The sequence below is a fragment of the Nicotiana tabacum genome, chromosome 3 (genome assembly GCF_000715075.1).
Source record: "Nicotiana tabacum cultivar K326 chromosome 3, ASM71507v2, whole genome shotgun sequence".
NCBI classification, from domain to species: Eukaryota; Viridiplantae; Streptophyta; class Magnoliopsida; order Solanales; family Solanaceae; genus Nicotiana; species Nicotiana tabacum.
Genome location: NC_134082.1, coordinates 149450511 through 149594689, shown reverse-complemented (window position 1 = coordinate 149594689; position 144179 = coordinate 149450511). Strand labels below are relative to the sequence as shown.

The following is a 144179-nucleotide window of genomic DNA, read 5'->3' as shown; positions in this document are numbered from 1 at the left end:
CCCATATCGTATGTCTTCTCCTGAGTTGAAAAAGTTGAAGGATCAGTTACAGGAATTGCTTGATAAGGGTTTTATTCGGCCTAGTGTTTTACCTTGGGGTGCTCTTGTCTTGTTTGTAAAGAAAAAGGATTGTTCTATGCTTATGTGTATTGATTATTGCCAGTTGAACAAGGTTGCAATGAAGAACCGTTATCCTTTGCCTCGTATTGATGATCTGTTTGACCAACTTCAGGGTGCACGAGTATTTTCTAAGATTGATTTGCTCTCAGGTTACCATCATTTGAAGATTCGGGAGCCAGATATCCCGAAGACTGCTTTCAGGACTCGGTATGGTCATTACGAGTTCCTCGTCATGTCATTTGGGCTGGCCAATGCCCCAACAGCCTTTATGCATTTGATGCACAGTGTGTTTCGGTCGTATCTTGACTCATTCGTCATTGTCTTTATTGATGATATTCTGGTGTATTCCCGGAGTCGGAAGGATCATGAGCGGCACCTAAGGACTGTGCTTCAGACACTGAGAGAGAAGAAGCTATATTCTAAGTTCTTGAAATACGAGTTTTGGTTAGATTCAGTGGAATTCTTAGGACACATGGTATCGAGTGAGGGTATTCAGGTAGATCTGAAGAAGATAGAGGCCGTGTAGAGTTGGCCCAGACCATTCTCAGCTACAGCGATCCGTAGTTTTCTTGGCTTGGCGGGCTACTACCGTCGTTTTGTGGATGGATTTTCATCAATTGCAGCCCCTATGACCAGGTTGACCCAGAAGGGTGCTCCATTTTAGTGGATGGAGGAGTATGAGGTAAGCTTTCAAAAGCTCAAGACAGCTTTGACTAAAGCCCCAGTTTTGATATTGGCTACAGGTTTGAGGTCTTATAAGGTCTATTATGATGCCTCAAGGATTGGCCTCAGGGCGGTGTTGATGCAGGACGGTGGGGTGATTGCCTACGCATCCAAATAGTTGAAGATACATGAGAAGAATTACCCTGTTCACGACCTTGAGTTAGCCGCCATTGTTCACGCCTTGAAGATTTGGCGCCATTATGTATACGGGGTTCCTTATGAGATTTATACTGACCGTCGGAGCTTGCAGCATTTATTCAAGAAAAAGGATCTAAATTTGTGCCAGAGGAGGTGGTTGGAGTTGCTGAAGGATTATGACATCACTATTTTGTATCACCCGGGCAAGGCCAATTTAGTGGCTGATGCCTTGAGTCGTCGGGCGGAGAGTTTGGGGAGTTTGGCATATTTACCAGCATCAGAGAGGCCTATGGAGATGGATGTTCAGGCCTTAGCGAGCCAATTTGTGAGATTGGATCTTTAGGAGCCCAATCGGGTTCTAGCTTGTGTGGTTTCTCGGTCTTCCTTATTTGATCATATCGGGGAGCGATAGTATGATGACCCTCATTTGCCTGCCCTCAAGGACAGGGTTCAGTACCGTGATGCCAGAGATGTGACTATTGGTGACGATTGGGTACTGAGGATGTAGGGTCGGATTTGTGTACCCAATGTTGATGGGCTTCGAGAGTTGATTCTAGATGAGGCCCATAGTTTGCGGTATTCCATCCATCCGGATGCCACGAAGATGTATCAGGATTTGAGGCAACACTATTGGTGGAGGCGGATTAAGAAAGATATAGTTGGATTTGTAGCTCGGTGCCTCAACTATCAGCAGGTGAAGTATGAGCACTAGAGACCGGGTGGGTTGCTTCAGTAGATAGAGATTCCGGAGTGGAAGTGGGAGCGGATCACCATGGACTTTGTAGTTGGACTCCCATGGACTTTGAAGAAGTTTGATGCTATTTGGGTGATTGTGGATCGGCTTGCCAAGTCCGCTCATTTCATTCCTATGTGTACTACTTATTCTTCGGAGCGGTTGGTAGAGATTTATATCCAGGAAATTGTTCCTCTACATGGTATTCCAGTTTTCATTATTTAAGATAGAGGTACTCAGTTCACATCACGATTTTGGAGGGCCATTCAGCGTGAGTTGGGTACTCGAGTAGAGTTGAGTACAGCATTTCACCCTTAGATGGATGGACAGTTCGAGCACACTATTCAGATTCTTGAGAATATGCTCCATGTGTGTGTGATTGCGTTTGGAGGGTCTTGGGATCAGTTCTTGCCATTGGCGGAGTTTGCTTACAACAACAGCTATCAGTCCAGCATTCAGATGGCACCGTATAAGGCTTTATATGGTAGGTGGTGCAGATCTCCGGTGGGTTGGTTTGAGCCGGGTAAGGCCAGACTATTGGGAACGGACTTGGTTCAGGATGCTTTCGAGAAGGTTAAGGTAATTCAAGACACACTCCGTACAGCCTAGTCCAGACAGAAGGGTTACGCGAACTGGAAGGTTCATGATGTTTCCTATATGGTTAGGGAGCGGGTTCTGCTTCGGGTTTCGCCTATGAAGGGCTTCATGAGATTTGGGTAAAAATGGAAGTTGAGTCCGAGGTTTATTAGCCCTTTTGAGATATTGAGGCGTGTTGGGGAGGTTTCTTATGAGCTGGCCTTACCTCCCAGCTTGGCAGGAGTTCATCCGGTATTTCATGTTTCGATGCTCTGGAGGTACCACGGTGATCCGTTGTACGTGTTGGATTTCAGTTCAGTCCAGTTAGATAAAGATCTATCCTATGTTGAGGATCCAGTGGCGATGTTCATCGGGAAATCTTGGTTCAAACTCTTCGCTATTGGGTAAAAGATGCCTCTTCTTTACATTTATTACGATTCTTTCTCCATGAATTTTGGAATTTGAATAACAGGTCAGAAAGTTGAGGTCAAAGAACATTGCATCAGTGAAGGTTCAGTGGCGGGGTCAGCCGATCGAGGAGGCGACCTGGGAGACCGAGCAGGATATGCGCAGACGTTACCCTCATCTTTTCACTACTTCAGGTATGTCTCTATGCTCGTTCGAGGACGAACAAATCTTTAAGTGTAGGAGGATGTAACGACCCAGTCAGTCGTCTTAAGAATTAATGCCCCGATCCCCTATTAACTGCTTTCCCCAAGTTTATTTCTGCTATTTTGATTTGTCGGGATGTTCGGTTTTGAGTTTCGGAGAGTTTTGGGACACTTACTCCCTAAATGAGAGCTTAAGAGTTAGAAAGTTGACCGTAGTCAGAACAGTGTGAATACGGCCTGGGAATGGAACCTGATGGTTCTGTTAGCTCCATTGGGTGATTTCAGGTTAGGAGCGTGTTCGGATTGTGTTTTGGAGGTCCATAGCTAATTTAGGCTTGAAATGTCGAAGGTTGATTTTTGAAGTTTTCGGTTCGACAGCGAGATTTTGATCCGAGAGTCGAAATGGAATTCCGAGAGTTGCAGTTATTCCATTGTGTCATTTGGGATGTGTGTGCAAAGTTTTAGGTCATTCAGATGAAGTTTGATAGACTTTTTGATCGAAAGCATATTTTGAGAAATTTGGAGTTCTTATGCTTAAATCCATGGTTAATTCAAGGTTTCAAGGTTGTTTTAGGCGTTTAAGGATAGGTACAAGTTTGGATAATGGTTTGTGACTTGTTGATGCCTTTGGTTGAGGTCCCGGGGGAATCGGGGTGAATCCAGGTGGTTGACGGAAGGATTTGGAGTTTGAAGTTTGCTGTAGCAGCTGGTCTTCTATCATAACCGCACCTGCGGTTTGGGTTCCGCATGTGCGGAGCCGCAGAAGCGACAGAGCCATCGCAGAAGCGAATCTGGGGAGGGTCTTCAGGTTTCCCAAATGCGGGAGGAATACGGCAGAAGCAGTGGCGCATCTGCAAAAGGGGTAATCGTAGATGCGGTTCCTGGACTTTAAGTGAAAGTCACAGGTGCGACCTTTGGTCCACAAAAGCTGGACCGCAGATGCGGTCCCAAGGCCACATACGTGGAAATCACTGGGCAGAGCATATAAATCGTTGCATTTGCGAATTTGAGCGATTCTCTCACAAATTTCATCCGGGTTTGAAGCTTTTAAGAGAGATTTTTGAGAAATACAAAGGGGAATCACTAGTTTTTATATGATTAAGGACCTAATTAGTGGTGAAAATATTTGGGAAATATGGGTAATTAGGGCTTGAATTTAAGAGACCTTTAAATGAGAATTTGAGGGGTCATTTGGACTCCGATTTCAGTGTTCTTATTATGTATAGACTCATGAGAGTGCGAGGTTTCTGAAAATATAAATTTCACCCGATTCCGAGATGTGGGCCCAAGGGGCATTTTGGTCATTTTACAATTTCGCGTATTAGCTTAGAGTTTAATTGTAGAATAAGTTACTTGAAGTGTTATTTATATTATGCAATTGAATTGGATAGATTTGGGTCATTTTGAGTCGAGTACTCGTGGCAAGAACGTGGTCTCGGGTTGATTTTGAGATGGTTCGAGGTAAGTGGCTTCTCTAACCTTGTGTGGGGGACCTTCCCCTTAGTATTGGTATATTTGTTAATTGAAATGCCTTGTACGTGAGGTGACGAGTGCGTACTTGTGCAAATTTTTGGAAAACCTGGTTTCCATTAAGTAATTATCAACATTTTCCTTTCCTACTTTTATTACTTATACTATTAAGCATGTTGTTAGCTTAGGAAAGCATGTCTAAGTGATTTAATTGTTTGATTGTTCAATCTGTTTGCTTGAACTCCGTACAGCATGCTAGGCTAGAATTATTTGTTGCCTTAGTATGAAATTTCCCTTCTATGAATATTTTTCTTGCTGCTGCTATGTATTTATTTTGGGACTACGGATGTGGGATTCCGGTAGCTCCCCCTTGTCTGTTTACTTTGGGACTATGGGTTAGATTCCCGGTAGATCCCCCTGCACATTTACTTTGGAACTACGGGAATGCACCCGGTAGATTCTCCCAGTATTGGGTATTTACATTTGGGACTACGGATCGAATTCCGGTAGATCCCCGCGCATTGATAATTGGACTACGGGAAGGTATCCCGGGAGATCCTTCGGACATATATATAATGGACTATGGGACGATATCCTGGGAGATCCACTGGATAGTTGTAATTGCGACTACAGGACGGTATCCTAGAAGGTGCCCCGGTTGTTATCTATGCGTTGAGCTATATTTCTTCTGTGGTTTGTTTGTCTCTGTTCTAGTTGTTGTTGCTCTTTCAATTCTTGTCATTTCTTACTGTTGCACTTAATTATATTGTTTTATTTCACACTGTTAACCCTTATATTTTATTTAACCTCTATAGGACCCTGACCTTCCTCATCACTACCCGACCGAGGTTAGGCTTGGCACTTACTGAGTACCGTTGTGGTTTACTCATGCCCTTTCTGCGCATGTTTTTCATGTGCAGATCAAGGTACTTCTACTAAGGCCTACCATCCTTAAGGGAGGCATGTGCTCTAGAGACTTCGAGGTCATCTGCCACGTCCGCAGACCGAGGAGTCCCTTTTTATTCTAGCTGTTGAACATTGCCCTTTTGTATTTTTCTTTCTTGTTAGATATTCCAGAGTTAGACTGTTAGATATTCCAAAGGCTTGTGTTCCTGTGAGTTTTCGGATTTTGGGATAGTGTATTTGGTTTGAAAATGTTGTGTTGTTTATGCCGAGCGACATCATAACTATTATTTCCCATTCACTTATTTTTGTTTGATATATTCTTTCTGCAAGTTTAGTTTATTTTTCTGCACTTGTTAGGCTTACCTAGTCATAGAGAATAAGTTCCATGACGACAGTTCACGGAGGGCGAACTGGGGTCGTGAAAAAGATCCTTTAATTTCAGGTTAAAATGTCCGGCTCGGTAAACAAAGTCGAGAACGACTACCCCGAAAATCACGACGGAAACAGTGTGGCTGGCATAATGTCGCAGTACCCTGATAATACATCTGGATCGATTCAAGCGGATGCGGGCTTGCAAGGCACGCAACAGGTCGACGAAGTGTCGCGCACCGATGGTAGCATACAACATATGGACCAACAAGAAGCTCAAAAAACCCCAGCCCGGGAAGAACAGGAAGTTAGTCTTCATGTTATTTTTGAAATGTTGTAGGTACAACAGTTGGCTATCGCTCAGCTGCAGGGTCACCCGGAGACTCCCAGCGCTGTAGCGCCAGAAATATCTCCCTACGCCGAGTGAGTACCTTAGAGATCAAGCAACCATGGATAGGTAACCGACACCACCGCAGTGACGATGCTTGGGAATCTCTTCGAAAGGGTCAAGTCAAGTTCATGGAAGTTCTTACAGCAACCGTCTCCTGAGGAAGCGGCCCCAGAACTTGCTTCATGGAAATTTGGAACACCGAAACTCCCCAGGTACGACAGGACCTAGGATCCCTACGAGTGCACCACCTCTTACATATGCTCATTCAAAGGCAGCAACCTCCAAGATGATGAGTTCGAGGCAGTCTCGTTGAGGAAGTTCGGGGAAACTCTCTCGAAAGAAACCATAATGCAGCTCCACCACCCGGCACCTGACCTCGCAATCTCGCTTACCATATCAGCAAACCCCTCCGTGGGAGCACACAATGATGTCATCGAAGCAGTAACAAAAGGGCTCGACACACCTAGGGCCAGACAAAGAGAGAGTGAAGCACCACACAAAGTCGCGTCTCATTTCCTAATAGGAGGAGTCAGATCACCCCCGGTTTCGGATAATTGGGCAACACAGGCTTTCACCCAAAGCTTAAATGAAGCATGCCCGATGACTCCAGGACATTTCAGACGAAGCTCGATCAGATACCCAGCCGAGACCTGATCGGATAAGATTTCAAGCTTGTGGTTAAGGATTTCTTACCCATTTATGTTTATTTCTTCATTTCCTTGCTTTGTATTGAATATTTAAGTGTGTAGTATTTATTTCCAACACTTGAATCTTGTTTATGGAAGTATTCATATTTAAAGTATGGATTAAATACCTTGTTGTACTTATGTATTGAATGATTTTTATCCTTTTATGAAGTGAGTTGTTGTTTCTTTAGTTATTCTTGTTCTTTAATGTTTCCAAAGGGATTAGCTAACCCTAGGAGTCGCCCATTAACTCCGAATTAATTTTAAAAAAGATTATTTGTGATGGGAAAGATTAATTAACAAGAACTTGAGGTTTTAACCCTCATTTTATAGATTCTACCTAGGGATAGGATTGAACTACTTGTAGCTATTCCGGGTGTGCTTAATCTCTTAATTGTTTTAGGGATAATTCAATTAGGAAGTCTTGTTGGTCTTCGGAAGAAGCTAATTAAGAATTATTACCCGTGGCTAATTAACATAAACTCGCGCATATTTGTAAAATCATGAAATACATTGGATCGTTACATGAGTGTAATTACCGATGCATTCATACTTGTAGCCATTGATCATTTTACTTGCTTTCTAGGTTAGTTTACATTTTCCCATTTAGATATAAAACATTTTCAAAGAAATTCTTAAGTGTTTGGCATTGTGCGATAAGTGATAATTTTCTTACATTCCTAATCGGCTACACATTGTTCTTTGTGGGATTCAGCCCCGACTCATAGTCGGGTAAACTATATTGCATGGGACAGTGTCCATTTACTTTATAGTAGTGGATTTGGACGTCACCAAAATTGGCGCCGTTGTCGGGGAACAATTTGGCGTTATTTAGGTTGTTTGAGAAATAAGCATAAGTGTCTTGGTCCAAACTTGTGAATATTTGTGTAATTAATTTTTCTTACCTTGGTCTATTTTTCTTGTTTGTTTCTTGTTTATTTTCTTATTTTTGAAAAATGACATCATATAATGATAGTTGGTCGGATGGTAGTTGTTCATACTTTGATGACCCTTGTCCTTATTGTGGAGGACCACACTTGTGGCAAAATTGGTTAAATTCTCCCGGAGGTGGATTGTGCGCACAATCTCAAACCCATGAGTGGAGTATTTATGATAAGTGTGGTTTTCAAAATGGTCATTGGGATGATTGTGCTTATTTGTCCTTCCCTTCCCCAAGCCCCCGCTATGATGATTCTACTTTTTGTGATGAAAATTATAGGGATATGGAAATGAAAGAAGTTGAGCATGGCCAAAATGGAGAGTTCAAGCTCATGTTGGAGTGCCTACTTGGGAGGAAATTTTGTCGCTTTTAATTGCTTGAGGACAAGCAATAGTTTAAGTTTGGGGGTGTGATAAGTTGGTATTTTACCAACTTGTCTTGTCTTTAAACCTATACCTTTGCTATGTTTGAGGATAAAATGTGTATTTAATGTCATTTACTTCTATTATATAGGTTGTATGTGATTTAGAGGTAATGGTAAAGAAACCAAGAAAAACAAGTCAAAAGGAGCTAAAATGGACAATAAGAAACGGCCCAGTGGTTTACTCTTCGCGAACGCGAAGGTACTACGCGAACGCGAAGAAGCAGGCAGCTAGACTTTCGCGAACACGAAGTGCACAATGCGAACGCGATGAAGCAGAACATGAACCTTCGCGAACGCGAAGATGTGAACGTGAACGTGATGACTGAGGGAAGTAAGTCTTCACGAACGCGAAGGCTTGACCGCGAACGCGACGAAGAACTGTGCGTGAAAACTGGGCAGTTCTGGAATATTTTTGACCCCAAAACCTTTAATACCCAATCTATCTCATTTGTAAAGAGATCTTGGCTTATTTTCAGTCCGAAGAGACTAGAGATAATAAGGTGGAAGCTAGGGTTTTGCACATACACTTGGGATTTGAAGATTTCAAGCTTGTGGTTAAGGATTTCTTACCCATTTATGTTTATTTATTCATTTCCTTGCTTTGTGTTGAATATTTAAGTGTGTAGTATTTATTTCCAACACTTGAATCTTGTTTATGGAAGTATTCATATTTAAAGTGTGGATTAAATACCTTGTTGTGCTTATATATTGAATGATTTTTATCCTTTTATGAAGTGAGTTGTTGTTTCTTTAATTATTTTTGTTCTTTAATATTTCCAAAGGGATTAGCTAACCCTAGGACTCGCCCATTAACTCCGAATTAATTTTGAAAAAGATTATTTGGGGTTGGGAAAGATTAATTAACAAGAACTTGAGGTTTTAACCCTCATTTTATAGATTCTACCTAGGGATAGGATTGAACTACTTGTAGCCATTTCGTGTGTGCTTAATCTCTTATTTGTTTTAGGGATAATTTAATTAGGAAGTCTTGTTAGTCTTCGGAAGAAGCTAATTAAGAATTATTACCCGTGGCTAATTAACATAAACTCGCTCATATTTGTAAAATCATGAAATACATTGGATCGTTACTTGAGTGTAATTCCCGATGCATTCATAATTGTAGCCATTGATCATTTTATTTGCTTTCTAGGTTAGTTTACATTTCCACATTTAGATACAAAACATTTTCAAATAAATTCTTAAGTGTTTGGCATTGCGCGATAAGTGATAATTTTCTTACATTCCTAATTGCCTACACATTGTTTTTTGAGGGATTCGACCCCAACTCATAGTTGGATAAATTATATTGCATGCGACCGTGTCCATTTACTTTTTAGTAGTAGATTTGGACGTCAGCAAAGCTGTTGCCGGGGAACAATTTGGTGTAATTTATGTTGTTTGAGAAATAAGGTAAGTGTTTTGGTCCAAACTTGTGAATATTTGTTTAATTAATTTTTCTTACCTTGGTCTATTTTTCTTGTTTGTTTCTTGTTTATTTTCTTATTTTTGAAAAATGGCATCATATAATGATAATTGGTCGGTTGGTAGTTGTTCATACTTTGATGACCCTTGTCCTTATTGTGGAGGACCACACTCGTGGAAAAATTATTTAAATTCTCCCGGGGGTGGATTGTGTGCACAATATCAAACCCATGAGTGGAGTATTTGTGATAAGTGTGGTTTTCAAAATGATCATTAGGATGATTGTGCTTATTTGTCCTTCCCTTCCCCAAGCTCCCACTATGAAGATTCTACTTTTTGTGATGAAAATTATAGGGTTATGGAAATGGAAGAAGTTGAGCATGGCCAAAATGGAGAGTTCCTGCTCATGTTGGAGTGCCTACTTGGGAGGAGATTTTGTCGCTTTCACTGCTTGAGGACATGCAATAGTTTAAGTTTTGGGGTGTGATAAGTTGGTATTTTACCAACTTATCTTGTCTTTAAACCTATACTTTTTGCTATGTTTGAGGATAAAATCGTGTATTTAATGTCATTTACTTCTATTTTACAGGTTGTATGTGATTTAGAGGTAATGGTCAAGAAACCAAGTAAAAACAAGTCAAAAAGGAGTTAAAATGGACAATAAGAAATAGCCCAAAGGTTTACTCTTCGCGAACGTGAAGGTACTACGCCAACGCGAAGAAGCAAGCAGCTAGACTTTCGCGGACGCGATGAAGCAGAACATGAACCTTCGCGAACGCGAAGATGTGAACGTGAACGCGATGACTAAGGGAAGTAAGCCTTTGGCGGACGCGAAGGCTTGATCGCGAACGCGATGAAGAACTGTGCGTGAAAATTGGGCAGTTCTGGAATTTCATATTTTTTACCCCAAACCCTTTAATACCCAAACCATCTCATTTGTGAAGAGATTTTTGGCTTATTTTCAGTCCCCAAGAGACTAGAGAGAACAAGGTGGAAGCTAGGGTTTTGCACACACACTTGGGATTTGAAGATTTCAAGCTTGTGGTTAAGGATTTCTTACCCATTTATGTTTATTTCTTCATTTCCTTGCTTTGTATTGAATATTTAAGTGTGTAGTATTTATTTCCAACACTTGAATCTTGTTAATGGAAGTATTCATATTTAAAGTGTGTATTAAATACCTTGTTGTGCTTATGTATTGAATGATTTTTATCCTTTTATGAAGTGAGTTATTATTTCTTTAATTATTCTTGTTCTTTAATATTTCCAAAGGGATTGGCTAACCCTAGGACTCGCCTATTAACTCCGAATTAATTTTGAAAAAGATTATTTGGGGTTAGGAAAGATTAATTAACAAGAACTTGAGGCTTTAACCCTCATTTTATAGATTCTACCTAGGGATAGGATTGAACTACTTGTAGCCATTTTAGGTGTGCTTAATCTCTTATATGTTTTAGGGATAATTCAATTAGGAAGTCTTGTTAGTCTTCGGAAGAAGCTAATTAAGAATTATTACCCGTGGCTAATTAACATAAACTCGCTCATATTTGTAAAATCATGAAATACATTGGATCGTTACTTGAGTGTAATTCCCAATGCATTCATACTTGTAGCCATTAATCATTTTACTTGCTTTCCAGGTTAGTTTACATTTCCGCATTTAGATATAAACATTTTTAAAGAAATTCTTAAGTCTTTGGCATTGCGCGATAAGTGATAATTTTGTTACATTCCTAATCGCCTTCACATAGTTCTCTATGGGATTCGACCCCGACTCATAGTTGGGTAAATTATATTGCATGTGACCATGTTCATTTACTTTTTAGTAGTGGATTTGGACGTCACCAGTCGTGGTTTTTAATCCCGTTGAGTTGGAAATTTTCCACGTAAAATTTTTCTTGTCATTTATTTACTGCAGTGTGCGTGTGTTCTGTTAAACCTGATAGAGAACTTGGTTCTCTATAGAGTTTGGTGGACTCTTATATTCTATCAATTGGTGTTAGAGCGGGTTATTTCTATCAGGTTAACACCTAGAAAGGATCCTCATGGCTACTCCCCAAAACTTCAAGTAGGCCAATCTACTTATAGACCACCTAGGTTCAACGGACAATATTATGGTTGGTGGAAAACTAGGATGCACGACTTCAACATGGCTGAAGATTCTGAGCTATGGGATATCATATGTGATAGACCCTTTTATCCCTACTAAGAACCTTGGCAACCCAGTTGTAGCCATTCCCGAGATGAGGAAGGAATTCAATGATGCTGATCGAAAGGCCATAGAGAAGAATTTTCGTGCAAAGAAAATTCTTGTTTGTGGGATAGGTCCTGATGAATACAACATGATATAGGCATGTCAATCAGTAAAAGAAATTTGGGAAGCTTTGTAGACAGCTCACGAGGGAACAACACAGAGGCGAAGGACTTGCAGACACTGACCATGGATGAACTTGTTGGAAACTTGTATGAGATGAAAAAGAAGAAGGACAATGAAAGAAGAGAGCTCGAAAGAGAAAAGAACCTGGCCCTCAAGACAGACTGCAATGACTCAAGTGGTGAAGATGGTGATATGGCTTACTTGACAAGAAGATTCCAGAAGATGGTTCGCAGGAATGAAGGCATTCCAAAAAAGGGAAGTTCTAGCAAGCCAAGAAACTATGACCTCTATCATAAATGTGGCAAGCCAGGACATTTCATCAAGGTTTGTCCTCTGCTAAAGCAAGTCCACTACAATAACAACTTTGACAAAGCAGCCAAGAGGAACCTGGTTCCTGATAAATGTTTCAATAGGAAAAATACCATTGACAATGTAGTAAAACAAGCTCTTGCTGCATGGGAAGACTCCTCCAGCGAATCTGAAGAAGAAAATGATCATGGTGACAGTTCAATGATGGTTGTGGAAAGTGAAGCAACTGAGTATGATTCAATATTTTCCTTGATGATGATGATGAAGATGATGACGCTGATGAGGTAAATTTTCTGGATGTTCAAAGAAATCTGAAATCTTATTCTCTAAAAAACTCATATCATTGGCAAATGTGTTAATTGATGCTTATCACAGTCTTATAAATAATAAAGATACTTTGACTGTAGAGTTAGAAGAAGCAGAACAGACCAGAGATGACCTAGTAGTTGTTGTAAAAGAAACAATTGAGAACTTGAAGAAAGATAAGGATGCCTTAGATAAAAAAAATTGCAAATGTAGAGCAAGAGAGAGATGACCTAATAGTTGTTGTGGTAGACCTAAAAGAGACCATTGAGAGTGTAAGCAGGGAAAAAATATCTTAATTGAGAGAGTTGCTAGCATTGAGCATGAGAGAGATGACCTACTAGTGGTGGTAATGGATTTGAAGGAAACAATTGGAGAACTTAAAATAGAGAGTAGGCCCGAAAACTCTCAAAAAGGAAAGGAAGTTGCAATCGAGGCACACATTAAGCTTGAAAGTGAGTTAAATTTAGTGAAGTCTAGTCTGTGTGTTGAGCTTAAGAAAAACAAACAACTTCAGGAAGAACTAGGTAGAGTGAAGATAGATCATGAAAAATCACTCAAGTGGACATGGTCCTTTGATTCAATCACTTCCATGTACACCAGCAATGGGGGAAACAGGTAGGGGATTAGGTTTCAAAGGAAAAAAATTCCCTACAATCCTCATAGCAAGTATGCTACTGTACCTGACAATTGGCTTTGTACTCACTACAGTAACAATGGGCACCTTAAAGAAAACTGTAAGGACAGATTTCAGTCATAGCATAAAAATAAATCTTTTGCTGAAAAAGTAACTACTGATAGAGAACCTGGTCCCTCATGTAAAAAACACATGATACCTGCATGTACTATGTGAACGGGTTGAAGTACAGCTTGCTAAGCATTTCCCAAATACGTGACAAGGGAAACAAGGTGGTATTTGTGTAAAACAAATATGTACAATCCCAAACCTGGTGACTGGTGAGGTGGTGCTAGTGGCAAAAAGATACAAGAATATCTATGTAGCTGATTTTGAGTCTCTAAAGAATGGTGATCTAAGCTGTCTAAGTGTTGTTGATGATGATATTGAATTATGGCACAGGAGGCTGGGTCATGCAAGTTTCACGTTGCTGAACAAGTTAGCCAGGAAGGACCTAGTTTGTGGTCTGCCCAAGTCAAGCTTCAAGGATCACAAAGTATGTGATGCATGTGTAAAAGGAAATCAAGTCAGATCCTCATTCAAGCCCAAAAAGGAAGTCAACACCTCAGCCACTTGATCTTCTTCATATGGATCTATGTGGACCAATGAGAGAGACAAACAGAAAAGAAAGAATATATATCTTTTTGACAGTGAATGACTACTCCAGGTTTACTTGGACTCTATTCCTCAGAACCAAGGATGAGATCTTTCAATTAATTTTGGCTTTTGTCAAGAAGATCTAAGTGTAGATGGAAATAAATGCGGCTTGCATCAAATCAGATCATAGGATAGAGTTGATAATGCCAGATTCGAAGTATTGAAAGTGGGATTATTCAACTTCTCATTTCTAAGAACACGACATCAAATGGAATTGTGGAAAAGAAGAACAGGACACTTGAAGATTTGGCGTGGTCAATATTAATTGATAGAGGGATTGCAAATATCTTCACCAAAGTTGCTAACTCATTTGAGGATATTTGGGTGCAATTGTTATGTTCTAAACAATGGCAAGGATCAACTTTGAAAATTTGATGCTAAAAGATATGAAGGAATCCTCCTGATTTACTCGTCTCAAGAGGGAACATAAATACAAATCAAGATGGAGAACCCTTATTGATTCCAGCGAGGAACCTGGTCCCACGACTATAACAACAAAAGCTAAAAATCGAGTTATTAATGCCGTTCAAAGTATGGCACCTGGTTCCTCGACCTGCAGATCAAGCCATTATAGGAACCAAGTTGGTACTCTAGAATATTGATAAGTCAGTATAAGTACATCTAGGAGTTGTTGAAAAAGGTTTGACATAGAAGCAACACAAGTCATCAATACCCCCACTGCCACAACTACATGCATAGACATGGATGAACCTGGTTCTCCTGTAGATCAAACCATGCATAGAGACATCACTGGATTACTCATGTATCTCACTACAAGAAGGCCAGACATCGTGTTCAGAGTAGGGTTATGTGCAAGGTTCCATTCAAATCCAAAGGAGTCTCATCTGAAGGTTGTTGAAAGAATTTTGAGATATCTTAAAGGAACACATGACATGGTTCTCTACTATCCGTCAAGTAATGATTCAGCCTCATTTGGTATGTTGATGTTGATTATGCAGATGGATAGGAAAGCACATGTGAAATAGGACATTCTCTAGGTTCATGTCTTATCTCATGAGGTTCAAGGAAGCAAAATTCAATGGCACTCTCAACAGCTAAAGCAGAATATGTATAAGCCGCCTCATGTTGTGCTCAAATGTTGTGGATCAAGCATCAAATTGGAAGACCTTGGGGTATACGCTAATTGTGTACCACTCTTGTGCGACAATACAAGTGCTCACAATCATGACTAAAACAGTCCAACTCAAGAGGGCCAAATACATTGATTGTTGAAGATCAAGTTGCTGACATCTTTACCAAAGCCCTAAGAAGAAAATATTTTGAGAAAAATTGCTTAGCATTGGGGTTGATAAAACCCAACTTAGGACCTAGTTCCCCATGATTGGTTATGAAAGTCATATACAGGTAAAAGTTAGCTAAAGTATTTTCTGGCAAAGTCTAACTCATTTCTATTCCGTTACAAGTAGACACGCATGATAACTACAGAGCAGTTGTTGTAGTGCATACTGGTAAAAAGGGGTAAATTCACTTGCAAGACCTATCAGGGAACCTGGTTTTCTTAATATAGGTTAGTAGATTCTTTGTTCTCTCATGCACAATTTAAAATGGACAAAAATAATGCCACATCATCAGCGTGTCAGTTTTTTTACGTTGTGTCTTTTCATCCAAAGCATCTCACCTGCTCTAAATGATACAACTCCCCAAGAAAAATATGTCTCCATTTCAGAACCGGTCCCTCATCATAAATAAGTATATCAACATCACAACCCTTCACTTCCAAATTCAAAACCTTCACTTTGTCTTCTCTCTTCTCAATCCACAAACCCTTTGAGTAAAACTTCACCATGTCTGAAAATCAAGTAACCCCCAATGTACCCGACAGTTCTCTTAGTTAGTCCACACCAGTTAGAACTCCAACGGTAGACTCCTCCCTCATCACAACCACCAGTCCAAACCCTAAAACAGAGTCTCCTCCACACTCCATTCCCTCTTATATCCACTCCGATTCTATTCCTTATCACAGTCAAGAGAAGATGACTCCGAGCAAGTATGAGAATGCATGTCCTCCTCTAGTCTTACCGGTCAAACAGAGTGAACAGGGTGAATAGGAGGACTTGGTTCAAAGAAAAAAATCAAGAAACATCAACTCTCTCCATGTATGAGCCCTCTAGTGAAAATTCAATGTTCAGTCATGAAAAGGCTGAGACAACCATGACAGGTTGCGATTCGACATGCATCACTCCTCCTTCTGTTGAAATTTCCATAGAACCACAATAAGATGAGGGAATAGAAAATATGCTCTTCATTGCTTCATAAGGGGTTGTTGTAGAGGAAGGTGGAGGAGGTTATGAGTCTCAAGGGGAAGAGCCTCAATCTCTAAAGAAAGGGGAGCACTTGTACCATTTGAACAATTGACCCAAGATGATACTACTGGGGTCCCAAGTGATGAACCTAGTCCCTTCGCGGAGGATCTAGGTCAGGGGTCATCTCCTCATGTCAGTATTGATCCTTCTACTTCTCCCCACCGCTATGTTGAGTCTCTGAATATGGTGGTGCCTGAGATGAAGTCTGCTAGTGAAGAATACACAGATGATTTGGCGATTACTAGTTTTATTAGGTCTTTGAGCAAGCTAGTTGCAGCTCTAGAGCCAACCCCTAAGAGACCCACTACACAGTTGCACCAAAAGGAGGCTCTGGAGTCTGCTCTTAAGAAGAGTCAAAAGGGAAAGAGAAAGAAAAGGCTGGTAAAGGATGGAAAAACTGTGCATGAAAAGGTCGTCCCTATGGTAATTATGGATGAGGAAGCAGAAGATAAACCTAGTTCCTTGACCCACAAGTCCTCTAAGCAGAAGCACTCTCACTCTCAATCAAAAAGACACGCTTCTACAAGTGTTGAAAGTCCTTCCAAGAGTGTTGATGCTGCTTCCAGTGAAATGTTGGTGCAAAATTCTGGTGACAAGACAGTGAAAGAGAGTGGTGACAAGTCTGATGATGAAGAAGTGGTAGATTTTGATATTATCTTAGGCATGGATTGGTTATTTCCACATTATGCTATTCTTTATTGTCATGCCAAGACCATGACACTGGCTATGCCAGGCTTACCATGATTAGAGTGGAGGGGTACCTTATATTACTCTCCTAATAGAGTTATTTTATTTATTAAAGCTCAACGAATGGTTGAGAAAGGGTGTGATGCATTTCTAGATTATGTGAGAGATGTCAGTATTGATAAACCTACAGTTGAGTCAGTACCAGTAGTGAGGGATTTCCCTGATGTGTTTCCAGTTGATCTTCTAGGCATGCAGCCCGACAGAGATATTGACTTTGGTATTGATTTGTTGCCGGGCACTCAGTCCATCTCTATTACTCCTTATTGTATGACCCCTCCTGAGTTAAAGGAGTTGAAGGAACAATTATATGAATTGCTGGATAAGGGCTTCATTTGACCCAGTGTGTCACCTTAGGGTGCTCATGTCTTGTTTGTGAAGAAAAAGGATGGTTCTATGCGAATGTGCATTTATTATTGCTAGTTGAACAAAGTCACAGTGAAGAAAAAATATCATTTGCCTTATATTGATGACCTATTTGATTAGTTGCATGGTGCCAGAGTTTTTTCCAAGATTGACTTGCATTCAGGTTATCATTAGTTGAAGATTCGGGAGCCAGATATCCCAAAGGCTGCTTTCAAGACTCGGTATGGTCATTACGAGTTCCTGGTGATGTCATTTAAGCTGACCAACGCCCCAACAACATTTATGCAATTGATGCATAGTGTATATCGGCACTATCTTGACTCATTCATCATTGTCTTTATTGACGACATTCTGGTGTACTCCCGGAGTCGGGAGGATCATGAGCAACACGTGAGGACTGTGATTTAGACCTTGAGAGAGAAGAAATCATATGCAAAGTTCTCAAAATGTGAGTTCTGGTTATATTCTATGGCATTTTTGGTCACGTGGTGTCGAGTGAAGGGATCAAGGTGGATCTGAAGAAGGTGGAAGCATTGCAAGGTTTGCCCAGACCATCCTCAGCTATCCAGAGTTTTCTTAGTTTGGCAGGGTATTACCATCGATTTGTTGAGGGATTCTCATCTATTATAGTACCTATGACCAGGCTGACCCAGAAAAGTGCTCCGTTCAAGTGGACAGAGGAGTGTGAGGAGAGCTTTCAAAAGCTCAAGATAGCTTTAACTATAGCCCCAGTATTGGTATTATCTACAGGTTCGGGGTCTTATACTATTTATTGTGATATGTCGCGAGTTGGTCCCAGTGCGGTGTTGATGCAGGACTGTAAGGTGATTGCCTACTCGTCCAGACAGCTGAAGGTGCATGAATAGAACTATCCTGTCCACGACCTTGAGTTAGCAGCTATTGTTCATGCCTTGAAGATTTGGAGCCACTATTTGTACAATGTCCCTTGTGAGATATACATTGATCACTGGAGTTTGCAGCATCTGTTCAAGCAGAATGATCTTAACTTGCATCAGCAGAGGTGGTTAGAGTTGCTTAAGGCTTATGATATCACTATTCTATACCATTCCGGGAAGGCCAATGTGGTGGCCGATGCATTGAGTCGCAGGGCGGGGAATTTAGGGATCTTAGCATATTTTCCAGCATCAGAGAGGCTATTGGCACTGTATTTTTAAGCCTTAGCCAACCAGTTTCTTAAATTAGATATTTCCGAGCCGAGTCGAGTTTTGGCTTGTGTGGTCTCTAGTCTTCTCTTTATGATCGTATTAGGGAGTGTCAGTATGATGACCCCCATTTACTCATCCTTAAGGACACGGTTCAGCACGGTGATGCTAAGGAGGTCACTATTGGGGACAATGGTGCATTGAGGATGCAGGATAAGCTATGTATGCCCAATGTAGACATATTGCATGAGTTGATTCTTTAGGAGGCTCACAGCTCGCGGTACTCCATTCATCTAGGTTCCATGAAGATGTATCAGGACTTGAGGTAGCATTATTTATGGCGTAGAATGAAGAAGGACATAGTGGAATATATAGCGCAGTGTTTAAATTGCTAGCAGGTGAAGTATGAGCATCAACGGCCAGGTGGATTGCTTTGAGAAGTTAGCGATTCCGGAGTGGAAATGGGAGCGGATCACTATGGATTTCATTGTTGGACTCCCACGGACTTAGTGGAAGTTTGATGCAGTTTGGGTGATTGTAGATAGGCTGACCAAGTCAGCTCATTTCATTCCTGTGATGACTGCCTATTCTTTCGAGCAGCTGCTCGAGTTTATATCCGCAATATTGTCACACTTCATGGTGTTCTGGTATCTATCATCTCTGATCAGGGTACGCAGTTTACATCACGATTTTGAAGGGTCATACAGTAGGATTTAGGTACTCGGATGGAGTTGAGCACAGCATTTCACCCTCAGACAGATGAATAGTCCGAGCGCACATTTCATATTCTATAGGATATGATGTGTGTGTGATGGAGTTTGGAGGTTCTTGGGGTTAGTTCTTGCCACTAGTGGAGTTTGCCTACAATAATAGTTATCAGTCTAGCATTCAGATGGCACCGTATAAGGCTCTATATGGTAGACAGTGTCGGTCCCTAGTTGGTTAAATTGAGTCGGGCGAGGCTAGATAATTTGGCAGAAACTTGGTTTAGGACGCTTTGGAGAAGGTTAAGGTGATTCAGGATAGACTTTGCACATCCTAGTCCAGACAGAAGAGTTATGCGGACCATAAGGTTTGTGATGTTGCATTTATGGTTGGAGAGCGGGTCTTGCTCCGAGTTTCGCCTATGAAGGGCGTTATGAGGTTCGAAAAGAAGGGAAAGTTGAGACCAAGGTCCATTGGTCCACTTGAGGTGTTGCAACAACTTGGGGAGATTACTTATAAGCTTGACTTACCTCCCAGTCTAGCAGGAGTTCATCCAGCATTCCATGTTTTTATGCTCTGGAAGTATCACGATGATCCATCTCATGTGTTAGATTTCAACTTAGTCCAGTTAGACAAGGATCTATCTTATGTTGAGGAGCCAGTGGCTATTTTGGACAGGCAGGTTCGAAAGATAAAATCAAAGAACATTGCTTCGGTGAAAGTTCAGTGGAGGGGTCAGCCGGTCGAGGAAGCGACATGGGAGACCAAGCAGGATATGCACAGTCATTATCCTCATCTTTTCACTACTTCAGGTATCTCTCTATGCTCGTTTGAGGACGAACGATTATTTTAAGAGGGGGAGGATGTAACGACGCGGCCAGTCGTTTGAGAGTAATATCCCCTATTCAATATTAACTACTTCTCGCGTATCTTTTTATGCTAATGTGACTTCCCAGGAGGTTTTGTTTTAGTTTTTGGAGTGTTTTGGGACACTTAGTCCCTAAACGGAGGCCTAAGTCTTAGTATTTGGACCATAGTCGAAATTATATGGAGACGACTCCAGAATGGAGTTCCTTCAATTCCGTTAGCTCCGTTGGGTGATTTTAGGGTTATAAGCGTGTCTGAATTGTGTTTTGGAGATCCGTAGCTGATTTAGGCTTGAAATGGCGAAAGTCGAATTTTTGGAGATTTTGATCGGTAGTGAAATTTTTTATATAAGGGTTGGAATCTGATTCCGGAAGTTGGAGGAGGTCCGTAATGTTGAATATGACTTGTGTGCAAAATTTGAGGTCATTCGGATGTGGTTTGATAGGTTTTGGCATCGGTTGTAGAAATTTGAAGTTTCAAGTTCTTTAAGTGTGAATTGGAAGGTGATTCGTGATTTTAGCATTGTTTGATATGATTTGAGGGCTCGACTAAGTTCGTATGGTATTTTAGGACTTGTTGGTATATTTGATTGAGGTCCGGGGGGCCTCGGGAGTGTTTCGGATGCTTAACGGATTGAAATTGTACTTATGCAAATGACTGAAGTTTCTGGTTTCTGGTGTTTTTGCACCGCAGGTGCGGGATCGCACGTGCGGAGAGTCAAGTGTAGAAACGAAAAATAGAGGAGTTGCCAGGGGTCGCATGTGCAAGGTTAATTTCACATCTGCGATGCCCACAGATGCGTTAGAGTATTCATAGGAGCGGTGAAGGACCACAGAAGCGGACATGGGTCCGCAGGTGCGCACACGCAAGTGCGACCCTTTGATCACAGAAGCGGATGCTGAATTTTAAGTGGAATGTGCACCTCCGATGGCAATTTCCGTAGGTGCGGCGAAGCAAGTGTGATGCCAGATCTGCAAATGCGGAAATAACTAGGCAGAAAAGAGAAATTTGAAGGTTTGATTCCCATTTCGATTTTGGGACTTTAAGAGCGCGGTGTTAGGCAATTTTTCGAGGTTTCTTCAATAAGATTGTTGGGGTAAGTGATTCTAACTCGGATTTCATGAATCAATTGCTATTTTCATCTTCTAATTAGGGATTTGAGTTGGAATTTTGGGGGAAAATGGTAGAAACTTCATAGACTAAAATTTCGAGTGATTCTTGTATGGTTAGACTCATGAGTGAATGTGTGTTCAAATTTTGTGACTTTTACCCGATTCCAAGGCATGATCCCAGGGAGGCTATTTGAGGCAATTTTTTAATTTCTTTCTTTAGCTTGATTTCATTAGCTAGATTAGTTTTTTGTAGTCATATTTATGATATGTAATTGATTTCTTCTCGATTTGGTCCACTCGGAGTCAGATATTCGTGGAAAAGGCATTGTTACCGATTGATTTGAGCTTGGTTTGAGGTAAATGATTTGTCTAACCTTGCGTGGGGAAACTAGCCTTAGGATTTGGTACTATTTTGATATGTGAGCACCGTGTACGTGAGGTGACGAGTATGTACACGGGCTAATTGTTGTGAAAACCCGATTTCTACTGAGTAATAACCTGTCTTCTTCCTATTTGAGTTATATCAGCAAATGTTGTATCCTGTTAGCTTAGAATAGCATGTCCACTTGCCTTAATTGTTTATCTGAACTCTGTGTAGCATGTTTAAAGAATTTCATGCTTCCTTGACTTGAACTTAGTCTAAACTGTAGGTTCTCTTGCTGTAACTGTTATTTCCATTGTTTGAGCTGCATATTTACTTTAGGACTACGGAATGGTATTTTGGGAGAATCCTATGTCTTGTATATTTACTTTGGGACTGCGGAACAATATTCCGGGAGATCCCCCTGTACATTTATGTTTGGGACTACGAGACGATATCTTGGGAGATCACCTATTGTTATCTTTATGTACTGAGTTGATACCTTTCTATGATTTCATTCTTAATAAATTTGGTCTTTATTTTACAGCGATATTTCATTCTGTCTTGTTTTTATTATATATATACGAGTAGGTCCTTGACCTAACCTCGTCACTACTTGACCGAGGTTACGCTTGGCACTTACTGGGTACCGTTATGGTGTACTTATGCCCTTTTCTGCACATGTTTTCATGTGCAAGCCTAGGTACCTCTTACCAGCCTCGAGTTTAGTTGCATGATTGTTGTTTTTCAAGAGACTTCAAGGTACATCTGCCCGTGTCCGCAGAACTTGGGAGTCCCCCTCTATCCCTTTATGTTCATTCTTCCCTTATTTCCTTAAACACTGATGTATAGAACAGTTATAAATTCTTAAAAGCTTGTGACTTACGGTGTTTCGGGTATTAGGAGAGTTGTATATATTTCGGGAGTTAATTATTGTATATGCTGAGCGGCATCTCAAATGTTTTATTTAAGTTATATGTTACTGTTAGTTGTAAATTTTTATGTTATTCATTTTATTTCTGCAAAGTGTTAGGCTTACCTAGTCGTAAAGACTAGGTGCCGTCACGACAACAAACGGAGAGAGAATTTGGGTCGTGACAAATTGAAATTGAGCAATTTTGAAGTTTGAAAAGAGATTTTCAACTACAGATGTCACACCAAGAAAGAGGAAATTTTAGAAGGTTGAAAAGAAATTTTCAACTACAGATGCCACACCAAGCAAGAGGAGGAAAAATTCAAAACTCACGACAAAGAGTATTAGACGCAACGATGGAAGCGAACAAACACTTGTATGATGTTGATCCTCAAGAAGACTTCGTAAAATAGTGAAGGCTTGATAGGAAGAGAAAGAGAAATTGCAGGCAAAACAGTAAAAGTTGAAAGCTGGATTTGTCTACGAAAGAGCAAATGAAGAAGAGAATCTGATTACTACCGAGTAGCTTCTGAAAATTCAATAATAACGAAAGAACGACCGTAAATACCATCAAGCTCCGAATTGGTAGAGCTTTAACTCACAGAGGAGAGGGTCAAATTGGCAAAGCGTAAGCAGGAATTTTGAAATCCCGATGTTACCCCTATTCGTACACCCCAACTTCACATATTTGTACACTTCAACTCTCATTTCTAAATAATAGTAATAAGGAAAAATACATAACTTACCCTCTTGAACAATTTCTATTACACATTTTTTATGAATGAAAATTAATTTACATGCCCAACCTTTTCAAAGTGTGCAAAATACACACCACTTTTACTACATAGAAAACGCGTGCATAACAAAAAGATAAAGAGTGTGAACACTTAAAAACAAAAATTTCAATCCATGTTTAAGTGCAATGTGTCACTTTTAATTATGTCTTTATTTCTTAAATTATTTGGCCCCAGAACCCTACCCCCCTCGCTTCTCTTCTTCTTCCTCATACACTATCCCCCTTTTTTAAATTCTTTTACACATAATTTTTACTGACACTTTCCACATTTACTCTATCAGTTTGCCACCAAATATGATCACACTAGCATGTCACACCCTTTTTTCACCTTAACAACCCTCTTTAAAATAATAAACATATTTTTGAAGCTCAAAAGGGTTTTAATTATGAAAAGTGACAAAAGATTGTGTTTTAAAAGATATTTTAGAGTCATCACCTGGCATTAGATTTCGATGTGCCTGGTCACCGTCTAAGAATAACTTTTCTTTCAAAATACGTTTGACTCTAAAACTGACTGCACCAGAGATTCTAGATAAGGGGGTTTCTTTGACTCGGGGAGAAGGTGTTAGGCATTCTCCGAATCACGTGAAGATCACGGTTGATTACATGATCAAATTGGCTTTTAAGAATACTCTAGTTGAGGTAAAACACACAAAAAAAGGTTCAAGGTTGTCCCCACCTAAATAAGAAGAAAATAAGAGGCAAATAAAATAAAAGTAAAAATACTACGGCTCTTCAGTGTCGTCACATCTTTGGCCTCCAATTGCATTCAAATCAGGGCATACCCCGGATAAAAATATATGCAAACTCTAAGGGGCAAACCCTGAATATACACTAAAAGAAACAACCTCTCACATCGAGTGAAATAAAAAACGAGATCTAAAATTTGCCTACCTGAGTATTTACAGCCTAAGCATGCTTCTAATGTTAATATTACAAAATTAAAATAAAAGCATGAAAAATTTTCTAAGCCTAATCTTTTTATATTTATGTTATTTTGGTATCCAATCCCAACCCAAATTTAAATGTTCCAGAGTCCAACTCTTGGTCGTGATTCCCAATGAACAAACATAGTCCAATTAACCTCTACTTAGATTCACGTTCCTTAATTGGTTAAGCACAAACAGGCATTGGAACTAGATCAACGATACATCAACATCAAAATCAGTAAAACTATTAAAGTCACAATCAAAATGTGCTAATAGCAGAAAGGAAGAGGGATAGAATTTGACCTTCAATAAGTAAGAACTTTTACAATATTAAGATGAACCTCCAATTTATTTACAGCAATGTCAAATTCTGGCAACTTGAACTCAACCAGAAACAATGGACAACACTTAGATCGGAATCAACGAACGGCTACCTCGACTAGGCAACAATCGGATCCAAAATTGAAACCGTGGATAGCAAAGCAACCTTGAATTTCAACTAACTCCATGATTGAAAACCACAAATACAAATTGAAATATTTTTTCTGTATTTTCGAGTTTGAAATCAAATTGAAATTAGATTGGACTAAATTTTTATCAAAGAACTAAAATGACAAATCAGAAAGAGAGGTTTCCAGAAACCAAAACCAAGATTTAGTTTTCTTTTTCAATTTTTCATTTTCCCGTCTTCTTTTGTTTGTTGTGTCCTTCTATATTTTTTGCCATTTTTTCTTTTTTTTCTGGAAACTACCACGAGAGGCAAGGTGAAAACTGGGAGTATCAATTGAGATTTGGGAACCACTAGCAGCGGCGATCGAATTTTTGAAGGGTTGGGGTTGTCGTCTCTCGATGGTGTATGGCTATGAGTATAAGGGCGGCAGTAGGTGAAGAAGGGTTAAAGGTGGTAGCTATCCTAGTGGGGTGGGGCGGCCGAGAGGTGTCTCTAGGGTTCGATTTATTTTGTGAAAGATGGAGTTTATATATTATGGGTTAGGAGGATATGGACCATTGGATAAAGATAGATGAATGTCTGGGATTAAAGGAGGGGTTTGATAGGTGAGAAAAGGGTTTGGGCTAAAAGAGATTGGGGAAGAACGGGCCTTCGTTTTGCTAGGCCATTAAAATCTTAAAATGATCTCCCAATTGGCCCAATTTCGGGTTATTCAACTCTTAGAAAACTAAAAATTCATTAACTAAAAATCCAAACCTTCTCCTAAAATAATTTAAAGTACTTATAAAAATATAAGATTACTTTTAGTTAATTAAAAAAGACTAATAAAACTAAATATTAAAGTAAAACTGTTTTTGGTATTTTTTAAGATTATATAAAAATAGAAGTAGAGAAAAAGTTAAAAATCCTAGTAAAATAGTATGACTACTAGAACATTAATGAAACTATTTTTATGTTTTTTTAAAAAAGATCATACTAAATAAAAATAGGTGAAAATAGTATTACTACAAAAAATACTAATTAACCTTAAATTAAATAGACTTGAGACTATTTTTGTGTTTTTGATTTTTTAAAATACTAAAATAGACCAAATAAAATAAAAATAATATATTAGAATCCTAAAAAAATTAAAATAACTCAAATAAATATTTAAAATATGCGAAACTACTAATATAGCTTGAAGACTTGGTGGGTCAGAAATTACTTGCTTATAGTTGTCTCTCTTTGCTTGGAAACACAAAGTGTTTTTGAGCAAAGAAACAAGTAAGCGATGTAATTAATTTACGACCCGACACTTATTCAAAAGAAAATAGAGATGAATAAAAAATTATGACCGAGCCCTGGTATCTGAGCTGCTTAGATATCCTTGTCTATAAAGGAATCAGACCACGTGTAGTTCATAAGAGAATTAAGTGATAGAGTATGTGGAGAGGATAAGAGAGTCGAGTGAGGTACCATTTGAAGCTCCGATTTGCGGTCCCTGCCATTACATCATAAATTAAAAGCAGAACTTACAGCAAAAATAAAAGAAATATGATCTTATCTACTTTTTTTCTTTAATCTTCCTTGAATCTCCACTTGATCCTTAAACATGAAACTAGAAATTCACCATATTCTTCAAGTGGGCATCCTGCTAACTTGAACTTGAAGAAAACTGGAAGTTGACCCCGTTCTTCAGGTGGGCATCATGCTTGCACTTGAAATAAAATTGAACTTGGAGTAGACTTGAGCTTGCAGATCTTGTTCTCCAGGCGGGCTCATGCTACTTCTGATTTGAACTAAAAAACTGGAAGTTTCCTCTATTCTTCGGACGGGATCCTGCTGCTTCTGACTTAAACTTGAAAATGAAAGTATACCTTGTTCTTCAGGCAAGCACCTAATGCTTCTGACTTGAACTGGAAAGCTGACCGTGTTCTTCAAGTGCGCTTCTGGTACTTCTGAATTGAATTGGAAATTGATAGTTGACCCTATTCTTCAGGCGGGCTCCTGGTGCTTCTGACTTTGTAACGACCCGGCCGGTCAATTTAAGAATTAATGCCCCGGTCCCCTATTAACTGCTTTCCCCGTGTTTGTTTCTACTATTTTGATTCGCCGAAATGTTTGGTTTTGAGTTTCGGAGTATGTTGGGACACTTAGTCCCTAAATGAGAGCTTAAACTTTAGAATTTGGACCGTAGTCGGAGTAGTGTGAAAACGGCCTCGGAATGGAATTTTGTCAATTTTGTTAGCTCCGTTAGGTTATTTCGGGCTTAGGAGCGTGTTCGGATTGTGTTTTGGAGGTCCGTAGCTTATCTAGGCCTGAAATACCGAAAGTCGAATTTTTGAAGTTTTCGGTTCGATAGTGAGATTTTGATATCGGTGTCAGAATGGGATTCCGAAAGTTGGAGTAGCCCCGTAGTGTTGAGTGTAATGTGACTTGCAAAATTTCAGTCATTCGGACGAGGTTTGATAGAATTTTTGATCGAAAGCAAAATTTGAGAGTTTTTGGAGTTCTTAGGCTTGAATCCATTGTTTAATTGGTGTTTTGACATTGTTTTGAGCATTCCGAAGATTGGAAAAAGTTTGAATGATATTTTAGGATTGGTTGGCATATTTGGTTGAGGTCTCGGGGGCCTCGGGTGTGTTTCAGATGCTCAACGGGTCATTTTTAAAACATAGAAATTGTAGAAAAATGTTGCAGCAGTCAATTCTAGTTTCCTTTTTTGCATTTGCGAGTGGGGTCTCGCATTCGCGAAGAGGAGCTGGGGCTGGTGAGGAATTAATGCTTCGTGTTCGTGAAGTTTCTCTCGCGTCCGCGAAGATGGGAAGTCTTATACCTACGTGTTCGTGGTGGTGTTCCCGCGTTCGCGTAGGAGGAGGAGATTGTGCACCGTGTTCGCGACCTGGGCATCGCGTTCGCGATGAAAGAAAGTTGGACCAAGCAAAGTTGTGCTTCGTAAATGCGAGGGTCCTTCCGCGTTCGCGAAGAAGGAAATACCTGGGTAGAATGTTTAAGTTCAAAATTGAGGGTTTAGCCATTTTTTAGCGAGGTTTTGAGGGATTCTCAGAGATATTGATTGGGTAACGATTCTTAACTCCTTTTTGCTTGTAACCCATTAATCTAAACATCAATTTCATCATTTAATTTCGGAATTTATATGAAAATTGGGAGAAAGTTCTTAGACAAAAAATTCATGCTTTTATTGGGGATTTGACACTGGATTTGGATAATTTTTGGTATGGTTAGACTTGTGAGAGTATGAGGATTCTGAAAATGTAAATTTTACCCGATTCCGAGACATGGGCCTGAGGGACATTTTGGTCATTTTACCTAATTTTGCGTATTAGCTTAAAATTTGTTTGTAGAATCAATTACTTGAAGTGTTATTTACATTATGCAATTGAATTGAATAGATTTGGGCCATTTGGAGTCGAGTACTGTGGCAAGAATGTAGTTTCAGGTTGATTTTGAGCCGGTTCGAGGTAAGTGGTTTTCCTAACCTTGTGTTGGGGAAACTCCCCTTAGGATTTGGTATTATTAATATTTGAAATATTTTGTACGTGAGGTGACGAGTGCGTACTTGTGTTAATTGTTGAAAAATCCGATTTTTCTTTAAGTAATTTTAATTGTGTTTCTTTTTCCTGTTTATACTACTTGCAATTTAAGCATGTTGTGAGCTTAGGGAAGCATGTCTAATTGACTTAATTGCTTTACTTTCTCAAACTGCCTTATTTGGATTATGTGCAGCATGATAGGCTAGAAATACCTATTTTACCTTGGTATGGAATTTGAATTGAACTGTGTATTCTTCTTGTTGTTGCTGTGTGTTTACTTTGGGACTACGGGACGGTATCCCGGGAGATCCCCCTGTATGTTTACTTTGGGACTACGAAACGGTATTCCGGGAGATCCCCCTGCACATTTAAATTGGAACTACGGGATTACACCCGGTAGATTCCCTCTTTACTAGGTATTTACATTTGGAACTACGGATCGGTATTCGGAGAGATCCCCTCGCATTATGAGTTGGACTACGGGACGGTATCCCGGGAGATCCACTGGATATTTATATTTGGGACTTCAGGACGATATCCTGGGAGATCCTCGGTTGTTATTTCTGTGTTGAGCTGTATTTCTCTCCATGTTTACTTTGCTTCTGTAGTAGTTGTTGCTGCTCTTTCTATTCTATGTTACTCCTTACTGTTGCACTTATTATACTGTCTTATTTTTACACTGTTACACCTTGTATTTCATTTAACCTCAGTAGGGCCCTAACTTTCCTCGTCACTGCCCGACCGAGGTTAGGTTTGGCCCTTACTGAGTACCACTATGGTGTACTCATAACCTTTCTGTGCATGTTTTTCATGTGCAGATCCAGGTACTTCCACTCAGTCTTATCATCCTTGAGGCGAGGCACTTCTGTAGAGACTTCGAGGTATATATGCCGCGTCCACAGATCGAGGAGTCCCTTTCTATCATTCTGTAATAGTATAGCCCTTCAGTATTTTCCTTTTTGTTAGACATTTCTGGAGTTAGAGCTTCTTATATATCTCTTAGCTTGTGATTCATGAGGTTTCGGATTTTGGGAAGTGTTAGGTTGGGATTCTTATACTGTTAGGTGCCAGGCGGCATCTTAAACACTATTTCATGTTGTTATTTTGACTTTACATTATTTTCTTTTCGTAAATTGTTTCTTTTCGGCATATGTTAGGCTTACCTATTCGTAGAGACTAGGTGCCGTCACGATAATTCACGGAGGGCGAACTGGGTCGTGACAGACTTGACCTTAAAAATTGAAAATTAACCCTATTCTTCAGGCGAGCTTCTATTGTTTGGACTTGAAATGAACTTGAACTTGAAGTAGGCTTGCGCTTGTAAACCTGCATCTTCAGGTGAGATCCTACTTCTTAAACTCGAAAATTGAAAGTTGTCCCTATTTTTCAGGAAGGATCCTGTTGTCTCTAACTCAAACTTGAAAACTACAAGTTGACCCTGTTTTTCAGGCGGGCTCCTGATGCTTATCTGATTCGAACTTAAAAACCAATTTCTAAAGTATTGACATTGTTCTCCAGGTGGGTGCCTGCAATCAAAACGAACAAAATTTTCTACTCCAGTTTGTACTAGGAAGATTTGTGAGTTGTTAGCAAAACTGTAATTCACCTATGCTATTGATGAAGGATGCAGTGATGAGAGTAAAACTAAAGACTCGACTAGGATGTGCTTGTCCTGTAAGTAAAACTAAAAACGTAGACTAGGAAGTGCATCTCCTAAGAGTAAAATTGTCCTAAGGAAAATTAAAGAATAACGACTGAAGGAAACTAAAAACTGACCCTATTTTCTAGGCGGGATCCCTGAACTCAAGGAAATCTAAAAATTAACAACTTAAAGAAACTAAAAATATGACCTTATTCTCTAGGAGGGACACCTGAACTTAAGGAAAACTATGACTAACAACTTAAGAAAATTAAAAGCTGACCCTATTTTCCAGGTGGGACCCTTAAACTTAAGGAAAACTAAAGATTAACAACTTAAAGAAACTAAAACTGGCCCTATTTTCCAGGCGGGACTCCTGAACTAAGGAATGCTAAAGATTAACAACTTAAGAAAACTAAAAGTTGACCCTATTCTCCAGGCAGTACCCCTGAACTTAAGGAAAACTAAAGATTAACAACTTACGAAAATTAAAAGTTGACCCCATTCTCCAGGCGGGACCCCTGAACTAAAGGAAAACTAAGATTAACAACATAAGAAAACTGATATTGACCCCATTTTACAGGCGGGACACCTGAACTCAAGTAAAACTGAAGGCTAATAACTTAAGAAAACTAAAAACCGACCCTATTCTCTAGGTGGGACCTCTGAACTAAAGGAAAACTAAGATTAGCAACTTAAGTAAACTGAAGTTGACCCTATTCTACAGGCGGGACCCCTGAACTCAAGGAAAACTGAAGGCTAACAACTTAAGGAAACTAAAAACTGACCCTATTCTCTAGCAGTGACCCTTGAACTTAAGGAGAACTAAAGACTAACAACTTAAGAAAACTAAAAAATGACCCTATTCTCTAGACGGGACCCCTGAACTAAAGGAAAACTAAGATTAACAACTTAAGAAAACTGAAGTGACCCTATTCTCCAAGCGAGACCCCTGAACTTAAAGAAATCTAAAGACTCTTCCGACTAGGGAGAATGCCTTGGAGGTACGATTATTCTCAATTAGGGAAAATGCCTAGGATGTAATGGTCTTCTAAAATAGGAAAAATTCTTGGGAGGTAATGATCTTCTAAACTAGGGGAATGTCTAGGAGGTAAAAACCTTCTCAAACAACTTTTGTGCTGACAAATTTGGGCACGACACCTGAAAAATTCAAGCTTCCAAGCTTTGATTTGGACATAGTATCCGTCCTTGTTTCAAACACAGAAAACTTGTGAGTTTAAAACATGGTGGTTGGTTTGTGGCCTTGACCTTGAGGGAGATTACTCCTACACTTGCCATGATCACTTTGATTTCAACTTGGAAGACCTTGCTTGTTATTGACTAACCACTTCTCTATCAACCCTTACCACGGAAAATACCTCTGATCCATTCAAGCCCAATAGCCTCTCTTTGTTGCATTGTGCTCATGAATTGACATTTACCGAACCTTTGCATTTCACATGAATCCTAAAGCACACCAATTATCACCAACACAGTTCTCATACTACTTTTTCCTGACTTATGCCACTTTAATGTGCTAGCCAGACTCTGCTTTATAAAATTGGAAAGCTTGTAATAAATTTTGAAGTCAGTTCTCACTTGTTCGAACAAAGCAGACTCAAAATAGGGCTTAAACAAAGCAAGATGAACATATTAAGGGGACAATAGAAAGAGATAATATCTAACCAGAGAGTTACAAAATGGATGTGGATACCAACTCTAATGACCATGACACACATTTTGGATTAATCGGCCTAATCTGTCCAGTAAGTCTAATTTTTAGTTCTTGTCATACCTTCAATATCTAGAATTGGGCTTCGATGATCCAAGTGTTGTGGAAGATTCACAATTCTCATTCGACTTGTGGTGCCCTAAAAGGTTTTCACCATTATGCCTCTCTCATTTTTTTCTTTCTCTCAACTCACTATCACCTTATGGTGCCCATGAGGGTTTTCATCAATAAGACTCTCTAATTTTCTTTTTCTTTTCATTTCCTCTAATTATGTAGATGACAAGGCATTAACCATGGTAAAAATATATGTTTCTGGCATGTCTAAATCGGCACTCTCAAAGATTATTTGGAAGGTCTTTTTGGACTTTAATGTGGCTTTTGGACAAGGTTAGAAAGAAAGGATATTATAAAGGCTCGAATTAAAACTAAGACAAAATAGGGTATACTTTACAACTTTTGGAACCGTCTTTTATAGAAAATAAAACTTCTGCACCCAATTTCTTGTGAAGTGAGAAATTTTAGAATCTTTAACTTGGTATGACTGAACACTAGAGTAAGGTTGCCTTTGTATCTTGTTTACACAAGAATCAAGTCGAACATAGTTCAAAAAAATACTTTCTTTATTTTTTCCATTTTTTCTTCTTTATCTCTTTTTTTTTCTTTTTTCTTTTTTTCTTTTTTCTTTTGGAGTGGACTTTTTAAAACAAACCTATGGGGACATGAACCTTTTTTAATGACTCAAACTTGACTCCAAAAGAGGGGAGGTCAAAGAAATCAACACAGTCTCAGAAGGGTACCGAAGGGTATAAAGTGTTTGGGTAGCTGAAAAGGGCCTCCCAATCTCTGAAAATGCAAAGTACAACACATGCAACTTGAGGATGAAAAATGAAGATCATGCACAATATTTTTTTTGCAGTATTGGCATTGATATCACAGATATGCCTTCAACCTTTCTTCAATGTCTTATCAAGTACAGAACTCGTATTGGGTGATTTCTTCTTCACAATGGGTGTCCTCTGTCAGTTTGGAGCAAAATCCCTTGGCTTTATCTTGTATCTTGAGATGCATTTTAACTCAAAGTTGCTTGCTTCAAATTGTCTGGTATGCACTCTATTATAACAAATTCTTGTCGTCCTCTTAACTTCCCAAACTATCTACCTCAGTTTTACACAATTCGGGGTTTAAATAATCTCAAAATGTTTAAACTTTTACTTATTTCATCAAATTCCTCTATATTGTCTTCAAAACATGTTTCTATCACGACCCTAAAATCGACCCGGTCGTGATGGCGCCTACCGTGAAACTAGGCCAGCATATACAACTCCCGAATTAACCATTTAATCAATAACAATCATTTTTAAGACTTTAATTAATCAGATATCTCATAATATAAGTCAAAATGAACAGTGCAGAATAAATACATAATCCTGACATCTGGGTGTCACAGGTCACGAGCATCTACTAAGGTCTGAATACAACAAAGAGTCTAAAAATGTACTAAATACAGTCTAAGGAAGACAAGAGGGAGAAAAGCAGTGTTGCGAACAACGAGCAGCTACCTCGCTAACTCCGATGACTCTGTCACTGAGTAATCAACACCCTCTACCGGGTTCAGAAATGCCTAAATCTGCACATAAGGTGCAGAGAGTAATGTGAGTACGCCAACTCAGTAAGTAATAAAAGTAAATGAAAGTTGAGCAGTAAGAAAACACGAAACCACGTTATAACACTAAAATAAATGTAGATCATTTCCAAAGCAGTACACAAATCATTTACCTCGTAAATCAAGCTTAGTTTCAGTAAAATCTTTTTAAAACAACTTTCAATGGTTTCAAACGAGTGATAAAACAGTGAGTATAAATGATAGGAAACGTAAAAAAACCCTCGGGCAAAACAAGTACCATAAACAACCCCTCGAGCTTAATATGAACAGAACTAGCCCCTCGAGCTACCTCAATATCACTAGTAATCAGCTCCTCAGGCATAATGTGAATCATGAACCGCCCTCTGGGAAAACATGGATAAAAAATAGCCCCTCGAGCAACAACATAAAAACAACAGCCCCTTGGGCTACATCATATCACTCACACTGGGTATCCGCATTCACAAGGGGTGTATAGACTCCGGGAGGGCCTTTTATGGCCCAAGCACAATAAAAAGCCATCTTGTGGCATAATCAAACAGGCTCTCGTCCTCATAACAAGCCACCTCTTGGTGTAACAAATCAGGCCCTCAACCTCATAATCATAAATCAGTACCATATTGCTGCGGTGCGCAGCCCGATCTCATAGTATCCTTACAACATAGGCCATCGGCCTCACTCAGTCAGAAATCTCTCATGCCACTTGGGCAACAGTAAAACATAATGCTCAACTCAAAATGTCAAAACGGAGTAAATATGGTTGAGTTATGAAAATAGTAGAATACACCATGATTGAGTATAAATATGAAATCAACACAGTGAGGAATAGTAGTAAAAATATCCTAAGGGTCCAAAACAGTTGGCACGAGGCCCAAATATGGCATTCAGCCCAAAACATGATAATACTTTACAAAATACAATGATATCAAACAATTTTTAATCAAATACGCGGTTTAACAGTCATACGCTACAAACTAAGTCACAATCCCCAACGGTGCACGACCCCACACTTGTCATCTAGCATGTGCGTCACCTCAAAGTAGCACAACGATGTGAAATTCGGGGTTTTATACCCTCAGGACAAACATTTACAATCATTACTTACCTCAATACGGTCCAATTTCTAGTCTGTGATGCCTTTGCCTCTCGACTCGGCCTCTAGATTCTCCAAATCTAACCAAAAACAGATTTATACCATCAAAATATGCTAAGGCAACAAAGCCCACTCGAAAATAACCAATTCACATCAAAATTCCCGAAATTGGCCAAACCCGACCCCCGAGACCATGTCTCGAAATTCGATAAAAATCATATCAATAGAATCCTTACACTCTCACGAGTTCGTACATACCAAGAATATCAAAATCGAACTTCAAATAGCCCCTCAAATACCCAAAAGAAATTCTCAAACTTTTCCTCCATTTTTCCCCAATTTCCACTCTAATTTCTCAAATTAAATGATACAATTCAAGACTAAATCATGGAATTAAACCAAATATGAGTGAAGAATACATACCCCAATTGCTCCACTAAAAATCTCCTCAAATTTCACCTTTTCCCGAGCTCTCTAATTGTTTTTGTGATATTAGACTTAAACCCTCGATTTTGAACTTGAACATTCTGCCCAGTTATTTCCTTCATCGCGATCACGAAGCACAAAAAGGACTGCCCCTCATAACAACCTTACGCGATTGCGGAACAACACATGCGATCGTGAAGCACTTCCTAGACAACTCACACGATCGCGACCATCCCCATGCGATCGCATAGAACATTACTTTCCACTTCTCACCAGCTCACTTGTTTCTACGCGAACGCGGCCTTGCCCACGCGTTCACGAAGCACAATTTTTCAACCAACCGCGATCGCGACCTGACCTCTGCGATTGCATAGAGAAATTCTTCACCCCTGCCCAACTGAGCCTACACGATCGCGAACACTCATATGCGATCGCGAAGAACAAAAATGCCTGCAACTGAAACCAAAAAATCTGCAACTTTGCAAACATGAACTTGATCCGTTTAACCATCCGAAACTCACCCAATGCCCTCGGGACCTCAACCAAACATGTCAACATATCCCATAACATCATTCAAACTTGTTCCAACCTTCAGAACTCTCAAAACAACATCAAAACACCAAATCATCATCGAATTCAAGCCTAAGAATTCCAAAAACTTCCAAATTTCGCTTTCGATCAAAAAGTCTATCAAACCTTATCCAAATGACCTGAAATTTTGCACACATGTCACAAATGACACAATGGACTTACTCTAACTTCCGGAATTCCATTCCGACCCCTATATCAAAATCTCACCTATCAACCGGAAAACACCAAAATTCCAATTTCGCCAATTCGCAACAAATTTTCGTAAGACAAAAAAAATAAACTGCAAAAAAATAATATGAAGAAAAAGTGATTTTATTGATAAATATTGGTGAGTACAATTCTATGTATCCCTTTATTCTTCTCTCTAAAATTCTCCATGATTCGAGGGCTTGAGAAGCGTCTTTCTCGAATGTATGATGATGCAGACCTCCTTGTGATGTATGTAATCGACAAGAACATCGAGCAACACTTTGTTGTTACGGGTTCATCTCCAGGAAGAACTCCATTTATCACTCCTTTGTCAAAGAACTAAGCACTTGATGATTGATCTCTCTGTTTGTGGATGCCTTCACCAATTACAGAGTGTTCTTCACCAACTCTGAATGTCCTATGACGACCCGGCCAGTCGTATCATGAGTTACCACTTTGTTTCCCCCATTTCTACTTCTTATTGCTTTGTCTACCAGTTTTATATGTGATCAAGCTGGTTGGCTCGGGTTTAGTAAGGATTTGGTAAGGCTTGAGATATTTAGTCTCTTTTGAGGGAGCTTAAGTTGGAAAAGTCAACCGGTTATTGAGTTATGTGTTAGAGGGCTTGGATGTGAATTCCGATGGTTTGGATAGCTTCGAAAGGTCATTTGGTACTTAGGAGCATGATCGGAATGTGTTTTGGAGGTCCGAAGTGGATTTAGGCTTGAATTAACGAAGTTGGTATTTTGGCAATTTCCGGTTGATAGGTGAATATTGATATAGGGGTCAAAATGGAATTCCAGGATTTGAAGTAGTTCTGTTGTGTCAGTTGGGATGTGTGTGCAAAATTTCAAGTCATTTGGACGTGGTTTGGTTGGGTTTTTTATCAAAAGCGTAATTTAGAAGATTTTGGAATTCTTAGGCTTGAATCCGATGCGAATTGGGTGTTTTGATGTTGTTTTGAGTGTTTCGAAGGTTTGAATAAGTTTGAATGAGGTTATGGGATATGTTTGCATGTTGGTTGAGGTCCTGGGGGTCTCGGGTTAGTTTTGGGTGGTCAATCGGACAATTTTATGTTGTTGGAAATTGCAAAAAAACTGCTTAAGTGTTGCAGAGAATTTGACCTTCACGTTTGCGAGTAGGTCCTCGCGTTCGCGAAGGGTTAGTTGAGGAGGCTAAGATTTTAGCTTTCGCATTCGCAAGGAAGGCTCCACATTCGCGAAGGGGCTGGGAGGTGATCCATCGCGTTCACGAGGTGGAGTCGCGTTCGCGTAGACGAAATTGGTCAGTTGGGTTTGAGGTCGAGTTGTTCATCGCGTTCGTGAGAGAGGGAGTGCATTCGCAAAGAGTTAGTCTAAGGAACCACCGCGTTCGCGATAGGCATGTCACGTTCGCATAAGAGGATTTTTGGTCAAAGTCATTTTGTGCTTCACGAACTTGAGTCGTTGATTGCGTTCGCGAAGAAGGAATTGAGGCCTGGGCAGAATGTTTAAATAGTCATCTTGTTCGCGATTTTGGGGTTTATTTCCAACTCTTTTGAGCGGTTTTAGAGGTTTTTGAAGAGGATTTAAGAGGGATTCAAGGGGAACACTTGGAGGTAAGATTCATGGACTTAATACTTGATTCTAATGTGAAATCTACCTAATTAATCATGGAAATTAAGCTTAAAATTGAAGAACTAGGGCTTCAAATTAGAGACTTAGAATTTGGGATTTGAGGGGTTGTTTGTGGTTGGATTTTGATGCTTTTGGCATGAATGAACTCGGGGAGTGATAAGTAGTCCATTGATATAAATTTTATCAGAATCCGAGATGTGGGCCCGGGGGTCGGGTTTGGCCAATTTTGGGATTTGTGTTGTAATTTAATTTCTTTCGAGTGGGCTTTGTTTCCTTAGCATATTTTAATGGTTTTGCACTGAATTTGGATAGATTTGGAGCATCCGGAGGCTGATTCGTGGGGCAAAGGCATCGCGAGCTAGAGATTTGGACCGGCTAGAGGTGAGTAATGATTGTAAATGATGTCCTAAGGGTATGAAACCCCGGATTTGCACATCGTTGTGCTATATTGAGGTGACACACACGCTAGATGACGAGAGTGGAGTCGTGCACTATTGAGGATTGTGAATTAGTCTGTCCTGAATGACTATTTTACCATGTATTTGACTAAAACTAATTTGTTACCATCATGTTTTGGGTTGAATGTCATATTTGGGCCTCGTGCCAACAATTTGAACCCTTAGGGGCTTTTTATTGATATTTCCTCAATGTTTTGACTTTGTACTTGAACTTAGTCATGCTATATTCTACTGTTTTCATAACTCGGTCATGTTTACTTTGCTTTAACACTTAAATGATATTTTAAATGATATTTTGAGCTGAGTACCATGTCTTATTGTTGCCCAAGTGGCTATGAGATTCTGACTGAGTAAGGCCGATGGCCTATATTGTGAGGAAACACTGATTATGATTATGAGGCCGAGGGCCTGAGATTGGTACGCCACGAGGTGGCTTATTGATATGAGGCCGAGAGCCTAGAGATGATGCCACAAGATGGCTCGATATTGTGCTCGGGTCATAAGGGGCCCCTCCAGGAGCCCGCACACCCCCAGTGAGCGCGGGTACCCATTGTGATGTGAGATATAGCCCGAGGGGCTGGTATTGTTCTGAGATTTTGCTCGAGGGGTAGATTTGTTAACATTATACCCGAGGGGCAATCCTTTATGTGTTTATATTTCTTATTTTCATGTCATTTACTTGCTTAAATTGTTAAAAGGCATTTTTATGAAGTTTAAACTGAACTCAATACTTTACACCTATTTAATGCTTCACTGTTCCTACTGGCTTTTACTGCTTCCTTATAGCCTGATATATGCCTTACGCGATTTCATATTTCTCAGTCATTATTTATGATTATTACTTACTGCGTTGGAGTACTCACTTTACTCCTTGCACTCCGTGTGCAAATTCAGGCGTTGTTGATCCTGCTCGTAAGGGTTGAGAGCTCCCGGCAGATTTCAAAGTTCACGAGGTAGCTGCTCGGCGTCTGTAGCCTCGCGTTTCTCCCCCTTTATCTCATTTATTTTGCCTTATTAGTGACTTTGTGATAGCTTTGTAGACTTTTCAGACTTGTATTAGAATTGATAGATGCTCATGACTGGTGACACCCCGGTATCGGGTTGTGTTGGGTTTGTTTTTCCACAATTTGTACTGTCACTGCTTACTTTTGGATTTTATCATGTTTAAGACTAAATGTTTATTTCTTAATTGCTTAAAAACGAATTGGAAATCTGTCGGCTGGCCTTATCTTCACGAGATGTTCCATTATGACCGGGTCTGGATTTTGGGTCGTAACAAGTTGGTATCAGAGCCTAGGTTACATAGGTCTCACGAGTCATGAGCAGGTTTAGTAGAGTCTCGCGAGTCGGTATGGAGACGTCTGTATTTATCCTCGAAAGGTTGCAGAAACTTTAGGAAAAACTTCATATTCTTGAAATTCTTATCGTGCGACTTTATCGATCAGAGTACTAAACTTCTGTTATTATATTCTCTCATAGATGGTGAGGACACGCGCTACCCGGTAAGGATGGACGACCACCAGTACCACCAGCTGTGGCCACTAGGGGCCGAGGACACGATCGTGGTTGCGGTAGGGGTAGAGGTGTGGCCCGCACATCAGCTAGGGCAGCATCTGCAGATCCACCAGTCGTCCCGGTTCAGGATCAGGTTCCAGTTGTGGACGCTCCAGCAGCACCAGCTATGCCCATTATGATTCTGAGTCTTCTGGAGGGCTTGGCTCAGATTCTATCAGTTTGCACTAGCCTAGCTCAGGCGGTCTAAGCTACTACAGCCGCAGCTACTTCTCAGGCCGGGGAAGGCACTCAGACTCCCGCCGCTCGCACACCTGAGCATGTCGTGCAGGGACTTCAGACACCGGGGGCACATTCAGCCCAGCCGGTTGCAGCTACTCAGGACTATGTAGCTCCTGCCATACTAGAGGACGAGTAGCGTAGGTTGGAGAGGTTTGGTAGTCTTCAGCCTCTGACCTGTAGTGGTGCAGAGGGTGAGGATGCCCAGGGTATAAGTGTCAGAGGATGCTTCGTACAGAATGTATTTTGGAGACCAGCGGGGTCGCTTTCATTACTTATCAGTTTTCTGGAGCTGTCTTCACTTGGAGGGAGGATTTTGAGAGGCGTCGGCCTGTTGGTGCAACACCCCTTACCTGGCAGCAGTTCTCCGTTCTCTTTCTGGAGAAGTATGTGCCATAGTCTCATAGAAAGGAGTTGCGCATTCAGTTTGAGTAGTTGTGTCAGGGAGAGATGACTGTGACGCAGTATGAGATGAGGTTCTCCGAGTTATCTCATCATGCGATTTGGTTGGTTCCGACAGATAGAGAGAGGATTAGGAGTTTGTTGATGCCCTCACTTATCAGCTTCGTATTCTCATAACTAGGGAGAGGGTGACTGGTGCTGTCACGACCAAAATCCCATACCCGGTTGTGATTGCGCCTCTCGTGAAGACAAGGTCAGCCGACACATCTCCAATTCGAAGTTAAACACCTAAACAGCAATAAAACAGGCTAAAACATGATTTAATAATTTTAATCAGCGGATAATATCTAACAATGTGGAAGTACAACCCAAACACAGGCTGACATCGGGGTGTCACTAGTCATGAGCATCTACTACAACTGTCTAGTCACAACAAGACCGAAATGGTCGGAAAAATCACAAGAATACATAAGGAGGAATACAGAGGGAGAAAACAGAGTCGCGATCGCCAGGCTACTACCTTGCTAACTCCAATGAAACTGCCACCAAGCTCAGAAAATACCTAAATCTGCACACAAGGTGCAGGGAGTAAAATGAGTACTGCCAACTCAGTGAGTAATAAAGGTAAATAACAACTGAGCAGTAAGAAATCACGTAAAACATATCAACATGATGTACGGAGGCAGTATAAAACCATTTAAGAATAACAATAAAGTTGTGAAATCTCTTAAAAACATCTTAGCTCAGTTCAAACTTCCTTTGAAAATGACTTTTCAATAGTTATGCAAATGAATGCAAAACAATTAGCGCAGATAAGCACAGAAATCAGCTTATCGGGCACAAACACTCAATCAATAGGTAATGCTAGGCAATTAAGAAGATAAACACATAAAGTTTTGCCCCTCGGGCACAAATACACAATCAACAGGTAATGACAGGCAATTAAGACAAAGTAAACACATAGAAGTTTCGCCCCTCGGGCACAATCTTAGAACAATACCAGCCCCTCGGGCTATATCTCACATCAAAATGGGTACCAGCGCTCATTGGGGGTGTGCGAACTCCTAGAGGGACCCTTTACGGCTCAAGCACAATATCAAGCCATCTGTGGCATCATAACAGGTCCACGACCTCATATCAATATCAAGCGACCTCGTGGGGTACAGTCTTAGGCCCTCGGACTCTTAACCAATATCAGTGTATCACCACTGCAGCATGCAGCCCGACCCAAAAGATATCCTCACAATACAGGCCCTCGGCCTTACTCAGTCAAAAATCACATAAGCCTCTCGGGCAACAGTAAAATAGTGTTTCTCAGCCTAAAACATCTTTTAAAATATCATTTAAGTCTTAAAACTGAGAAAGAATGGCTGAATAGTAAAACAGTGGAAATTATCAGGACTGAGTTCAAGTAATAAGTCAAAACGGTGAGGAAAAATATCAATAACAAGCTCCGTAGGGTTCACATAGTTGGCACTAGGCCCAAATATGGCATTCAGCCCAAACAATGATGATAACAAATAGTTTTCAATCAAACACGCGGTAAAATCATCAATTGAGATGGACTAAGTAATAATCCCCAACGGTGCTCTACCCCACGCTCGCTATCCAGCGTGTAAGTCACATCAACATGGCACTACGATGTGCGATCCGGGGTTTCAAACCCTCAGAACATCATTTACAATCATTACTCACCTCGAAAGCGAATAAATCTCTAGCTCGCGATGTCTTTGCCCCTCGAATTGGCCTCCACGTGCATCGAATCTATCCAAAATCAAAACGAATACGTCACAATATGCTAAGGGAACAAAGCCCAAGCGAAAACAATCGAAAAGTACCAAAATCCTCCAAATTAGCAAAACCCGAGCCCCGGGCCCGCTTCTCGAAATTCAGAAATTTTTACATCAATGGGTTCCTTATCTCCCCACGCGTTCATGCATACTAAGAACATCAAAATCCATCCATAAATAGCCCTTCAAATCCCAATTGTTTGGTTTCATAATTCAAGCCCTAGTTCTTAATTTCTAGGATTATATTTCATGATTTTCTAGGTGGAATTCACATGATAATCGAGTTTTAAGCGCATGAAACTTACCTCCAAACATTTCCCCTTGAATCCCTCTTCAATTACCTTCAAAAACCCTTCAAAACGAGCAGCTATGGTGGAAAATACCCCCACCTTCGTGAACAAAACGTCTTTAAAACATTCTGCCTAGGCCTGAAATTCCTCTTCGCGAACGCGCTCCCCCCATCGCGAACGCGATGCCTTAGCTTCACCAACCTATGCGAACGTGACCCACGCTCTCACGAACACGAAGCCTAATAGTCCAGCCCTTCGCAAACGCGTCCCATGCCTCGCGAATGCGAAGGCTAACTTCCACCTTCCTCCGATTACTCTTCGCGAATGCGACACCCATAACGTGAACGCGATGCACAACAGACCTCGATCCCAAATTACTCTACGCGATTGCGAGAGCCCTCTCGTGAACGCGATTCACTAAATCTATGCCTTCTGTGAATGCGTAGCCTATCCCACGAATGCGAAAGCTAAATCCTGGCCTCCCTCAATTCCTTCTTCGCTAACGCAAGGCTCCTCTCGCGAACGTGAAGAGATAAATCTCTGCAACACCTGATCAGATTTTTCTGCAATCTTTTAAGGCACGAAATGGTCCGATTGACCATCCGAAACTCACTCGAGGCCCTCGGGACCTCAACCAAACATGCCAACATATCCCATAACATCGTTCAAACTTGTTCCAACCTTCGGAACATTCAAAACAACATCAAAACATCCAATTTGCATCGGATTCAAGCCTAAAAATCCTAAAATCTCCCGAAATACGCTTTTGATAAAAAACCCAACCAAACCACGTCCGAATGACCTAAACTTGTACATACACATCCCAAATGACACAACCAAGCTACTGCTACTCTCGGAATTCCATTCCGACCCTCGGATCAAAATCTCACCTACCAACCGGAAATTGCCAAAATATCAACTTCACCAATTCAAACCTAATTCCACTCCGGGCCTCCAAAACCCATTACGATCACACTCCTAAGTCACAAATCACCTCCCGAAGCTAACCGAACCATCAAAACTCTCATCCGAGCCCTCTAACACATAAGTCAACATCCAGTTGACTTTTCCAACTCAAACCTTCTAAAAAGAGCCTAAGTGTCTCAAACCTTATCAAAAAATCATTCTGAACTCGATCTGACCAACCCGATACCACAAAACACGGATAACGAAGCATACAAAAGTAGAAATGGGGAAACAAAGTGGTGACTGATGAGACGACTGACCGGGTCGTCACATCCTCCCCAACTTAAACAAACGTTCGTCCTCGAACGTGCCCAGAGTTGTTCCAAAAGCCAACCAATCACTGAATAACCTTACCATGCATATACCCAGGGGTGATCCCATATCACCCTATCTTATATAGGTCCGATAACATATTGTAACTGAAATTTCACAACCCAACCTAGCCCATAAACCTTAGAACCACATTTCCATTTCCGAAATCATACACAAGATCAGAACTTCACATCTATATTCAGAATAAGCCCGAACCAGTTGTAATAACCCATGCCTGCAACCTCTGGTGTAATTATATGATATACCACATAACTCAAACACATGTAGGGATAACTTCCATTCACAGCAGTTGCACACAACTCCTGAATACCGGTAGAAAACCTCTTAACAACTACAGTTTCATCCCAACACTCTTATATATATACTGCCAATGATAACCAAAACACGTAATAAGCCATAACTATTTCTTATACCAACCATTCATGAAGTCACTTCTTCTTTGGCGAATACCACATCAAATTTCTGAGCCGAAGCTCGATATTATCCTTCCAACATGCTGAAATCGAATTTGTTCGTATTCATTAATGATTCCAACGATCTCCTCTAATCCAACACACTACTGTGGTGACTTGACACATCAATACAGGCCTAAGCCACAACTCGCACAATACGCGCACCAATAAGCAACAGTCCGAACATACTCAAATCATGAAAAAATAACTCAAATGAAAGAGTTGTACCTCAAGCTCTCCAGTACCACCACAACACAAGGCTGAGAACCCGTCTCACATTATAGAAATAGAACACACGAATCTGACCCGCAAGGTCATATCTCCATATAGCTTTGCTGCAAATGCGCGATCCTATCCAAACACTGCTCCACATGAAACCTCTCAAGTCACTATGCTCGAAATCGACAACCACGCACAATTTGATGTCTGGAATCAAAGCAAATCACCACACCCACGGTGAAACAAATAACTTACACCATGCATACTCGAAAGGACATAACTGATACGCCATTCACCTAGCAACACCCAATTACTCTTCCCGCTCGACTTCCACTATGAGACCCCAATAGAACCGCACCATATGTGCCTATAACCAACAAACCATAACACCTCGCAACACATAAAGGTAACTCATAGATCTCCCCAGATTACTAGTAAGCTCAATAATAGTTGAATCAACACATCCCTCAACAATACAATTTGGAGTCAACCAAGCCGACCCAGGTTAGAACACGCATCCACATTGTCCTGCCAACAAACTCCTTAACAAGGAAACTTGAAGTTGCTCCTTCCACTCCTATAACTCCGTTGGTGCTATATGATACTATGCCCGGCATCGAATCAATACTGAAATAAACAACCTTGCCTGGCGACATGCCCGGCCACAAGAAACACATCTGAAAACAATCCCTCACCACCGAAACTGAATCAATGGTAGAAGACTCTGCATTGACGTTCATCACGAAGGCCCAAATAAGAAAGACAATTCTTCCCAGCTGCCCGCTGGGTCTTCGAATATAAAACCACACTACTAGAACATAATACGTCGAATCACGCCACTCCATCCATGGCATTCCCGATATAGCCAACAACGCCGCCTTAGCGCAATAGTTTAGAATGACACCATATGGGGACAACCAGTCTGAACCCAATATCACATCCAAAATCTAACATACCAAGCACAAAAGATCCGCTCGGGTCTTCAACCTCGATAGTCACTAAATAGTGTCGATACACGTGACCCGCAATCACAACATAACCTGAATATGAGGGCTTCCAGTCTCCAATTCCATATAGCACACGAATCATCATACCTGATCCCAGTCATTCCCTGAGAGATACTCTAAAATTCTTCTGTACCACCAGGCAACCTCGAATATCAGTAGTCAATCTAACAAGAAAGTTCCGCAATACTACCGGTGTACCATTAACTTAATCCCATTGCCTTTTCTGCAACATATACCCTTGTCAAATCACCTCAATTAGCAATACCATTTCCTTAATCATCTGAAGGTCATTCCCCTAATCATCTAAAGCTCATTTCTCTAATTTATCTAGAACTGCTCGTGCTGCCTAAGAATTTTTTTTTTATGACCTTCCATTCAGAACTGAACCAAAACCTTACACACGCAAATCTCAATCCTCCACAATGTATCGCATATATCATACCATCAAGAACTCTTCGTATTCCACTTACAAAATTTAAACCGTCAGGACTGAATCCTTCTGGCTCAACCAGGCTATGCAAGCCATCAAAAACCTAAGAGCATTGCTGCAAAATACCTGTAAGAACTCATTACCTCGAACACACACAAGGAACAAATCATATCCTAACCATACTGGTCCGGTCTACTACCAAGCTACCCCATCTATCTAGATTTCCTTCTGATTCATCTTCAACTTGATATTCCCTCTTGCTGTAGCACCACAATTTCCTCAACTCAGACTTACCACACGAAACCAAGCATAAAGCCACACCGTCTAAGGCTCATAAGTCGCTGAATACTTTCACAGATATTCCCCACGATCACCACGCTCAAAAATGTTTTACTCTAAAGATATTTCCTGCGAATCTAAATCTGTTACCTTTACTTTCCTAATACTGATACATGGAATCCCATAATTAATATAAAAAATACCATAAGTCTTGATAACTTCCAATGAAAACTCCGATTCTAACCATATATACAACTTTAAAATGCCCAATTGTTGCATGTAGAATCTTGAACACATTAGAACTATTCTCGAGAGTCATTCACTCTATTCAAACTGCAATTAGCCTGATCAAATGAACAGAACCACCCATGCCTCATTATCACTCTGACACCGTAGAATGTGACATCATTCCATTACACCCCAGCACCTTCCTACTCTATGCACTGAGCATTCTTACCCACAAAAACTCAAGACATCCTGTGATTCTCTCACACTATGAAGCATAATATAACCTTGTCAAAATTTTCCTTTACTCGAGCCATCCTCGGTCTCAATCTCCATAGGCCATAACTGATTTACTCGAGCGTCTCAAATTGGAAACGTCATAGCACATAACCGTGCAATCAACTAATCAATAGCAGACTCCCCCACTTGGCTCGGAGCCATAGATAAGAATACACTCAATAACTCATAACACTTATACTTTATTGTTGCCACAATACCATAGTGAGATTAACTCAATCCTTCATAAGCTCGTGGAACACAGACCATCTGGTACTTCATATCTTCTGCAATGCTCGCATTCACCCTCGTAGCAGCTAAATCCACTCTCTTGAGCGACCCAAAATTTAAGTCACAACATATATCTTTCACTTGCAAATGAGATCTTCTAACAGACATATAAGGATCGCATAACCTCAGAACACTCCGCAGGAGAAAACCCACCTGTTTCGCCTTAAACTAACATTTCTATATACCTTCCACCATCATACATATTACACAGTCACGTAGTCTTCTTGAGTCTAAACTCATACCACAACATGAAATTTACTCCACTCCCAACTAGGGGACATGAAAAGATTCTTCACATGCCCATGACTCGGGGCTATAACTCGAATCAAGACGGAAATCAAGCACCTAATAGTCCTTCTATCCTCCACCAGACCTTTCTCATCATTTCCAAATCATTCGAATACATCTCGCAGCACTAACATTCTCATTACATGGACATCCAGTCGTCACTTCCACTAATAGGGAAAATACCGAACATATAAGTTCAAAAGCACTTGATCACACAATTAGTACCTGGGTGCTCAAGCTATAGGCAAAAATCCAGCCTCAAGTCCTCCAGACTGGCCCAGCATCAACACACAAAGATCATATCTCGCCCCTTGATCGGGGAATCACAAGCCATCGATGCACATCTGATATTGGGCGCTCGTTCGCGCATACGAATATGTGGAAGGAATTCAAAGAGTTATATTTCAAGCTGAACCAAGGATGCACGATAAGGATTTCAAGAATGTGAAGTTTTCCTAAAGGATCTGCAGCCTCTCGTGGATAAATACAGATGTCTCCGTACCGATCCGTGAGACTCTACCAAACCTGATCATGACTCGTGAGACCTATGTAACCTAGGCTCTGATACCAACTTGTCACGACCTAATTCCCATACACAATCGTGATAGCGCCTCTCGTGAAGACAAGGCCAGCCGACACATCTTCAATTCAAAGTTAAACATCTAAACAACAATAAAACAGGCTAAAACATGATTTAATAATTTTAAATAGCGGATAATATCATAACAATACGGAAGTACAAACCAAACACAGCCCGACATCGAGGTGTCACTAGTCATGAGCATCTAATACAACTGTCTAGTCACAACAAGACCGAAATGGTCAGAAAAATCACAAGAATACATCAGGAGGAATACAGAGGAAGAAAACAGAGTCGTGATCGCCAGGCGACTACCTTGCTAACTCCAATGAAACTACCACCAAACTCTGAAAATACCTAAATCTGCACATAAGGTGCGGTGAGTAAAATGAGTATTGCCAACTCAGTGAGTAATAAAGGTAAATAACAACTGAGCAATAAGAAATCACGTAAATCATATCAACATGCTGTATGGAGGCAGTATAAAACCATTTAAGAAAAGCAATGAAACTGTGAAATCTCTTAAAAACATCTTAGCTCAGTTCAAACTTCCTTTGAAAATGATTTTTCAACAATTATACAAATGAATGCAAAACAATTAGCGTAGATAAGCACAGAACTCAGCCCCTCGGGCACAAACACTCAATCAACAAGTAATGCCAGGCAATAAAGAAGATAAACACATAAAGTTTTGCCCCTCGGGCACAAATACACAATCAACAAGTAATGACAGGCAATTAAGACAAAGAAAACACATAGAAGTTTCGCCCCTCGGGCACAATCTCAGTACAATACCAGCCTCTCGGGCTATATCTCACATCACAATGGGTATCCACGCTTGCTAGGGGTGTGCAGACTCCTGGAGGGGCCCCTTACGGCCCAAGCGCAATATCAAGCCATCTCGTGGCATTATAACAGGTCCTTGACCTCATATCAATATCAAGCCACCTTGTGGCGTACAGTTTCAGGCCCTCAGCCTCATAACTAGTACCAGTGTATCATCGTTATGGCGTGCAGCCCGACCTAAAAGATATCCTCACAGTACAGGCCCGTGACCTTACTTAGTCAAAATTCACAAAAGCCTCTCGGGCAACAGTAAAACAATGTTACTCAGCCTAAAAATCTTTTAAAATATCATTTAAGTCTTAAAAACTGAGAAAAAATGGCTGAATAGTAAAACAGTGAAAATTATCAGGACTGAGTTCAAGTAATAAGTCAAAACAATGAGTAAAAATATCAATAACAAGCCCCGAAGGGTTCACATATTTGGTACCCGGCCCAAATATGGCATTCAGCCCAAACAATGATGATAACAAATAGTTTTCAATCAAACACACGGTAAAATCATCAATCGGGATGGACTAAGTCACAATACCCAATAGTGCACGACCTCACGCTCGTCATCTAGCGTGTGCGTCACCTCAATATAGCACTACGATGTGCGATCCGGGGTTTCAAACCCTCAGAACATCATTTACCATTACTCACCTCGAACTGACTAAATCTCTAGCTCGCGATGCCTTTGCCCCTCGAATTGGCCTCCACGCGCATCGAATCTATCCAAAATCAGAACGAATATGTCACAATATGCTAAGGGAACAAAGCCCAAGCGAAAATAATCGAAAAGTACCAAAATCCTCGAAATTAGCGCCTGCTTCTCGAAACTCAAATTTATTTACATCAACGGGTTTCTTATCTCCCCACGAGTTCATGCATACTAAGAACATCAAAATCCATCCACAAATAGCCCTTCAAATCCCAATTGTTTGGTTTCAAAATTCAAGCCCTAGTTCTTAATTTCTAGGCTTATATTTCATGAATTTGTAGGTGGAATTCACATGATAATCGAGTTTTAAGCTCATGAAACTTACCTCCAAATGTTTCCCCTTTAATCCCTCTTCAATCACCTTTAAAAACCCTTCAAAACGAGAAGGTATGGTGGAAAATACCCCCACCTTCGCGAACAAAATGTCTTTAAAACATTTTGTCCAGGCCTGAAATTCTTCTTCGCGAACGCGCTCCCCCCATCGCGAACGCGATGCCTTAGCTTCACCAACCTATGCGAACGCGACCCATGCTCTTGCGAACGCAAAGCCTAACAGTCCAGCCCTTCGCGAATGCGTCCCATGCCTCGCAAACACAAAGGCTAACTTCCACCTTCCTCTGATTACTCTTCGCGAACGCGACACCCATAATGCGAAAGCAATGCATAACAGACCTCGATCCCAAATTACTCTACGCGATCGCGAGAGCCCTCTCGCGAATGCGATTCACTGAATCCCGGCCTTCCGCGAACGCATAGCCCATCCCGCAAATGCGAAGGCTAAATCTTGGCCTCCCTCAATTCCTTCTTCGCGAACGCAAGGCTCCTTTCGCAAATGCGAAGAGATAAATCTCTGCAACACCTGATCAGATTTTTCTACAATCTTTTAAGGCACGAAATGGTTCGATTGACCATCCAAAACTCACCCGAGGCCCTCAGGACCTCAACAAAACATGCCAACATATCCCATAACATCGTTCAAACTTGTTCCAATCTTCGGAACATTCAAAACAACATCAAAACATCCAATTTGCATCGGATTCAAGCCTAAAAATCCCAAAATCTCCTAAAATATGCTTTTGATCAAAAACCCAACCAAACCACGTCCGAATGACCTGAAATTTTACACACACATCTTAAATGATACAATGAAGCTACTGCAACTCTCGGAATTCTATTCCGACCCTCAGATCAAAATCTCACCTACCAACCGAAAATCGCCAAAATATCAACTTCGCCAATTCAAGCCTAATTCCACTCCGGGCCTCCAAAACCCATTCTGATCACACTCTTATGTCACAAATAACCTCTCGAAGCTAACAAAACCATCGAAACTCTCATCCGAGCTCTCTAACACATAAGTAAATATCCGGTTAACTTTTCCAACTCAAACCTTCTTAAAATAGACTAAGTGTCTCAAACCTTATAATAAAATCATTTCGGACTCGATCCGACCAACTCGATACCACAAAACACGAATAACAAAGCATACAAAAGTAAAAATGCGGAAAACGGAGCAGTGACTCATAAGACGACTGGTCGGGTCGTCACAGGTGCTACTTTCAAGAAGGTTGTGGACATTTCTCGTGAGATTGAGTTTGTTCATCGCTCGGAGCGAGAGGAGAGGGAGGGCCAGAGGCCTCGAGGATCTGGTAGTTATAGTGGTGCTCCTTCGAGAGGTTAATTTTAGCACGGTAGAGGCCGTCCATTCAGGCATGCTCAGCCAGCTCGTCTAGGTTATCGTGGGGCGTCATCGGGTCATGGTTCTCACAGTTCTCATCAGGGCCAATCATCACTTAGTGCATTTCTAGCTCAGAGTTCGTCCCGTGCTCCATCAGTTTAGGGCTCTTCTATGCGAGGTGCATCTTCTAGTCACTCCGATGCAAAGGGTCCCTTCAGTCCCATTCTTTAGTACCTAGGAGTTGTTATGAGTATGGAGAGGTGGGCCATATGTGGAGGTAGTGTCCTCGTCGTCTTGCGGGTTTATCTCAGTAGAGGGATCAGTCATCGGCTTCAGCGCCAGTCACTTCACCACCACCCGCTCAATCAGCTAGGGATGGAAGTCAGTTAGCTAGGGGTCGCCCTAGAGGGGAGGTCGATCATATGGCGGTCAGGCCTGTTTCAATGCACTTCCAGGAAGACCCGATGCTATTGCTTCAGATGTTGTCATTACAGGTATTGTTTCGGTCTGCCACAGAGATGCCTCTGTATTATTTGATCCTGGTTCCACCTTTCTTATGTGTCATCATACTTTGCTCGTTATTTAGGCACGCCCCGTGAGTCTCTTGCTTTACCTGTTCATGTATTTACCCCGGTGGGCAATACTGTTATTGTAGACTGTGTCTACCGATCGTGTGTGATGACTATTGGGGGTCTGAAGACCCGAGTGGACCTTTTATTATTGTGTATGGTGGATTTCGGTGTCATTTTGGGCATGGATTGGCTATCTCCATATCGTGCTGTTTTGGACTGTCATGCCAAGACAGTCACATTAGCTATACTGAGTGTGCCACGTATTGAGTGGCGAGGTGTGACTGACTATGTTCCTAGTAGGGTAATCTCATTCTTGAAGGCCCAACGTATGGTTGGGAAGGGTTGTCTTTCATATCTAGCCTTTGTGAGGGATATCAGTGCGGAGACTCCTATAATTGATTATGTTCCAGTTGTGAGGGATTTTCCCAATGTGTTTCCTGCAGACCTGTCGGGCATGCCACCGGACAGGGATATTGATTTTGGTATTAACCTGGTGCTAGGCACACAGCCCATTTCCATTCTGCTGTATCGTATGGGACCAGCGGAGTTGAAGGAGTTAAAGGAGAAGCTTCGGGAACTCCTTGATAAGGGTTTCATTCGGACTAGTGTATCACTTGGGTGCGCCGATTTTATTTATGAAGAAGAAGGATGGCACTATGAGATGTGCATTGATTATAGGCAATTGATCTCCATTTGCGTTATCACCAGCTAAAGATCAGGGACTCGGATATTCTTAAGATGGCTTTCAGGACCCGATATGGTCATTATGAGTTCTTAGTGATGTCTTTTGGGCTGACCAATGCCCTATTAGCGTTCATGCATTTGATGAACAGCGTGTTCCGGCCTTATCTCGACTCGTTTGTCATAGTCTTCATTGATGATATTCTGGTATATTCACGCAATCAGGAGGAGCACATAGAGCATTTAAGAGTTGTGTTGCAGAGATTGAGGGAGGATAATCTTTATGAAAAATTCTCCAAGTGTGAGTTTTGGGTCAGTTCAGTGGCTTTCTTGAGGCACGTAGTGTCTAGCGAGGGTATTCAGGTTGATCCGAAGAGGATAGAGACAGTTCAGAGTTGGCCCAGACCGTCTTCAGCCATATAGATTCGCAACGTTCTTGGGTTGGCAGGCTATTATCGCCGATTTGTTCAGGGATTCTCATCTATCGCGTCTCCCTTGACCAAGTTGACTCAAAAGATTGCTTCATTTGTATGGTCGGATGAGTGTAAGGAGAGCTATCAGAAGCTCAAGATAGCCTTGACCACAGCTCCAGTGTTATTTTTTCCATCAGCTTCAGGTTCATATACCGTGTATTGTGATGCTTCGAGAGTTGGTATTGGTTGTGTATTGATTCATAAGGGTAGAGTTATTGCTTATGCTTCTCACCAAATGAATCCCCATAAGAAGAACTACCTCGTTCATGATTTAGAGTTGGTTGCCATAGTTCATGCGTTGAAAATTTGGAGGCATTACTTATATGGTGTGTCATGTGAGGTGTTTACTGATCATCATAGTCTCCAGCACTTGTTCAAGTAGAAGGATCTTAATTTGAGATAGCAGAGGTGGTTGGAGTTGCTAAAGGATTATGATATCACTATATTGTACCATCTGGGAAAGGCCAATGTGGTGGCCGATGCTTTGAACCGAAAGACGGTGAGTGTGGGAGTTTGGCATATATTCTAGTTGGGGAGAGACTTCTTGTAGTTGATGTTCAGGACTTGGCCAATTGGTTTATGAGGTTAGATATTTCGGAGCCCAGTCGGGTATTGGCTTGTGTGGTTTCTTGGTCGTCCTTATATGATCGCATTAGAGAGCGCCAATATGATGATCTGCATTTGCTTGTCCTTAAGGATAGAGTTCAATACGATGATGCCAGAGATGTGACCATTGTAAGGATGGGGTGTTGAGGATGCAAGGCCGAATATGTGTGCCCAATGTAGATGGGCTTCGGGAGTTGATTCTGGATGAGGCCCATATCTCACGGTATTCCATTCATCCGGGTGCCGCGAAGATATATCAGGATTTGAGGCAGCATTACTGATGGAGGAGAAGGAAGAAAGACATTGTGGGATTTGTGGCTCAGTGTCTAAATTGTCAGCAGGTGAAATATGAGCATCAGAGACCGGGTGGTTTGCTTCAACGGATGTACATTATAGAGTGGAAGTGGGAACGAATCACCATGGACTTTATAGTTGGGCTTCCACGGACTTTGAAGAAGTTCGATGCTATTTAGGTGATTGTGGATCGGCTGACCAAGTCCTCGCACTTCATTCCTGTGTGTACTACCTATTCTTCTGAGCGGTTGGCAGAGTTCTATATCCGAGAGATTGTTCATTTGCATGGTGTCCTAGTTTCCATCATTTCAGATAGGGGCACTAAGTTTACTTCACAGTTTTGGAGGTTGGTGCAGCGAGAGTTGGGTACTCAGGTTGAGTTGAGCATAGCTTTTCACCCTCAGATGGACGGACAATCCGAGCGCACTATTCAGATATTGGAGGACATGTTACGTGCTTGTGTCATTGATTTTGGAGGATCATGGGATCAGTTTTTATCGCTTGCAGAGTTTGCTTACAACAACAACTACCAGTCAAGTATTCAGATGGCTCCATATGAGGCATTGTATGGGAGGCGGTGTAGATCTCCAGTTGGTTGGTTTGAGCCGGGTGAGGCTAGACTATTGGGGATAGACTTGGTGTAGGATGCTTTAGAAAAGGTGAAGGTAATTCAGGAGAGGCTTCGTATAGCGTAGTCGAGGCAAAAGAGTTATGCTGACAGAAAGGTTCAAGATGTGTCCTACATGGTTGGCGAGAAGGTTCTGTTGAAGGTTTCACCCATGAAGGGTGTTATGAGATTTGGGAAGAAAGGTAAGTTAAGTCCTCAGTTCATTAGGCTTTTTGAGGTGCTCCGGAGGATTGGGGAGGTGGCTTATGAGCTTGAGTTTCCACCCAGCTTGTCGAGTGTGCATCCGGTATTTCATGTTTCTATGCTTCGGAAGTATATTGGGGATCCATCTCATGTTTTGGATTTCAGTGCGAATCAGTTAGATGATGATTTGACCTATGATGTGGAGCCAATAGCTATTTTGGGTCGTGAGGTTCAAAAGTTGAGATCAAAGGATATAGCTTCGATGAAAGTGCAGTGGAGAGGTCGGCCCGTAGAGGAGGCTACCTGGGAGACCGAGCGGGAGATGCGGAGCAGATATCCTCGCCTGTTTGAGGCTTCAAGTATGTTTCTTGACTCGTTCGAGGACGAACGTTTGTTTAAGAGGAGGAGAATGTGACGATCTGGCCAGTTGTCTCATGAGTTACAGCTCCATTTCCCCCATTTTTACTTCTTATTGCTTTGTCTATCGATTCTATATGTGACCGGGTTGGTTGGCTCGGGTTCGGAAAGGATTTGGTAAGGCTTGAGACACTTAGTCTCTTTTGAGGGAGCTTAAGTTGGAAAAGTAAACCGGATATTGACTTATGTGTTAGAGGGCTCAGATGTGAATTATGATGGTTCAGAAGCTTTGGGAGGTGATTTGGGACTTAGGAGCGTGATCGGAATGTGTTTTGGAGGTCCGGAGTGGATTTAGGCTTGAATTGGCGAAGTTGGTATTTTGGCTATTTCCTGTTGATAGGTGAGATTTTGATATAAGGGTTGGAATGGAATTCCGGGAGTTGCAGTAGTTCTGTTGTATTATTTGGGATGTGTACACAAAATTTTAGGTCATTCCGACGTGATTTGTTTGGGTTTTTTATCAAAAGCGTAATGTAGAAGATTTTGGAATTCTTAGGCTTGAATCCGATGCGAATTGGGTATTTTGATGTTATTTTGAGCGTTTCGAAGGTTGGAACAAGTTTGAATGAGGTTATAGGATATGTTGGCATGTTTGGTTGAGGTCCTGGGGCCCTCGGGTGAGTTTCGGGTGGTCAATCGGACCATTTCATGTTATTGGGAATTGCAGAAAAATTACTGAAGTGTTGCACAGAATTTGACCTTCGCGCTCGCGAAAGGTTAGTTGAGGAGGCTAAGATTTGCCTTCGCGTTCGCAAGGAAAGATCTGCATTCGCGAAGGGGCTGGGAGGTGATTCATCGCATTCGCGAGGTGGAGTTGCGTTCACTTAGAGGAAATTGGTCAGTTGGGTTTGAGGTTGAGTTGTTCATCGCGTTCATGAGAGAGAGAGGGAGTGCGTTTGCGAAGAGTTAGTCTGAGAAACCATCGCATTCGCGATGGGCATGTCGCGTTCGCATAATAGGATTTTTGGTCAAAGTAATTTTGTGCTTTGCGAACGTGAGGCGTTGACCGCATTCGCGAAGAAGGAATTGAGGCTTGGGCAGAATGTTTAAATAGTCGTCTTGTCCGCGATTTTGAGGTTTATTTCCACCATTTTTGAGCGATTTTGGAGCTTTTTGAAGAGGGATTCAATGGGAACACTTGGAGGTAAGATTCATGGACGTAATACTTAATTCTAATATGAAATCTACCTAATTAATCATGGAAATTAAGCCTAAAATTGAAGAACTAGGGCTTGAAATTGGAGACCTAAAATTTGGGATTTAAGGGGTCGCTTGTGGTTGGATTTTGATGCTTTTGGTATGAATGAACTCGGGGAGTGATAAGGAGTCCATTGATGTAAATTTTATCGAAATCCGAGATGTGGGCCCGGGGGTTGGGTTTGGTCAATTTCGGGATTTGTGTTGTAAATTAATTTCTTTTGAGTGGGCTTTATTCCCTTAGCATATTTTGATGGTTTTGCACTGATTTTGGTTAGATTTGGAGCATCCGGAGGCCGATTCGAGAAGCAAAGGCATCGCGAGCTAGAGATTTGGACCAGGTAGAGGTGAATTATGATTGTAAATGATGTCCTGAGGGTATGAAACCTCGGATTTGCACATCGTTGTGCTATATTGAGGTGACGCACACGCTAGATGATGAGCGTGGGGTCGTACATTGTTGGGGATTGTGACTTAGTCCGTCCCGAATGATTATTTTACCGTGTATTTGACTGAAAATTATTTGTTATCATCATATTTTGGGCTGAATGCCATATTTGGGCCTCGTGCCAACTATTTGAACTCTTAGGGGCTTTTTATTGATATTTCCTCAATATTTTGACTTTATACTTGAACTTAGTCATGCTACATTCTACTATTTTCATAACTCGACCATGTTTACTTCGCTTTAACACTTAAATGATATTTTAAGCTGAGCACTATGTCTTACTGTTGCCCGAGTGGCTATGAGATTCTGACTTAGTAAGGTTGATGGCCTATGTTGTGAGGAAACACTGATTATGATTATGAGGCCGAGGGCTTGAGATTGGTACGCCACATGGTGGCTTGTTGATATGAGGTCGAGAGTCTAGTGATGATGCCATGAGATGGCTCGATATTGTGCTCAGGCCGTAAGGTGCCCCTCCAGAAGTCTGCACACCCCCAGTAAGCGCGAGTACCCACTGTGATGTGAGATATAGCCCGAGGGGCTGGTATTGTTCTGAGATTTTGCTCGAGGGGTAGATTTGTTGACATTGTGCCCGAGGGGCAATCCTTTATGTGTTTATATTTCTTATTTGCATGTCATTTACTTGCTTAAATTGTTAAAAGGCATTTTTATGAAGTTTAAACTGAACTCAATACTTTACACCTATTTACTGCTTCACTGTTTCTACTGGCTTTTACTGCTTCCTTATAGCCTGATATGTGCCTTACGCGATTTCATATTTCTCAGTCTTTATTTATGATTATTACTTACTGCGTTGTAGTATTCACTTTACTCCCTGCACTCCGTGTGCAAATTCAGGCATTGCTGATCCTGCTCGTGAGGGTTGAGAGCTCCCGGGAGGTTGTATATAAAATTTGAAGTCATTTAATGAAGATTTAGACTAGTTTTGACAAGAATTGCAACTGAAAATCGTGGAAGAAGTTCGTTTACAGACGCTTGTATAAAGGTGTATAAAAGCGTATAATAGTGTATAAAATGTGTTTATACACTCATATACACTATTATACAAAATTATACAAAAAACTAACTTAGTCTTCTTCCTTGCGTCTTTTCTGAAATTTAACTCAAATCTGTTCAAATCTACTCCAAATCACTTCAAATTTAAATTTTGAACTCCTTTTAATATTTTCAATCAATTGGAACAACACTCAATCCAAACAACTAACAAAGTGAAAAAGTCCTATTTTCAAAGCAAAAGCTTTGATGGCCTTCAATGGTGGACTTCTACTCTTCAATTTTTTACATTGCAACCAGATGACATAGGAGGAAAACAGTAATGGCGGACGGCCCCTTAAAGCATATGTAAAAGATGTGAGAAGAAGAGAGAGTGAAAGAAATGGTTGTGATAACACATATTTAACTCCATAGCTTTTAGAAGCAATGATTGTAGAACACGGATTTTTAATTTGCAAGAGCTACTCTTTTCAAAATATGTGTAATATGGGCTAGACCAGGTAAAACTTAAAAACATGACCCATTTTTGTTACGGTGTGAATTCATGTATATTATCTTGTAATTCTTTCTATTTTTAACTATTAGAGTTGTTAACAATATCTGAAAGCTGGAATATTAGTAAAAAGGAAAATGATATATACTCGTAAGTGTGATAAGTCATTTTTCTTCATTGGTGAAATTGTTTTGAGTAAATTTTCTTTCCTCAATTCAAGTTAGCAAACATTAGAAACTAATTTCAAAAAGGTTCTTTTTGGAAAAAAAACATTTTCAAACAATGTTTTAAAAGGCGGGGGCGTGAAGTGACGCGTTTTACCTCTGACGAGGCGAGGTGTAAGCCCTGAGACATGGGGCGTAAGTCCCACAAATCTTTAAATTTTACTAATTTTAAGAATTTTAAGATAGTATAAAATAAAAAATAATTATAAAAATTATATTAAAATTACTAAATTATACCAAATAATCTATTTAAAGTATTTATAAATTATAATCCAACTATGAATAATACAAAAGGTATGACATATATCATAATATGCAAATTAGCTGCAACGTCGTTACAACTCAAACATCAAAAGTAATGTATTCGATGTGAAATCTTATATGTATCTCTTAAGGTATAATGAATCTTGAAAGAATTTCGATATTATAATTTGATTTTTTTTAAAATACTTCTTTTATTTAATATGTTTTCTATTTGAAAGAGAATTTATATAAAAATATAATTCACAATTTAAATATGATTTTCTAGCATCATTTATTTTTAAGTTTCAACAAGTTAATAAAGTGACACATAATTCACCATACTATATCATGATAACTAATTATCTGTAAATAGTTACTAGCTAATACTGAGCTATTAAGTTAATAAGTATTGTATCTCGTAAACATGAAAAAAAAATATTTAAGAAATAATTATTAAAAAAATATGGACTAATATAATAAAGACATAATAATAGTTAATAAATAAATACTTTTAAATGAAAGATTTTTGTTTAAAATCTACTATCATAGCAATCTTAGTGGGTAATATGTAATAATTTTTATTTTAATTATGACATAAAATACTCTCAACTTAATGATTTATGATTAAGAAAAAAATAATTTTGAATAGTCAATAATTTATTAAGAAAATTTGAGGAGCACAATCGCATAAAATTTTATTAAGCGAGTCCAGTACGTTGGGCGTTGGGCGTAAGTCCCGACGGTCGAGGCGTAAGTCTCACAGAACTAAGCCTCATGCATAAGTTCAGGAGCATTTTACGAGTGCTCCATTCAAAGCGAGCCCCATACGAGCTTCAATTCTGCCTTTTAAAAGAGAGTTTTCAATCACACCAATTATATATTCGAAGAGAAACAAAAAGGCTTCATATATCACAATGGAAATAGATAAACTAAGAATTCTTTTGTTATAGATGTAACAAAGGAGTTGGTAAATCTAAAACGAAATTTAACCATAGAAAAAACAAAGGTTTTGTTTTCTTTATGATATCTTTGTCCCCTGTTGGATGTGGCCGTATCTTTAATATTTAATTCGTCCAAAACAGACAAAAAGGATAACGTAATATTCAATCTTATTCTATTTGAAACTGTGTAAGATGAGCAATGAGTATCAAATTATCAAATATTTCAATTGGGAGACGTAATCGCTTTCTCCACTCCTTGCTAGTGCCAAACAATAGAGTATGCTCTAATTTGATTTGATATAAAATTTAAAAAATAAAAGAAGATTTTTAAAATATATGATCCTAAAAGTTTAAGGGATAAAAAATTTACGAGGTTATGTATTTGTATGGCTATAAGCAAAGGCGGATCCAGGATTTAAATTCTATGGGTTCAACTTTTAAAATTTTAGCATTAAAAAAATTATATCTTTAAAGTTATGGGTTCATATCTACTATTTTTATAATTTTAATAAATTTTTACATTAAATTTTACTCCACATCAAAAGTTATGGGTTCAGTTGAACCCGTTAAGACTACACTACATCCGCCACTGGCTATTATAGCTCTTCATTAAAAGTAAAATGAGTAAAATAAAAAATTTAAAGTTAAATTATACTATCTAAATATAAAAATATGTCATTCTCTTTTAAACGAATTAATAAGAAAAATAGGTCATTTAAACTGAAATAGAGGAAGTAACATAAGTGGCGGATGTAGTACAGTATAACCGGGTTCAATTGAACTCATAACTTTTGATGCGAAATAAAAATTTATTAAAATTATAAAAATAATAGATACGAACCATAACTTTAAGAATTTAATAAATTCAATATTAACAAATTTAAAATTGAACCCATAAATTTTACATTTTGGATCCGTGTTTGGTAATATAGTGCTGAACACTGGACTCCAGAAAAAGAAAAGAGAAATGACGAAAAAGGGAGGAATAAAATAGAATTACTATAAAAGAAATGAATTTATTTATACAAGAATAAATATTTGGTGGAACCCACAGCATCTTGCTTTGGGTCCGAGACCATTTTGGGACCCATAAACCCGAAAAAAGAAAAAAACAGGTAGAGCCTTCAGGAGTCACGAGCCACGAGTATTAGCTGAGAACAAATAACGAGGTGGGTGTATGTATATTATTATAGGAGTAGTGGTGTGTAGTGGATTCCTATAATCTAAAAGTCACTTATCTTTCTCATTTTGAGAGAGAGAGAGAGCCGTGGCCTTGTTTGCTTGCTTTTGTTGTTTCCTCCATAAGCTTGCAGCAAGTAGCCATGGCGGCTCCTTCTCTTCACTCTTCTAATCCAACCATCCAAACGTCATTTCCAATTTCCCATGCAATGACGAAGAACTTCGTTTCGATCTTATGTTTCTTTCTGGTTCTTTATCCTTCTTTCACCATGGCTACTTCTGCTAACACATTCTTTGGTAATTTCGAGTATTCATTTATTTGTGTTTTTTCTTTTTGTACATGACAAGTTGTCGTTTTTAGACCATTTTGGATTATAAATGAACCCTTCAATATCTGAAGCTCGAAATGTATGGTTAAGGTCCTTTTATTTGGTTTTGTTGTTGACGACGTTGTTGGTAATTTAGATATAGGATATTTGGGAATGATTTGTTAATGGGATGATAAAAAGTTGTGACCTTTTTGTTTATTCTTCAAATATTCCTCATTCTTTTAATGCGTATCTTAGTCCTTTTTCTCATGATGCTTTTGCAAGTTTTTGGGGACCGTTTTGCTTAGACAGTTGTCCTTATCATCTGAAGAAACTATATTGGGTTGTTTTACATTTTAGTTTCAGGCTTAGCAATTAATTTTATCTAATAGAGTATAAGTCATGGTTCTCTAGCTACTGGAAAAATTAGTCCCTATATCTTCATGTTTGTATATTCGTGCCCCTCTTCAATTCATTACGTCTCGAATCATAACATCAGACAGAGTACAAAAGTATGATTCTGTTTCTTTTATTAGTTTGATTATTTTCCAGGTTAATAACTCTCTGCATCTGTCTCCATGAATAGTCATTTCTGTAAAAAAAAAAAGTCATCTTTTCTAAATCGTAATATTGAATATCTCTAAAAATTGGTTCTTTCCAAATCCAAAAAGTTGTATTTATCATAATGCAGAACTGTTTCCTTTCAATCTGATAGGGCAAGATTCGTTTTTTTTTAATATAAAAAAAGCAAAAATTGCTCTTTTTATAATAAACAACTTCAAAGTTGTAATAATGTGGTGCTCTTTTGTGGCCATTAGGTGAAAATATAGAAGGCATGAAGTATGATCTGTTTCCTGAAATCCTCAAGGAGGAAGCTGTTGCAAGACTTAATGAGCTTGGAAAGGTATTAACTAAAGCAAGGCAAACTATTTATATCATTACTAGTGGAAGTCAAATTTCCTGTGAGGAATGTTTTTTTCTTGTGTCTTGCCAGAGTTTTCTTTTTCTTGGAATACATACAATACAATATGTACCAATGAAAGTTTTCAAATTTTAAAAATCTGTTAGTCCATTTCACGGCTGCTATATATCTCTTATCCAACTTTTCGTCAGTGGATGAGTTGAAGTAACAAGTTTTGTGTTGTGTGGCAGGTAAGTGATGCGAGTGACTACCTTGAAAGGACATTCCAGAGCCCAGGATCGATCAGAGCAGGAAATCTTCTTCGTGCATGGATGGAAGATGCGGGCTTGAAGACGTAAGTTTTCAACTTATCATATTGTATTTTAATGCTTCAGAAAGCTTAATTGAGAGAACTCCTGATTCCAGGTGGGTGGACCAAATGGGCAATGTCCATGGTCGGGCTGAAGGGATTAATCCAAGTGAAAAAGCTTTGTTAATTGGCTCTCATTTGGTGAACCATTGATTTCCTTACATCATTTCTTTTAGTGTATTTGTTTTACTTCCCAGCATCACTAGTTTAAGATGTTGCATAAGAACCTGAAATTGAATGTTTTGTGTTGCAACAGGATACAGTTATCGATGCTGGATACTTTGATGGCTCATTGGGCATAGTATGTGCAATATCTGCGTTGAAGGCATTGAATGCCACTGGGAGGTTGGATAAACTCAGGCGGCCGGTTGAGGTGAGACACAAAAATATCAGTAAACATGTTACCCTGGAATATTATCATCTTTTCTGTTTTCTGTTCTGTTATTCTTTGTTGTAACCGCAAGGGTATATCAAATGCATTTTTTAAAAGTTATCAGCTATATCCAAGGGGGGGACTGCAACGTTATTTTTGACCTCTCATTTCCTAAAGACAACTGTTAGGGGAAGTGCTCAATCTGAATTACAGAAAGTAATTTTTTCTTTAACGTAACTATCACATTTCAGTTGCTAGATTGATGAGGATCCTATAGTTCAAGTACTAGTTGTGAGTTGCTAGCCATAAGATTTCCCACAAATGATCTTTGAGGTTTGGGCTTTGTTCTGGTTTCAACTGCTATGTTTCAGATTCTGTCAATCTGTCTTTGAGGTTTACATTTAAAACGCTTGGAAGCTAATGTTTGTGGTTGCTAAGTTGCAAGCTAATGTTTGTGGTCGCGAAAGATGCGAATTGCATATGATGCCTTGAAGTGGAAAATTGGTTAATACTTGTTAGCTCTCTGTCTTTCCCTACTAATGGAATCTGCTTTGCTGAATATGTCTGTAGACTCTGTACTAGCCAAAGTTCCTGTCATAGCGTGTAGTAGTTTTCATAACTTCTGAGTGATGCTTGCTGATGTATAGTACTAAACTTCAAGAGGACAAGTTCAAATCCATCTGTAAGAGTGTGAGAGTATTTGTTAAGTTTAGCGTTCCCTGGTTTTCCTTCTCCTTCTTATTGCATCTTTCTTCTTCTTTGGGAAAGTCCTTATCTCCTTGTCTTTCATCTTTTAAGTGTGTGAACTCACTACCGAGCTGTGTAATTTTCCTCTCTTGGCCCTCTAACCATAGCTCAAAAAGTATATTTTCCCCTCTTTGAACATTATATCCTTGGACAGTCAAAATTTTGCGTTTACATCCTTGAGCAGTTGTAGAAAGTGTTACAGCACTAATAATAGTGCTAGTTGCCTAATGTGTTGTTGCTGCCAATCTGACTTCTCTTTTGTATTCTTTCTATTTTACAACTTTTATTTTCAGTTAATATCATATCAAATATTATTTTAGTTTCTCCTGCTTTGCAAATATCTTATGTACTGTTTTGCAGGTAATTGCATTTAGTGATGAGGAGGGAGTGAGGTTCCAGTCGACCTTCTTAGGAAGTGCAGCTATTGCTGGCTTATTGCCAGTTTCAGCATTGCAAATACATGATAAGAAGTTTGTATGGCTAACCTAAAAGCTTGTCTTTGTTTGTATGGCTTTTTTTTCTCAAACATTAATGTGCAACTGTTTTCAGTGGTCTGACAGTGCAAGGTGCTCTCAGAGCAAGTTCTATAGAAACTACAGAAGAAAACCTTTTGCAGCTCAAATATGAACCAGAATCAGTTTGGGGCTATGTTGAGGTCAATAAAAGTTTTCAATATGCCATATTGAAATTACAAACTACTTCATAAGATCTCTGGTAATATAGTTGCTGATGGTGGATCTTATTCAAATGGTCTTTCGCAGGTTCACATTGAACAAGGACCCGTACTGGAGAATGTTGGTCTCCCTCTTGGTTTAGTAAAAGGCATTGCAGGGCAGACAAGGTTGAAGGTGTGTATTCTTATCCTACCGCCTCTTGGCTGTCATCCGCTTTTATTCTAACTAAAAACTTATCGTCCATGTTCAACTCCATTTTTTCCTTTCCTGTAGCGAAACCACCTTTTTCTAGTTTTTGATTTCCACGGTTTGTTTCATCCCTCCTTGTAAGATGTTGGATCATGTTATGTCATCCCTTCTGGTATATAACGTGCAATGAAGAAATAAGAATGTCTGATTGGCTGTTATATCTATTCAGTCTATCTAGTTTTGTTAAGTAAAAGGCAGTTCTGATCTTTGTGATGATATGATATTACAAAGGGGAAAAGTACTTAAAGTATGTGAGAAAATGATTTGTCCGGGAAATCTGTTCTATGCACAATCTACAGCTTGACTCACTTCTAGTTGCTACCACTCATCTCCTTTTGGTATATATTGTCCCATATAATTTTGGTTGAAGTAATGCTAGCTTGACCAGACCTTTGAATTAAGCACTGCAGGTGACAGTGAGAGGCACACAAGGACATGCAGGAACAGTGCCTATGAATATGCGACAGGATCCTATGGTTGCAGCTGCTGAACTAATTGTATTTCTGGAAAGCCTTTGTAAACAACCTGACTATTATCTGTCCTATGATGGTCAATGCGCTTCTTCAACAGTGGAATCTCTTGCAGGATCTCTGGTCTGTACTGTTGGAGAGATATCAAGTTGGCCAAGTGCAAGTAATGTCATTCCAGGCCAGGCAAGCACTCCTTAAAACTTCTGGCGTACAACTCACATACCGTTTCATTGTTCGTCATCCAATATTCAGGGAAAGAATCTCTGGGATGCTTATTACTATATATATGCATTTTTCACAGGTGACATTCACTGTAGATGTACGTGCAATGGATGACACGGGACGAGAAGCTATAATTTACGAATTCTCCAATAAACTTTATCATATGTGTGATCGACGTTCCGTCTTTTGTAACGTTGAGCGAAAGGTGAGAGATACCTAATTATTTGTGGCATTACCTGCTGCATATTCTATGACTAACACTTCTCTTATTGGTTTAGCATGATGCAAATGCTGTCGTTTGCGATCCTGGCCTAAGCACAGAGCTGAAATCTGCATCTCATGCTGCTTTGAAGAGAATTACTGGTGAGGATCCAGGTGATGTTCCAGTACTGATGAGTGGAGCAGGTCATGATGCAATGGCCATGTCTCATCTAACCAAGGTGAGCTATACTCAAAACCTTGTATTTTTCGACTTGGACGTGATTTTCTTTCTTTCTTTTGATAATGGTGGTGTAAGGGCCACTTGCGAGACTCGAATATTTCACCAAGCACTTGCTACCTCTTAGAGTACAGGTACTAGGTAGCTCTATCCACTTAGGCAAATAGGAATGCCTATGTCTCCCATGGTTTTACCCACTTCATTGACACTATGAACGTGATTTTCTTTCTTGTTTGTATTAAAGATTCACTATTTTTCGATAGGTGGGAATGCTATTTGTGCGTTGTCGTGGAGGCATCAGCCATTCTCCTGCGGAGCATGTATTAGATGATGATATTTGGGCAGCTGGAATGGCAGTACTTACATTTTTGGAGACCCTCTTGTAATTACCGGCATTCTGCAATGCAATCTAGTTTTCCATTCGTAATCATATTATGTATATACATCGATTCAAACTTCTGTAGTTGCAATAATGAAAATGTATATTTGCAAATAGCAATTTCGCCTGTTCATAGTGAACCGACGTTTGATCAAACTCTTGCTTGAGCATGATTCGAATAAACGAGCGAATATACAAAAGCAATAATCTCTTTGAAATTTTTGAAGCGACATCCTTGCAGAACAGATATCTACCGTCCGACCAAGTTTAGCCTAAGTTGCTTTAAATCCTTTTAACTTTTGAAAAATGAGAAGACAACTTGTGCAAAAAGAAAGCATGTTCGAAAAGTGTTTTTTTTTTTTAAGTTGTGTGTGTTTTGTAAATGGAAGAACTATTTACAAACCATCAAAACACTTCTTCACGAACCTTTTTTTGCAGAAGTTTCTTGAAAGAATTTAAACAAACATGTTTTTGGAACAAACATGTTTCTGGAATTCTTTTGACAATATTTCAAAAAGAATCCGTGGACATATCTTGAATAGGTTGTTACGCATAATGACAATTTAACACAGGAAATTAGAAATGAACTTTGACGATAGTGGTACTAAATTATATAATATAAAGCACCCACAAGATGAAATGCATGCTGGCTTTGGTGATATCAAGTGAAAATCAACTGGTCTTACACGTACAGATTAGTAACTGTAGCTACATTTTAACCATTATGGACTGTTTCAAGGCATTGCATGTCCATCAGCAAGGTGACAATAAAATCCTAAAACAGTTGTGGCCCTTGCAAATAGGTTAGAAACATCGTGTAACTAGTTTCTGTTAAAAGAACTGCAGATCTGTAATTCTTCTCCACTTACTTTACACTAGGAGGTTGAGCTAATTGTTGCAGCTGGTGGACAACGTGGGACATCCTAGGACGCATTGACGGCACATGTTGTGTACAAGAATAAACAAGGTCAACAACCTTTTGGATAACTCCAACTTCAGGAATATGAGAAGAGGAAGAAGATGATATGACAGGATCCAAGAGCTCTACATAGCGATGAGCCTGCACCAGAGGCGTGGCCCATTCAAATATACTCTGCCAACCAACAGAATCAACTGCTTGTGCTGGTCTCCGACCGCTCATAATTTCAAGCAGGAGAACTCCAAAGCTATACACGTCACTCTTTGTAGTAAGCTCATTTCTGTAAACAAACTCCGGAGCAAGATACCCATGAGTACCACCTGCCATGACTCTCCTCTCATGCATAACTTCCCACGGTACAAACTTAGACAGACCAACTCCCATTAGATGTGCGCCAAAATCTTCGTCAAGAAGTACATTGCTTGCACGAATATCCCTATGCACAACTTGTGGCTTCACTTTGTCATGAAGAAACCTGTCAAATTTGATGAAATAAGCACAAAACTATGTACAAGCAAAGAATTGCCATTACAGAGGTTTGCAAGCAAATAATGCCATGCTCTTGAGTCAGCATCTCTTGTGCACTAGCTGAAACAGTATGACAAAACCGAGAGTTTTCAACAACTACCTCCATACAACAACACAACCAGACCAGTCATTCTCACCTTAGCCAGCTAGATCCCTCAATTCAGAAATTAATTAGGTAATAAACTAATTTAGTAGTAATAGATAGTAACATAATTTAGTAATAGAGAATAACATAATTTAGTAATAGACCCTGCATCATCTTTCTCTATTTTTCGTTTTTAACAAATATACCATAGACGTGACTGGTTTTAAGGTACCTTATCCATCGATAGCCAGAACTAGGCATCGTGGTTGATTTGCGTATGACAGCGACCTCCATATAACTCGTAGATATGCACAACTTCTTTACTTTGTACTTAGAATGACTTCTTTGCTTTCTGTATACATCCTCCCGAGAACAATGTAAGACACTCAAAACGGAAACACATGAACACAAAAGAACAGTAATATGTAACTATCCTATATAATTTGAAGGTTTTGTTTATAACTGAGATGTCACTGGCATCCATTTCCTTAAGTATTTTATCTCTTCTATCTCGTTTCTGTTTGAATTCTTTTTAGCATAAAAGAATTACAAAGACCTACTTGCAAACTTTCTAGATTTCTAAAAGTACGAAATGACCCCAGCTTACTCAAGCACAACAACAGCAACAACAACATAACCAATATAATCCCACATGTGGGGTCCGGGGAGGGTAGTGTATACGCAGACCTTACCCCTTCCCTGAGGAAGTAGAGCCTAGCTTACTCAAGTGACCTATATTTTTCAATTTATACCAAATAAATTATGGAAAGTAATACAATCTGATCAAAGAAGTCCATGAAAAGTTAAACCACCAGGGACCATACATTATTCATCATATTAATTAAATCTGATGATGCTAGATAAGCCCGTGGATTGGTCTATCTTATATCATCATGAATAATTGGAATTAATATATAGGCTTCCTCTTGTACCTTCCAAAAATTCTTCCATACATATTTCTTGTTGGGGATTGGGCGGTGAGTGGTCTCATAAGCCTCTGGAAATTTTATTCACCAGCATTTCCATGTCAAAGGAGTAAGAAGGGAAATATTGCAAGAGAGATCATGCATTCTTCTTCTTTTTCTTTTTTCAATTGTATAAATCATGTATTCGAACCATCTATATTTACCCTTGTATCACTTCCCGATAACATCCTCCAATTGACATGAAGCCAAACATGTATATATGAGTTCATACTCGTGTCCAAAAAAGGGATGTATGACAAGATTTAAAGAATAAACGCACATTTCTAACTAAAATAATCCATCTCAAGGATAAATTAAAATATTTATTCCTAATCTACAATGGAGATGAAGATAATATTAACGCTACTTACGCAATTCCTTGAGCAAGGGTGGTGGCGACTTTCATTCTCATGCTCCAGTCCAAACTCCTACCTCCTCTAGGAATATGGTGTAGCCACCTATCCAGGGGTCCATTGATAATAAACTCGTACAGGATATAGCGGTCACCATGATGATAACAACATCCTTTGATGGAGACCAGATTTGGATGATGAAGTCTTGCAACCCTTCCAATCTCAGAGTAGAACTCCTTCTTCCTCTGAAAGCCAGACCTCTTCAATCTTTTCACAGCCACCCTTGAACCGTCAGGTAAAAGCCCACTATAGGTACCACCTGTTTTGGCATCCCCAAGGAGACGATTTACTTCACTGAAATTCTTTGTCATGGACTTTACTTCGTCACGATTGAAGATTTTCCAAGATGGCGGAACTAATGCTAATGATGCACGAGATCTTCTCCGTCTTTTACTTCGCCTATAAACAAGAAGCCATATCACAACAGCCAAAGTAGTGCAAAGAATCAACCCACTCACAACTGCAAGGATTATGAGATATTCCCTGTGGCAGCGCATATGGCGACACTTGCTCCCTAATGTATCAAAAACATAAGAAGATTATTCAATATCTAATTAAGGCACGTAGATTGGATTACTGTTATCTAAAATGTACTGCTTATGGAAAAATTAAAAGGGAACTACAGAGTTGTTAGTCACATATCATCACCATATTATATTAGGAAAAGAGTTTGCTCCCACTTTTCAAAATTACACTTGGTGAAGAAAAGCAATTAGAAATAAGTTGTTCTGCAATCACTTACCAGCATCAAGCATGCATAAAGAAGCATGAGTTGTATTGCATCTCTCAGCTATAAGGGGTGTACTGCCATTGGTTATCGATGTACACAAATCCACTGACTTAAAGCCATAGCATGAGAAATTTTTGCAACTTGAGTTAAAAGTTGACTTAAGATCAAGACTCTCATTCCAGCTAGCTTCATTGTCAGACCATTTCCAACCAAAACCAGCAGTAGTATTAATGCTCTTTCCACCAACCCAGCATCCGTTACTATCATTGCCACAGAGCTTTTGGACAAAGTTCAGTTCTTCTGAAGATGTTATGGCAGCAAGGTTTCCTCCAAAACCGTTGCAGTAAATCTCTGATTCATCCCATTGCAAAGAGGTTGCATTATATTTGAAACACTTTTTCCCATTTGGGCTGCTAAACCAACCAGGATCACATCTTTCTGCTTGCAAAACAGTAGACAATAGTGTCAAACAGATGAGACATAATAACTAGAGTAGTTAAAAATCACAAATTACACTAAGAAAAATCATTTTGACAGATCAAAATAAGTTTCAGTTACACTAGTGCTATAATTATACTTATTCTAACTTCTTGATTTATCTAGAAAGAAAAAAATAATACTAAAACTTTTTTTTATTTATTAGCGAGCGGAAAAATAATACTCAAAACTTATCCAGACTTTCCCCTAGATAGTCACTCATACATTTTTCCTACTTAACTTTCTTTTGCTCTTTTTTTAATTTTTTTTATAACAGTGGTGTCCAGGCTAGCTAGCGTGCAATCTACCTCTCACTAGTACAGGTACCGCGTAACTCTGCCCACCAAAACTTAGGTAGATGAGAAGAAATTACCTAGTGTATTTTGTCTCTTCCCTCTTTCCTTAAATTGAACTAGAACTAGAACAAGGTACTACCAACTGACTCAACGGCTTCTTCTAATTTTTGGAAATTCTATTGAGTGAAAAGCTCCTATGTTGCTTTCCCACGATAACATTCTTCTATCTCTGCCCACTTTTCTGGGACAAGGGATGGGGTAAATGGTAAAACAAGCAGAAAAAAGTACTGCAAATCAAATTCAAAAACGTGACTAATATTTACATGAAAGAAGCTTTTTTTTTTATAACCATGGTGTCTGGGCCAGCTTACACGCAACTCGACTAATTCTATGGGATACTGTGACGACCCGGTCAGTCGTCTCATGAGTTACCGCTCCGTTTCCCCCATTTCTGCTTCTTATTGCTTTGTCTATCGGTTATATATGTGATCGGGTTGGTTGGCTCGGGTTCGGAAAGGATTTGGTAAGGTTTGAGACACTTAATCTTTTTTGAGGAAGCTTAAGTTGGAAAAGTCAACCGGATGTTGACTTAAATGTTAGAGGGCTCGGATGTGAGTTCCGGTGATTCAGATAGCTTCGGGAGGTGATTTGGGACTTAGGAGCGTGATCGGAATGTGTTTTGGAGGTCCGGAGTAGATTTAGGCTTGAATTGGCGAAATTGAATTTTTGGCGTTTTCCGGTTGATAGGTGAGATTTTGATATAGGGGTCAAAATGGAATTCCAAGAGTTGCAGTAGTTCGTTGTGTCATTTGGAATGTGTGTGCAAAATTTCAGGTCATTCAGACGTAGTTTGGTTGGGTTTTTGATTAAAAGCGGAATTCGGAAGATTTTGGGAACTTAGACTTGAATCTGATGAGTGTTGGTTGATCTGATGTTGTTTGAGGTGTTTTGAAGATTTGTATAAGTTTGAATAAGGTTTTGCGATATGTTGGTTCTTTTGGTTGAGGTCCCGGGGGGCCTCGGGGTGATTTCGGATGGTTGACGGAGAGTTTGAGATTTTGATGAAGCTGCAGATTTTCTGCTTCTGGTATTTCCGCACCTGCGGATTGGGGACCGCAGGTGCGATGTCGCAGATGCGATGAACGGGGCCGCAGAAGCGGAAAGGAGCTAGGGAGTCAGAAACCGCAGAAGCGATTGGAGAACCGCACTTGCGATGGCGCAGGTGCGAATAGTGGATCGCAGATGCGGAAAGCTGGGACTTAAGTGAGGACCGCAGATGCGGTGGCCTTGACCGCAAAAGCGGTACCGCAGATGCGAAAATGCCTGGGTCAGAATGTATAAATTGTTTCCTTCGCGACTTTTTAAGCTATTCCACCATTTTTAAGTCGGCTTTGGAGCTTTTTGGACGATTTTGAAGAAGGATTTCAAGGGAACTTCATTGAGGTAAGGATTTTGGACCTAAAACTCGTTCTCATGGTATTATTTCACGGATTAGAGCTATAATTAATGGAATTTAAGGGTTAAAATTGGGGAAACTAGGGCTTGGTATTGGAGACCTAAACTTGAGGATTCGAGGGACCATTTGTGGTCGGATTTTGGTACTTTTGACATGTGTGAACTCGTGGGGAGATGAGGAATCTATTGATGTGAATTTTATCGAATTCCGAGACGTGGGCCCGGGGGTTAGGTTTTGGTAATTTCGGGATTTGTGTTGTATATTGATTATTTTCGCTTGGGCTTCGTCCCCTTAGCATATTTTGACGCCGTGATTCTGATTTTGGATAGATTCGACGCGAGTGGAGGCCGATTCGAGGGGCAAAGGCGTTGCGGGCTTGAGTTTGGACCGGATTGAGGTGAGTAATGATTGTAAATGATGTCCCGAGGGTATGAAACCCAAGATTGCACATCGTTGTGCTATATTGAGGTGACGCACACGCTAGATGACGAGCGTGGGGTCGTGCACTGTTGGGAATTGTGACTTAGTCCGTCTCGAATGATTGTTTTACCGCTTATTTGACTGAAAACTATTTGCTATCATCATGTTTTGGGCTGAATGTCATATTTGGGATTCGTGCCAACTATTTGAACCCTTAGGGGATTTTTATTGATATTTCCTCATTGTTTTGACTTTATACTTGAACTCAGTCATGCTATATTCTACTGTTTTTCATAACTCAACCATGTTTACTCTGCTTTAACACTTAAATGACATTTTAAATGATATTTTGGGCTGAGCACTATATTTTACTGTTGCCCGAGTGGCTGTGAGATTCTAACTGAGTAGGGCCGAGGGCCTATGTTGTGAGGAAACACTGATTATGATTATGAGGCCGAGGGCCTGAGATATGTACGCCACGAGGTGGCTTGTTGATATGAGGCCGAGGGCCTAGTGATGATGCCACGAGATAACCCCGTGTGCAGATTCAGGCGTTGTTGATCCCGCTAGCGAGTGTTGATCTTTCCAGCTCGGGCAGATCCGAAGATTCTTTAGGTAGCTGTCGGCGTTCGCGGCACAGAGCTTCTTCCCTTATCTTATTTCTCTTTGTTTTAGATTTGTATTGAACTCTGTAGACTTTCCTGTCTTATTCCGGATTTTTAGATGCTCATGACTAGTGACACCACGGTATCGGGCTGTGTTGGGTTGTATTCCGCAAATTGTTTGTATTGTCACTGCTTACTTTTGGATTTATAGCATGTTTAAGACTAAATGCCTATTGTTAAATTGCTTAAAACTGGATTGGAAATGTGTCGGCTGGCCTTGTCTTCACGAGAGGCGCCATCACGATCGGGTTCGGGTTTAGGGTCGTGACAAATACCTGAGATCTCCCATCAGCAACGGGTAACAGGTAACTCTGTCCACCAAAGCTTGGACAAATGGAAAAAAATCACCTAGTGTTTTTGTCTCCACTGAATTTGAACCTGAGACCTTAGGTTCTCAAAACCACTTCATAAACTATTAGGCCATACACTTGGGTGCTTAAAAAAGAAGCTTATTTTTGCAAGCAAACAGAAGCCAAAAGAGATGTTCAAAAGGCATTAGATCTTAAACTCATGATGGACCATGAAACTTGGGTATTATTAACTTGTTTATATCTAATACCACAACTAAAGATGAATTTTCACTCTGGAAGTGTCTGTACCTTCGTACTTAGATACGGGAGCCACTATGCTTTGACAGTGAATGGACAGCCAAACGAATTGTGCTTGATTTATATGATTGTGCTAGCATATCAGCCTCAAAGAATTCATTTGGGATAAGGTTTCCAAGATCCGGAGACTGAAACATTAAGCAGAATTGGCTAACACTGCCATCTCAAACTAAGCTTAAGAAAGCCTAAGAACTGTGCTCCACCTGGCCATTGACAATTACAACAACTATAAGTTCAGTTATTTCCCCTGCCTCCACCCATATGTCCTGTGAATCTGATAGATGGAAGCTGTTATTTGGCCTCTGTGTTATGAATTGTGTGACTCGAGCTCAGCTTTGGTTTGATGATGACATTGTGTAAACTTCAGTTTTACTAGTGGAGTAGATAAAGCAGACTAGTCCCCTTAAAAGCCCGGTACTTTAGTGTTGGGGACAAGTAATATTTTATGGACGGGATGCCTAAAGTCATATATAAGGAAAGATTATAAAAAGTATATCTATAATTATAGATTTAACTCAATTATAAATTCTGAAAGAAGTCAGAGCCTAATCATATTAGCAACAGCCAATCTGTTAGTTCCAAATAAAATGACTGGAGAATAATAGTCGCAAATTAAATCAAAATGATTACCATCATCATGACTTTGATTCTCAGAAGGAGCTGCTTGTGCATCAACTGTCTTATTAGAGACCTGCGAATTTAAAAAAAAAAAAAATCAAAACTTGCTCCAAATTCACATTACTAGCTACATGAATTCCAATAACAAATTCAGATACCCTTTTCTTGAACTTAAAATAATCTACAGGAATATTTTGCAATATAAAAGGAAATAAATATGTGGGTTATTACTTACAGAAGTGGAAGCAGAGAGCTGAAGCAGAAAACAAGAAAATAGAAGTAAAGGGAACTGTAAATGCATCAGAAGCTTAACACCCATCACTTATTCTCTCTTTTAGCAAAACCTAGAATGATTTCAGTGTGAAGTTGGGCATTGCGGATATGGGTGGGTAGGGTTTTAGTAAGAGAGAAAGTGAAAGACTTCACATTTGGGAAATGGGGGAAGTTGAAGTGTTGAGTTGAGTGGTTAGTTGAATTTAGAGCGTTGGACTTTTGGAGAAGAGAAGTATTGTTCAGACAGACAGGGTAGTTAATTCTCCCCTTATGTTTGTCCCCACCCCTTTTAATGACTTCGGTCAAATCGAAGCATCTAACTATATTTCATCACCCAAAAAAATGTGTTGGCTTCCCCTACCCTTGAGAAAATTCTTCAAAATAATTTGCATTTGAAAAACAAAGCAATCTGAATTCAAAGTTGTTGTAAAATATACCTTTGTTTATAATTGTTACTTAATATATGTGTATCAAAATTATATTTAAGTTTCAATCTTTTCATTCTTTATTTTATATAAGGATTTTTTTAAATTTTGATAGGTATCAATGAAACTTTTATCTTATTATAATTTGAAATATGTTTAAAGTATAAATAAACATTTTTAAAGAATTATTCATAAATTTTGCGTCTATTTCTAAAATGACATTTTTCTATAACAAGCATTGATATAGGTTTAAAAAGTCCTTACTCTCTTCTAGAATGTATTTTGTTTGAAGAAAAATATTTTATCGAAAAATATTTGCAAAAAATATTTATTTCACTATTCTATCACTCTCTAAAAATCGAAAACCCTTTCAAATGGATTATTGAAGAAAGCATAAACGAGGAGAGAGTTCAAGAGATACATGCAATGATAGAGGTACTGTCCTTCGCTTTTCTTGGTTGTCAAGCACTGTATATGCTGGTACTAATCTTCGTGCAAGAGATATTATGTGGGAAAATCTTATCAATATCTTCGAGAGTTATAACAGAGGATAGTTAGTGTAACCACGTGATTTTTGCCCGGTAAAAATACTCCTATAAATTCACAAAAAATAGATTTGTTTTAATTATTTTTATTTTTATAGAATTTTTTAGGAATTTCTTGTTAATTGTTGTTTGCATTTAGTTACATATTTAATATTTTTAAAATTATAAGAAAATACTACAAAAATTTCATGCATTGCATTTTGATTTTTATTTGCATTTTTAGGATTTAAGTTGTTTATTAATTACATTATTGAATAAAAATCACAAAAATATTGGTCACTTTTACATTTGTAATTTTTAGTTTTAAACTAATAATTTCCTTTCGTTATTATTTAAGCTAAATTAATTGTTCAAATGTTAGAAATAGTTAATTAGATTTATTTCACAAATAAAATTTTGATTTAGGACCTAATCTAGGTTTTTAATAATTAGGTTAGGATTTAAATTAAAAGTAAAGAAAAAAGAAACACAGAAAGGGAAATAAAGATGTCACGACCCGGATTTCCTACCCTCGGGAGTCGTGATGGCGCCTACTAATGCGAGCTAGGCAAGCCAATCCTTAACTGCTTACTTCATTAACAATTTCTTCTTTTAACAATTATCAGTGATAACATGAAAGCAACGGAATTTAAATGATTATGTGGAAGACTTAAATTAAAGAATACGAAACCATAATGCGAGAATCAACATATGCCTTTACCCAAGAATTGGTGTCACATTACTCACGAACTTCTAAGAGTACTAAATACAACAGTTTGAAAGAAAAAAATATATAAGATGTTTGTCTCGAAATACAAGAGATAACATACTGGAATAAAAGATAGAGGAGACGTCGGGCCTGCGGACGCCTGCAAGGCTATCTCGGTGTCTCACTGGACTGAAGGCTGACCCCGCGCTACTGCTGCTGTCCAAGACCTGGATCTGCGCAAAAGAGCACAGAGTGTAGTATCAGCACAACCCCATGTGCTGGCAAGTGTCCAGCCTAACCTCGGCGAAGTAGTGACAAGGCTAGGACCAGACTCCAAATAGACATATGCGGTTCATATACATATATATATATACAACGAAAAAGAGATACAGAAATAACCAGTCAATGTGGGAGGGGGAAACATGTTGTGGGGAGGTAACAGTTTCAAATAGAAATCCGCAATAACAGAAAGAAGCAGCAAAGCCAGAATATCAACAAGAATCAAAAGTCAACAATTTGCACGGCATCACCCTTCGTGCTTTACGCTCTTCCTCGCCCAAAAAACAATCACAAGGCAAATAGGGTAAGGGAATTTATAACCTCGAAGTAAATCAAATAACAACAAGTAATGAAAGAAACAACATAACTCGGATATCAACAAGGAATCAGGAATCAACAAATGCACGACATCATCCTTCGTGCTTTTACTCTCGTCCTCACCCAAAACAATCATATAATAAAAATATGCACAGCATCACCCTTCGTGCTTTTACTCTCTTTCCTCACCATATAATCAATAAAATCGGCATGGAATGGTATATCATGCGGCACGGCATCACCCTTCGTGCTTTACACTCTTTCCTCATAATAGCAAACAATGCACGGCATCACCCTTCGTGCTTTACACTCTTTCCTCACGATAGCAAATAATGCACGGCATCACCCTTCGTGCTTTAACACTCTTCCTCACCCAAACAACAATCACAAACAAAGGGGAAAGGGAGTAGACAAAGAATGATAGAAATCTCGGCAAGGGAATATAATTAAGCAGCTAAATTCCGGCAAGGGAACACAATTAAGCAGTTAAATACCGGCAAGGGAACACAATTAAGCAGTTAAATCCCGGCAAGGGAACAATATCAATATTCTCAGCTTCCCGACAAGGGAGATAATCAACAAAACAACAAACATCCCGGCAAGGGAGCAATTTAATAATTCTTTCTCTTTCTTTCACTTTCACTTCTCATCTCACTTTACCACCTGAGCCAATGCTACATAGGGGTTCAATCATCTCGTACACTTTTACAATTCGTATTATAACTCGAGCAACACTCCTCGAAGTGCAGGGATCAAATTTTCTTTCACATGCTTGTTACAATATATAGAAAATCATCATTAAGGCATGGAAGATACAACAAAATCAGAATATCCTCAATATAAGGACTCACGGTCATACTAGACACCAACCTATAGATACTCGTCACCATGCCTATACGTCGTACTCGACAATTATCACGTAGCAAATAAGACTCAACTCCTAATTTCTAAAGCTAAGGTTAGACCAAACACTTACCTCGAAGCTTTGAACACCACTCAAGCCTCAATTATAGCTTTACCCCTTGATTCCACCACCAATCCGCTCGAATATAGTCACAAGTTACTTAATTACATCAATAAGTGCTAAATGAATCAACCCCAATGCATGAAAATGAGTTTTCCCAAAGTTTTATTCCAAAAAGTCAAAATCACCCCCGGGCCCACGTGGTCGAAACCCGAGGTTCGGACTAAAACTCGTTTACCCATTCCCCCACGAATCCAAATGTATAATTTGTTTTGAAATCGGACCCCAAATTAAGGTCCAAATCCCCAATTTTTAGAAAAACCTAGGTTCTACCCAAAACACCCATTTTTCCCCATGAAAATCTTTGATTTTAAGTTGAAATCATGTTAAAAGATGTTAAGGAGTGAAGAAAATGAGTTAGAAATCACTTACTAGTCGTTTTGGAGAAGAAAAGTTATTTAGAAAATCGCCTCTTATGTTTTGGGGGTTTGAAAAGTGTAAAAATAACTGAAATTCACGTGTATTTATACTCTTCTGAAGCCCCCTGTGCGGACCGTGCTAAGCCGACCGCGGCCGCACAGCACCCACCGCGGACCACGCAAAGCTGACCGCGGTCGCGCTGGCCCTTCCTGAAGACCTGCGGACCTTTGCCTCGCGCGGACCGCGCTAAGCCGACCGCGGCCGCACAGCACCCACCGCGGACCGCGCAAAGGCGACCGCGGCCGCACGCGATTCCTCGCGGGTCGCGCTAAAGGGTTCAGAAGCCTGCAATATTTTCCTGAACCTGCAACATTTGATCTTTTAAGCCTACGGCATCCCGAAACCTACTCGAAACTCACCCGAGCCCTCAAAGCTCTAACCCAAGTATGCACACTACTTAAAAAACACTCTACGAACATATTCGTGTGGTCAAATCATCAATATAACATCATGAACATCGAATCGAGCCTCAAGATCAATGGAATTTCTCAGATTTTCCTTTTAAACATCAATTTCCCAATTTGGGTCCGGATCGCGTCAAACGACGTCCGTTTCTAACCAAACTTTACAGGAGTGATTTCAAATATCTATAAGACGTGTACTGGGCGCCGAAACCAAAATACGGGCCCAATACCATAGTCTTCTAACCAAATTTTATTTCCAATTTCCTTAATTACTTCAAGAAAACAATTTCACTCAAAAATACATTCCTCGGGCTTGGGACCTCGGAATCCGATTCCGGGCATACGCCCAAGTCCTATATTTTCCTACGGACCCTCCAAGACCATCAAATCACGGGTCTGGGTTCGTTTACCTAAAATGTTGACCGAAGTCAAAAAAAAATTTTATTTTAATATCAAAACTTAGCTTTTCACAGAATTTCATATTTAAGCTTTCCGACTACGTGCTCGAACTGCGCACGTAAATCGAGGCAACCCTAAATGAGGTTTTCAAGGCCTCAGAGACACAGAATTCAATTAGAAACCGGTGATGACCCCTTTGGGTCGTCACAAAGGAAATATTTGGTCTTGTTCATAAAAGCTGGGTCAATTCCTAAAAGCCCAAATGAATTAAAAATTCGCTCAACCCCCTCCCCCAGCCCAATCTTTACCAAAATCCGGTCCAGTCCTATTTTAAACCAAACGACCCCGTTTTTCCCCTCAGTAATCCCAGTCGTTGATCAATTATGATTTAACAGTTGGGAACTAAAATCTCAAGTCCCATAAATCTGTCCGAATGAGCCCAAGCCCTAGAGACCCTCCCCCCCCAACAGTTCATCTCCCTCGTCTCTCTCTCATATTTACTATCTGTCGCCGCTAGAAATCGCCCACGGCGGCGGAGACACTCCAAACTCTCCCAAAATTACACTCTACACTCCTCTCTTCATCCTCAACATAAATTCACAATCAATTGTTCCAAAAACCTTCCCAAATCCGGCCAATTTCAAATATAAGAAAATCAGAAAACCTACATATGGTTTTTCTAGAAATTTCAAGCACATTTTGGCTCAAACTTACATGAGTTGAATGCTCTTGACATGAGCAATCAATTCATGTTAGTTTGGTTCATTTCAAAACTCATCGAATTCCAGCCAACTCACCACTGACCGGCCAAGGCTTCGTCGCCATCATCGTTCGTTGATTCGCCTTAGTCGTCAACTTATCTTCTGGCCCAAAATCAGTATACCCCTCTTCTCTTGTTCCTTTGATTCTTTTTATGTTTTGAAATTATCAGTTAGGTTTTAATTTTTGATTGTTTTGTTTAATTGATTCACTTGTTTAGTTAATTGTATGATCACTAGTTTAATCGTGTGTTGTTTTAGGCTAATTGAATCAAGTTTATTTAATCTAGTAATCTAACCAGGTTTAATTAGTTAGTTTGTTTCTGTTTTATTTGTTCTTTGATATTGGTCTTAATTGGTCAATTGTGATGCTTGAATGTCAATCGAAATTAAGGGGTTGAAAGGGTAATCACAGAAACTTTAAGGGTTAATTGGAAATCAAAATTAGGGAATCTAGGGTAGTGATATAGGAAAACTGCTAAATGAGAGATTAAAGTGAAATAACTTGATTAAGTTAAATCAGATTTTGGAAAAAGGTGAATTTCCAGAAGTTTAAAAGATTAAATGAAAAGAAACTTATGGAAAGGGACATTTGTCCCAATATCTATTAGAAAATATGCTGAATTTAGATACAGTTGTCCATTTTCTGGTACAAAAGATGTCATTTCCCTTAATTTAAGCAAAGGCTGGCAGATTCTTTTGTACCTTATCTCATTCCCTCATAAGGCTCTAACATATCCTATATAAGAGGGGCATTTTCTACAGAATTGGATAAACTTCACACAGGAAATACACTCTGAAAATTTACACATTTTTTCTTTATTTTGGAGACTGTTTTACATAGAAATTGACTACATTTTCAGAAACTACACTCTATTCATATTCATCTCTAAGTAGAAAAATTTTCTGGGTTCTTGAAGTTGGATTTTCTTTAGCTTTATCTGCTGATGTTCCTTTATTCTTGCTGGTTTTCTGTTGCTGCTTTATTTCTTGTTGTTATTCTCAAGTTCAGAGACTTATTTTCTGTTTCTTTTGCTTCTTGCTGCTACTGAGGTATTGCCCCTGATCAAATAATGTAAATTTCAGTTTTGCTTGAAATATGAATGTGTTTGTTGCGCTGTCAAGTTTCATTGTTATGGCTATTGTTTGGTGTTTATCAAGTTGCGTGTTGTTTGATTATTGTTAGAATGCAGTTTTGCGTTATGAGTTGAATTACTATGCGTATCATGTTAAACAATAATTGAAATCTTTTTAGTTGAAGCTATTTGTGGATTTGTATGAAATTAATCATTTACATGATTTGATCTTTAGCTATAAAGTCTATATGTTGTTATCAGTTAGAGTTATGGGTTTTGGATAGCCAATGTTTGATCATATGGTTGTTTAAGCTGTAAATTTTATCAATTAGAAATTATTGGTTCTGCATGATATCTGGAAAGCCTCAATGGTGATTCCACACATAGCTCTAATTCAGGTTTCAATTGCTAACTTATTTGGCTAAATCAATAAGTATTGAAGCAAAGAAGGGAACATTAGAGACGTGTGTATTCCAATGCAGTGGAATGTTGATCTCATGCCAAATTTCTTGTCTAAATTGTCATTGTTATTCTATTTTTAGGATCCACGTAATTATTCATGAATTATAATTAGACTGATTGAATTTATGATTCAGAACTTGTAAATTCTTTGACGCTAGACATTGGCACTGTATATTTCCAAGATTCGTATATTTGTGTATTCACTTCTTTTAAAGTGCCCGTCTGTTATCTTTTATTTAATTTCGGTGTGTGTCGATCTTGTTGGCATATGTCTGGCGAGTTCCAAGAATCCCATCTACAGTGGGCTATTGGAGTTTTCCCATCTACTTGGGATCAATTTCGAGCCCATTCTATGTGCTGATGTTTTTTTTAAGAGGGGTTAGCACATCTGAGCCTCACCTCAAAATCCATATGCAGTTTGCTTTTGCCCATGAAAGATCCTATGCCACTATTTAAATACAACTAAGCCCACAATGCTATTATAGCTATTAGCCTATCTTTTTAGTAGTAAATTAGGCAGAAATTTGATCATCAATTCAGTCATCATTAGTAATTCCACTCGGCCGTTACACTAAAACCACATATCGTATTAGTCTATTTTATGACATTGTAGTTTGATCTATAGCTGAACCCAATCAATTACAATTGATTTTCATTTGAGATGCAAACTGTCATTTTGCCTTGGAATGTTTGTCCATAATATAACCACTATGGGAATAACTAAAATAAATAATATTCGTAGAAAGTCATTTAGGTACGCATTTAATCAAATTATCGTGATTATATACACGTTCGCGTGACACGACTACGATTGTTAAACTAAATACTCGTAGAAATACTTTTAGGCGCAGCTTAACTTATTATCATGATTGTGTACATGTTCGCGTGACATAATTTCGATTTCCAAAATTAAATCGAGGTATGCGTTCGCGCAACTTCGGCCAAACAATCTTAAATTAATAAATTGTGATAAATTGTGTACACGTACACGTGACATGATGTTAGCGTCCCAAATAAAACGGGTTTACACACATGTAATCCATTTCAAGATTAATTCCATAAACGCCATAATTAAAAAAGCGGTAAAAGGTAAATGTACATAGGTTCTAAAATGAGTAATTAAATAATTTAATTAAGCTAGGCATGATAAAGCGACTGTGCTAAAATCACATAATTCGGGAGTGCCTAACACCTCCTCCCGGATTAACAGAATTCCTTACCCGGACTTATATGTTTGCAGACTTTTAAACAGAGTCAAATTTCCTTGATCTGGGATTAAAATAAACCGGTGACTTGGGACACCATAAATTACGCCATTTCCCATTCTTTTTTGGTACCACTACAGTATTAGCTAGCCAATTAGGATATTTTACCTCTCGGATAGATCCGATTTTTAAAAGTTTTTGTACCTCATCCTGAATCACCTGATTTTTGAAGGATCCTTGCTTCCTTTTCTTCGGTTTGACAGGTGGATATGATGGATCTTCATTTAGCTTATGGGACATCACCTCCGGTGGTATACCTGTAATATCTAAATGCGACCAAGCAAATCAATCTGCGCTAGCTTTTAAGAATTCGATTAACTTACATTTTATTTATGCGCTTAGGTTGGTTCCAACGTAAACTTTTCTGTCCCGCCAATGTATAAACAACACCACTGGTTCGAGTTCTTCTATTGTTGTTTTGATGTTTTCATCTTCTTATGGCTTTTGAATGATATCATGCCTTGAATCTACATCTGTTTGCCCATCTCCAGTTGAGGTTTATATTGCTAAATCCTCAACTAAATTCTGTAATTACTTTTCTGTGTCTGCAACATCGTTCTTTATGATCGAATCCACCACTTAATTGATACTTCTAGAAGCCTCACCTCTCTCTCATATTTACTATCTGTCGTCGCCGAAAATTGCCCACGACGGCGGCGTCACCTCAAACTATCCCAAAATTATACCCTACACTCCTCTCTTCATGCTCAAAATAAATTCACAATCAATTGTTCCAAAAACCTTCTCAAATCCGGCTAATTTCAAATATAAGAAAATCAGAAAACCTAAATATGGTTTTTCTGGAAATTTCAAGCACATTTTGGCTCAAACTTACATGAGTTAGTTTGGTTCATTTTGAATCTCACCGGATTCTTCCCAACTCACCATTAACCGGCCAAAGCTTCGTCGCCATCATCGCTCGTTGATTCGCCTTAGTCGTCAACTCATCTTCTAGCCCAAAATCAGTATACCTCTACTCTCTTGTTCCTTTGATACTTTTTCTGTTTTGAAATTATCAGTTAGGTTTTAATTTGATTGTTTTGTTAAATTGATTCACTTGTTTAGTTAATTGTATGGTCACTAGTTTAATCGCATGTTGTTTTAGGCTAATTGAATCAAGTTTGTTTAATTTAGTAATCTAGCCAAGTTTAATTAGTTAGTTTATTTCTGTTTTATTTGTTCTTTGATATTGGTCTTAATTGGTCAATTTTGATGCTTGAATGTCAATCGAAATTAAGGGGTTGAAAGGGTAATCACAAAAACTTTAAGGGTTAATTGGAAATCAAAATTAGGGAATCTAGGGTAGTGATATAGGAAACTACTAAATGAGGGATTAAAGTGCAATAACTTAATTAAGTTAAATCAGATTTTGGAAAAAAGGTGAATTTTCAGAAGTTTAAAAGATTAAATGAAAAGAAACTTATAGAAAGGGACATTTTTCCCAATATCTATTAGAAAATATACTGAATTTAGATACAACTGTCCATTTTCTGGTACAAAAGATGCCATTTCCCTGAATTTAAGCAAAGGCTGGCAGATTCTTTTGTACCCTATCTCATTCCCTCATAAGGCTCTCACTGAAAGAAATGAAGAACGAATTGAATATTTCTGCTTTTGTATATTCCAAAAATTGTGTTGTATTAAGTGTACAAGCCCCAACTTTATATACAGCAGGGATGTTCTAGGGAAACATACTATATTGCACATCAAAGAAATACAAGGATGGAACAAATAATTAAAATACAAAGGTATGGGGAGTATGGGAAAAATAATTAAAATACAAAAGTGACATGTGTTGTGCACTATGTTCTTACAATAGCTGAAGAAGGGTGATTATAAGATTTCAAATCTGAAGAAGGCCCAATCTCAAACCCTCACGTCCTAATTAGGCCCAAGGCCCAAAATACCACCTCAAGTCTCAATTAGGCCCAAGGCCCAAAATACCACCTGCTCAAACCCTCACGCCCAAACCGAATGGCCTCACTTTTGTCTGTCATCTTCATCGACTCCATCATCGACTTCAACACCCCCCTTCAAGTTGGAGGGGTAGAAAACACACCCAACTTGCCCAAAAGATGATGATGAAGAGGTCCGTTGAGTGGTTTGGTGAAGAGATCTGCCAACTGGGCAGAAGATCGAACAAAGGATAACGAAATCAGCCCAGCAATGTATTGGTCGCGTACAAAATGACAATCGATTTCAACGTGCTTCGTCCATTCGTGAAAAACAGGGTTTTTTGCTATATGAATTGCTGCTTGGCTATCGGAGTGAAGAGGGACTGGAAGAGAAATAGGAATTGACAAATCCCCAAAAAGACGAACCAACCATGTGAGCTCTGCAACCACTCGCCGCATAGATCTGTATTCTGCTTCTGCTGAACTGAGCGAGATGGAAGTTTGCTTCTTGGATTTCCAAGAGATCGGAGAAGTACCAAGGGAAATGTAAAAACCACTGACCGACTTCCTCGAGTCCGGGCAGGTGGCCCAATCGGAGTCACAAAAAGCTAGGAGCTTGAATGAGGAGGAAGCAGACATAAAAAACCCAAGCCCATGATCTTTGAGCAGATAGCGAAGCACACGGAGTGCTGCATCTAGGTGTGGTTGTCGAGGGTCCTGCATGTACTAGCTGAGGTACTGGACAGTGAATGATAAGTCTGGTCGGGTGTGAGTGAGATAGTTAAGTTTGCCAAGCAGATGATGATATAAGGTGGGATCCTGCACTGGTTCCCCTGTGTGAGCAGACAAACGAGTAGATGAATCGAGTGGAGAAGAAACATGTGACAAATGGAGAGAATCAAATTCTTGGAGAAGGTCTAAAGTGAATTTGCGTTGAGAAAGGAGGAGTCCATCTGTTTCTCGGACAACTTCCATGCCTAGAAAAAAATGTAAGTCCCCGAGATCTTTTATTTTGAATTCTTGATTGAGAAATTCTTTCAAAGCATGTAGTTCTGTGTTGTCATTTCCTGTCATGAGCATGTCATCCACGTAGATAGCCACTATAGAAATGGAGGAAGCTGACCTTTTAAAAACAGGGAATAGTCGTTGAATGAGTGAGTGAATCCCTTAAAATTCAAAGCAGTGGTAAGTTTAGCATACCACTGACGAGATGCTTGTCGCAGTCCATAAATTGATTTCTTTAACTTGCACGCATGAGTAGGTGAAGTAGGTACAACCCCGGATGGGAATTTCATGTACACTTCTTCATTTAGATCTCCATGTAGGAAAGCGTTATTCACATCGAGCTGGTATAGACCCCAACCTTTCTTTACAGCAGTGGCTAGTATGCATCTGATTGTGGTCATCTTCACCACAGGTGAAAAAGTTTCATTGTAGTCTATTCCCTCTTTTTGTATGTCTCCTCTAATGACCAAATCTTGCCTTTAGTCTTTCCACACTCCCATCTGAATGGTGTTTAACTTTATACACCCATTTGCATGGTAAAGCTTTCCTCCCGGGTGGTAATTCAACCACTTCCCAAGTCTTATTAAGTTCAAGTGCCTCAAGCTCTTTATTCATTACTTCTTGCCACCCTGGGTGATGTGTTGCATGTAAATAGTCTGTAGGTTCTTGTATATTGGACAATGTGTTTAGCATATGCTGATTGGTAGAAGATAATCCACTAAAGGATATACAAGTAGGCGTAACTAGTGTGAGAAAGCAAGAGTTGCTAACATCTGTGAGTTGGAGTGCATTACAGATAAAATCCTTGAGATAAGATGGAGTTGTGTGTGGTCTGGTAGATTTCCTAATAAGAACATCCATCATAGAATCAGAAGCTAAAGAAGGAAAAACTGGTGCAGATGTATGTGGTTGACTAGATGTTACTGGAGAATCTGGAGAGAGACTAGAAGGAGAGATAGAGGCACTATGTGTACTAGGATGATTTGAAGAAATGGGGGGAGAATAGAAGTCACTTGATGATTCAGTAGCCTCTTGGGAAGCTTTAGTGTGAGGTCTGATAGCAAAAGGGAAAGGTTCAGTCTGATGACTTGCAGAAGCTGGAGCAGTGGGTAAAGAAATCTCAGAAGAAGAACTAGACTTAATAGAAGTAAAATGGAAAGAACTCTTCATGAAATACAACATCTCTAGAAATGAAAGGCTTCAATCTCGAGATTCAACACTTTGTAACCCTTTTTTCCATGAGGATAACCTAAGAACACACAAGGCATAGCCCTTGGTTCAAACTTAGTTCTTTGATTTGAGACAGTAGAACAAAACATAAACACCCAAAACATCTAAGGTTAGAGTACTTTAGTTTGCTTGAAAAAAGAACTTCATAAGGAGTCTTAAGCTTTAAGACACTTGAAGGAAATCTATTGATCAAATAGGTTGCTGTAAGAAGGCAGTCACCCCAGTATGATATAGGCAGGTGTGATTGGTATAATAAGGCTCTGGATGTCTCTAAAAGATGTCTGTGCTTTCTTTCCACAACTCCATTTTGTTGTGGTATGGACACACAAGTGGTTTGATGAATAATACCTAGTGACTCAAAAAATTCTGATTAAACTTTACCACTTCCTAATTCAAAAGCATTATCCGACCTTATAGTTTTCACCTTGCTGTTAAACTGTCTTTCTACCATAGCTAAAAAACCTTTTAGAATAGTGAATGCATTGGATTTGTTAGTTAGTAGGTAGGTCCATGTGCCTCTACTGAAGTCATCAACAATGGTAAGAAAATACCTAAAGCCATCATATGTAGCACTATTGTATGGTCCCCAGATATCCACATGAATTAACTCAAACACCTTCTTGGTAGAAATAGAACTAGAGGGAAAAGGAAGTTTGGACTGCCTTGCCATAGGACAAATAACACATGGAGTGAAGAATTTGGAAGACTTGGATATAGAAACTGATGAAACATTTTTCATATTGCTAAAGGGCATATGGCCTAATCTGTAGTGCCACACCTTTTCTTTTACAATTGAATCAGAAAAACTAAAACATGTACGCAAACCATGATTGGAAACAGAATTTCTTCTTGGAATAAAAACACTTCTAAACTTAGGTGAACTGGATCTGAGAATGTAGAGCCCCCCTTCCTGTTTACCAATCTCCAGTGGGCTCTTCACTGAAGGGCCCTGTAGAAGAAAACATGAAAATGGTGTGAATAAAACATATTGCTTGAGTTGTCTGCACAACTTGTGCACATACAACAGATTATATTTAAAGGATGGAATGTAAAGAACATTTCGAAGAATCAGATTAGGCAAAAGAGGGACAGTTCTTGAATGAGTGACCTGAACTTTGTAAGAGTTTGAGAGTTTTACCATGAGAGGTTTAGCCAAGGTTTTTAAATCTGTAAAAAAATCTTTGTTGAAAGACATATGTTCTGTTGCTCCACTATCCAATATCCAAGACTCATTATTGATTTGAATTAAACAGGCTAAGTCTTCAAATAAATTGCTCATACCAGCATAGCTCACATTTGCTGCAACATCAGAGGTTCCTGCACTGTTTTGTCCCACTTTCACTTGCTGAAGAAGCTGCAGCAGCTCAGCCACATTTTCCTTGATGAGATTCTGAACTCCTGATGTATTTTCTGCTCCCTGTTCATTTTCTTCATTTGAAAAAGAAGCTTTGTTTGCCTGGGCACTTCCTTGAAATCTTTTCTCCCTTGTGAACTTGAAATCAGCTGAAAACCCATGAATTCTATATCACTTCTGTATGCTATGTCCAGGTTTTTTGCAATAGGAACAAATTCCTAAATACTTCTTAGATTCAAAACTTGTTTTCTGTATCCTGTTCTCATTAAATTTTCTGAAATTTCCTGGTTGGCTTGTAGCAATGAATGAGGCAGATTCCCCTGAGTATGCAGGGGTAGCATGTATTTCCCTCTGTTTCTCATCTTGAATCACAAGAGAGTATGCATGTCCAATGGAAGGCAAAGGTGATGACAATAAAATGTTACTCCTTACCCCGATAAATATGTCATTTAGTCCCATTAGGAACTGTAATAGTCTCTCATCTTGGTGTGCTTTCAAGCTTTTGACTTTTGCACCACACTCACACTCACAAACACAAGAAGAAAATGTATTGAGTGCATCTAGTTCATCCCATAGGCTTTTCATTTTGGTGAAGTAAGTTGATACACTTGAATTACCTTGCATCACTGAACTTAATTCCTTTTGTAATTGGAACAGCTTTGCTCCATTTGCCTGTCCAAATCTGTCTTCCAGGTCACTCCATAAATCCTTTGCACTCTGTGAATAGAGCACACTCTCAGCTATCTCTTTGAGAAGCCATGAAAGTACCATATCATTACATCTACCCCAGGCCTGCTAGATTGCAGAATCAGCCTTAGGGATAATAAGAGTACCATCGATAAATCCCAGCTTGTTCTTTGTAGACAAGGCAATGATAACTGCCCTTCTCCAACCTCCATATCCTTTTCCATCAAAAGCTGAGGACATAAGGTTCATCCCTGGATAGTCAGAAGGATGAAGGTAGTAAGGATGAGTAGAGTCAATCACTCCTGAAGCAATGGCAACTGCAGGTGCAGGAACATTAGTGGTGGCAGCAGAAGCAGAGGCTAGAGTATCAGCTGACCCCGGTGAAATACTCATAGCAGATAAGCTTAAGAGAAGAAAAAAAGACTGATTTATGACTGAGAAAGCAGAAAAAGATAGCAGAATTAAACCTGCTCTGATACCATGAAAGAAATGAAGAACGAATTGAATATTTCTGCTTTTGTATATTCCAAAAATTGTGTTGTATTAAGTGTACAAGCCCCAACTTTATATACAACAGGGATGTTCTAGGGAAACATACTATATTGCACATCAAAGAAATACAAGGATAGAACAAATAATTAAAATACAAAGGTATGGGGAGTATGGGAAAAATAATTAAAATACAAAAGTGACATGTGTTGTGCACTATGTTCTTACAATAGCTGAAGAAGGGTGATTATAAGATTTCAAATCTGAAGAAGGCCCAATCTCAAACCCTTACGTCCCAATTAGGTCCAAGGCCCAAAATACCACCTCAAGTCTCAATTAGGCCCAAGGCCTAAAATACCAACTGCTCAAACCCTCACGCCCAAACCGAATGGCCTCACTTTTGTCTGTCATCTTCATCGACTCCAACATCTACTGAATTTTCAGAAGTTTAAAAGATTAAATGAAAAGAAACTTATAGAAAGGGGCATTTTTCCCAATATCTATTAGAAAATATGTTGAATTTAGATACAGCTGTCCATTTTCTGGTACAAAAGATGTCATTTCCCTGAATTTAAGCAAAGGCTAGCAGATTCTTTTGTACCCTATCTCATTCCCTCATAAGGCTCTCACATATCCTATATAAGAGGGGCATTTTTTGCAGAATTGGATAGACTTCACACACGAAATACACTCTGAAAATTAGATAGACTTCACACACGAAATACACTCTGAAAATTTACACTTTTTTCTTCATTTTGGAGACCGTTTTACACAGAAATTGACTACATTTTCAGAAATTACACTCCATTCATATTCATCTCTAAGTAGAAAAACTTTCTGGGGTTCTTGAAGTTGGGTTTTCTTTAGTTTTATCTGTTGATGTTCATTTATTCTTGCTAGTTTTCTACTGCTGCTTTATTTCTTGTTTTTATTCTCAAGTTCGGAGACTTATTTTCTGTTTTTTTTTTTGCTTCTTGCTACTACTTAGGTATTACCCCTGATCAAATAATATAAAGTTCAGTTTTGCTTGAAGTATGAAGGTGTTTGTTGCCCTGTCAAGTTCCATTGTTATGGCTATTATTTGGTGTTTATCAAGTTGCGTGTTGTTTGATTATTGTTAGAATGCAGTTTTTTGTTATGAGTTGAATTACTATGCGTATCATGTTAAACAATAATTGAAATCTTTTTAGTTGAAGCTATTTGTGGATTTGTATGAAATTAATCATTTACATGATTTGATCTTTAGCTATAAAGTCTATATGTTGTTACCAGTTAGAGTTATGGGTTTTGGATAGCCAATGTTTGATCATATGGTCGTTTAAGCTGTAAATTTTATCAATTAGTAACTATTGGTTCTGCATGATAGCTGGAAAGAATCAATGGTGATTACACACATAGCTCTAATTTAGGTTTTAATTGCTAACTTATTTGGCTAAATAAATAAGTATTGAAGTAAAGAAGGGAACATTAGAGACGTGTGTACTCCAGTGCAGTGTGGAATGTTGATCTCACGCCAAAGTTCTTGTCTAAATTATCATTGTTATTCTATTTTTAGGATCCACGTAATTATTCATGAATTATAATTAGACTGATTGAATTTATGATTCAGAACTTGTAAATTCTTTGACGCTAGACATTGGCACTGTATATTTCCAAGATTCGTATATTTGTGTATTCACTTCTTTTAAAGTGCCCGTCTGTTATCTTCTATTTAATTCCAGTGTGTGTCGATCTTGTTGGCACATGTCTGGCGAGTTCCAAGAATCCCATCTACAGTGGGCTATTGGAGTTTTCCCATCTACTTGGGATCAATTTCGAGCCCATTCTATGTGCTGATATTTTTTTTAAGAGGGGTTAGCACATCTGAGCCTCACCTCAAAATCTAAATGCAGTTTGCTTTTGCCCATTAAAGATCCTATGCCACTATTTAAATACAACTAACCCCACAATGCTATTATAGCTATTAGCCCATCTTTTTAGTAGTAAATTAGGCAGAAATTTGATCATCAATTCAATCATCATTAGTAATTCCACTCGGCCGTAACACTAAAACCACATATCGTATTTGTCTATTTTATGACATTGTAGTTTGATCAATAGCTGAACCCAATCAATTACAATTGATTTTCATTTGAGATTCAAACTGTCATTTTGCCTTGGAATGTTTGTCCATAATATAACCACTCTAGGAATAACTAAAATAAATAAATACTGGTAGAAAGGCTTTTAAGTACGCATTTAATCAAATTATCGTGATTATGTACACGATCGCATGACACGATTACGATTGTTAAACTAAATACTCGTAGATATACTTTTAGGCGCGACTTAACTTATTATCGTGATTGTGTACATGTTCGCGTGACATAATTACGATTTCTAAAATTAAATCGAGGTATGCGTTCGCGCAACTTCGGCCAAACAATCTTAAATTAATAAAGCGCGATAAATGTGTACACGTACATGTGACATGGTTTTAGCGCCCCAAATAAAACGGGTTTACACACATGTAATCCGTTTCAAGATTAATTCCATAAATGCCATAATTAAAAAAGTGGTAAAAGATAAATGTACATATGTTCTAAAATGAGTAATTAAACAATTTAATTAAGTTAGGTATGATTAAAGCGACTGTGCTAAAACCACATAATTCGGGAGTGCCTAACACCTCCTCTCGGATTAACAGAATTTCTTACCCGGACTTATGTGTTTGCAAACTTTTAAACAGAGTCAAATTTCCTCGATTTGGGATTTAAAATAAATCGATGACTTGGGACACCATAAATTACGCCATTTCCCATTCTTTTTTTCTACCACTACAGTATTTGCTAGCCAATTAGGATATTGTACCTCTCAGATAGATTCGTTTTTTAAAAGTTTTTATACCTCATCCTGAATCACCTGATTTTTGAAGGATCCTTGGTTCCTTTTCTTCTGTTTGACAGTTGGATATGATGGATTTTCATTTAACTTATGGGCCATCACCTCCGGTGGTATACCTGTAATATTTGAATGCGACCAAGCAAAGCAGTCTGCGCTAGCTTTTAAGAATTCAATTAACTTCCCTTTTATTTCTACGCTTAGGTTGGTTTTGATGTAAACTTTTCTGCCCCGCCAATGTATAAACAACACCACTGCTTCGAGTTCTTCTATTTTTGTTTTGATGTTTTCATTCTCTTATGGATTTTGAATGATATCATGCCTTGAATCTACATCCGTTTTCCCATCTCTAGTTGAGGTTTGTATTGCTAAATCCTCAACTGAATTCTATAATTGCTATTTTTTGTCTGCAACATCGTTCTTTATGATCGAATCCACCACTTAACTGATATTTCTAGAAGCCTGTTGATCACCACGTGTCGCGCTCCTTTTTTTCCCTTTTTTATGGGGAAGTCCGGGTTTCGACATTCATTGGGGGGAATAACTCGTTTCCTTCTAGGAATTGGGTATTTGAAGAGTTGCCACCTAACAAATTAAGGTGCGTTAGGGCACCTAGAGCGGTTAACTCATATTACAAGTTTACATCACTAGAGATTAGGGTAAGGGCTCGAAATAACCTTGAGGGGAAGGTGTTAGGCACCCCTCGCGATCCGCAACGGTGGGTCCCGACCGAACTTAAACTATGTAAATTAGTCATTTTAATAAATAAACAGTTTTAACATATATTTGCAAATAAAGGCATGTTTTGACATTCTAAGTACATGTATGATTCAAGTAATGGAAGCAAGGGAAAGGTTTGAACAATCTTGCATATATATATATATATATATATATATATATATATATATATATATATATATATATATATATATATATATACACACACACAAGGAAGTTCATAGAATTTAAACACATAGGAATTGGGAAAGAGGAGTCCTAGGTTGGTTAGCCTACAGGATCATACCCACGCAATGCCCGGTAATCACTCCTCAATAAGGGGCTACACGTGATATTAGCGTGCAGTCGTCATATCCTTACTACCCAATTCCCTCCCCTTGGTCATAACCTAAAGCGATCTAGCAACCTTAAAAGATATCCTATGCATGCACTACCCGTCCCTTCCTTGTGGCCCTGAAGTATTTAGGACATCTAATTTGGGTAGTTCTAGACTATCCTAAGGTACTTAAAGGAGAAAAATCTAGGCGACAACCAAAACAATTAGGACTGGACCAAAGATGGAACAATCAAAGGCTCAAGTTTTACCTCCACAAAAAGAGCAAGTAAATGCACGTCTTAAACACAATTTCAAGTATTTAAGAGAAGCCTTAGAACAGGATATCTAGTTGAGTAGAGAATATGCAGTATTGAATTTGGACCAAAGTGTCAAAGACCTATTCAGTTTGCCTACTGATTTTAGACCTGTTGAATATGAACAATCACGAATAACAAAGCATAGCTTTACAGTTTGCAGAATTTTAGTCACCCTATAGGCTTGCCTAGGCGTGTGATAGTGATATCCTATGAGCATGGTATCTGATCATTGATCGGGAATGCATTAAAACAGTAAACAATTTCAAAGCGGGCAATTTTGGATTCTATAGGCATGCTTTCTAGTTATATTAACTAACACAGTTTTCTAGTGATATTAACTAGGTAAAGTAATCAATAATCAACAATTAAGGAATTTCAGAATCAATCACATAAAGATTCAACATAGTTTTCTCCTTTAATTAAGGAAAATTAGCCAACGATAATGACAGGAACTAATTAAGGCAAGAGGTACAATCAGACTGAGTAAAGAAGTAAGAATCAGAGGCCTTATTAAGGAAAGGGGTTCAAATCAAACTAAAAATAAAGAACTTCAGAATAAAATAGTCAAAGGTTTAATTAAGGAGAAAATCATGTAAAGAGTCAGCAAGTATCGCAGACAATTCAAATAAGGCAAGAAAGGAATAGTCAGGACTCAACACATAGGTCTTAACGAAACAAATTGGTAAATCAAGAATTCAAATCAATCACTGATTTAAGGAGAGAAATATAGGTTTACCACAAATAGAAAAGTAGGCTAAAATAAAATCTCACGAACGTACAGAAATTAGCCGAGAAATCGAATCAAAAATCCTAATAGAGATGAACTAGGGTAAAAATCACAAGACATTGAATTTAGAGTAAAAGGGAGATCATGAAAGTCAAAGTACAGAACAAACAACGTAACAAGTAGCACGGGAAGACTCAGAATCGAAGCAAAAATATAAGAAAAATTAGGGCTTTAGTATAAGCCAGTTAGGGTTGAAGCAAACTCTTCGAAATCAGTCAAAAACACATAAAAATAGAAGATTAAATACTTAAAGTCAGCAAAACGTTTTGAATAAAATGATTTTCAAGAAACCCTAGTTTGAGAAAAAAATGGAAAGTCATTCGTAAAACCAGAAGATTTTCATAAAAAACTCGGTGAAATAAGTCCAAACCATCTCAGATCTGTACAGATCTGAGAAGTTCAAAGGAAGAAATTAGGGTTTCGAGAAGAACAACACAGAGATGAAGAAGTAGGCTTAAAAATCCATAGGTTTAAAGCGAAATAGGAAGATCTTACTCGAAATCGAATCGGAACAACCTGAAACAAGCAAGAAAGGGCCATAGGTGTAAGTGGACTGATCCCGGTCCCTCGAGGACATTAGAGATGACAACACCAACATAGGATAGGCCATTAGAGGTCTGATGGTGGTGAGAAACCACAATGAACGGTAGTAGATGGGTGGCGATGAGGGTGAGTTAGGGTTAGGATTTAAGAGCACTTGAGAGAGGAGGGGATCAGATGATGGCGGTGAGAGGAAAGGAAATGAGAGGTCTGGGTGGGAGGGGGGTCATTGGGGTTTAATTTAGGTAAGAAAGAATCTGGACCGTTGATCAAAATGATCAACGGCCAGGATTTAGTAAGAAGTGGGTCGGGTAGATAAGGGGTTTGGGCTGGGTAGATTTTGGGCCTGGTTTAATTTGAAATTGGGGTTAAAATTGGGCTAGGTATTTAGGCTAAATTTGAAAATAAAGGGACCATTTGTTAAATATCCTATTTAATTGATAAAATCATTTTTAAAAATAACTAATAGGCTGTAAAAAATTATTTTTATGCCTGGAAATATTTTAAAATAATTACTTAATATTTTATAAATATAAAAGGCTATTTTCCTATAAAATAATGTAATAATGCATGCATAAGCTATAACTACAAAGTAATTACAATTACATTCTAAAAATATAAATATGGCTATTTGTGCAATAATTGAAACTTGGTACAAATGCAAATAATAAAATTAAGCCACAAAAATTATTATAAAACTGTTTGTGATGCAATTAGTGATTTTTTTATAAAATAAATATTGGGAGAAATTAGTTAGAATGTTTTAAAATGCATAAATTGTATGAAAGATACTAATTGATGCCCAGGCATAGTTTTGAAAAATATTATGAAAAAAATTGGGTATCAACACCACGAATTTATCTAATCCCCCATTATGAAGGAAACTTAATAACCTGATGTAAAGTAGACGGAACATCATCTATATCATAAATCGAAAGGTCTGCCGAGAATCATATTATATTCCATGTCCGTATCTATCACTTAAAATTTAGTATCTTTGACAACTCCTTCTACAAATGTGGTAAGCACTGTTTCTCCTTTTGTAACAATGCTTGAATTGTTGAATCCAAATAAGGTACGTGTTTTGGGCACTATTTTGTCATCAGCTTGCATCTCGTTTACCACTTTTAAAAGAATGATATTTACGGAGCTAACTGGATCAATCAAAACTCGTTTCACGTTAGTATCATGTACAAGTAAAGATATTACCAGTGCATCGTTGTGAGGGATCATCACGCCATCTGCGTTTGCATCATCAAACGTTATGTTGTCTTCTTCCAAAACTTGGCGAACTCGCTTCCCGTGTGTTACCGTGACTTTTGACATTTTTTTATAGTCGTACACATCACACTGTTGACCTCCTCTCCCACGCTTATCACATTAACCGTTCTTTTTGGTGACGGAGTCTTTGGTGGCTCTTGTGTATTCTTCATATACGTTTACTTACCCTTCTCACTAAATAAATCGGTTAAATAGCCTTATTTTAATAAATGCTCTATTTCACCTTGTAGCAATCTGTAATCTGCTATTTTATGACAGTGGTCACTATGAAACTCGCACCAGAAATCTGGATTTCTTCTGTGAGGGTTCGATCTCATTTCTTTTGGCCAATGCACCTTATCTCCCATACTTCTTAAAACAGCTACCAACTTAAAAGTGCTAATATTGAAACTGTAATCACCAATCTTTGCCTTCGTATTAACATTGCTATCCAGCGTATCTCGCTCCTTCCCAAACTTGGATGATGAACCTGCATCTCTATCTCTTGATCTAGAACCATACCTCGGGTTTCTTGTTTAGAACGTGAATCTCGTCCTGCTGGTCCCACGTAAGGTTCATACCTATTCTTACCGGACCTTTTTTTAGTTTCTGGTTGCCTCGAACTTGTTCTTTCATTTCCTCATGATTGATAGGTGATAGTGTCTTCCTCTATCCGTAGCTTCGTACTATACCTGTTGTAAACATAATTCCAAGTTGTAGTAGGGAATTCTCGTAAGCTTTCCTTGATCCTCCTCATGGCTTCTGAGCTTTTTTCACACTATAGCCGCCCAGTTATCAGATACACGCGGTAATATCATTCTTTCATGCTGAAATCTATCCACAAAATTCCTGAGTAGCTCCGTATCTCCTTGTTTTATTTTGAAGATGTCTTCCATACTCTTCTCAACTTTTTGAGCTCCCGAGTGTGCTTTTATAAATGAATCTGCAAGCTCAGCAAAAGAATCAATAAAATTTTCCGGTAAAAGAGAATACCATGTTAGTGCTCCTTTTGTGAGTGTTTCGCCAAATTTTTTGACCAACGCCGACTCAATTTCTTGCTTGGTTCAATCATTGCCTTTCACGCCAGTTGTAAATGCGGTTACATGATCTGGTGGGTCGGTTGTTCCATCATACTTTGGAATATCGGGCATCTTAAACTTTTTTGGAGTTGGCAAGGGAGCGACACTTGGCTTCCAGGGTTGTTGTGAATATTTGTCGATATCCACTCCTTTAATCACGGGTGGCACACCAAGTATTTATTCTATGCGATCATTCTGCTCCTTGAGCTGCTTCTGCAAAGTTAGTACTAAACTTTGTAAATCAAAATTATTTGGGGTACCTGACCTTCCATCGCGAGATTCGCTAGAAGTTCCTCCGCTGCCTGAATTAGCAAGTTCCGAGCGTGGTTTTTCTATGGCTGTAGTGTTGTTTGGAGGTGGAGTTGGTGGTACAGTTGGCAATCCACTAACGAAAGTTTGAAGGGCATTGTTGACGTGTTATGCAATTAGCTGTTTTAATGTGTCTTCGGCAGTTTGATCGTCCCCTTGTTGATTATTCGTATATGATATTGATCTTTGAGGTGACCCTCTCGGGAGTGTTGGGGAGAGTTTTGGGGTGAAGGGATTGGAGTTCCATCCTCTTGTTGATTCTGTTGGTTCAGTTGATTCTGTTGGTTGTTATCGTTGGCAGTCGACATGGTTGTTTGACAAAAAAATGAATTTTGAAAGCGGGAAGATTATCAGATTCCCAACAACGGAACCAATTTGTTTAACCAAAAATATATCTTTTGGTAAAAGATTAATTTTAGAAGAAAACAGGCTTCTGATAACCAAGCTTTGCCTCACTTTCTCAATGGTATCAAAGGAAAATAACAAGAATAAATAAGGAAATAATTGATTGCAAAATCAATATAGAGAATTTCGAGAAAAGCAGAAAAGTAAAGTGAATATATTTCATTATTGTCTCAGATGTCCTTACAAGTGAAATTCTCTCCTCTTATATAGAGGTTTACACATATAACAGTTCTTTCCATTTATAGCTAAATCATTACGAGCTTTAATGGTATTAACGATCCGTTATAATTGGTAATCGTAACTGTTCACGAGATTCTACGATTCTGATTCCTCTCCTCATTAATTGAAGGTTCATGAATCTTCCCCTTTTATTATCTTGATTCAATCTTTGCCAGTTGTTAGGCTCGGTACTATCTCGTGGGTGTTTCCCTTCCGTGCCTTTTCTTATTCTATCAAATAAGACTGTCACGTGTCGCTATATTATTGCTCTTATGTGTTATGCCATGTTAGCAGTCTAATTTTTTACGTGTAGCTCTTTTTTACTACCAATACAGTTAAATCAGTACAATAATGTAGATGACATGTGAAAAAGGAAGAAAACGACAGACAAAGTGACACAAAGTAGTGCTGAAAGACTATTTGAGTGGAAAAAATAATTACAAAATAACAAACAAAAAGAAATCTCTGCTCAAGCTATGTGACGATTGGGCCAATGAAGTACCCGACAAAGCTCGAAAAGAAAGGTTCTTGGAAATGTTTGAAGTCCGTTATTAAAATCCACTCCAAAAACTTGGCTATAAAAAGGAGAAGAGACAAGAACAAAAAAACAACAACAAGAAAAGAAGAAAACCCTCTGCAGAAAACCTAAACATCTTTCTACCACCGTTCCCTAAAACACTTTCGACCACCATTTCTCAAAACACCTTGTAATTTATTCCTTATGTATGCTTTAGTAGAGTTTACCTCAAGCTTATAAAATAAATAAAGGTTAATATTCCAGTGTGTTTATTTTCTAATTCCCAAAGTCCAGTAAAAATCGTTCGGGTTTCCCGAAAGGGAAACCTCTCTCCTGTAAACATGTAAGTTACTGTTTTAATGAAATTAAGTTTCTAGATATTACCTTGTTTTATTCCTATGTTTATATTTAGCTTTACATTTTATGTATAATATCTTAGTACTTAGTTTGTAAATAACTAAAAAATCACTCTAAGTATATGGTTAATTTTCCAACTCCTTAACATTTTTGATGGATTAATCTGTAAATTCTTAGGAGAAACCAGTTAAGTTAAACCCAATAAATTACCAGAAAGTGGTTAAAATGGGTATATATAATTAGTCGTGTCCAGGGTGTGGTTAGAGAAAAAAAAATATTAAGAAAAAGATTTAGATCTGTAAAAGATTGGCAAGAAGAGATGAACAGAGTGAACTCTAAAAAAAAGTATAAAACTATATATGGGGTAAGTTCAGTTCCATTATTTGATTAAAATAGAAATTGCACGAGTCTACAGATTAAGAGAAGAGAGTACCGAGTAAGATTTTACAATATTTACCGTGCCGGGATGGGGGGAGGTAGGTTGAGGGGGTGAGGGGTGAGGTGGGTGGGTGGTACAGAAAAACGAAAAAAACAAAAAATTAAAAATACAAAAAGAAGTTGGGGTTGGGGGAGGGGGAGGTTTGTGATGGTGCTATAGAATTTTTTTATAGAAAATTGAAAATATAAGGAGGGCATCGGGAGGTGAGGGGTTAGCAGGGTGGGTGGAGACAGAAAAAAAAAACTAAGAAAAAAAATTTGGAGAGAGAGGGGTGGGAGAGATGGGGTAGGGGAGAGAAGGGAAGGGGGTTGGGGTTAGATGCGAGGGTAGAGGAGGTTTTGGAAAATGTATTTCTAAACTTTTTCTAAAGAAATTATTTTTCCCAATTTCAGGAAAATGTGATATCTAGAAAAATATTTTAACATTTTCTGAAAACTATTTTACGTCGTAACAAACACACCCTTAATCGGTAACTAGTCTCTCGGCACGTGCGTTGCACGTGTATATTAAGTCATATAATACATGGTTGAATAAAATAATTAATTTTGTTGGTAAAATAATAAAATAATATTAATATCAAATTATAATTAAAATATGTGTTCCTAAGCAAACAATAAGACCATTTCCCCTGGAGCAATTAATCTACAACTGTAACTATAATAGAAAATGTACATCAAGGCTGGACTTGAACGCAACAAATTTAAAAGTATCATAAGCTTAGAGCCATGACTTATTATGCAATAGTATTAGGTAGAAATTAAGCTACAAAGAAACCATTAGAAAATATACACTAACTCTAGATTTGAAAGCAACAAATTAAGTCTCATTAGCTTCGCAAGTCATGACTTGTAATGCAATAATATTATCAAAAGCAAAATTTTGGTATGTGCAGGAAAATATGTACATTATCAATTTAGGTGAGAATTTGAGTACATGAAAGACAACGTACAAGTATTGTACAACAATTTATTTTATACAATTTGTACAACAAATTATTTTATAATTTCTTATGCTTAGATATAAATTTCTTTATGGAGAATATATAGTTCGCAACCAAGCAACTTTTGGACAAAGGAATTAATGTTGTTCCAGTTTATATTGAAGCACCAGTATTTGACGCAATTAATCGAATTCCTCTCCTAGGAACGCATCCATTCGTATCCAAGCGTTGGTTTGGAATATATATATGCGCAAGGTTTTTATTTATTTATTTATTTATATTAATAGACTAATTAGGGTTTTTAAAAAAGAGTATTTTAGTAATTCAACTTTTAACTGTTGGACTTTCCATTTTTAATATAATACTAGTATACGTACTCGCGCGATGCGCGGATAATTTCAAAGGAAAAAAATAATATTGTAGAAACATGTCTATATTGCAGACGAAATTTAGCGATCACATTCAAAAAAATTAAACCAAAAAATAAATATATGAATTTTATAGGAGTGTATCTATGCTACGGACCACCAATATTTATGCACTCATGCAAAGGTCAAGGATAAAACGTATATCAAATCCAAAATAAAATCAATATAGATAATCAAGAGTAGTTTTACATTTCTTTCTGGAGTGATTGAAGTTTATTTCCTTCACAAAATAAGAACAATAAAAGTTTCTGCGTCAACTTATTTAATACCATTCCCATCGTCCGAAGCATAATTAATCACCGCAATTGAAAAGGTGCATCGTCTAATTAAAGATACGCTTCTCAATTAGTTGAGATAGTCCTAGTCCAGTATAAATTAATATTTTATTTAGAGGAAAAGAGAATACTATATAATTTATATTTTAAAGTAATTTAAGTGCATCAATAACATTAAATTGATGACTGTTGATCATTCTATATTAGTCATGATTGTCAATTCTTATACTGATCTTCTATAATTTTTCTACGCTATAACAGTCTAGCTCCCGAAAATTGGTAAGTCAAATCCTTTGGCTTCCTCTTACTAACCAATCTGTTATCCTTTTTTTAGATACTCAATTCATCGAAACATAGTAATACCAAATTCAACAGCTGGAAGTAGAAGATCAACCCTCTAGGCCCTAATATTCTAGGCTCCACACTTCTCGTATGTCACCCCATTTGGTGAAAGCTTCAGTAAATATAAATGACATAAATTATCAAAATTTTCATAGTAAAGAAGGAAAAGATGAATTTAAAGTAACTACGCTTTGCAACAAATTAAAAAATATAATCAAAAGAGTATCTCAACTCTAAGTTGATTTTAGAAAATATGGTACTATAAAGTTTTGCCAAAATAATTAATACTACTTTAAAAAAAAGTTAGCTCCTGTAACTCATCTCCATCAGTGTCTAATCAATGGCTTAGTGCAAAAATAAATTGCATTCAATGCTAGACTTTCTGGTGAACAAACTAATAGATCAACTATTGAGAGATTTAATAAAATAGTAGCTCAACTCCACCATCCTCTGCATGGCTTAAATTCGCCATACTCATTCAATTCATTGACAATTTACTTTAGTCGAATGAGATAACTTTACCCTCACATCAATTAAAGGTTATCCGTCATACAATAAAGCTTCAGTTTCACATCAATTCTAGATAGCTTGATGAGAAATATATCAACCAGGAAATTTTTTCGACTACATAGAGAACCAATATAACAGTGAAATGAGTTAAAAATAACCAACACTGGCACGTTCAAGTAGCCTTTCCACTAAGTTAAAAATGTATGGACTATTGTATGTATCTAAATAAGAGAAGTTCAAAAATTGAATGAAGCGTGGATATATTCAAACAAGTTGTCCATAACTGATGAAGTTACCAAACTAACGAAACAGGAAAAGTTAAATACAAGAAAAAACAGGAAACGATTCAAATATCTTTTTCATAACAAACGAAACTACTAAACTAACTAATCAAATAATTCTTCGTTTCTGCATTTGTTACATATGTAAACACCTTATGATATCTTCTTCTTAAAAACTTTCTTGATCTTATTTCCTGACAACTAAGCATACAGATCTTCTTCAACCACTGATATGACATTAGTTATACTCATATTGGCAGGTGTATTTGCAACGTCGATAAAGTTAGTATCTTCAATAGAATCCTACATATTTAAAATATAAAAAGTTGTGAAAATCAACAGTGAAACTATAATTCATATTGTTTTATTATTGTATACACCTGCAAATAATTTTATTAAAAGAATCAACAATATAAAAAAATGTTAATGGTGAGTTGTAAAATCACCATGATTTCGTTATCTTCATGAATGACTTGGTTATTATTGAAATCCTGACCCTATAAAAAATATATATCATAATTAAAATTTTCTTCAATCACAAATAGCAAAGTTTGAGAAATATTTCAGTAGAGAAACATACTTTGAATATCTCTGCACGTGGAGAAGGATTGTATTTGTTTATAATATCCTCGTCATCAGTAAGCATAACAAAAAAGTTGCAGAAATATTATTGCTCCTACAATTACTATAAGGTTAGCACGTGAATAAAAATAACAAATTATTGAAATATTTATTTAGTTTAATTAATATTGGGTAGCTTACTCATAATCCTGTATCTCAACGTACGTTCATGAACATACAGATTCTATCTTCTTGTTTGATAGAATGTACATCTCCATAACTCACAATTTCGCCAATAACATCTACAACAATATTGACAAAAAAAATCAACGAAAAAATTGAAGTTAGTATAAAGCAAGAATGTATAATAATTAATAAATTTCTGAAGAATCTACATAAGATATAGCAATTGGTATACCAAACAAATAAGACATAAAAGAGATAAATAAAATATACAGTTTTTATTAATAAGATGATAAAAAAATTAAGTCAAAAAATATACAGATCCACTCTTGCAGATATACTATTTTTTTAAGCACCTTAAAAGTTGCTTCATTAATAAAACATTAAGAGAATTCGACGGCTCACAAAAAGAAAGAAAGAAAGAAGGATAAGGTTCAAGCCCGCAAAACTAACGTTCCACATAAATGATTAATTAACTAACAAAATAAAGTAATTCAAATTTGATATGAAACTTCAACTTTTACTATAATTGGGATTGCTTCAGTTCTCAATGAGTACTGATAAGCTATGTTATTCGGATTCCGCAAAAATGTTGTTGGGTGCGTGTCAGATCCTCCAAATTTAGCGTATTTTTGGAAGATCTGACACGGATGCGACAATATTTTTGGAGTGTCCGAACAACATAGCTGATAAGACAGTAGGAAGATAACGAATCATAGATTAATGGTTACATTTCATTGGGCATTTTTGAAACACTCTACTTCACGAAGGATATATTTAAGATGCTTGAGACATTTTAAGTTTTGTTTATTTCTCAAAGATTGAATAAGATAAGGCTCCAACCAAAATCTAGCTGTCACGACCCGGATTTTCCATCATTGGGAGTCGTGATGGCGCCTACTAATGTGAGCTAGGCAAGCCAATCTTTAACTGCTTACTTCATTAACAATTACTTCTTTTAACAGTTATCAGTGATAACATGAAGCAACAGAATTAAATAATTATGCGAAAGACTTAAATTAAAGAAGACGAAACAATAATGCGAGAATCAACATATGCCTCTACCCAAGAACTGGTGTCACATTACTCATGAACTTCTAAGAGTACTAAATACAACCGTTTGAAAGAAAATATAAATTGTTTGTCTCGAGTACATGAAGGCTACCTCGAGGAGACGCCGGGCATGCGGACGCCTGCAGGGCTACCTCGGTGTCTCACTGGACTGAAGGCTGGCTCCCGCACTACTGCTGCTGTCCAAGACCTGGATCTGTGCAAAAGAGCACAGAGTGTAGCATCAGCACAACCGACCTCATGTGCTGGTAAGTGTCTAGCCTAACCCCGGCGAGGTAGTGACGAGGCTAGGACTATACTCCAGATAAACCTGTGTAGTTATACAATATATGGCGGAAAAGTAAACAAGTAATAAGCAGTTAAAGCTGGGGAAGGGAAACATGCTTCAGGGATAGCAATTAAAAGAAAATAACAGGGAATAATAAGGAAGTTAGCAATATAACTTCTATCACAAATGAAGAAAATAAAGGCAACTTTCACTTTCAGTTTCATCTTATTGCAGGTGTGCAACCCGATCCCATTTCTCATATCTCGTGGTAGGCGTACCACCCATTCCCATTTCATTATATCTTGTGGTAGGCGTACCACCCGCTCCCATTTCATAATATCTTGTGGTAGGCGTACCACCCGCTCCCATTTCATTATACAATTAAAAGAAATCCCGACAAGGGAACATAAGCGATATAATAACCTCCTGGCGAGGGAACAAAAGCAATATAATAGTTTCCCGGTAAGGGAACAAAGATATCGAAACAATCATCCCGGCAAGGGTGAATCAGCTATAACCAATCTTAACTTAGCTTGTACTCAGCCCAAATAATGACAATGCTCAAACATAAATAAGATCTGCGAGGATAGAACAATTCTTTGCGCAATATAGAAGATCATTAATTAAAGCACCTGGAATGTCATTTAAGGACACAACCACTTTCAATTTAAGACTCACGGTCATGCTCGACACCAATGTATAGATACTCGTCACCATGCCTATACGTCGTACTCAACAAGAAGCAAGTAGCAAATATGACTCCACTCCTAATCCCTCAAGCTAAGGTTAGACCAAACACTTACCTCGATGTCTTGAACACCACTCAAGTCTCAATTATAGCTTTACCTCTTGATTCCACCACCAATCCGCTCGAATCTAGTCATAAGTTACTTAATTACATCAATAAATGCTAATGAGTCAACCCCAATGCATGAAAATAAGTTTTACAAGGTTTTGCCCAAAAAGGTCAAAAATGCCCCGGGCCCATTTGGTCGAAACTTGAGATTCGGACCAAAACCCGGTTACCCATTCCCCTACAAATCCAAATATATGGTTTGTTTTGAAATCAGACCTCAAATTGAGGTCCAAATCCCCAATTTTAGAAAACCTAGGTTCTACCCAAAACATCCAATTTCCCCATGAAAATCTTTGATTTGAAGTTGAAATCAAGTAAAAAGATGTTAAGAAGTGAAGAAAATGAGTTAGGAATCACTTACCAATCGTTTTGGAGAAGGAAAGTTGTTTAGAAAATCGCCTCTTACGTTTTGGAGTTTTGAAAAGTGTAAAAATAACTGAAATTCACGTGAATTTATACTCCTCTAAAACTCCCTGTGCGGACCGCACAAAAAGGACCGCGGCTGCACAGGCCTCCCTGAAGACCTGCAGATCATAGCCTCGTGCGGACCGCATAAAGCCGACCGCGGCCGCACAACATCCACTGCGGACCGCTCAAAGGCGACCACGGCCGCGCTGGCCCTTCCACGGCCGCACGCGATTTCTCGCGGACCACGCAAGAGGGTTCAGAGACCTGCAATATTTTCTGAACCTGCAACATCTGATCTTTTTAAGCCTAAGGCATCTCGGAACCTACTCGAAACTCACCCGAGCCCTCGAAACTCTAACCCAAATATTTACACAATCTCAAAAACATTATCCGAACATATTCGTGTAATCAATTCGCCAAAATAAAAACATCGAATTAAACCTCAAGATCAATGAATTTTTCTCAGATTTCCTTTTAAACATCAATTTCCCAATTAGGGTCCGGATCACGTCAAACGACGTCCGTTTACCAAACTTTACAGGAGTGATTCAAAACATATATAAGACTTGTACCGGGCACCGGAACCAAAATACGGGCCCGATACCATAGTCTTATAATCAAATTTCATTTATAATTTCCTTAATTATTTCAAGAAAGCAATTTCACTCAAAAATTTATTTCTCGGGCTTGGGACCTCGGAATCCGATTCCGGGCATACGCCCAAGTCCCATATTTTCCTACGGACCCTCCGAGACCGTCAAATCACGGGTCCGGGTCCGTTTACCCAAAATATTGACCGAAGTCAAATTTATTCATTTTAATATCAAAACTTAGCATTTTTCACAGAATTTCGTATTTAAGCTTTTCAGCTACGCTCCTGGACTGCGCACGCAAATCGAAGCGACTCTAAATGAGGTTTTCAAGGCCTCAGAAGCACATAATGGGTAAGAAAATAAGTGATGGCCCTTTGGGTCGTCACACTAACATTCCACCTAAATGGTTATGCAACTAACAAAATAAAGAAATTCAAATTAAATATTAAACTTCAACTTTTACTATAATTGGAGTGATTTGGATCATAAATTCATAGTTCCTGGAACTCATGTTTAGGAGCTTAATTTTCAACTACTCCTAATTATAAGATGAGCTTGGTATTCAAACTATAACCTGTCCGTTGAAAATGTTTCCAGCTACTCATAAATATGAAAATGGTGGAATGTATGTTCCATAATGAGATGAAAAGCTTAAAATGCATAAGAAAGTGAAGAAGATGATATGATAAAAGTTGATTCTTCATCAATATTTGACAATTAATTTTTTTAATTAAACTAATCCGCAAGGACTAAAATTTTAGATACATCAGATATTGAGATTGAGATTTTTTTTCATGTCACAATCATAAGAAAACATATAAAGAAAAGTAAACTAAAACTGAAAAAATATGAGAAAGATTTAATTACCAACGAGTTCAGTATTGTCAAATTCTTGTGGATTTGACAGGTGCCATAGGTTCTAAATTTGAAAATACACATATTGAATTGCGGATCTTGTATTTCCTCAAAATGACCAACAAAGAGGTTGAAGAGATATTTTATTGGATCTTGTTGGTATTTTCATATTCAAATTTAAAAAATAAACTAATTATCATCATTAGAATTTGCACACAATCGTTCCCAAATTTTATTACTTGGTAACTTTCCATAATTAATCGTTGTTGGTAAATTAATTTTTAAAAAATGTAAAAGGGTAGATATTTCAGTATTTTGAAATTCAAATTCAAAAAGATAAACTAATTTTACCTAATTTTAACTAAAATAGTCACATGGCATTTTCTTCGCATAACACTTGGCAAATAGACAAATTGGTGCCCAAACAAAAGAAGTTTTATGCCGGCGGGCTTGAATATCAGTGTTAGAGAAATGGTGGGTGGTCGGACGATGGAGTGGGCGGCGAGAGCAAGCCACCTAGGTGGTCTTCCGAGGAAAATGGTGATCACGGCGGTAGGTTCGTTCGCGAAGGCGGTGGCGAATCTACTCAACACCACCACTGTCCACAACGGCGACACCCTCCTCCAGCTCGTTCGATCCCGCCCTGCCGGTGTTCCTCTCCTCACCGTCAGCAATCACATGTCCACGTTAGTCACTTGCTCTCTTCTCCATCCTAATAAATCTTTCACTTTATTCTCTTCTTAATTCAGAAAACCTTGTTTCTGATATATGCTTACATTAAGACATTTGCTTGAGAAACTTGTTTTTTTTTTCTTCAAGTTGAATAAAATAGCCATTACAAAGCTGCTGGGCATACAAGAGTTGGTAGAGAAAATTGATTACTTCGTTATTGATTGCTGAGTTGAACACCCATTATTCATTTGAATGCTTTTAGCCATTTAGGTTTCAGATTCTGTGGAGATCACAAAATGGTCATAACATCTAACTATCGTCCTAGGTACTGAGGTAGACATTCTTAGTTGGCTTGGGAAATCCGGTTTCTGGTTACTTATAATCTCAGTTAATGGACATTGATTTACAGAATTTGTCTGTGTGCAGTCAGTTAAAGGGAGAGAGGATAATAAGACTACCCGTCCTTTTATTTCAATCTTTGCTGATTTTTGGAATGAAATGTGCCATCATATAACGGAATGCATATACAGGATCCATATAACCAACCCCATTTTGGGGTTCAAGCATAGCTGATTATTGATTTGATCATTGGTCTAGTGACTTTCCGGGATACTTTGATTTTTTTAGTTACCGTCTCTTATTTCTATTGTGTGTCTAACTGCAGGTTGGATGACCCAGTTATGTGGGGATTCAAAGGTTTTCCAATTTCTGATGCGAAGCTGGCGAGATGGGTACTCGCAGCTGAAGACATATGCTTTAAAAATACAGCGTTGTCATATTTTTTCCGGCTTGGTGTGTAATCTGTTGGTCTGGTACACTTCTGTTCTTGTATTTTCATGCCTTACTTTATTACTTATGAAAATATTGTATTAGACTACCCTAGAACTCAAAAGTGAAAATGAATGCTTTGTCAGTGGACATGCATTTTCAGCAGAAAATTATGTTCTTCTAGGAAGGATGGAGCATGCTTTTGCATAATGATGTTCAATCAAGGACTTTGAGAATATCTGGAGATCATTCACTTAAAAAATTTGCATCTTAGTACTAGCTCAAATCTTCAACCGTGCTTATGTGGTTTCTGTGCCATTTACGTGGATATGAAGCTTCCATATTAGCACTTTTTTGTATCTGCATGCATGCTAATGTGGTTTCTTGCCATTTACACGGATATTAAGTTTCATAATGAGCAGTTGTTCGGATCTGCACTCATGCTTCTGTACAACAAGCTTCCATGTTGAGCAGCTATTCCTATCTGCACCCATGCATCCATATTGAGAATAATTTTAGATTTGGATGTGTGCTTGTGTGGTTTATTCTCCACTGACATGTATAATAGTCAATTTAATATTTCATATTTCCCTTGTTAAAGCAAGTAGTGGAGGACTCTTATTTGGTGGACCTTAGGGGATTTTGAGGTTTTGGGGTTCACTTGCAGACTCACAAGAATCATATAATTAAAAAAAGGCGTCGTTCTTAGTGTGGCTTGCTTCTCACGGTGTGGAGACGTGCAGGGAAATGTATACCAATAACAAGAGGGGGTGGAATCTATCAAGAACATATGAATGAAGCTCTTGATCGTTTGAGTGACGGAGCCTGGGTAATGCTTCTTTTACCCCATACCATGGACCCTTCATTTGGTTATGAACGTTGGTGTCGAATTCTGCAGATTTCTGCTTAAATCAATTGAATTTTTTGTTACACTCGAGGGGTTATGTACAATTCAAATTTTTGCATCTGATTAGGGTGGTTTTATCATTTACCCAATTGGTATTGCACTAAAATGAATACACGCTCCCCAAAAGTTATATCGTGTTATTCTAGTATTAAATGTTGCATTTGAAATGATCCACTGCTCGGTGAAAGACTAATTTCCAAATGGGCAGTTGCATACATTTCCAGAAGGGAAGGTCTGTCAAGAAGATGCTCCAATAAGACGATTGAAGTGGGGAACTGCCAGTCTCATTGCTCGTGCCCCTGTGACTCCAATTGTCTTGCCTATTGTCCATCATGGTTTTGAAAAGGTAGGTTCTTGACATAGTCTGCTCATACACAGGGAATTGAACAATGCAAAATAGCAATGGATCCATTGGGTTTTAGTTGCTTTTGGTGGTAATACATTATGCACAAGAAGCAGACCTTCTTGGGGATGTTCGGATTGTTGTGATTCTGTAATCTATACCTGTTTATTTATATATTGTTCATTGGTTGCTAAATTTCCCCCGCTTTTCGGTGGAGCTAATTTTATTGTAGAAAAAATGTAGTGTAGGTTAGAGGACTAGAGGTAATGCAGTATTAACAGTGTTTTTCAAAATCTGATGGATTTGTGGCACTGCTTCAATGTTGTTAAACTGTCCATTGACTCTTTTGTCAACTTCACTAACAAGGTGACATGCCTTACCAATGCCATAGTTGCTTTCTCCTTTCCCTCCTGTTCCAACGTAAGAAAAGAGAATAAGAGTGGCCTAAGTGTCATGACGGTCATTACTGTCAGCTATCCTTTGTATTTCTATGGACAGGGATACATATTTTTGTTTCCAAATTAAGTGTGGATTATGATTCTGAATCAGCTTTTTATTTGATTAACTTTAAAGTTGATCCTTGGGATGATTAGACATTCTTTGCTTTGATCAATTTTCAGGTTATGCCAGAGAATTATGCTTGTGGGAGAAGACCTCCAGTTCCTTTATGGAACCGGGAGATAAAAATAGTTGTTGGTGAGCCAATGGAATTCAACCTACCTGAACTGAGAGAGATGGCTCTATCTCAATCTCGGGATTCATCATCTTCCAGTGGGCGGTGGCCCAGAACCATCCTTGGTGGACTGGACGAGGCAGCACAGAGATGTCTGTACATGACCATATCTGATCAAATTCGAACTGCCTTGGAAAACTTAAGGAGTTTCAGTAGATCTTACATGAAGCCCAAGCAATAGAGTTGGTGCTTTCCGATCAGTTAAAGGAAATCTGTAAGGTGCATCCGTGTTGAAGGTCATATTGTATTGAGTCAATTGTAGTTTTTCTTTTAATGATTTTGATAGTCTGAGGCTAGACACTTAATTGAGGATGCAGGATAAGATTTTTGGGTTCAGTATCACGGTATCATCCTTGTAGCTGTAATGTTTGCATTTTGAGATTTCCAATATCATTTGGTCAAAATGAAAGATATCACTTCAATTCTGGAAAAGTATTTGCGGACTTACTGGGTGCTATAGTGCCTTGTTCCTTCCTTTGGCTGCACGCGAAACAGATTATGTACAAGGAATGGTAATAATGTGTTGCAGTATTCCTTTGTCAACCGCTAGAACCAGATTGAACATAAATAGACTAGTTTTGGACAGTATTCCTTTGGGGAGAAGTTTTTGGAGTAAAACTGTTTGAAGAAAAAAGTTCGAATGTCTAGTTATTGAAAGATTATATGGAAGAATCATTCTTCACTGAGGAACTGGCGGACGCACTCACCAAAAAACAATACTGTGTATATGTATAAATTATGATCAAAGCAGCATAAATTTTGTATAAATATTTTATTTGAACCCACATGACAACTACGATTTTACGACTAAAGTTATGTACTTCTAAGATTGAATCTGCTTGCACAAAATCCTGGGTCCGCCACTGTGAGGAAGTGTCAAGTATTTGCACATATGAATTTTAGTATTTTTTTAAAAAAATTTCCTTAGCCATTAGAATGCTCAACTATTAACTAGAACTAGAATATTTAAAGTCTTGGTGAAATGTTGAAAAACTTACTTGAAGAATATTTCAAGAGAAGATAGGAGCAACAGTTTTCAGTATCAAATCTTCATTTTTTAATTAAATGAGTTTATATTCAAACACAGTTACATAAACTTTCGGATATTTTTTCCAATTTCAATTCTAAATACTTTTTTTTCCGCTCAATTTCAACCTAACATTGTTTAAATCTTTAAGGGGTTGTTCGGTTGAAAAATAAATTATCCCCCACAATTAATTATCACGAAATTAGTTATCCGAAAGATTAATTATCCCACATTCCCATAAGAATAAAAAAATGCTACAATCTCGAGATTAGTTATATCACGATTTTATCTAAAACAAACATGAAATAAATTAATCTCAGAATTAATTACTATCTTTTTATACCTCGTACAAAAAGGGCCCTAAACGCTTACTAAATTTTGTACAACCAACACGGCAACACCACGGGTTGATGGGATTACTAGGTTTTTACAATTTACAATAAATCCTTTTCCTAATATTGACGTTATTTATCCCCGTCAATCGTCATCACAATTTCACATCGCGCGCCTTTCATAGGAAAAAAAGAAAGAGACATCTTATCGCAATGTTTTTCTATACCATACAGGAATTTTAACTCCCGGCGAACTACTCCAATATAGATAAAACTCCCAAAATGATAAGGGAATGATAGTGGTGGTTCTAAAAAGATGCAGCATCCTCCGATATATCCTTTTCCAATTCCAAGCCCTGAAAACAGTAAAAGAAACTGTGTCATTGCTTTCACCACTCCTCAAAACTACGCAGGTAGACTCTCTGAGCTCATACAACTCAAAGGCTGGACTCCTCTTTGGTGTCCTACTCTCATTGTTGAATCTACCCAACAAACCATCTCTTCTATTAACCACTACCTCAATTTTACCAGCAATGAACCCTACTCACTTCTTGAAGATTTTTCAGCTCTTGCATTCACTTCAAGAACTGGAATCACTGCTTTTTCAGAAGCTTTATCTATTAACTCCGCACTCCCATTAACCCCACATGGAGAAATCCTCACAATTGCAGCTTTGGGCAAGGATGCTGAGCTCCTGGATCAAGATTTCATTGGGAAAATGTGTGAAAATCCTGAGAGAATTAGAATCTTGGTTCCTCCAATTGCAACCCCATCTGGGCTAGTGGATGCCCTAGGATTAGGCCAAGGAAGAAAAGTGTTATGTCCAGTTCCGTTAGTGATTGGGTTGGATGAACCACCTGTAGTGCCAAAATTCCTTGAAGATTTAGCTAAAAAGGGTTGGATTCCAGTGAGATTAGATGCATATGAGACACGGTGGGCGGGGGCGAAATGTGCAGTGGAGGTGGTGACAAGGAGTGAAGAGGAATGTGGATTTGATGCGATTGTGTTTACCAGTACTGGAGAAGTGGAGGGTTTGTTGAAGAGCTTGAAGGAATTTGGATTGGATTGGGAAATGGTGAGGAGGAGGTGTCCAAGAATGGTGGTGGCGGCGCACGGCCCGGTCACAGCTGCTGGTGCTGAGAGTTTGGGTGTTGGGATTGATGTGGTGAGTTCCAATTTTGGTAGCTTTGATGGTATTGTGGATGCACTTTCTCATAAATGGAAATCATTGGAAAATCAAGAATCATGAATTTGGTTTTGCCTTTTTTTGGTATGTGTTCTTTCTTACCAAAACTAGAGAATATGTATGCTCATAAGAAGATTTTGATGAGCTTGAACTGTGTTTCTACTATTACATTTTCTTTTTGGAATTTCTTTAATTGTGTCTAGCACACCCTTTTTACCAAGCAACGTTGCCAATTATAGCAAAGAAAATGATAAGGTTTTGCACTTTGTTAGTTTAAATTTTCATTCTTACCAAAACAAGAGAATGTGCGTGCTCATTGTTGAAGATTTGATGAGCTAGATGTGTCTTACATTTTCACGAGTGGCTTAACAATTTGCAATTTATAGCGAGGAAGATGGTGAAGAGTCCAGCACACCTCTTTAATTGTCTATACCAAATCCTTCAATTGTCTAGTCAAAATTTCTTTAATTCAAGCACACCTCTTTAATTTTGTAATTTGCAATTCATAGCAATTGATGTGGTGAGTTCCAGGTTTGATAGCTTTTGTGAAGCACTTCCCATAAATGGATAATTGGAAAATGTGGAATCTTGAATTTGTTTTGTGTTTTAAAAAAGGAGTAGCACAGTGCACTAAGATTCTATTATGCACGGGTCTAGGGAAGGCTGGATGACATTATGCAGTCTTACCTTGTATTTTTGCAAAAAGCCATTTCTATAGCTTGAAATATTTACCATTGCACCAAGCTCCCCTTCTTCTTTTGGTGTTCTGTTAGAATATATTCTGATTTCACCAAAAGTAGAAGTGTCTGTCGGAATTGATGTGGTGGATTCCATGTTTGATAGTTTTGATATATAGTGTTGTGGACTCACTTTCTCGTAGATGGCACTCGTTAGAAAATCAAGAGGCTTGAATTTGGTTTTTCATCTTGTTGCTGTATAAGTTCTGATTCTAACCAAAAGAAGTTAATACGTGTGCTCAGAAAAAGATTTGATGAGCTTGAATTGCGCAGTCTATTTTCATTGGAATTCCTTAAGGGTAGTTTGGTAAGAGGGATAAGGTGAGATAAGACGTGGGATTAAATTTATACCGTGTTGGTTGGAGGTATAAATTTAATCTCAGACTTGATCAAGGATATCCCATGTTATCCCCTCAAATGTGGGATTATTTTATCCCATCTCTCATGTGGTATAAATTAGTCCTGGTATTATAATCCTAGGACTATAATCTCGAGATAATTTAGTCCGCGTACCAAACAACCCCTAATTATATACAGCACACATCTTACTAGTGGATTATTAGCATATTGCAAGTAATGGTAAGAAAAAGAAGTGCCACGGAAGAGCTGAGGCTCGTAGATGAGGTATTTGTTTGTAATATTGCAGTCTTCTTACAGACAGAATAAAATGAATTCAAATCCAAGGCCAAACGTTTTAAAATCAAAGATTGATACATACTTGATATATGTACATGACAATTGACGGAGAGTGACACAACAACAATAAGTCCAGTATAATTCCACAGGTGGGTGTGAGAGGATAGTGTGTATGCAGAGCTTAACTCTACTAGGGAAGATAGTGAAGATAGAGAGATTGTTTCGGATAATTGACAGAGAGTGATAATACTGTAATATGTAAAACAAAACTACCACTTTGGTGAGATTTCAATCATAGTAACGAGACTTAGCTTTTCGGTTTCATAACCAGTTTTTCTTTCTCCCTCCTTATGCACCTTTTTTTACTTCATCCATACTTTTTTACTTTTTTCTGAAGTGGGGGTGCAAACGGCGCCTCTACTTCTACTTCTAACTATGCAATTGAGGAAGGATTTGACAGGTAAGATAGAGCAAAAGCATAACTAAGATTGTTTTGCTATTACAGTGTGAAAGGAACTGCTAGAGTAGAGATCCATTGCCTAGTTTTGGGCTGCGCCTCTTCTTTGGTTTGGGCTGCATTTCAATTCTGAGAATGCAATTCCTTGTAGAATGAATTGGATAATATTTCTGTATGCCAAATGGAAATGATTGAGGATGGATTTTCGGAGAGGATAAACATGCTTGCACACTAAACTTCCCCCATGTTCTTGAGAAATTAATGCACTATTACTGTTTGTTAAAATGCTTAGCAGAGTCATAACGCATCATCATTACAATTGATTAAATTAGGATTAAATCATAATGAGTTGACATCACCCTTCAGCTAAAAGTGAAAAACAAGAAAAGACAGTCACTTTTTGTCTTTGGTTGCCCTCTCCTCAAAATCATAAAAACTCCTAACAAACGCTTTCAGTAAAGGCACATGGTGGAACCAAATCTTTAATTAAAAGATAGCCATTCCAACTCAATATTGATAACAAAGAGAGTCTTAACAAATCCTTGGCTGAACCCATTAACTTAAAATTTTGAATTCGTTTCCGTCTTTACTGATAACAAATAAAAAATGTGAGAATATACCAAGTCAATGATAGGGTCGTAATATTGCATACCTTTTCTTTTTTTTTTAAATATTGAGAATAAGCTCCAAAAACCTTTCATATATGAATTTAAACAGATAATCAGACTTCAATGTCATAACTTTACTAGGTGTCCACTCTTAATTTCTCTATTTTTTTCGTCTACAGATCTCTATTCTAGTTGATAACAGAGGAATAGGCTATTCTTCTTTTAAAATTCTGTTGGCCAAACATCATCTATATTGTTCGTTTTGTATTCATGAGTGTGGATCTTGTTTATTTTTAATAGTTAAAAGTTAATGGTTAATGAATTGTAGTTTTGTGGCTATCGTTTTTTTTAATTATAACTCAATACTGTTGATTATCGACTATAATGGAATAAACACAGAAACAAATCAAGGATAATTAATCTAAGCAGACTGCCATAATGACACTAGATTGTCTTTAAACTGTTGTACAATAGTCAAAACTAAGATTGTCTGGCCTACAAAATAAAAACTACCAATAAAATATTTAACGTGAAAGCTAATCTTATCGCATTAAATATTGACTTAGTAATCAAAATGAATAAAAAGTTATGCTCCCAACTTTCTCATGTTTGTCTTAAATACTTGCACTCTCAACTTTGACTTTTTATGGTATATTTTCCCCACTTTTAGTTGTTGGTACTATTGGCTTTTGCCTAGTCATGGCCTGCCTTCCTCTAAAAGAGTCACATCTTTCATATACCTAAAAATAAATAAATAGTTAATGGCGTTGCTGGCTAAGTAGTGGACATGGGGGAATACTCGTGAGCTTATTTAATTTCTCCATTATTTTTTGACTGCCCCAAAACCCAATTCTTTCTTTCATTCCTTTCCATTTGGTGTTTTAGGTTTTTACCGGGCCCGAAAGCCGGCACGGCCGGCAATCCGTTGCTAATTCTGTGAATTCCAAATTGACATATTTTACCTGTATTTCACTTGGACCTTGTTATCCCGTTGTTGTTAATGTTTTTCTCGTGACCTTTTCATTACTACTAGTATTAGTACCCGCGCGGACGCGCGGACACTAATCATGTCAAATATTTAAATTATTTGGATTGTATGTAAATAATTTTAAAATTTACACTTTCTTCGTAAATATTGATAATCATTAGATATTAATTACATGAAAAAATATTAATCATTTCTTCTATTTTTCTTTTTTGATACCATTCTTGCCGGTGTCATTGGATCCTAAAAATAGTCAGATGTTGAGACAATGAATGACTTTTTGGATAAGACTTAACTCTTTTACTACTACTTGAACTCTTATTTGGTGTGTTGATATCTCTTAAAAATATTTCTTTCTCAAAATTTCAGTTTCTAAAATATTATTTTTCAATAATAATTATTTTTATAATAATGTAATTGAAAATATTATTCTTAATTCAAACCATTTTAGTTACTATCTACAAATATAAAAAATTCTTTAGCTAGTGAATTTTTTTACTCCATTTTGATATTTGACACTAACCATGTTAAATATCTGAGTTTTTTGAATTATATGTAAATAACTTTAACATTTAAACCTTCTAAATAATTATAGATAATCGTCATATATTAATTAAGAAATACTACATGAAAAAAGACTAACATTTTCTCAATTCTCGTAGTGATAGTTTTATTTTTGCACTATTCTCAGAGGTGTCATTAGAACTAAAAAATAACCACAAAGTGAAATAGTAATTCATATTTATGGCAAAACACAAAGGTTGACACGATATAAATGATTCTTTGATTACAACGTGACTTTTATACTACGACTTGAACTCTTATTTGGTATGATATTATCTTTCAAAAATATTTCTACTTTGAAATTTCAATTTCTAAAATTTTATATATATATATATTACAATAATGATTATCTTTATAATAATGATTATCTTTATAATGATGCAAGTGAAGATATTATCCTTAATTTAAAATTCACTTTAATCGGCTATCTAAAAATTTAAATGATTCTTTGGCCGGATTTATTTCAGTATGACTCCACTTTAAGTTTATCGATATCTCTAGCCCCAGAATTTGAATTTTTAATATCCTATATATACAAAAAACTCCACTTGCACCCCCTCGGGTGCGGAAAAAGGAGGTGTGACAATTATTATAAAATATTGCATATATTGTCTTAAAATTATCAAGTAGTTTATTTTTCGACACCATACTTGGCTTAACCTCAATGCAAACTACTCAAATTGCATTCTAATTCAAATTCGAATATCATATCAGTTTGTTAGTAATAGTGACTTTTTAAAAACGACAAATAATGTAAATTAAAAAAAAAATTCGAATATATCCTTATCTTATAATCTATGTATTTGAGTTGAAAAAAAAATATTTGAAATCGGTGAGATTAACTTTCAAATTTTTTTATACTCAACAATGATGAAACACAAGAAAAAATTTGTTGTCATCTTTTATTTCTCGTTTTTAGATCTTTCTAACATTTTTTTCAATATTTATTTTCTTTTATCTTATTTTTATGTCATTATTTCTTTTGTTACAAAAAAATATTTTTTTCACTATAAAAGGATGAGTTTTGAAATTATTTCATGTTTTTCTTTTGGCTTTATCTACTCAGCCTAAATCGGTGCTCACCCGACCACTTAAATTAAAAAATTAAATGATGTGTAATTTATATATAATTCATATATAATATGTGTATAATCGTATGTTGTCGGTATATCTATTTATATTAGCTATAAAAAGTAAATAATAAATATGGCCGGATATTATGTAAATATTTCATAAGATTCTGATATTTTGAGTTTATCCATGATATAACTTCTATTATAATAATTTTAAATCTCTCTACTAATGTTAAAAAATATCTTATCTTTTTATTATCTTTGAATTAAAAAAAAATTAAAGAGTTTTTTCGAAATAATTTGTTTACATTTTTATAAAAAAATATTTCACTTCATACCAATTTTTTTTATATATACTCTTTGTTACACTTAAAAGTCGCTATAGAAACCATCAATTAGAAACCAATTTATTTTTTGTTGAGTTTGAAAAAAAAAACCTTTCACATAATCTAATGATTCAAAACTAATATTCTTCAACGAAATAAATATTATACCCTTGCAATATTGGCTTGACTACAGTTAAATGAAGGGGTTTCAACTTATACCCTTCAATTCCTTGAATGTGCTAAATTGAAATTAATGATAGCAATTGTATAACCAAAGTTTTGTTATTTGTTTGATGTCCATTTATGCAAATTGACTCTTCAAACAAATATTCTTCAAGAAGGAAAAAGAAACTAACTTTTTTTTAATATTGACTGATTTTGTTATGTTTCTTTCTCCAGCATGTATATTTACTTTATTATATATGTAAGTAAACTTTTATTTGGTTTTGTAAACTCTTTTTTGTTATTTAAATAAACATAGACGTGTACTCTATATATTACATTTATTTTAAAAGAATTTCAATTTATTCAAATATGGCTACAGTGTTTCAAAGAACTATACTTATAAGATTTTAAATGTGAAAGAGTTTATAGTTATATGGAGTAGTTTTTTTTTGCTAGAGGCGAAGTAGTATTTAAATAATTAGAAAAAATAACAAAAGTTCCTAACATGATTGCATATGATCATTAACCGAATTAAGTATGATAACATGATAAAAAAAGATAAATTTTATTTTTAATTTAAATTCGAATTTTAGAACTTTATCTATAAATTCAAAATTATCTTTTAATTCAAATTTTGTATATATATATATATAATATTTGTATTTAACTAAAATAGTCAAATATAGAATAAAATTACCATATACTATTGACATTTATTAGTAGAACTTTATCTATAAACTCAAAATTATATTTGTATTTAACTAAAATAGTCAAATATAGAATAAAGTTACCATATACTATTGACATTTATTAGCTTGCCACTTGACTTAACCATAATGTCAATTATATATGGTAACTTTCTTGCTTATATATATATATATATAGATTCTCTGTTTTACTATTTCCAAGTTTTGGTAATATTCGAGTTGTCGTGGAAGATTTGGACATGTTTTTCTACCTGTACAAGGTAGGGGTAAGATCTGCACATACACTAACCTCCCCAGACTCTACATATCAGGGGTGGATGCACGCTTGTCGAAGCGGTGTCACACGACACTGTTTCGTCGGAAAATTTTACTCAATATATGTATTAATATTGTACGAAAATGGATAAGTAGGAAAAAATAATACCACTTAATATAAATTGTATCTTGGTGTGTTGGATAGGTGCTTGATTTTCCTCTAAGAGGTCAAAGTTCAAACCTCAACTAACACATTTTTCTTTTGCAAATATTTGACAGAGCCTTCGTGGTTAAAAATTGTGATGAAGTAAAATTGAACTCAGGATTTTTTCCAATTTAAGACTCAACAAAACTAATAGACTAAAACTATTTCTTATTTAAAAATATGATACACAAAATTATATTTCTATTCTTCTATAAATTGTGACACTGTTTACAAAATTTCCTACGTACGCCCCGGGATTATACGGCGTTTGTTGTTGTTTTCACTTGGACATTGATGTCATATTCATTTCCTTTAAGAAATTGCTACTCTTTGTAAATAATAAAGCAAATGGGGACAAGTTAAATACTACACAATAAAGATTTGCCGCCATGTTTTATCTAAAAAATTCCATAAAATAGTGATAAAAGAAATTGAAAAGGCTTAGGAAAAAACCCAATATACGGGTAAAAAATTAGGCCTAAAATGAAGATATTTATAATTAGAAATGTTATCTTTCGTCACGGGTCCATTTTTATTATTTGTGACACTAATTAATTGATGAAAGGTGATAGTAAAACCAAGAACTTGAAATTTGGATAATATGCAAATTTTGAAAATTAATTTCTTGAAAATATAGCTACTGAATTTTCACGGGGTCTATGTATCTTAGTGAACCGAGATAGATGTAGCAGCTTTTATCAGAGGGCGCAATAGTGACCAGTGGAGTCGTCATTACTTTCATTAAAGAGATCAAAATATAAAAAAATAAACTCGTAAAAAACCAAGAGAAGTTAATATAGTAGTATATATATAATTTTTTTTCACCTAATTATACAGTGTAATATTTGGACAAAAGAATATCAATTTATACTTGACTCTGCCACTGATAGCGACTCACATGACCCTGACTCTACGTGGCATGTACTTATTCATCTGTCATTATTAAGATAACCAGAATAAAAGGGCAATGAAGCTTTATACTATGAAAGATTGAAAGGGGAATTGTAACTGTCAAAGCCCCGAGAGAGTATTTATTTAGCTCCCATACCTAGTATTGTTGCAGTGCCATGACAAGCTGAATGGCTTAAATAGTGTACAGTAGAATTTCTCAAAATTATTTGTATTAAGATCTGGGATATTTCGTTTCCTTTTTTTAAAAAGTATTCCAGGTTTTCGCTAGGAAATGACAGATACTTGTGAACTTCAGAAAGTTACTAGTCAGAAAAAGGGAAAAAGAGAAAGATTACATGTCGAGGAAGAAATAAAATTTACTCCTACATAATTTACTCAATGGTTCAGATATGAGCAGATCAGATCGGATATGGACGGATTAAAATGGGTAATGTAAAAACAGATAAAATATCTTATGCGATCCATATTTAATATGGATAGAAAATGAGTTAACCGATGGATAATATGAATATTCATATTATCCATGGCTTCTTGAATATGATCACTTTTGGGAGAATTACTAGCCTGTCAAACTTGAGGAAATCCCAATTTGAGTCTTTGCAAAGGTAAAAGTTACCCCGATGGTTATCCATTGATTTTTTTTTAAGTGGATAATATGGTTTTTATCCATATTTGACCCACTTTTAAAAGTTCGTTATCAAACCTATTTTTCAGTAGATAATATAGGTGAATAATTGTTTTTGTTATCCATTTTGCCACCACTAGGTTTGATCATAAAAAAACTCGAAAATAAACAATTTCTTTTATCCAACTAATGGTGTACCATTAACCTCATGTATACGGTCAAAATCGGGCTAGCCTAATTTTGTATGGTTAATCGAACCCGGGGCGGTAAACCAAGGCTCGACCTCGCGTTGTATCAAACAATGGCACGGAGATGGATTGTTAAGCTCATGGATCAATGGCTGATCAAGATCGAGACCAGCCATGATCGAGACCGAAGTAGGATAGAGATCGAGCGAGATCGAAGGAAGTCTGCTAAGTCGAATAACAAAAGGCCGAGATATCCGTGATCAGGCAAGGATCGTGGCGGAAATCTCGGCGCGTATCAAGTCAAGACCGGTTATTTACCCAATTATGGGATTTTCTTCTGTATTTAGAATTGTACCATAAGTAGAACTCCTCTACTATATGAAGGGAGTTCTAATCATTTTGTAAATATCATATTCACGTATAACAAAGCAATATATTACATTTTCTCTCTCAAGCTCTGTTGTTCAGTTCATATTTTTCAATTACACGTTCATTCAGTTCGAAGGTAATCTAGCTCGAGGGCCAAGCTGTGCTTTATATTGGTTTGCTTTATTTTACAGTTAATTTCTAATATTAATTCAATATTTCTCAGTTTGTGTCAAGTGAAATCACATATCCTTAAAATCACTTATACATTTAATTGTTATCCAATTTTAAGGGTAAACAGTTTGGCGTTCATTGTGGGGCTAAGGATAATAATGATCACCTGGTACAAATCTTCGTAACACATATTATTTTACACTTGTTCTTTGAAGTGTCTTTGATTACAAGATTAAAATTGTCAAACTCTCAGTCAACACCTAAACACATTGACAATGATTTCAGCCACCACGACAAAAATGAGAACATTGCACCAGGAAATATTGTACCCCCTGCTGGCCTCGATGGAGTTCCGGCTGTAGATCCAATCGACGTTAGTTCACACGTAGCCATCAATGGAAATTTGGCTGACGACCCAGAAAGTAGCATTCACAGGGGTACTCGATTAGCTACTAAGAACACATATGGCTGTGAAGATGGCGGGATCAGCCTGTGGGTGATCTTTAAAATGCTGCAGGCTCAATAGGCAGCAATAACGCAGCTTCAAAACCAGAATCACGCTCCAAGCAGGGTCGATCTCGAACCATCCCAGGAAGTCATACACAGAGTTGAATCGGCCTTGAGGAAACCGAATAATAAGGAGTCGGAGACCAATCCTGCTATCATAAAGATGCTCGAAGAATTGACAAAGAGAATCAAGACTAGTGAAAAGAAAATTGAGGAAAACGATAAGAAGGTGGAAACTTATAACTCCAAGGTCGACCAAATCCCGGGGCACCTCCGATATTGAAAGGACTAGATTTCAAAAAGTTTGTACCAAAACCTTTCCCCCGAGTGCGGCTCCAAAGCCAATCTCCAAGAAGTTCCGTATGCTCGAGATTCTGAAGCATAACGGGACGACAGATCCAAACGAACACATCACCTCATACACGTGCTCCATCAAGGGAAATGACTTGGAAGATGACGAGATTGAATCTGTATTTCTGAAGAAATTCGGGGAGACTTTATCGAAGGGTGCTATGATATAGTATCATAACTTACCACCTAATTCTATTGACTCATTTGCTATGCTTGTAGATTCTTTTGTAAAGGCACACACCGGAGCCATTAAGGTCGCTACAAGAAAGTCGGACCTTTTCAAGGTAAGGCAGAAAGATAACGAGATGCTTAGAGAATTCGTATCTCAATTTCAAATGGAATGAATTTATTTGCCACCGGTTACCGACGATTGGGTTGTTCAAGCTTTTACTCAAGCTCTCAACGCTTGGAGTTCCATAGCTTCACAACAGTTGAAGCAGAATTTGATCGAATATCCAGCTGTAACATCGGCCGATGTGCATAATCGATACCAGTCAAAGATTAGGGTCGAGGACGACCAGTTGGGGGCTCCTTCCAGGTCTATTTATCTAAACAGGACCATTGACAGAGTTAAAAGGGATATTGATAATGAACTGCGATCGAATAGAGATTGATATTAGCCATAAGGTGGAGATCGGAGAAACAATGGGCCTGGACGCAACCCCATTTGAAATGATAGAAGGAATGATTGAGGACAGAGCTCCTGAGGACTCATGAGCAAGAGTAGTTTCGACAGGGATGCCAGTCTCAAAGAAGCACCTCGATTGTCAGAATATAACTTTAACGTATATGCATCCACCATCGTATCGGCCATCGAACGTATCAAAAATAGCAGATGCCTCAACCTCTGTAGACTGATACGACCTAGAGAAATCCAAACCAAATATGCAAGTATCATGGTACCCATGGCCATAAAATAGAAGATTGTAGACAATTAAGGAAGGAAATAGCCCGATTGTTCAACGAGGGGCACCTTCGGGAATTCTTAAATGATCGGGCTAAGAACCACTTCAAAAATAGATATTCAAATAGACATAATGAGAAAGAAGAGCCACAACACGCGATTCACATAATCGTTGGAGGGGTTGATATTCCTCAAGGACAAGTATTTAAACGCACCAAGGTGTCGATCACAATGGAGAAGCAAACTCGGGACTACTTACCATAAGGGACTTTGTCTTTCAATGACGAAGATGCAGAAGGGATCAAACAGCCCCATAATGACGCACTGGTAATATATGTACTTATGAATAATGCTCAAGTTAAACGTATTTTGATTGATCCAAGTAGCTCGGCCAATATAATTCGATCAAGGGTCGTAGAACAGCTCGGTCTACAGGATCAGGTTGTACTCGCGACCCGAGTTCTAAACGGCTTCAATATAGCATGTAAAACCACCAAAGGCGAGATAACTTTGCCAGTAAACATGGCGGGGACCATCCAAGAAACAAAGTTCCATGTGATCGAGGGCGATATGAGGTATAATGCCTTATTCAGGAGACTGTGGATCCATAACATGAGGGCGGTGCCTTCGACCCTTCACCAGGTTCTAAAGTTCCCAACGCCAGAGGGAGTCAAAACAGTCTATGGGGAGCGACCCACCGCCAAGGAAATGTTTGCCATCAACAAAGTGATACCGATATCGGCAATCTCTTCAACAAAAGGGTCAAGTTCGAAGGGAAAGCAGGAGGTTAAATAGCAACCACATACATCGTCCTCGACCCAATCGGAGGAGCAGGGGACTTACGAGGATGATGACTATATGGTACCTCGATCCTTCATAATCCCTGATGATTCTGACACCCCAAAATCAATAGTCGAAGAGCTGGAATAGATCATATTGATCGAGCATCAGCCTGATTGAAAGGTATACCTGGGCACAGGGTTAACTCCCGAGCTCAGGAAAAAACTTATTCAATTTCTTATAGCTAATGTGGATTTATTTTCCTGGTCCCATCTCGATATGACAGGAATCCCACTGAAGATCACTACTCATAAACTAAGCTTGGACCCAAAGTTCCACCCGATAAAACAAAAAAAGAGGTCTCAGTCCGAGGTCAAACACACTTTCATCAAAGACGAGGTAACTAAGCTTCTCAAAATAGGATCCATCCAAGAAGTAAAATATCCCGAATGGTTAGTGAATGTAGTAGTAGTCCCTAAAAAAGGAAACAATCTTAGGATGTGTGTAGACTACAAAGACCTAAATAAAGCATGCCCCAAGGATTCTTTTCCTTTGCCTAACATCGATCGCATGATCAATGCCATGGCCGGCCACGAGATCCTCAGTTTTCACGATGCCTATTCCGGGTGCAACCAAATAAAAATGAACCCGGAAGACCAGGAAAAGACTCCATTCATCACTAAGTATGGTACCTATTGTTATAATGTAATGCCATTCGGACTAAAAAAACGTTGGTGCAACCTATTAACGCCTAGTAAATTACATGTTCGAAGAACAAATATGAAAATCTGTGGAAGTTTATATTGATGACATACTAGTTAAGTCCCTGTGAGCAGATGGCCATTTAAAGCATTTGTAGGAGACTTTCGATATACTGAGGAAGTACAACATGAAGCTCAACCCAGAAAAGTGCGCGTTCGGGGTTGGCTCGGGCAAGTTTCTTGGCTTCATGGTGTCCAATCGGGGAATCGAGATCAACCCCGATAAAATCAAATCTATCGAGGATATCACTGTCATAAATAATGTAAAGGCCGTGCAAAGGCTAACGGGGCGCATAGCCGCCCTAGGACAATTCACTTCAAGATCCTCAGATATGAGTCACCGATTCTTCTCACTGCTTAAGAAGAAGAGCAAATTTGCATGGACTCCGGAATGCTAGCAGGCCTTGGAGAAACTAAAGCGGTATTTATCGAGCCCTTCACTGCTTCATACCCCGAAAGTGGACGAACAATTTTATCTGTACTTGGCGGTCTCAGGGATAGCGGTTGTCACACCTCCTTTTTACACCCCGAAATGGGATATAAAGGCCTTTTTCCAATTAAAGTGACAATAATCGAAACGGGATTATTTATTCAAATTTTGAGTCGCCACTTGGGATAATTTATGGTGTCCCAAGTCGCCGGTTTAAAATCCCGAATCGAGGAAGTTGACTCTATTTATGGTTTGAGAACACAGAAATCCGGGTAAGAATTTCTGTTAACCCAGGAGAAGGTGTTAGGCATTTCCGGTTTCTGTGGTTTTAGCACGGTCGCTCAACTATTATTAATTGGCCTAATTATCTTATTAATTACATATTTTGTACATATTGTGCTTTTTAGCTTTTGATCACTTTTAATTATTTATGAAATTATTTTGGAACAAATTACAGTTGTCGTAAACCTGTTTGTTTGGTACACATTGCGAATCGTATCACAGGAACCGTACCCATGATTTACAACATATTTAAATTATTAACATTATTAGTTATTATGGTCGGGTCACATAAATGTATCCCCAGATTTAGAAATTATGTATCACAAATACGTCACGAGAACCGTACCCGTAGCTACGATAATTTTATTATAATGCGCCTAAAGCAACTAGCGCATTTAAATTATTTTCCTAATCTTTGAGATTGTTGGGATGCCAAATTTATGGACGAGATATTATTGGGGAGCAAATAGGCTAGCTAACATGATCTATTACTTGACCCGATTCCTTATAGTTCAAGACCCACCTTATGGCCCATTCTTATTCCTTGCCAAGAAAGAAACAACTCCAAATTTTCCATCTATCCAATTAAAAGCATTTATTCAAGAACTAAGATTACGTACATCACAGTCGAAATAAAAAATAATTAAAACAATTTAAATGAAAACTAAGACATGTTATTCAAACAATGTAGAATCACAAATCAACCAACACACGCACCAAGCTATCAGAACAAAATGAAACGAGAATGAAAATTGAGAAATTGGCCTTTTATTGATGAACAAAGCTAAAAATTGCAAATCAATCGGGTTAAAAAAGGCAACAATCTTTGGACTGAAACACCAAAATTTCAAAATGGAACCTCGAATCGACACCGGAACACTCGACACCCAAACTCGACCTCAGATAAACCAAAAACCTCCAAATATCTGACAAAGCAGACCATCCCTCGACATTTGTGCGCTTTAAAATTCTTGATTTAGAGTAAATCGGACAACATTTGCCAACGTATGGTCCTCATATTGGGACTAAATTGCAATTGCCAAACTTCATAAGGAGGAGCTTCGAGAGTAGCAATGGTGTTATTAGTATCAACCTCAAACACTCTAATAAAGCTATCTATAGAAGTCGATGCCGCAATTCTCCGAGTAGGATGAGCTGCAACTGATACGATGCCGAGGCAATGACCGGTGAAAGTTTGAATACAAGTGAAGTTTTTCGGATCGCATAGCCTCACGGTTTCGTCAAGACCTCCGGTGAGAAGTAGCGCCAACGATTCCTCCGTAGACGGAATCCATGTCGCCGTCCAAATGGAGTCGTCATGTGCGTTTTGTATGCTGTCTAGTGGAGCTTTCTTTTCTCCGTTTTTGGTTGTGTCTCATTTGTATATGTGTTTGTGTGTAGTTTTTTTTTCTTTTTGAGTGTTTGTGAAGTTCAAGACCTCCAAATGAGAGTGATGGCTTCAGCTGCTAGGAATTTTGGTTAGTTTTTTTTTTCTCTTTTTCGTTCAACCAATCTCAAAGTTTGCCGCTTTAGCCTAGAGTTGTAGGAATTTTTGTTGTTGCCTTAGCTAGGTCTAGGTCTCGGTTGTGAAGAAGAAGAAGGGCCCTTTTGGATTTGAATCTAGGCTAGGAAGACCAAATAGTACAATGTATCTATAAAATATAAAAATCACTCTAAATTAAAATAAACTAATATAAAACTAAATACTAAAAGTGAAACTAATTTTTGTATTTTCAAATGTTATAATACTATAAATATAAATATACTAATTGACTTTAACCTAAAGATGAAAAATAATTTTTTTTTGTAATTTTTATTTATTGTGATAAAAATAAAGTAAAAGAGTCAAAACTATTTAGAATAGCGATACTAAACCTAAATTGAATATTTACGCTAAAATGTGTAAAATCTTGGGGAGGGTAAAAAATTACTGTGACGACCCGGTTAGTACTCTCATGAGTTATCGCTCTGTTTCCCCCATTTCTACTTCTTTATGCTTCGTTATCCGTGTTTTATGTGGCCGAGTTGATTGGTTTGTGTTTGGTGTGATTTTGGTAAGAAATGAGATACTTAGTCTCTTTTAAGAAGGCTTAAGTTGGAAAAGTCAAGCGGATGTTGACTTATGAATTAGAGGGCTCTGATATGAGTTCGAATGGTTCAATTAGCTTCGAGAGGTGATTTGTGACTTCGGAGCGCGATCAGAATGGGTTTTGGAGTTGTAGAGGAGATTTAGGCTTGAATTGGCGAAATTGATATTTTGGCAATTTCGGGTTGATAGGCGAGATTTTGATATAAGGGTCAGAATGGAATTCCGAGAGTTGCAGTAGCTTCGTTGTGTCATTTGGGATGTGTGCGCAAAATTTCAGGTCATTCGGACGAGATTTGATAGACCTTTTGATCGAAAGCATAATTTAAGAGTTCTTGGAGTTCGTAGGCTTGAATCCTATGTTAAATTGGTGATTTGATGTTGTTGTAAGCATTCCAAAGTGTTGAACAAGTTTGGACGATGTCATGGGATGTGTTGGTACAATTAGTTTGAAGTTTCGGGGGTCCCGGATAGGTTCCGAGATGTTTTAGGAAGAAAATCATAGTTGTAGCAGGTCCAGGAGGGTTGCAGTCCTCGGAAACCACCCGCGCAGTCCGCACAAAAAGAAGTGCGGCCGCGGAATGTGCTGTGCTGACCGCACAAAAAGAAGTGCAGCCGCGGTAGGTGTCATGCTGATCGCACAAAATTGTGTGCGGCCGCGGTGGGGAAACAATTCGCTGGTCCTACTTCGGAAGCTCATATCTTTTGATCTACAGGGAATTTCGAGATGATTCAAAAACAAAATACTAAAGCCTGTCACTATAGAGAAAGGCCTATGCGGCCACGGTTGTTTTTGTATGGACCGCACTGGCTTGTGCGGACCGCGGTAGATTTGGTGCGGCCCGCGGAGGCTGAAATCTGGGGGGTACTCTATAAATACGAGGTTTTGGGTTTTATTTAATATTTTGACCTAGAGAGCTCAGATTTTGGCAATTTTTCGAAGGTTTTTCAAGAAATTCATTGGGGTAAGTGATTTTAACTCAGATTTGGCTAGAATACATGAATCTATCCCTGAATGCATCATTTAATTCGTGATTTGGGATGAAATTTGGAAAGAAAATTGTGAAACCTTTCAAAAATGTAAAATGATGATTTGAAGGACCAAATGGTATCGGAATTGGATAATTTTGGTATGGTTAGACTCGTGAGGGTATGAGGATTCTGAAAATGTAAATTTTACCCGATTTTGAGATGTGGCCCCGGGGGTCGGGTTTTGGTAATTTCGGGATTCGTGCCCTTTGTTGATTGTTTTCGCTTGGGCTTTGTTTCTTTAGCATATTGTGACGTATTCGTTCTGATTTTGGATAGATTCGACACCCATGGAGGCCTATTTGAGGGGAAAAGGCGTCGCGCGCTAGAGATTTAGCCGGTTCGAGATGAGTAATGATTATAAATGATGTCCTGAGGGTTTGAAACCCCGGATTGCACATCGTAGTGCTATATTGAGGTGAGACACGCGCTGGATGATGAGCGTGGGGTCTTTTACTATTGGGAATTTTGACTTGGTCTGTCCCGATTGATGATTTTACCGCGTATTTGACTGAAATTCATTTGTTATCATCATGATTTGGGCTGATTGCCATATTTGGGCTTCGTGCCAACTATTTGAACCCTTCGGGGGTTTTTTATCACTGTTTCCTCACTACATGACTTATTATTTGAACTCAGTCCTGTTGATATCTACTGTTTTACAAACTCAGCCACTTTTACTCAGATTTGAAACTTAAATGATATTTCTACATCATGTTTTGGGCTGAGAACTACTGTTTTACTAATGCCCAAGGGGCTTGTGATGATTTTTGGACTGAGTGAGGCCGAGGGCCATATGTGAGGATATGCTGAGTGATATGAGCGATTGATACTGTGCCCGAGGGGTGGATTTCTACTTGTTATTACCTGTTAAATTACCTATTTTACTTGTTTTAAAAAAAGGAATATCATTTGATTTCTTCACTGTTACTGCTTTAAGTGATTTTACTGCTTGATATGGAATCGCTTTATGCCTTTACGTGTTTTCATACCTTTTTAGCCATTATTTATAATTATTACTCACTGAGTCGGAGTACTCACATTACTTCATACACCATGTGTGCAGATTCAGGCATCGCAGAGTCTGCTCCTGAGTGTTGATTCTCTTAGTTCAGGTAGTGATTCGGAGACTACGAGGTAGCTATTGGTGTTCGCAGCCCCGTGCCTCCCTTATCTTATTATTTTCATGTTTTTAGAACTATAGTATCGTAATTAGTGTTCAGTAGACTTGTATCTGGATTTCTTAGTTGCTCATGACTTGTGACACCCCGGTTTGGGCTGTGTCAGGATGGTTTCCACTGTTGTTATCGTTAAATTTTTGTAATCTATGGATATTATATTATGTTTATTATTGTTTATGATAATTAACTACTTAAATAGGTGTTCCGTTTTGGTCTGGCTGGCCTTGTCTTCACGAGAAATGCCATCTTGACCAGGTTCGGGAATTGGGTTGTGATAAGTTGGTATTAGAGCCTAGGTTACATAGGTCTCATGAGTCATGAGCGGGTTTAGTAGAGTCTCACGGATCGGTACGGAGACGTCTGTCTTTATCCTCGAGAGGCTGCAGAACCTTTTTAGGAAAAACTTCATATTCTTGAAACTCTCGTCGTGCGAACTTGTTGGTCCGAGTACTAAACTTCTGTTATTCCATTCTCTTATAGATGGTGAGGACGCAAGCTACCGGATAAGGTGGATGACCACCAGTGCCACCAGTTGAGACCACCAAAGGCCGTGGACGCAGTCGTGGTTGCGGCAGAGGTAGAGCAGCACCTGTAGATCCACCAGCTGCCCTAGCTCAGGATTAGGCTCCAGCTATGGATGCTCTAGCAACACCAGTTCAGGCACCCGCTGTGCCCATCGTGATTCCGGGTCTCCAGGAGGCCTTGGCACAGATCTTATCAGTTTGCACTGACCTGGCTCAGGAAGTTTTAGCCAATACAACAACAACCACTTCATAGGCCGGGGGAGGCAATCAGACCCCCGCTGCTCGCACACCTGAGCAGGTAGTGCAGGGACTATAGACACCGGGTGCACCTCCAGCTCAAGAGTTTTTTGTGCCAGTTATGCCAGATGATGAGCAGCGTCGTCTTGAGAGGTTTGGTAGACTCCAGCCTCCGTCATTCAGTGGTGCTGAGGGCGAGGATGCCCAGGGTTTTCTAGATAAGTGTGAGCGGATGCTCCGTACAGCAGGGATTCTTGAGTCTAGTGGTGTGGCATTTACTACTTTTCAGTTTTCTGGGGTTGTCTTCACTTGATGGGAGGCGTATGAGAGGCGTAGGCCGGTTAGAGTATCTCCCCTTACTTGGCATGAGTTCTCCACTCTCTTCTTGGAGAAATATGTACCGTAGTCCTACAGAGCGGAGTTGCGTAGACAGTTTGAGTGGTTGTGACAGGGAGATATGACTGTGTCACAGTATGAGTCGAGGTTTTCTGAGTTGGCATGCTATTTGGATGGTTCCGACAGATCATGAGAGGATCAGGAGATTTGTTGATGGCCTTAACTATCATCTCCGTATTCTTATGACCCGAAAGAGGGTGTTGGGTGCTACATTCGAGGAGGTGGTCAATATCGCTCGCGAGATTGAGAAGGTTTGCCGTCAAGATCGAGAGGAGAGGAAGGCCAAGAGGGTCCAGGGGATCGGGCAGTTATAGTGGTGACTCCATCGAGGGGCCAGTTTCAGCATGGTAGAGGCTGTTCTTTTAGGCCTGCTCAGTCAGCTCACCCAGGTTATCATGGGGCATCTTCGGGTCATGGTTATCACGGTACTCAGCAGGGCCAGTTATCATTTAGTGCCCTTCCAACCCAGAGTTCATCTCGTGCCCCGTCAGCTCAGGGTTCTTCTATGCCGAGTGCATCAGCTAGTCACTCCGGTGTGAGGGGTTCCCTTCAGTCCCCTTCTCCAGCACCTGGGAGTTATTTTGAGTGTGGAGAGTTTGGACATGTGTGGAGGTAGTGTCCTCGTCGTATTGCTAGTTCATCTCAGTAGAGGGGTAAGCCCTCGACTTCTACTCCAGTTACCTCACCACTCGCCCAGCCAGCTAGGGGTGGAGGTCAAGCAGCTAGGGGTCGCCCCAGAGAGGGAGGTCGATCAGGGGGTGGTCAGGCCCGTTTCTATGCACTTCCAGGTAGGCCAGATGCTATTGCTTCAGATGCTGTCATTACAAGTATTGTTTCAGTCTGCCACAGAGATTCCTCTGTATTATTCGATCTTGGTTCCACCTTTTCTTATGTATCATCATACTTTGCTCATTATTTGGGTACACCCCGTGAGTTTCTTGCTTTACCTGTTCATGTATCTACCCCGGTGGGCAATACTTTTGTTGTAGACCGTGTGTACCAGTCATGTGTGGTGACTATTGAGGGTCTGGAGACCCGAGTAGATCTATTTCTATTGAGCATGGTGGATTTTGATGTCATTTTGGGCATAGATCAGCTATCTCTGTGTCGTGCTATTCTAGACTGTCATGCTAAGACAATCACTTTGGCTATGCCAGGTGTACCGCGGATCGAGTGGCGTGGTGTGACTAATTATGTTCCTAGTAGAGTGATATCTTTCTTGAAGGCGCAACGTATGGTTGGGAAGGGTTGTCTTTCATATCTAGCGTTTGTGAGGGATGTTGGAGCTGAGACTTCTAGTATCGATTCTGTCCTAGTTGTGATAGATTTTCTCGATGTGTTTCCTGCAGACCTGCCGGGCATGCCACTGGACAGGGTTATTGATTTTGGTATTGACCTGGTGCCGGGCACTCAACCCATTTCTATCCCGCCATATCGTATGGCACCAGCAGAGTTGAAGGAATTGAAAGAACAGCTTCATGAACTCCTAGATAAGAGGTTCATTCAGCCTAGTGTGTCACCTTGGGGTGCACCAGTTTTGTTTGTGAAGAAGAAGGATGGCACGATGAGAATGTGCATTGATTATAGGCAATTGAACAAAGTAACAATTAAGAACAAGTATCCTTTGCCTCGCATTGATGATTTATTTGATCAGCTTCAGGGAGCGAGGGTGTTCTCTAAGATTGATCTCCGTTCAGGCTATCACCAGTTGAAGATCAGGGATTCAGATATTCTTAAGACTGCTTTCAGGACTAGATATGGTCACTATGAGTTTCTTGTCATGTCTTTCGGGCTGATCAATGCCCCAGCAGCGTTTATGCATTTGATGAGCAGTGTAATTTGACCTTATCTGGATTCATTCGTTATTGTATTCATTAACGATATTCTGGTGTACTCGCATAGTCGGGAGGAGCACACAGAGCATTTGAGAGTCGTATTGCAGAGATTGAAGGAGGAGAAACTTTATGCAAAATTCTCCAAGTGTGAGTTTTGGCTCAGTTCAGTGGCTTTCTTGGGGCACATGGTGTCCAATGAGGGTATTCAGGTTGATCCGAAAAAGATAGAGGCGGTTCAGAGTTGGCCCAGACCATCCTCAGCCACAAAGATTCGTAGCTTTCTTGGGTTGGCAGGCTATTATCGCCGGTTTGTTCAGGGATTCTCATCTATTGCATCGCCCTTGACCAAGTTGACTCAGAAGGGTGTTCCATTTGTATGATCGGACGAGTGTGAGGAGAGCTTTCAGAAACTCAAGACAGCCTTGACCACAACTCCAGTGTTGGTTTTGCCATCAGCTTCAGGTTCATATATTGTGTCTTGTGATGCTTCGAGAGTTGGGATTGGTTGTGTATTGATGTAGGAGGGTGAGTTATTGCTTATGCTTCTCGTCAGTTGAAGCCCCATGAGAAGAACTACCATGTTCATGATTTGGAGTTGGCTGCCATAGTTCATGCGTTGAAGATTTGGAGGCATTATTTGTATGATGTATCTTGTGAGGTATTCACCGATCATCGCAGTCTTCAGCATTTGTTCAAGCAAAAGGATCTTAATTTGAGGCATCGGAGATGGTTGGAATTGCTTAAGGAATATGATATCACTATATTGTACCATCAGGGAAAGGCCAATGTGGTGGCCGATGCATTGAGCCGAAAGGCAGTGAGCATGGGGAGTTTGGCATATATTCTAGTTGGGGGGAGACCCATTGCAGTTGATGTTCAGGCCTTGGCCAATCGGTTCGTGAGATTGGATATTTTGGAGCCCAGTCGGGAGTTGGAATGCGTGGTTTCTCGGTCTTCCTTATATGATCGCACCAGAGAGCGCCGTTATGATGATCCGCATTTGCTTGTCCTTAAGGACAAAGTTCAACATGATGATGCCAGAGATGTGACCATCGGTGATGATAGTGTGTTGTGGATACAGGGCCAGATTTGTGTGCCTAATGTGGATGGGCTTAGAAAATTGATTCTGGAGGAGGCCCATAGCTCGCGGTATTCTATCCATCCGGGTGCCACAAAGATGTACCAGGATTTGAGGCAGCACTATTGGTGGAGAAGAATGAAGAAAGATATTGTGGGATTTGTAGCTCGGTGTCTCAACTGCTAGCAGGTAAAATATGAGCATCAGAGACCGGGTGGCTTGCTTCAGCAGATGGTTATTCCCGAGTGGAAGTGGGAGAGGATCACTATGGACTTTGTGGTTGGACTTCCTCGGACTTTGAAGAAGTTTGATGCTATTTGGGTGATTGTGGATCGGCTGACCAAGTCCGCGCACTTCATCCCTGTGTACACTACTTATTCTTCAGAGCGGTTGGCAGAGATTTATATCCGGGAGATTGTTCGGTTGCATGGTATTCCGGTTTCCATCATCTCAGATAGAGGTACTCAGTTTACTTCCCAATTTTGGAAATCTGTTCAGCGAGAGTTGGGTACTCAGGTGGAGTTGAGCACATTTTTTCATCCTCAGACAGACAGACAGTCCGAGCATACGATTCAAATATTGGAGGACATGTTGTGTGCTTGTATTATTGACTTTGGATGTTCATGGGATGAGTTTCTACCGCTTGCAGAGTTTGCTTACAACAACAACTACCAGTCGAGTATTCATATGGCTCCATATGAGGCTTTGTACGGGAGACGGTGTAGATCTCCAGTTGGTTGGTTCGACCCTAGCGAGGCTAGACTATTGGGGACAAATTTGGTTCAAGATGCCTTAGAGAAGGTGAAGGTGATTTAGGAGAGGCTTCGTACAGCGCAGTCGCGTTAGAAGAGTTATGCGGACTGGAAGGTTCGAGATGTATCCTACATGGTCGGTGAGAAGGTCTTGCTGAAGGTTTCGCCCATGAAGGGTGTTATGAGATTTGGGAAGAAAGTAAAGTTGAGACCGCGGTTCATTGGGCCTTTCGAGGTGCTTCAGAGGATTGGGGAGGTGGCTTATGAGCTTGCTTTGCCACCCAGCCTGTCGAGTGTGCATCCGATATTTCATGTTTCTATGCTACGAAAATATATTGGGGATCCGTCTCATGTTTTGGACTTCAGCACGGTTCAGTTGGATGATGATTTGACCTATGATGTGGAGCCAGTAGCTATTTTGTTTCGTCAAGTTTGGAAGTTGAGGTCAAAGAATATAGCTTCAGTGAAAGTACTGTGGAGAAGTCGGCCCATAGAGGAGGCTACCTGGGAGGCCGAGCGGGAGACGCGAAGCAGATACCCTCACCTGTTTGAGGCTTCAGGCATGTTTCTTGACTCGTTCAAGGACGAACGTTTGTTTAAGTTGGGGAGGATCTGACGACCCGGTCAGTCGTCTCATGAGTTATCGCTCCGTTTCCCTTATTTCTGCTTCTTTATGCTTCGTTATCCGTGTTTTATGTGGTTGAGTTGATTGGTTTGCGTTTGGTGTGGTTTTTGTAAGAAATGAGACACGTAGTCTCTTTTAAGAAGGCTTAAGTTGGAAAAGTCAATCGAATGTTGATTTATGAGTTAGAGGGCTCAGATGTGAGTTCTGATGGTTCGGTTAGCTTCGAGAGGTGATTTATGACTTCGGACCGCGATTGGAATGGGTTTTGGAGTTGTAGAGGAGATTTAGGCTTGAATTGACGAAATTAATATTTTGGCAATTTCGGGTTGATAGGTGAGATTTTGATATAAGGGTCGGAATGGAATTCCGAGAGTTGCAATAGCTTCATTGTGTCATTTGGGATGTGTGTACAAAATTTCAGGTCATTCGGACGAGATTTGATAGACTTTTTGATCGAAAGCATAATTTAAGATTTCTTGGAGTTCGTAGGCTTGAATCCTATGTTAAATTGGTGATTTGATGTTGTTGTAAGAATTCCGAAGTGTTGAACAAGTTTGGTCGATGTCATGGGATGTGTTGGTACAATTAGTTTGAAGTTTCGGGGGTCCCGGATAGGTTCCGGGATGTTTAAGGCCGAAAATCATAGCTGTAGCAGGTCCAGGAGGGTTGCAGGCCTCGGAAACCACCCGCGCGGTCCGCACAAAAAGAAATGAGGCCGCGGTATGTGATGTGCTGACCGCACAAAATGGTGTGTGGCCACGGTGGGGAAATGATTCGCTGGTCCTACTTTAGAAGCTCATATCGTTTGATCTACAGGGAATGTCGAGATGATTCAAAAACGAAAGTTGTAGCCCTTCGTGTGCAGTTTCAAGAAAGGTAAAGATATTGCAATTTGGACATCTGTAAAAAGAGTTATGGCCAAAATACTAAAGTTTGTCACTGCAGAGGAAGGCCTGTGCGGCCGTGGTTATTTTTGCGCGGACCGCACTGGCTTGTGCGGACCGCGGTCGATTTGGTGTGGCCCGCGGAGGCTGAAATCTGAGGGGTACTCTATAAATACGAGGGTTTGGGTTTTATTTAATATTTTGACCTAGAGAGTTCGTATTTTGGCGATTTTTCGAAGGTTTTTCAAGAAATTCATCGGGGTAAGTGATTTTAACTCAGATTTGGCTAGAATACATGAATCTATCTCTGAATTCATCATTTAATTCGTGATTTGGGATGGAATTTGAGAAGAAAATTGTGAAACCTTTCAAAAATGTTAAATGATGATTTGAAGGACCAAATGGTATCGGAATTGGATAATTTTGGTATGGTTAGACTCGTGAGGGTATGAGGATTCTGAAAATGTAAATTTTACCCGATTTCGAGACGTGAGTCCGGGGGTCGAGTTTTGGTAATTTCAGGAATCATGCCCTTTGATGATTGTTTTCGCTTGGGCTTTGTTTCCTTAGCATATTGTGACGTATTCGTTCTGATTTTGGATAGATTCGACGCTCGTGGAGGCCTATTTGAGGGGTAAAGGCGTCGAGAGCTAGAGATTTAGCCGGTTCGAGGTGAGTAATGATTTTAAATGATGTCCTGAGGGTTTGAAACCCCGAATTTCACATCGCAGTGCTATTTAGAGGTGAGACACGCGCTGGATGATGAGCGTGGGTTTTTTTACTACTGGGGATTGTGACTTGGTCCATCCCGATTGATGATTTTACCGCGTATATAACTTGAATTCATTTGTTATCATCATGATTTGGGCTGATTTCCATATTTGGGCTTCGTGCCAACTATTTGAATCTTTCGGGGATTTTTATCACTGTTTCCTCACTGCTTGACTTATTATTTGAACTCTGTCCTGTTGATATCTACTGTTTTACAAACTCAGCCACTTTTACTCGGATTTGAAACTTAAATGATATTTCTACATCATGTTTTGGGCTGAGAACTACTGTTTTACTAATGCCCAAGGGGCTTGTGATGATTTTTGGACTGAGTGAGGCCGAGAGCCATATGTGAGGATATGCTGAGTGATATGAGGCGAGGACCTGAGATACTTTATATGCCACGAGGTGGCTTGAATGATGTGATACCGAGTGCCGAGTGATGTGAGGCCGAGTGCCGAGTGATGATGCCACGAGATGGCTTGATATAGCACTTAGGCCATAAGGGGCCCCTCCGGAGTCTTCACACCCACAGTGAGCGCGGGTACCCATTATGATCTGAGAGTGAGCCTAAGGGGCTAATACTATTCTGAGTGATTGATACTGAGCCCGAGGGGCTGATACTGTTCTGAGCGATTGATACTGTGCTTGAGGGGCGGATTTCTACTTGTTATTTACTTGTTAAATTACCTATTTTACTTGTTTTAAAAAAAGGAATATCATTTGATTTCTTCACTGTTACTGCTTTAAGTGATTTTACTATTTGATATGGAATTGCTTTGTGCCTTTACATGTTTTCATACTTTCAGCCATTATTTATAATTATTACTCACTAAGTTGGAGTACTCACATTACTCCCTGCACCATGTGTGCAGATTCAGGCATCGCAGAGTCCGCTCCTGAGTGTTGATTCTCCCAGTTCAGGCAGTGATTTGGAGACTACGAGGTAGTTGTTGGCGTTCGCAGCCCCGTGCCTCCCTTATCTTATCATTTTCATGTTTTTAGAACTATTGTATCGGAATTAGTGTTCAGTAGACTTGTATTCGGATTTCTTAGTTGCTCATGACTTGTGACACCCCGGTTTGGGCTGTGTCAGGATGGTTTCCAATGTTGTTATCGTTATATTTTCGCAATCTATGGATATTATATTATGTTTATTACTGTTTATGATAATTAACTGCTTAAAGAGGTGTTCCGTTTTGGTCTGGTTGGCCTTGTCTTCATGAGAGGCGTCATCACGATCGGGTTTGGGAATTGGGTCATGACAATTACATGTATACAGCTGCACCTCTTTGACTGGAAACACGAAGAGATTTCATACAAAGAACGACGAGACAAGTTTTTTGACCCGACCCTTATTTAGAGAGACCAAAACTAAAAGAAAGTAGAATGTGACTGAGCCCTGGTATCTGAGCTGCCTACATATCCTTGGCTATAAAGGAATCAAGCCACGTGTTGTTCAGAAGTAGGAACAGTGATGGAGTACACCGAGGTGGAGAGCCGAGTGAGGTTCCGGTCCGCGGTCCAATTGTTACATCAAAAATCAAAATTGAAAAGACTAACTAAGCCTATCAACTACGAGTTACAAGATTCCTATCTATGAGTCTTCTGAAGTTTGATCTTGAGTCTTGAATGGTTCTTCATGCGGACTTTAGATTTGAACTTTGACGCTTGCTAGCTGCAGGTGCTAGTTCATTCTTTTTCACCTTTTGGATCAAGACCGGATATGTAGCGCTCATGACCTCAACTACATCTTGAGCAGTTCATATCTTTTTTCTGCTTCTGCATTTTGGATTCACTTCTTTTTTTTTTCTTTTCTTTTTGGATTGAGACTACTTCTGTTGGTCATATCGGATTGTTGACTCACATTCTTGCTGCGATCTTCTGCTACTTCTAACTTGAATTGAATTCTGAAATAACTTATCTTGTTCTCCAGGTGGGCGCCTGATACTGACTTGAAACTTGAAATAATTTCGAAATGAATTCCCTTTTTCTCCAAGTGGGCGCCTGCTACTACAACAAAACAGACAAAACAAAAGAAACTTTTCTGCCCCAGTTTGGTACCGGGAACATCTATGAGTGTTAATCTAATCCTCTTATCCAAAAGAGTTCTATGAATTTAAAAGCTAAATCCCATTATCCAGGAGGGTCCTGAAAACTAAAATTAAATCTCATCTTAAGAGTGAAAATTTGAAAGCTAAATTTTATTTCCTAAAGGTAAAAATTACGCTAAATCTCATTGTCTATGAGGGTCCTGAAAACTTAAAACTACATCTAGGAGGGTCCTGAAAAACTTTAAAATTAAATCCCATTATCCAGGAGGGTCCTGAAAAACTTTAAAATTAAATCCCATTATCTATGAGGGTCATGAAAACTTGAAGTTAAATCTTATTATCAAGGTGGGTCCTGATTTCAAGACAACTAAAGATTGATAACTTAAAAAAAAAAATTGACCCCCCTCCTTTTTCAGATCCAGACTTCACTTTTTTTTTTTATATCCTAAGAGAAAATTCATCATACTAGGTTTTCTGTCTTAGGAGAAAGATTCTTCAGACTAAGATTTTGATCCTAGGAGAAAGTTTATCAGACTAGGTCCTTTTTCTTTTTTATTTTTTGGAATCTTAGAAGAAAGATTCATCAGACTAAGATTTCTATCCTAGGAGAAAGTTCATCAGACTAGGTCTTCTATCTTAGGAGAAAAAATTCATCAGACTAATATTTTGATCCTAGGAGAAAGTTCATCAGACTAGGTCTTTTTTCTTCTTTTTTTTGGTATCTTAGGAGAAAGATTCATAAGACTAAGATTTCTATCCTAAGAGAAAGGTCATCAGACTAGGTCTTCTATCTTAAGAGAAAGATTCATCAGACTAAGATTTTGATCCTAGGAGAAAAGTTCATTAGACTAGGTCTTCTATCTTAGGAGAAAAATTCATTAGACTAATATTTCTATCCTAGGAGAAAGTTCATCAGACTAGATCTTCTATCTTAGGAGAAAAATTCATCAGACTAAGATTTCTATCTTAGGAGAAAGTTCATCAGACTAGGTCTTCTATCTTAGGAGAAAGATTCATCAGACTAAGATTTCGATCCTAGGAGAAAATTCATCAGACTAGGTCATTTTTTTGTTATCTTAGGAGAAAGATTCATCAGACTAAAATTTCTATCCTAGGAGAAAATCCATCAGACTAGGTTTCCTATCTTAGGAGAAAAATTCATCAGACTAAGATTTCTATCCTAGGAGAAAAAGATTCATCAGACTAAGATTTCTATCCTAGTAGAAAGTTCATCAGACTAGGTCTTCTATCTTAGAAGAAAAATTCATCAGACTAAGATTTCTATCCTAGGAGAAATATTCATCAGATTAGGATTTTATTTGTTATCTTAGGAGAAAGATTCATCAGACTAAGATTTTTATCCTAGGAGAAAATTCATCAGACTAGGTCCCTTTTTGTTATCTTAGGAGAAAGATTCATCAGACTAAGATTTCTATCCTAGGAGAAAATTCATCAGACTAGGTTTCCTATCTTAGGAGAAAAATTCATCAGACTAAGATTTTTATTTGGAGAAAAATCCATCAGACTAAGACTTTTTATCCTAGGAGGAAAAAATTTGAAGATCGGTGGCAAGATTTTATGCACAATAGCACGACAAATAAAGGCAAAGATTTGAGAAACTTCTCTTTGTCGGCTCTTTTATTCTTTTTCTTTTTTTTTGAACCACTTTCCTTGCACTGCTTTGTTCCTGTTTCACACATAGAAAAATTTGTCAGTTTTGAAAGTGGTGGTCGGTTTGTGGCCTTGAGTCTTGGGTAGCTTGGCTTTGTGTCCATTCTTTTTTAGAGGACCGACTACATTGGTAGTTGGCTGCACTGCTGGAAGACTTTATTGTTGCTTTCAAGGGACTTTTCCTTTCTGTATCAATCCTGATTGTTTCGCACCCAGTGCCATTTGTGTTTGTGGCTCAATTAGCCTTATCCCAACTGGAGATCTTTGCTTAGGGGAGCTTTTTTGATATCTTGAATGACTTCCTATTTTTTGAGCAATTTGTCTCTCAGAGATAATCACCAGTTATCTTTGCTTGAGCCAATTAGGCTGACAAGAGTCTTTTGGGGGGAAGCCTCTGCATGAATCCTCAAGTCATGTTGACAGTAACAATGGAGTGTGATGGCCAAATGTACTTTATGCAACTAAAAAGTTGGTAGAAGATTTTGAAATATTTTTTTGCTTGTTTTGACAATGACTGACTCGGAGTGAAGGACACAATGATGCAAGAAACAAGTATTAACAAGAAATGCCCCTGTCAGAAGGACAGAAGGAAGAGTTTTTTTTCCAATAACTAGCCTTAATGGTCATGACATGGATTTTGGACTCAATGACCTGATCTATCAAACTAATCCAATCTTCCCTTTTACCATTCTTATGACCTTTGAAGTCGGGCTTATTTATGTCAATTCTTCGCATCAGCTTCACGACTCACTTTCTACTAGTGGTGCCCCGAGGGATTTTCACCAACAAACCTCTCTCATTTATTTATTTCTTTTTACCATTGCCTTACAGTGCTTGTGAAGGTTTTAACTAGCAAGACTCTCTCATTTTTTCTTTCTCTTTTTTTTTTCTCTTTTTTTTTCTATGAGCAACTTGACAGTGTTCTATGTCGTGTGACAACCGTTGCTCATTCATGCTTTTCTTGGCATTCTTGGAGGCCGATTAGGAGATCTTTATTTGGAGGGTTCTTGGATAGGGTTGGAAAGAAAGGACGGTATGAAGGCATAAAGTAGACTCAAAATGAGGGGGTTGTAGACTTACAACTCTTGGAATCGACTCTTTCAAAAGTGAAATAAAATCTTTGCCCTAGTTCCTCTATTGGGGATTTTTTTGAATTATTTTTTTGAATTCTTATTTGGTTGGAACGAACCGTGAGGCTGCCTACGTATCCCTTTTTTAAGGAATCAGGTCGAACGTAGTTCAAACATCTGACCTAACTAATTTTTTTCATCTTTCTTTCTGTTTCTTTTTCCTTTCTTTTTTCTTTTTGTTTTCAAGACAAGTTGACCCAACTTCTATTTTCTGGGGGCATGGACTTTTGACAATTTTTTACTTCTTTATTTCATTTTTTTCACTTGAACTTTTTAAGAATTGCCCCAGTTTGTACTCTTGGGACATGGACTTTTCTTTTCTTTTTATTTTTTTTTATTTTTTGACTCTTGATTCCAAAAGAGGGTGGTCAAAGAAAATAACACAGACTCAAAAGGGGCAACAAAGGGTATAAAGTGCTTGGATAGCAAAAAAGGGCCTCCCAGCCTCGAGAATGCCAATTATAGTATCCTTTCGTGATCACATCATCGATGAACATGCCTGTCTTCTTGGGTATTTTTCAGTGTAAAGTTGTATGAGCAATACTTTCTTCGAAGTGAATGACCTTTGTCAATTTGGATGACTTTTCTTGGATTTTGTCTTGATGTAGAAGATGCATTTTGCCACTAACTGATCCATTTCAAGTTGTTGGAATACACCTTCTATTGAAAAACACTTTCTATCTCTTAGTTCTAAACAAACTTCAACCCGTCTGATTATCCTTAAGCCTGATCTTCTCAAATAATTCAAAAGGTAGAGATCCTTAACTTCCATAAGCACGACTGCTTTGGTTCCATGCAAACTTAGCTCATGCTTATTTTCCAAATGTTTTATGTCTTTATTCATCTTCAAAAGTATCTCTTTCTCACTTATCCAATTCAAGATTTAATCAGTTTTCTACGATCTGGCAAAAAATTCCGCTTCATGTCTTTATTCATCTTCAAAAGTGTCTCTTTCTCACTTATCCAATTCAAGACTTAATCAGGTTTCTACGATCTGGCCAAAAATTCCGCATGCATGTCATGTCACTAGAATTAGCGTGAAAAGAATTATGCACAAAATGGACACAAAATGACTGGCTATTTTTTATTGAATGAAGGATAGCAGGGTCCGATAACACAACAAGAAGAAGGAAATAAGACAAAAGAAGCTACCATGGCTAAAAGATGAGTGATTTTTCAGTTATTAAGCGACATCTTAGCCGCACACTCGCACATCGGCATTACTACGACATTTGACCATTTTAATTGCTTTGGATTCAACACTCAAATTTTGACAATCATCCCGAGCAACCCATGTCTTATTGCTCAAATCTGGTAAAGTCAACCCCACATTTGTCTCCATTTTTAATTTTTCGTCGCCAACTTGCCTACTTGGTCTTTCGTGACCTTGGATCAACAACAATGGTGCTTGTTCCATTGGTTGAGAAGATGTTTTTATTTCCGAGGGATCTTGGATTTTTTTGTGACACGCCATTGCAAACCAACAAACCGACCACCTTTGACTAGCTTTTATTTCAATCCAACAAGCATGTTAGAATAAACACTCTCTTTCTTTTTTTTCTTCTTTTTTTTTCTTTCCTTTCTCTTTTTTTGGTTTTTCTTTTTTTTTTTCTCTTTTTCTTTTTCCTTTTTTTTTAAACCATTCGATCGAACCTGATGTGGGTTGCCTACGTATCATGACATTGCATGAATCAGATCTTTGCGTAATTCGGGAAGATTAAGAATAAAGTAAATAAACTAAATCTTTTTTTTTTGGATTTTGAATTTTTTTTTCTATTTATGAAAGAAAGAATTATAAAGAAGAAAGAAAATATTTTTTGATTTCAATTTTTTTGGAATTTCGAAAGAAAAATTTCTAAAGAAGAAAGAAAATATCTTTGGATTTTTGGACTTTTATGTCAAAATTGTGAAAGAAAGACTTCAAAAGAAAATATTTTTGAATCTTGAATTTTTTTTTTTCAATTTTCGAAAGAAAAACATCTAAAAAAGAATGAAAATATTTTGGATTTTTAGAAGAAATTAAAAAATATATATTTTTGGATTTTTTTTTAAAAAATGGGGTCTTAAAGAAAGACTTTTATAAAGAAGAAAGTAAAGGAAAATATTTTTTTGAATTTTTTTTTAAAATTGGGGGTCTTAAAGAAAGACTTTTCTAATGGAGGAAGCAAAGAAAAATATTTTTGGATTTTTTAAAAAATAGTGGGCCGGAACCGATTAGGTTTGCCTACGTATCTCATATCCGGTGAGAATCAGACTCGCATAATTTGGTCAGTTTTGACGGAACAAAAATTGACTTATTTTGAAATGACTTTTCCTTGTCTTTTTTTTTTCAAAATTTCAGTAGAGTTTAGGATATTTCAAATACCTACCTCTCACTCTCTTTTCATTTTTTTTGATTTTTTTTAATTTTCTTTCCCTATTCTAGAGGCCAGTCAACATGCAAGGTAACAGACAGATAGCAAGTAGCACGAGACAGTCTTTTAATTTGGGTACACCTATCCTAGACAGACCCAACCCCTATGTTAAGTCCCCAAAGTCAAATGCACGTGATGCAAACACATGTTCCTACTAGGGATCCGGCGTGAGGCTATGTTATTCTAGGTTTAAAACCTGGGTGTATTGTTCTAGACCTGGCTTACCAGAGCGGACAACTCGAGCCGGGGGGGGGGGGGAGGGGGAGGGGGGCAACGTACCGATAACCAAAAGGATATCTGGCTTTGTAACTAATCTGATCCTCGTTCTAAATTAGGGTATGACACTAATAGAAAAGAAGTTACGCCAGCGTGCACTTCCTAGGAGATTAGAAGAGAGGGGTTTCGCAGCAGTTTATACACAGTTCAAACAATATCAAAGCTGTAAAAAGTGGCATTTAACACATTATGCCCAAACACGTAGAAAATCAGATAATGAACAAAAGCCAACTATAATAGTTATTCTAAGCTCGAATTCTGTACCCTGAACCAGAAGTTCTGGGTTCTTGTCCCCAACAGAGTCGTCAGAG

General features: G+C 38.5%; 5 protein-coding genes across 6 annotated transcripts; 3 read left to right on the top strand and 2 right to left on the bottom strand.

Moving 5' to 3' along the window:
• Positions 1 to 59890: 59890 nt before the first annotated feature.
• On the top strand, positions 59891 to 65163 carry LOC107762499 (allantoate deiminase 2). The gene is made up of 12 exons (XM_016580862.2): positions 59891 to 60214; positions 61044 to 61129; positions 61378 to 61481; positions 61553 to 61637; positions 61753 to 61869; positions 62977 to 63086; positions 63166 to 63271; positions 63378 to 63464; positions 63950 to 64192; positions 64311 to 64436; positions 64510 to 64671; positions 64934 to 65163. The coding sequence occupies exons 1-12, from the start codon at positions 60061 to 60063 to the stop codon at positions 65054 to 65056; spliced, it is 1503 nt and encodes a 500-aa protein (XP_016436348.2). The 5' UTR covers positions 59891 to 60060; the 3' UTR covers positions 65057 to 65163.
• A 521-nt stretch (positions 65164 to 65684) lies between these two features.
• LOC107762487 (C-type lectin receptor-like tyrosine-protein kinase At1g52310) lies at positions 65685 to 73785 on the bottom strand. 2 transcript variants are annotated; one of them, XM_075250052.1, is made up of 5 exons: positions 73465 to 73785; positions 73242 to 73302; positions 68702 to 69130; positions 67918 to 68473; positions 65685 to 66443 (listed from the first exon to the last, which is right to left on the bottom strand). In XM_075250052.1, exons 1-5 carry the CDS (start codon positions 73546 to 73548, stop codon positions 65915 to 65917), a joined length of 1659 nt encoding a protein of 552 aa, XP_075106153.1. In that variant the 5' UTR covers positions 73549 to 73785; the 3' UTR covers positions 65685 to 65914. The 2 variants fall into 2 exon arrangements, with proteins under 2 accessions (XP_075106153.1, XP_075106154.1); XM_075250053.1 differs by having other exon boundaries at positions 68702 to 69127.
• A 12280-nt stretch (positions 73786 to 86065) lies between these two features.
• Positions 86066 to 87820, bottom strand: LOC142177534 (uncharacterized). Its single transcript, XM_075246595.1, has 3 exons — positions 87292 to 87820; positions 86753 to 87198; positions 86066 to 86644 (listed from the first exon to the last, which is right to left on the bottom strand). The coding sequence occupies exons 1-3, from the start codon at positions 87818 to 87820 to the stop codon at positions 86066 to 86068; spliced, it is 1554 nt and encodes a 517-aa protein (XP_075102696.1).
• An 18527-nt stretch (positions 87821 to 106347) lies between these two features.
• On the top strand, positions 106348 to 109825 carry LOC107778550 (N-acylphosphatidylethanolamine synthase-like). Its single transcript, XM_016598831.2, has 5 exons — positions 106348 to 106645; positions 107296 to 107423; positions 108143 to 108228; positions 108515 to 108652; positions 109270 to 109825. The coding sequence occupies exons 1-5, from the start codon at positions 106398 to 106400 to the stop codon at positions 109561 to 109563; spliced, it is 894 nt and encodes a 297-aa protein (XP_016454317.1). The 5' UTR covers positions 106348 to 106397; the 3' UTR covers positions 109564 to 109825.
• Positions 109826 to 111057: 1232 nt separating this feature from the next.
• LOC107778553 (uncharacterized) lies at positions 111058 to 111990 on the top strand. The gene has a single exon (XM_016598832.2). It carries the CDS (start codon positions 111058 to 111060, stop codon positions 111988 to 111990), a length of 933 nt encoding a protein of 310 aa, XP_016454318.1.
• The last annotated feature ends 32189 nt before the right edge of the window (positions 111991 to 144179 follow it).

Coding starts and splice junctions, on each gene's coding strand:
- LOC107762499 (XM_016580862.2), top strand. CDS start 60,061: ATGGCGGCTCCTTCTCTTCACTCTTCTAATCCAACCATCCAAACGTCA. Junction 60,215..61,043: donor TTCTGCTAACACATTCTTTG/GTAATTTCGAGT, acceptor TGTGGCCATTAG/GTGAAAATATAGAAGGCATG. Junction 63,272..63,377: donor CAGTTTGGGGCTATGTTGAG/GTCAATAAAAGT, acceptor GGTCTTTCGCAG/GTTCACATTGAACAAGGACC.
- LOC107762487 (XM_075250052.1), bottom strand. CDS start 73,548: ATGGGTGTTAAGCTTCTGATGCATTTACAGTTCCCTTTACTTCTATTT. Junction 69,131..73,241: donor GAATCAAAGTCATGATGATG/GTAATCATTTTG, acceptor CTGTTTTGCAAG/CAGAAAGATGTGATCCTGGT. Junction 66,444..67,917: donor ACCCTTGCTCAAGGAATTGC/GTAAGTAGCGTT, acceptor CAAATTTGACAG/GTTTCTTCATGACAAAGTGA.
- LOC142177534 (XM_075246595.1), bottom strand. CDS start 87,820: ATGGTACTTTCATGGCTTCTCAAAGAGATAGCTGAGAGTGTGCTCTAT. Junction 87,199..87,291: donor GAACAGGATACAGAAAACAA/GTTTTGAATCTA, acceptor ATGGGTTTTCAG/CTGATTTCAAGTTCACAAGG. Junction 86,645..86,752: donor CTAATCTGATTCTTCGAAAT/GTTCTTTACATT, acceptor TTTCTTCTACAG/GGCCCTTCAGTGAAGAGCCC.
- LOC107778550 (XM_016598831.2), top strand. CDS start 106,398: ATGCCGGCGGGCTTGAATATCAGTGTTAGAGAAATGGTGGGTGGTCGG. Junction 107,424..108,142: donor GTCATATTTTTTCCGGCTTG/GTGTGTAATCTG, acceptor GGAGACGTGCAG/GGAAATGTATACCAATAACA. Junction 108,653..109,269: donor TCCATCATGGTTTTGAAAAG/GTAGGTTCTTGA, acceptor ATCAATTTTCAG/GTTATGCCAGAGAATTATGC.
- LOC107778553 (XM_016598832.2), top strand. CDS start 111,058: ATGCAGCATCCTCCGATATATCCTTTTCCAATTCCAAGCCCTGAAAAC.